The sequence below is a fragment of the Rutidosis leptorrhynchoides genome, chromosome 6, assembly GCF_046630445.1.
Source record: "Rutidosis leptorrhynchoides isolate AG116_Rl617_1_P2 chromosome 6, CSIRO_AGI_Rlap_v1, whole genome shotgun sequence".
NCBI classification, from domain to species: Eukaryota; Viridiplantae; Streptophyta; class Magnoliopsida; order Asterales; family Asteraceae; genus Rutidosis; species Rutidosis leptorrhynchoides.
The window spans coordinates 402,480,297-402,624,475 of NC_092338.1; the positions used below are offsets into that span (position 1 = coordinate 402,480,297).

The 144,179-nt window shown below is 33.9% G+C and overlaps 4 protein-coding genes, 1 long non-coding RNA gene and 1 pseudogene across 7 annotated transcripts; 2 read left to right on the forward strand and 4 right to left on the reverse strand.

Annotated features, from left to right (window-relative positions):
• Positions 1-25,505: 25,505 nt before the first annotated feature.
• On the reverse strand, positions 25,506-30,325 carry LOC139852445 (4-hydroxybenzoate geranyltransferase 2). The gene is made up of 8 exons (XM_071841743.1): positions 29,864-30,325; positions 28,476-28,611; positions 28,124-28,245; positions 27,231-27,300; positions 26,983-27,132; positions 26,341-26,476; positions 25,970-26,066; positions 25,506-25,868 (listed from the first exon to the last, which is right to left on the reverse strand). The coding sequence occupies exons 1-8, from the start codon at positions 30,307-30,309 to the stop codon at positions 25,799-25,801; spliced, it is 1,227 nt and encodes a 408-aa protein (XP_071697844.1). The 5' UTR covers positions 30,310-30,325; the 3' UTR covers positions 25,506-25,798.
• A 5,129-nt stretch (positions 30,326-35,454) lies between these two features.
• Positions 35,455-36,571, forward strand: LOC139852446 (probable aquaporin TIP-type RB7-5A). Its single transcript, XM_071841745.1, has 3 exons — positions 35,455-35,624; positions 35,742-35,992; positions 36,098-36,571. Exons 1-3 carry the CDS (start codon positions 35,498-35,500, stop codon positions 36,461-36,463), a joined length of 744 nt encoding a protein of 247 aa, XP_071697846.1. The 5' UTR covers positions 35,455-35,497; the 3' UTR covers positions 36,464-36,571.
• Positions 36,572-37,541: 970 nt separating this feature from the next.
• Positions 37,542-83,629, reverse strand: LOC139855065 (formyltetrahydrofolate deformylase 1, mitochondrial-like; annotated as a pseudogene).
• A 16,027-nt stretch (positions 83,630-99,656) lies between these two features.
• LOC139856112 (uncharacterized) lies at positions 99,657-101,840 on the forward strand. 2 transcript variants are annotated; one of them, XR_011761671.1, is made up of 3 exons: positions 99,657-99,738; positions 99,919-100,080; positions 101,565-101,840. It is a non-coding gene; the product is annotated as an uncharacterized lncRNA (long non-coding RNA). The 2 variants fall into 2 exon arrangements; XR_011761672.1 differs by having other exon boundaries at positions 99,919-100,076.
• Positions 101,841-103,573: 1,733 nt separating this feature from the next.
• On the reverse strand, positions 103,574-108,921 carry LOC139853228 (E3 ubiquitin ligase PQT3-like). Of its 2 annotated transcripts, XM_071842605.1 has the most exons (12): positions 108,420-108,921; positions 107,768-107,864; positions 107,536-107,581; positions 107,289-107,409; positions 107,104-107,184; positions 106,926-107,022; positions 106,559-106,707; positions 106,282-106,431; positions 105,988-106,197; positions 105,476-105,647; positions 105,046-105,124; positions 103,574-103,971 (listed from the first exon to the last, which is right to left on the reverse strand). In XM_071842605.1, exons 1-12 carry the CDS (start codon positions 108,583-108,585, stop codon positions 103,708-103,710), a joined length of 1,632 nt encoding a protein of 543 aa, XP_071698706.1. In that variant the 5' UTR covers positions 108,586-108,921; the 3' UTR covers positions 103,574-103,707. The 2 variants fall into 2 exon arrangements, with proteins under 2 accessions (XP_071698706.1, XP_071698705.1); XM_071842604.1 differs by having other exon boundaries at positions 103,830-105,124.
• A 2,507-nt stretch (positions 108,922-111,428) lies between these two features.
• On the reverse strand, positions 111,429-115,848 carry LOC139855066 (uncharacterized). The gene is made up of 3 exons (XM_071844322.1): positions 115,585-115,848; positions 115,339-115,495; positions 111,429-111,922 (listed from the first exon to the last, which is right to left on the reverse strand). The coding sequence occupies exons 1-3, from the start codon at positions 115,846-115,848 to the stop codon at positions 111,429-111,431; spliced, it is 915 nt and encodes a 304-aa protein (XP_071700423.1).
• Positions 115,849-144,179: the final 28,331 nt, after the last annotated feature.

Below are 144,179 nucleotides of genomic sequence, written 5' to 3' on the forward strand. Positions count from 1 at the left end.
GGTATCAGGTAACAAAAGAAAGTGGAATGGAAATTATGATCGAGGTAACCAACAACAATCTTTTAAGAAACAAGAAACCACGAAAGGTGCGGGTAGTGGTTCAGGTTTTGGTTACAAAGGACAAAGTCCTTTATGCAACCGATGCCACAAACATCACTTTGGTTACTGTAGTGTGGTATGCAACAAATGTAATCGACAGGGTCACCTTGCTGAAGATTGTAGGGCTCTAGTTACAAATACAAATGGTACCAAGACTCCTGCCACCAATGCAAATAGAACTGCTTTGGCTACCGTTACTTGTTTTGGGTGTGGAAAACAAGGTCACTATAAGAGCCAGTGCCCGAATCCAGAGAAGAATGTCGGACCTGCACGTGGGAGAGCATTTATCATTAATGCTAGAGAGGCACGTGAAGACCCGGAGCTTGTTACGGGTACGTTTACCATTAATAACTTAACAGCATCTATTATATTTGATACTGGTGCCGATAGAAGTTACGTGTGTAGAAATTTTTACACTAAATTGAATTGTTCATCATTACCTCTAGATGCTAAGTACATGATTGAGTTAGCTAATGGTAAACTAATTAAAGCCGATAAAATTTGTCGTGATTGTGAAATAAATTTAGCCGGAGAAACGTTTAAAATTGACTTAATACCCGTAGAATTAGGAAGTTTTGATGTAATAGTCGGCATGGACTGGATGTCCAAAGTAGGAGTTGAAGTTGTGTGTGCCAAGAAGGCAATTCGCATTCCTTGTAAGGATAAAATGCCGGTGATGATTTATGGAGAGAAGGGTAACTCAAAGCTAAAACTCATTAGCTGTTTGAAAGCCAATAAGTGTTTAGAAAAGGGATGTTATGCTATTCTAGCACATGTTAATAAAGTCGAAAAGAAAGAAAAAGAGAAGTGCATCAACGACGTGCCTGTGGCAAGAGATTTTCCTGAAGTTTTTCCGGAAGAGTTGCCGGGATTACCTCCATTTAGATCTGTAGAATTTCAAATAGATTTAGTACCAGGAGCTGCACCAGTTGCCCGTGCTCCATATAGACTTGCACCTTCCGAGTTAAAAGAACTTCAGAGTCAGTTAAAAGAATTACTGGATCGTGGATTCATACGACCAAGTACTTCACCGTGGGGAGCTCCGATTCTATTTGTTAAAAAGAAAGATGGATCTTTTAGGATGTGTATAGATTATCGTGAATTAAATAAGTTAACTATCAAGAATCGGTATCCACTACCGAGAATTGACGACTTATTTGATCAACTCCAAGGATCATGTGTGTACTCGAAAATTGACCTAAGATCGGGCTATCATCAATTACGCGTCAAAGAAGAAGATATACCGAAAACTGCTTTTCGGACACGTTATGGTCATTACGAATTTTTGGTCATGCCGTTTGGGTTGACAAATGCGCCAGCTGTATTCATGGACCTCATGAATCGAGTTTGTAGTCCATATTTAGATAAGTTTGTTATCGTTTTCATTGATGATATTCTTATCTATTCCAAGAGTGAGCAAGAGCATGAGCAGCATTTAAGGTTGATATTAGAGTTGTTGAGAAAAGAACAGCTATATGCTAAATTTTCTAAATGTGCTTTCTGGTTGAAAGAAGTGCAATTTCTTGGCCACGTTGTTAGTAGCAAAGGAATTCAGGTTGATCCAGCAAAAATTGAAGCCATTGAAAAATGGGAGACTCCTAAGACACCAACGCAGATACGCCAATTTTTGGGTTTAGCCGGTTATTATAGAAGGTTTATTCAAGATTTTTCTCGAATAGCTAAGCCGTTGACAGCGTTAACGCAAAAAGGGAAGAAATACGAATGGACCTCAGAGCAGGAGAACGCATTTCAATTACTAAAGAAGAAGTTAACTACGGCGCCTATTTTATCGTTACCAGAAGGGAACAATGATTTTGAAATATATTGTGACGCTTCGCGACAAGGTTTTGGTTGCGTTCTTATGCAACGGAAGAAAGTTATTGCATACGCATCCCGACAATTGAAGATTCACGAGCGGAATTATACGACGCATGATCTAGAACTGGGAGCAGTTGTGTTTGCATTGAAAATATGGAGACACTACTTGTATGGGGTTAAATGCACTGTGTTTACTGATCATAAAAGCCTTCAACATATTTTTGATCAGAAACAGCTGAACATGAGGCAACGTAGGTGGGTCGAGTTAATAAACGACTATGATTGTGAAATTCGTTATCATCCCGGGAAAGCGAATGTGGTGGCTGACGCACTAAGCAGAAAGGAACGAGAACCAATTCGAGTACGAGCGATGAACATAAAAATTCGCATGAATCTCAACTCACAAATCAAAGAAGTTCAACGAGAAGCACTTACTAAAGAAAATATAGGAAATGAAATAATGAAGAAGTATGAGAAGCAACTCGTTATACGGGAAGATGGAATTCGATATTTTGCAAATCGTATTTGGGTACCGAAGTTGAGTGGATTAAGGAAGTTGATATTGAACGAGGCACATAAGACAAGATATTCGATACATCCTGGAGTTGGAAAGATGTACCAAGATCTTAAGACACATTATTGGTGGCCTAATTTAAAGACAGACGTTGCAACATATGTTGGGGAGTGTTTAACTTGTTCCAAAGTCAAAGCAGAACACCAGAAGCCGTCAGGGTTACTTCAACAACCAGAAATCCCAGAATGGAAATGGGATGGTATTACCATGGATTTCATCACGAAGTTACCAAAGACTGCCTGGGGATACGACACCATTTGGGTGATTGTTGATCGTCTCACCAAGTCTGCACATTTCTTGCCTATAAAGGAAACGGATAGAATGGAGAAACTATTACGATTGTATATAAAGGAAATTGTTTCAAGACATGGAATACCTATTTCCATTATATCCGATCGTGATAGTAGATTTACCTCAAAGTTCTGGCAATCACTACAGGAGGCCCTAGGAACTCGTTTGGATATGAGCACCGCATATCATCCGCAAACTGACGGGCAGAGTGAAAGAACAATTCAGACTCTTGAAGACATGCTCAGGGCATGTGTGATCGATTTTGGAAACGGATGGGATAAGTATTTACCGTTAGCAGAATTCTCGTATAATAATAGTTATCATGCGAGCATTAAAGCTGCGCCATTTGAAGCACTGTATGGGAGGAAGTGTAGATCTCCTATCTATTGGAATGAAGTAGGAGATCGACAATTAACTGGTCCCGAGATCATACACGAAACGACTGAGAAGATAGTACAAATCAAGGAGAGATTGAAAACAGCCCGTAGTCGCCAAAAGAGCTACGCCGATGTCCGAAGGAAACCATTAGAGTTTCAGATTGGGGACATGGTTATGTTAAAAGTGTCACCATGGAAAGGTGTAATACGTTTCGGCAAAAGGGGTAAATTGAACCCAAGGTACGTAGGCCCGTTCAAGATCATCGAACGCATTGGACCGGTAGCTTATCGACTCGAGTTACCGCAACAACTCGCCGGAGTACATAATACCTTTCACGTCTCAAACCTTAAGAAGTGTCTTGCAAAGGAAGATCTCACCATTCCTCTTGAAGAAATCCAAGTTGACGAGAAATTACAATTCGTAGAAGAACCAGTCGAAATCATGGACCGTGAAGTTAAACGGCTCAAGCAGAGCAACATACCGATCGTTAAGGTTCGTTGGAATGCTCGAAGAGGTCCTGAGTTTACTTGGGAACGAGAGGATCAGATGAAACAAAAGTATCCACACTTGTTTCTCGATGACGCAAAATAGGTACAATTTTAAAATTTCGGGACGAAATTTATTTAACGGGTAGTGATAATGCTAAAAACGAACATATATTTCATAGCATTATTCCTCAAGAAAGACAAGCTTTTAGTTGCAATTGTTCTATTTACAAGTGATATTCGTTTAAATAATAAAAGGTGAAGACAAAAGACAGATTCGACGAATTGAAGACGCAAACGACCAAAAAGCTCAAAAGTACAAAAGACAATCAAAAAGGTTCCAATTATTGATAAGAAACGTCTCGAAATCACAAGAGTACAAGATTCAAAACGCAAAGTACAAGATATTAAATTGTACGCGAGGACGTTCGAAAATCCGGAACCGGGACCAGAGTCAACTCTTAACGCTCGACGCAACGGACTAAAAATTACAAGTTAACTATGTATATAAATATAATATAATATATAATTAATTATATTAATTATATATATATTATATATATATATTAAAAAACGTCGGCAGAGAAAACTCCAAGGACTGAGCTGTAAATACTATCTCCGCGACTCGCGGAGTTTGAAGAGTATTTTGCCGCGAGTCGCGGAGCCCCAAAATTCAACTCTGGCTATAAAGCAAACCGAATTCTGATCAAATTTCAATTTTTATTTCATCTCTCTCTCAATATATACGTAATATATATATAATTTATATTTTAATTTTAATTTTAATTTTAAATCCTAATAATAAGGGTATGTTAGCGAATGTTGTAAGGGTGTAAGTCGAAATTCTGTCCGTGTAACGCTACGCTATTTTTAATCATTGTAAGTTATGTTCAACCTTTTTATATTAATGTCTCGTAGCTAAGTTATTATTATGCTTATTTAAAACGAAGTAATCATGATGTTGGGCTAATTACTAAAATTGGGTAATTGGGCTTTGTACCATAATTGGGGTTTGGACAAAAGAACGACACTTGTGAAAATTAGACTATGGGCTATTAATGGGCTTTATATTTGTTTAACTAAATGAAAGTTTGTTAATGTTAATATAAAGATTTACAATTGGGCGTCCCTATAAATTACCATATACACTCGATCGGACACGATGGGCGGGGTATTTATATGTACGAATAATCGTTCATTTAACCGGACACGGGAATGGATTAATAGCCACTAGAATAATTAAAACAGGGGTGAAATTACATTCAAGGGTAATTGGTGTAATTGTTAACAAAGTAGTAAAACCTTGGTTTACACGCAGTCGATAACCTGGTGTATTCATTAAACAAAGTATTAAAACCTTGTTACAATTCGAATCCCCAATTAGTTGGAATATTTAACTTCGGGTATAATAATAATTTGACAAGGACACTTGCAATTTATATTTATGACTGATGGACTGTTATGGACAAAAACCAGACGGACATATTGAATAATCCAGGACAAAGGACAATTAACCCATGGGCATAAAACTAAAATCAACACGTCAAACATCATGATTACGGAGTTTAAATAAGCATAATTCTTTTATTTCATATTTAATTTCCTTTATTTTATATTTAATTGCACTTCTAATTATCGCACTTTTATTTATTGTTATTTAATCGCACTTTTAATTATCGTACTTTTTAATTATCGCAATTTTATTCTATCGCATTTTTATTATTCGTAATTTCATTATCGTTATTTACTTTACGCTTTAATTTAAGTCTTGTATTTATTTTATATTTTACATTAGGTTTTAACTGCGACTAAAGTTTTAAAATCGACAAACCGGTCATTAAACGGTAAAAACCCCCCTTTATAATAATAATATTACTTATATATATATTTGTATTTTTAATAAAAGTAAACTAATATAGCGTTGAGCTTTGTTTAAAGATTTCCCTGTGGAACGAACCGGACTTACTAAAAACTACACTACTGAACGATTAGGTACACTGCCTATAAGTGTTGTAGCAAGGTTTAAGTATATCCATTCTATAAATAAATAAATATCTTGTGTAAAATTGTATCGTATTTAATAGTTTTTCCTAGTAAAATATAAACTATTTTATATACTACCCCGCTGCACATCAAGTATTTTTGGCGCCGCTGCCGGGGAACTATCTTAAAAGCCGGAAGCGCAACGCTAATATAAAAAAAAAAAAAAGAGTTTTAGTTAACTTTTATTAAAAGTCGTTTTTGTAAAAATACGTTTTAATTATTCGAAAATATAAAAAGAAAAAAAAAACAAAAATATAAGTATTTTTAAGATTTTATTAAATATTTAAGTTTTATAAGTTTCTTTATTTTTATTTTAGTTTATAAAAATATAAGTTTTAATATCTTTTATTTAATTAAAAAACAGAAAAAAGAAAATAAAAAAAAAAAAAAATAGAAAAACGCGTAAAAATTACAACCTGTCAACTGAATTTCTGAACCCCGCGACTCGCGGGGTTTTCTTCTTTAATTGCCGCGACTCGCGGAGACCATATGACACGCGAACAGAAACCCTAAAACTGCATTAATTACAGGTTATTATTATTAATTATAATTATTATTTAAACCTAATTATTATTATTATTATTATTAGTTTTAGTTTTATTTTTACTTTTTATTTATTTATGTGTTTAGTATTAATTAGTTTTATTAATTTGTAAAATTAGTAGTTTTATTAAAATAATAATATAAAAATAATATTTTTATAAAAATTGTACTTTTTACAACTTTTTGTATATTTTTATATTTTGTCCCTTTTTAATCGTTGTAGCGTAATATTTGTATTTTTAGCTCATTTTTAATTTTAAACTTAGTTTTTGCTATAGTTATTTTTACTCCTAGATTTTTAGGCTTTGCCGTAGAATTCCTTAAGTGCTTTTTCTTTAGAATAAGATTTAGGTACTTTAGAAGTTTGCGACGCCTTTTTAAGTTTTAGTTTCTTTTTAAATTATTTCCATTTGGGATTTAGTTTTTCCTGTAAGCTTTAATATTTTTAGACACCTTTTACTATGTATCAATTATCATTCCAATTAGTAATTTCAATTTGCGATTATAATTTTAAGTTAGTTGTAATAATAAGGTTAGGTTAGTCAAGTATTTTTAAGTTTTGATAAGTTTCTTTTATTTTTCCGTCACCTTTTATTTTTCAACCATTTTTTCTTTTTCAACCTTTTTCGACGAACTCTTTTTCTTTCTTATTTCTCGCTATTCTAGTTTTTAGGACATAGATTTTTATTCTACTTCTTATCTAAATTTCTTAAAATTACGAAAATTTATTTTAAGTGGTTAAATTAATAGACATCAAAATTTTCTGGTTCGTAGTAATAGTTGGATTTGTACGTGGACCGGGTTATTGGAGCCAAACAGTCCTCAATTATATTGAGACCAAACGAATCCTGCCCCTCTGCTGCATCTTTTGGCTATTCGAAACGTGGGCAAAATCAGAAAAGTCTATTGATTGGATAACTTATTATAATTTTTCTTTCCTTTTTAAAACTAATAGGATATTCAGTGAATGCACCGAGCAAGACGTTCATCACCTTTTGTACGTTCACCACCTGTAACTAGATCAAGACATCGTTTAACAAATATAACCGCCGTTGATTTTTCTTTAGAATCGTCATCTAGTCGACCAAGTACTTCAGTTCAAATTTCCGATAATCCATTTTTTGAACCCAACCTCACAATTGAGAATCCAGAAAATATTCAGGAACGGTTCGTAGATCCTGAACCATTAAACTTTCCTCCGGAACCACCAATCATTCAAACAGAGATTGTTGAGGAACGAACCATTAAATCAGAATCATCTAGTGATACCGATTCAACAAATTCAATTATGGAGAATCTGGAACCTTTAAGTATGGAAGACCGAATGAGAGCTAAACGCACTGGCCAAGGTCACGCAATTACTCATCCGGACATTAATGCGCCAGATTATGAAATCAAAGGACAAATTCTACACATGGTGACTAATCAATGCCAATTTAGTGGTGCGCTGAAGGAAGATCCAAATGAACATCTACGTACCTTTAATAGGATCTGTACACTATTTAAAATCCGAGAAGTGGAGGATGAACAGATATATCTCATGTTATTTCCCTGGACTTTAAAGGGAGAAGCCAAAGATTGGTTGGAATCGTTACCTGAAGGGGCGATTGATACATGGGATGTTTTAATTGACAAATTTCTTAAACAATTCTTTCCTGCATCTAAAGCCGTAAGACTTCAAGCAGAAATTGTTACGTTCACACAGAAGCCAAATGAAACTCTATATGAGGCGTGGACAAGATATGGAAAGTTGTTAAGAGGATGTCCGCAACATGGTTTAGACACTTGTCAAATAGTACAAATATTCTACCGAGGATGCGACATCACTACAAGAAAAGACATAGATATAGCAGCTGGTGGTTCGATTATGAAGAAAACCGAAACTGATGCTTACAAAATTATTGATAATACTGCTTCCCACTCACATGAGTGGCACCAAGAAAAAGATATCATTAGATCATCTAAAGCAGCTAGAGCCGATTCTAGCCATGACTTAGATTCCATTTCCGCAAAGATAGATGCTTTCGAAAGACGAATGGAAAAGATGACTAAAGATATTCATGCTATACGAATTAGTTGTGAGCAGTGTGGAGGACCACATTTGACAAAAGATTGTCTCAGTATTGAATTAACAATGGAACAAAGAGAGAATATTTCATACATAAACCAAAGGACTGGAAATAATTATCAGAATAATTATCAACCGCCAAGACCGATTTACAATCAAAACCAGAATTATAACCGAAATATTCCATACAACAACCAACAAGGTCCTAGCAATCAACAAGTATCCAATAATACTTACAATCAGCAAAGACCGAATTTTCAAAACAAACCACCACAACAAACCGATGATAAAAAGCCGAATTTAGAAGATATGATGACGAAGCTAGTTGAAACTCAAACGCAATTTTTCACATCTCAAAAACAAACCAATGAACAAAATGCTCAAGCATTTAGAAATCAACAAGCTTCTATTCAAAATCTGGAACAAGAAGTAAGTAACCTAGCAAGGTTAATAGGTGAAAGAAAACCGGGAAGTCCACCTAGTGATACAAATGCTAACCCCCGGAATGAAACAGCTAAAGCTATTACCACAAGAAGTGGTACAACACTTAAATCACCTGAAATACCTGTAACTTCTGATGAAACTATTCCTACTCCACAAGAACCACAACCTGATCAAGATAAGGAAAAAGAACCGGTAGTTGAAAAGGTTAATGAAGATAACACAGTTAAGGATAAACCTTATGTTAAACCATACCAACCACCACTTCCTTATCCGAGTAAAATGAAGAAAGAGAAACTTGAAGCCGAGCAATCCAAATTCTTGGATATGTTTAAACAGATAAATGTAAATCTTCCTTTCATTGATGTGATTTCAGGAATGCCTAGATATGCTAAATTCTTGAAAGATCTAATCTCAAATAGAAAGAAAATGGAAGAACTCTCGGCTGTTACTATGAATGCTAATTGTTCAGCAGTGCTGTTGAATAAGATACCAGAAAAACTATCTGATCCAGGAAGTTTCACAATTCCATGTTTTCTGGGTAGTCTTAGTTCAATAGAAGCATTGGCAGACTTAGGTGCTAGTATAAATCTAATGCCGTATTCACTATACGCTAAACTAGACCTTGGAGAATTAAAACCAACCAGAATAAGCATACAACTAGCCGATAGATCAATAAAATATCCTAGAGGGATAATGGAAAACATGCTAGTTAAAGTTGGTACTTTAGTATTTCCAGTAGATTTTGTTGTTTTGGACATGGAAGAAGATTCTCAAGTTCCTCTCATATTAGGAAGACCATTCTTAAACACGGCTAAAGCAATGATAGACGTGTTCGGTAAGAAACTGACCCTAAGTATAGTGGATGAGAGTGTTACCTTTTCAGTTGATAGAGCAATGCAACAACCGCAATCTGCAGATGATACATGTTATTATATTCAAACTATAGATGCACATGCAGAATTATTAGAAGAATTTCCAGAATTACAAGGAACAGGAGAATGTTCTTTAGGAGAAGGTAATGAACCAATTGATGAAGCTGAAATGTTAGCTACACTTATAGCTAATGGATATGAACCAACAACAGAAGAAATTCAAATGCTAAAAGAAGAAGACAGATATCGATATAAATCATCGATAGAAGAACCTCCGAAATTAGAGTTAAAGCCACTTCCAAACCATTTGGAATACGCTTATTTACATGGTGAATCTGAATTACCTGTAATAATATCGTCTTCTCTTACTGAAAATGAGAAATCACAACTCATTTCTGTGTTGAAAGCTCATAAACCAGCCATTGCATGGAAGATTCATGATATTAAAGGAATAAGTCCTTCGTATTGCACACATAAAATCCTTATGGAAGAAGGTCATAAAACGTATGTGCAACGCCAACGAAGACTAAATCCTAATATGCAAGATGTAGTTAAGAAAGAGATTATTAAACTGCTAGATGCAGGTTTAATTTATCCAATCTCTGATAGTCCATGGGTAAGCCCAGTTCAATGCGTACCTAAGAAGGGTGGCATGACTGTCATTACAAATGAGAAAAATGAGCTTATTCCTACTAGGACTGTAACAGGATGGCGTGTGTGTATTGATTATAGAAAATTAAATGACGCCACCAGAAAAGATCACTTTCCCTTACCTTTCACAGATCAAATGTTGGAAAGATTAGCCGGAAATAGTTACTATTGTTTTCTAGATGGATTTTCCGGATATTTTCAAATTCCAATAGCACCCGAAGATCAAGAGAAAACCACATTCACGTGCCCTTATGGTACTTTTGCTTACAAACGCATGCCATTTGGACTTTGTAACGCCCCTGCAACCTTTCAAAGGTGCATGATGGCGATTTTTCACGACATGATAGAAGAATGCATGGAAGTATTCATGGATGACTTTTCAGTCTTCGGTGATACATTTAAATCATGTCTAGTTAATCTGGAACGAATGCTAATTAGATGCGAAAAATCAAATCTAGTACTTAATTGGGAGAAATGCCATTTCATGGTTAAAGAAGGCATCGTTCTTGGACATAAAATTTCAAAAGAAGGAATCGAAGTGGATAGAGCTAAAGTAGATGTAATTGCTAAACTTTCACATCCCACAAATGTTAGAGGAGTTAGGAGTTTTCTAGGGCATGCCGGTTTTTACCGACGTTTCATAAAAGATTTTTCTAAAATTGCCACTCCTATGAATAAACTCCTAGAAAAGGATGCGCCATTCATCTTTTCGGATGAGTGTATCAAATCTTTTAATATTCTTAAAGAAAAACTCACTAATGCACCGATCATGATAACACCAAATTGGAATCTACCATTTGAACTAATGTGCGATGCAAGTGATTTTGCAATGGGAGCCGTTTTAGGACAAAGGATTGAAAAACGATTTCAACCTATATATTATGCTAGTAAGACATTACAAGGAGCACAAACGAACTATACAACTACTGAAAAAGAACTCCTTGCTATTGTCTTTGCTTTTGACAAATTTCGATCATATCTCGTTCTAGCAAAAACGGTGGTCTATACCGACCATTCTGCTCTTAGATACCTATTTTCAAAACAAGATGCAAAACCAAGATTAATACGTTGGATCTTACTCTTACAAGAGTTTGATATTGAAATCCGAGATAAAAGAGGAGCAGAAAATCTCGCCGCTGATCATCTTTCTCGTCTTGAAAATCCCGAATTAGAAGTTCTAAATGAATCAGCCATACAAGACAACTTTCCTGATGAATATCTATTGAAGATAGATTATAAAGAAATTCCATGGTTTGCAGACTATGCAAACTACTTAGTTTGTGGATTCCTTGAAAAAGGATTATCGTACCAAAGACGAAAGAAATTCTTCAGTGATATAAAACACTATTTCTGGGAAGATCCACATCTGTTTAAAAGTTGTCCCGATGGAATAATACGCCGATGTGTATTTGGAGATGAAGCTAGTGAAATTTTAAACCATTGTCACACAGGACCAACAGGAGGGCATTATGGGCCTCAACTAACAGCAAGAAAAGTTTATGAAGCTGGATTCTATTGGCCTACAATTTACAAAGACGCACACCTTCTTTGCAAATCCTGTGATGCATGTCAAAGGGCCGGAAAAATAAGTCAACGTGATGAAATGCCACAAAATGTCATCCAAGTATGTGAAGTATTTGACATTTGGGGTATTGACTTTATGGGTCCATTTCCAAAATCTCATAATAATCTATATATACTCGTAGCCATTGATTATGTATCTAAATGGGCGGAAGCACAAGCTCTCCCAACTAACGATGCACGAGTTGTAGTCAACTTTTTAAAACGTCTTTTTGCAAGGTTTGGAACACCGAAAGCTTTAATAAGTGATCGGGGTACTCATTTCTGTAATAATCAACTTGAGAAAGTTCTTAAAAGATATGGAGTAACTCATAAAATCTCCACCGCATATCATCCACAAACAAGTGGACAAGTTGAAAATACCAACCGAGCTTTAAAACGTATTCTAGAGAAAACCGTAGGATCAAATTCGAAGGAATGGTCCATTAAATTGGAGGATGCACTCTGGGCTTTTAGAACAGCCTACAAAACTCCAATTGGAACCACACCTTTTAGACTTGTTTATGGAAAAGCATGTCATCTTCCAGTAGAAATTGAACACAAAGCATTTTGGGCTTTGAAGACATGTAATCTTGATTTACATGAAGCCGGACGTCTACGATTAAGTCAACTAAACGAATTAGAAGAATTAAGACATGAAGCATACGAAAATTCGTTAATCTATAAAGAAAGAACGAAGAAATGGCATGATAAAAGAATCAGAAGTTCAAAAGAATTTAAAGAAGGAGACAGAGTTCTTCTTTTCAATTCACAATTCAAGCTATTTCCTGGAAAATTGAAATCAAGATGGTCTGGACCATTCATAGTCAAAAGAGTTTTCCCATACGGAACAATAGAATTAATAAATTCAAATGGGATTGAATTTAAAGTTAATGGTCACAGAGTTAAACATTACATACATGGTCCGATGGAAGTCGACAACGAAGTTAATCACAATTTCGACTCCACAGCTAACTAAGTGTGGGGAGAATCAAGTCTTTAAAGGATAATATGTATTTCTGTTAGAGTTAGATTGTCTGTTTTCGTGTAGTTCTCGAAAATGGAACACGTATGGTCTTTCCCTAGCAGACCCTAAAGAACTAGTCTTCTCCCCCCATTCTGAATTTTTATTTTTTTAGGTTTTTACGAAATGAAGACTGCCTGTGAACTAAACCATGGTCTAATGCTACACGCTTTGATCACTAAAAGAAATAATGACATACTACCGAGTGAATTAGTATCAGTAATCAGAGAAAGAATGGACGGAGTTAGAAAAGAATCCAGATGCGAAGATAATAAGTTACAATTTGGTAAAGGAAAATCAAAATCCGCAGCGAAAAGAAGAGCACGACACCTAGAACGATGTCATAAATGCGGAAAATGGTCACATGGAGGTAAATGTTCAAATAATCAAACCTATTCAAATACCGAATTTGTTACTTTATGCAGAGACGGACCGTTCATATGTTTAGAAGAAAAGACACTGAATGCTCGAGGTTATGCCTATGTAGCAATGGAAAACCAATTAAACCGACTATCTTATGAATGGAATAGATCATATAACTAAGAAATCTATTTCACAGGTATGTCTGTACAGTTTTTATTTTTATTTTTATTTTTAACCTTTTGATAATAAACGCTAATTTGTTCGCTAAAAAGTATTAAATTGGTATTAAATAAAATTAGGTTTGGCGACCGAAATTATTGATATCATTCAAAAATTTATTACATCACTGCGAAATTTAACGTTTATTCTTAAGGTATAAATATCTTTAATCAATCAACCCAAAATATTTCAAAAATTCGTCATGAGTTAAATTAGGTCTTGAAACCGAAATTACTTTACCGAAAAGAGGGGCGCATATTTTTGATAATATTTGATTGATTAAAGTGGGATAAAAAGACAAAAAGATTTTTAATTTTATTTTTACCATGTTTTTAAAATTAATATAAATATTAAATTAATATTGTAAACTTTGTAAAAATAATATTTTTAAAATTATAAATATTTGAAAAATTAATATAAGTTTGATATGAATTTATAAATTTTTAAATTAAGTTTGGTGTGAATTTTTAATTTTTAAAAATATGAATTTTTAATTTTATGCATTTCAAATTTTAAGTTTGGTGTGAATTTTTAATATTAATTTTGAATTTTATATTTAAGTTGTGTGAATTTAAAAACAAAAATTTACTTTATTTCATTAAGTTAAGAATATGATTTTTAAAATTCGTCGTAAGTTGAAGACTAGGTCTTTGAACTGAAATTGCTTTACCCGAGGGAGGGACGAGAACTTTTATTATCATTATTTTTAATCTTATTGAATTAGAGTATGCCAAAAAAAAAATTGAAAAAACCCAAAAATCTTAGCTTTTAAAACAATCGCTACAAAAAGACAAATTTTAAAATTTTGTCGAAGGACGGACTAGGACATCGATCCGAAACGACCTCGTCCTAAATAACAAAGGAAACAAAATTTTAAAATTAATTACTTAATTGTTTTAATAAGTTATTGATTATATAAAAAAAAAAAATATATATATATATCAAACTCCGCGACTCGCGGAGTTTGAAGTACAAAACCTCCGCGACTCGCGGAGGGACCAAAACCCAGAAAAAAAAAATAAAAGAGCTGCACGAACTGATCAGCTCCCACACACAAAAACACCCGAATTCTGCACTCGAAAAACCCCCGAAAATACACCAAAAACACCCCAAAAATCCCAATTTTTAACCGATAATCACCAAATTTTTTGCTAAAATCATGTTGAGAAGGATGCTATCTAAGAACTACTCAAGAAAAACGGTAAATTTCTACACCTAAACACCATTTAATTCGAAATTTGATGTTCTTGAGCTATTTTTTCCCCAATTTGATTTTGATGCTTTTTAGTGTAATTAGACTTAAATTGTTTATGTATTATGCTTGTATAACCTAGATTGATGCTATTTAACATGATTAGAAGCCTTAAACTTCAAATTTTGAATAATCTAGGGTTTGTGATCTTGAGCAAATTTGGGGCTTTTTGATATAAACAGGTTATGGCCGATTTTTGTCATGAATTGTTGCTAAATTGAGTAGTGTAACATGTCTAGGTAGTTAAATGATCCAAACTTTGAGCCTAAACATGATTTTGAGAATTAAAGTGGACTTTTTCAAGTCTAAAATTCATGAACTTGATTTTTGAAAGATAAAGCCATTTGAGACTTGTTTAATTGCTAGTAATGATTATTTTGACATGTTATTTGAGTTGAATGCTTATGAACTTGGCGAAAATTTTCGTATATGCTTATTTGAAAAAATGTAGATTTGATAAAAATGTGAAAATAAGCTTAAGTTTGATATAAATTGATAATGTCATTGTAATTATTTTGATTGATGATTTTGCTGACACTAATGCATATTTGGATGCACAAAATTTGTGTTTGATGTGTTTTGCAGAATGAAAGGGGTGAATCTTCATCCCAAGCCCGCAATGCTCCTGCCGAGAATTTGGAACAACAGGAGGTAGATAACTACTACAAGCAGGATGTACCTCATCCAGTCATGACCTTTTCCGATATGCATTTGGAAGAGTTGCACCCGAACCTGAGATTTGACAGACTTTGGATAGATTATCCAAAATATCAACGGGGTTTGCATACTCTTCATTCCAAGGTTGTTGAGGTACCGAGGGTCATAGAATGGGGACCCTTAGAAGCTGTAGAATTGGCCGGGCCAATTAGGGAATTACTTGTACAGAGGTATGGTAATTCTTCTTTTAATGACTGGATATGTTTATTCACCATACGCAGACCTGTATATAAAGTATGGTGTGAAGAGTTGTTATGTAGTATAGAGTTGAATGATCGGGTAGCTAGTTTAACCGATCGTTCTTTTATTAGATTTTTGTTAGGCGGTTCGATGCGCCACATGTCTTTACTGGACATGGCTCAGGCTTTACGTATATATACGCCTGAGGAGTTAGCGTCTGCCGATTGTAGAGGATTGATACTAAACGGTAGAAAGATAGATGAGAATTTTGATACACACGGTGTGTGGAGTCAAATGACAAGCCATCACCGTTTCAAAGGGGGAAACTACTCTTATTTGAATATAGATAGAGCCGAATTAAGAGTAATACATAGGTTTTTAGCTAATTCGATTACACAAAGGGGTAAAAACAAAGAAAAGGTAAATGAACAAGATTTGTTTTACCATATGTGTATTCGAGACCCACAGAGCGCTGTAAGTATACCATATTGTGTGGGTTATTATTTATCAGCTATGGTTCGGGGGATGCGACCACATAGCATAATAGGAGGTGGTATTTTTATTACTTTGATTGGTGAATATCTCGGTGTGGATATAAGTCGGGGGGGATTATTACTAGAAGAGCCGGAACCCCGCGACACTATAGGTTTAAATGTATACCATGGTGCGAAAGTTTTGAAGAGGCGAAATAACGCCGCAGTACGATACCATGGTAGACATCCACAGGTGGAGAGAAACCAGGAACAAGGTAATGTAGGAGGGGGGAATGAGATGCAAGAAATGCATAGGTTTATAGCTTCTCAGGAATACGAAAATGCTAGACAGAGAGCATTTGAAGATTGGAAAGTTCATCAGAACCAGATCATAGCGCATTGCCAACATATAGGTAGAAACTATATTCCTACACCGAAACCCGTCTTCCCTCCTTGGTCTATAGAGATGCAGCCACCATATCCTACGTATGACCCTGCCGAAGCATTCTATAGCACTTATGGTTATGCCTGGAACCCCTATTGGTACCAATATCATCCTTAGTTTACTTATTATTTTTTTTTGTAATTTGTAATTATTGATACATTTAATATTTTTGTTAATATTGTAATCATTTTTATAATTTTCTAACTTTTATTCTTAGATTTTAATAATTTTTGAATGTGGGGTAATATACCAAACTTCAAAAATATGTATATATGTTTGCAGTTTGTCTTATGTACACAACAGGGTAAAACAACGCATTTTCAAAGACTGGCATTAAGTTCAGCAAAAGCAACTAATTTTGACGACAAGATGCAAAATATATGTGAAATAACAACAAGACGGAATGAACAAATGATGTGCACCATTTATCATTCAGCAAACAAACGCCAATATATTTGGAAACTTTGGTAAAAATTTAATTATTTTCACACAAATCACCCTCAATAATTTAAATTGTTACTGATTTCTTGCAAATGAGGGCATTGCAAGATCTTAAGTGTGGGAAGGGGTTAAATTCTTTTGGATTTTAAAAATTTTTACTTTATACACTTGGTTACCATTAAAAATACTAGTAAAGCAGTAGTTGTATTAGAATCTAGTGCTCTCTGATAATAAAGAACAGCCCTAGTCTTATATACTGACTACCCAAGTCTAGTAAAATTTTTTTCAAAATTTTCAATTAAATGAATTCAAATCATGTTTATACATATTTATGAACGATAAAACTAGGTTTTAACACCGAAATTATTGTTACCTCGGAAAGGACATAAATTGAGAAACAAACTAAAATGTTAAAATTCATTTAAAATGGAATAGAGGACGATAAAAAGAAAAATAAAAAGCCAAGTGTGGGAAAATTTACCAAGTTATTTTAAACATATGTCACATATATCTGTAACAAATAACTGAAAATACTTTTGCTTTGAACTAAACTAAACTGTTTTACCCAATGAAAGAAAAGAAGAGATGGATCTACACGATGAATCAATTCCATCATTAAAAGGAAGTAAAGTCTTCCGAAAAAGAAACGCGCTTCTTGATTTAGGTCATGAAGTTGTCGTTCAGACCAGCTGTAGGTTGACGAAAAATCTAGAAAAGTCATCACTAAAATCAGCAGGAAATCCACGGACCTCAGCATTAAACAGGGTCGCCAAGTGGTCAGATTTATCCTAACCATGAGAAGGATTTATCTCGTACAATGGGGGGGCACCGTGCAAATTAGCTTGATAAGACTAATGAATCAGATCCCCAGAAAGGATAATCTCCTTAAAGATTAAAAATCAGCTTTTAAGACTGATATTACTCAATCCTAGAGATTGACCTTAAAGATTGAGAATTACAAACTCATGGAATTCGATGATATCTAAACTCGAGCTTAAACGAGAAAATATTTTGATCAAAATTACAAACCGATTTGTTTTCTGAAAACCCTATTTTCAATGCGTTCATTACCATTGAACGTAAAATCCTAGGAATTCACCTGGAATTCATTAGGTCACCTGAACTAAATCGGGTGTCAACCGTAAGAACGGTGGTTGCATAGCATGGTCAAAGACAGGACCTTGTGCCAGACCGAAAAATTATAAGGGTGAGCTTTACTATTGCTCCTACCAAGGATAGTAATTGCGTCCGACACGTTATAGACCATAATCAAAAGCATGTCACGGGACATTGCCTTAACAGTTGCTTGTTCAACGCTTTCCTTTACAACCGGACGGTAGTTTGCCGAAAGGTAATATACGGGACAAGTAAACTGGACGTGTTGCTTTCCAAATACAAGGTTAGCAAGTGGGTGACACAAAACTGCAAGTTTTGAGCTAAAATTTTCAAATCTGAAACCCACCAAACCCACAAAAATATTTTGCAAACACCGGTAAAGGGTTATTCTGGAAAATTTATCTAGGGTAAAAACTAGATTTCAAAAGATCAAATGTTTTCATAAAGATCCAATTTCCTTAATGGATCTAAATTTTTATAGTCATGTGGACTGTAAACCATATCGTTACTACCATTGTTTATACCGCCGTATAGAAATCACTGATGTACAAAGTGTGAAGAATAAAGAAGTGATTCTAGTATTTCAAGACGATATTGCTTGAGGACAAGCAACGCTCAAGTGTGGGAATATTTGATAATGCTAAAAACGAACATATATTTCATAGCATTATTCCTCAAGAAAGACAAGCTTTTAGTTGCAATTGTTCTATTTACAAGTGATATTCGTTTAAATAATAAAAGGTGAAGACAAAAGACAGATTCGACGAATTGAAGATGCAAACGACCAAAAAGCTCAAAAGTACAAAAGACAATCAAAAAGGTTCCAATTATTGATAAGAAACGTCTCGAAATCACAAGAGTACAAGATTCAAAACGCAAAGTACAAGATATTAAATTGTACGCGAGGACGTTCGAAAATCCGGAACCGGGACCAGAGTCAACTCTTAACGCTCGACGCAACGGACTAAAAATTACAAGTTAACTATGTATATAAATATAATATAATATATAATTAATTATATTAATTATATATATATTATATATATATATATTAAAAACCGTCGGCAGAGAAAACTCCAAGGACTGAGCTGTAAATACTATCTCCGCGACTCGCGGAGTTTGAAGAGTATTTTGCCGCGAGTCGCGGAGCCCCAAAATTCAACTCTGGCTATAAAGCAAACCGAATTCTGATCAAATTTCAATTTTTATTTCATCTCTCTCTCAATATATACGTAATATATATATAATTTATATTTTAATTTTAATTTTAAATCCTAATAATAAGGGTATGTTAGCGAATGTTGTAAGGGTGTAAGTCGAAATTCTGTCCGTGTAACGCTACGCTATTTTTAATCATTGTAAGTTATGTTCAACCTTTTTATATTAATGTCTCGTAGCTAAGTTATTATTATGCTTATTTAAAACGAAGTAATCATGATGTTGGGCTAATTACTAAAATTGGGTAATTGGGCTTTGTACCATAATTGGGGTTTGGACAAAAGAACGACACTTGTGGAAATTAGACTATGGGCTATTAATGGGCTTTATATTTGTTTAACTAAATGAAAGTTTGTTAATGTTAATATAAAGATTTATAATTGGGCGTCCCTATAAATTACCATATACACTCGATCGGACACGATGGGCGGGGTATTTATATGTACGAATAATCGTTCATTTAACCGGACACGGGAATGGATTAATAGCCACTAGAATAATTAAAACAGGGGTGAAATTACATTCAAGGGTAATTGGTGTAATTGTTAACAAAGTAGTAAAACCTTGGTTTACACGCAGTCGATAACCTGGTGTATTCATTAAACAAAGTATTAAAACCTTGTTACAATTCGAATCCCCAATTAGCTGGAATATTTAACTTCGGGTATAATAATAATTTGACAAGGACACTTGCAATTTATATTTATGACTGATGGACTGTTATGGACAAAAACCAGACGGACATATTGAATAATCCAGGACAAAGGACAATTAACCCATGGGCATAAAACTAAAATCAACACGTCAAACATCATGATTACGGAAGTTTAAATAAGCATAATTCTTTTATTTCATATTTAATTTCCTTTATTTTATATTTAATTGCACTTCTAATTATCGCACTTTTATTTATTGTTATTTAATCGCACTTTTAATTATCGTACTTTTTAATTATCGCAATTTTATTCTATCGCATTTTTATTATTCGCAATTTTATTATCGTTATTTACTTTACGCTTTAATTTAAGTCTTGTATTTATTTTATATTTTACATTAGGTTTTAACTGCGACTAAAGTTTTAAAATCGACAAACCGGTCATTAAACGGTAAAAACCCCCTTTATAATAATAATATTACTTATATATATATTTGTATTTTTAATAAAAGTAAACTAATATAGCGTTGAGCTTTGTTTAAAGATTTCCCTGTGGAACGAACCGGACTTACTAAAAACTACACTACTGAACGATTAGGTACACTGCCTATAAGTGTTGTAGCAAGGTTTAAGTATATCCATTCTATAAATAAATAAATATCTTGTGTAAAATTGTATCGTATTTAATAGTTTTTCCTAGTAAAATATAAACTATTTTATATACTACCCCGCTGCACATCAGGTAGGTACTGTAATGACCCGCACTTTTTCGATCAATTTATACTTATAAGATTAATATTTACATAAATTAAACCTTACCAACATGATAAGCAATCCAAATTGTTGAGACTTATGTTTTTGAAATGAGTTTTACACAACGTTTGACCGTCTAGTTTGACCGATGATATCATGAAATATACAATATATGATAATTATACGTTTGTGTATATATATGTATATATACATATTTAACATGATCCAAGAATGTTTTAATATCTCATTTTGTATTAATAACAATAAGTTATAAGTATATTTTGAAACTACTAACTTAAGTTTTCAAAACGATAACCATACGTAACGTTATTTGACATAAATACTTATGACCTATAATGTTTATACATATATCGTATAAGTAATGTATTTAATCACTTTTTAAGGACTTAAATACATAAAACAATATAAGTGTATTCACAAAAGATAGCTATATTTGAATTCTCATTCCATTTTTCACAAAATTTCTATACGTATATCTAGAGTACATGTACTCGTATCATACCTAGCTTCTATACGTATTTACTATTGGTATATACACATCAAATCACCACCAACCATCCCTTGTTCAATGCCTTATGTATAAGGTAACTACTTTTGTTATCTAGTATGACAATTTCACATGATTAAAAGATTTTTTCACAAAATTACAAACTTATACACCTTTTACATCACCATTTATACTCCATCCATTTTCAATTTTTGATTCATTTTTACCTCAAACCTCTAGCTAAAAACACACACACTTTTAAGAGTCTTAAACTCCATAACCATTCAGCTAATATCCATGAAGATCTAGCCATAAAAACATCACTTAATCACCATAAGAAAACTCTTACAAAAACACTTCAAGAATCCTTCCAAGAACACAAACTTACTTACAATCTTTCATCCATATCCATCACCCTTTTGGTTCTAGGTTCTTACTCCTCTTTTACAGCAATCTTGTCCAAGTAACTTGAGGTAGTAACTTTGTTCATAACCTTATTCGATTCATATATATATATAGCTATCTTATTTTGTGGTATAAAATTTTAACAACAAGAACATAGTTTGAATGTTTTTAAACTTGTTTGCAAACTAAATAGATCCTTCTAACTTAACTTTTAAAATACTTCAAGACCTGTAATATAACTTAAATATATGCTAATTTAACAAGGTATAATTTGGTTTTTCAAAGAACACCTTAAAAACTGTTTTTACGACATCGGAGTGTAACCGGGGGCTGTTTTGGGTTGGATAATTAAAAACTATTTTGAACCTTGAATTGGAGGTTTATTTTCTGGAAAAATGATATTTTCTATGAATATGATAACACATAAAAATTTCATGATTTAATTCAAAGTATAAGTATTTTTAGAAAAATGGTCATTAAATGATATTTTTGTAACAAAAATGATTAACTTCATAGGTTTCACTAAAGTTTGACCTATGACCTGTGATTTTGAATACAAACTAAGGTATTTACAGTTCATAGTCTTAAAGAGGAACTCGATCCAAGGAGATGGCAAGTTGAATCAACGTAAACGGAGTTGTAACGAAGAAACTATGACCAAAACGAGATCGGATATCTAAGACTAGTTTAGCCACGAAAATAATTGAAGAAAAATTAAATAAATCACATCTTTTTAAAATAACATGATATTTTATATATATGTACTCATAATTTAATTTTATATGGTTCAGGATCACCCGTAAACAATACGAGAAGATTAATCATAAGATCCCATGATTGTACGCAACACGTCATTTGACAACACCGGTACTTTATGTACGCAACACGTCATTTGACAACACCGGTACCGTGGGTCAAGATTAATCTCGACCAATACATATACGATGGGGGTTTTATTTATTTCATTGGGGGTTTATTAAACATCTAAATATGAACCATTAAAATTGAATTACTAACAACGAACTGCTAATTACGGACTAAGGAATTATTAAAAGTATTAAAAGTATAACAAGTATATATATGTGACGATTGTTTTAAAAAGAAAAGGTATTGATATATTATATATGGATAGGTTCGTGATATCAATCGAAGACCAAGTCGAAATTACATATCTTCAAGACAAAAGTGAGTATATAGTCCCACTTTTAAACTCTAAGTATTTCGGGATGAGAATACATGTATTTTATGTTTTACGTTATGGACACAAGTAACTGAAAAATATATTCTACGTTGAGTTGTACCACTGGCATACTTCCCTGTAGCTTGGTAACTATTATTTACAGCGGTATTGTAAACGCGAATCCTGTTGATAGATCTATCGGGCCTGACAACCCCAACCGGACTGGACGACCAGTATTCAACGGTTGCACAGTACTTCGTTTCGTAACTACACTTGGTACGGTGTAGTAAGATTTCATAATAAAGGGAATATGCGACGTGATTAAATGTTAAGTATGGTTACCAAGTGCTCAACCACTTAGAATATTTTTATTAAAATGTTTATATATGAAATCTTGTGGTCTATATTTATATCGCTGCCGGCATTAAACCTATATCTCACCAACTTTATGTTGACGTTTTAAACATGTCTATTCTCAGGTGATAATTAGAAGCTTCCGCTGCAACATGTTGAATTTAAGCAAGATCTTGAGTATGCATATTTGTGTCAAAAATAAAACTGCATATCCGAGGAATTGTAATGTAAAATATGCTAGAAATCGTATTGTTATCATCACATGTAAAGTTTGTAAGTCTAAGATTATCGCTAAACGATAATCATCTTTTTATTGTCTAAAGCTTGTATTAAAATAAGAGTTATGGTTTGTAATGTAAAATAAATGCAGTTGTTCTTTTAAAAATGTCGCATATAGAGGTCAATACCTCGCAATGAAATCATACGTTATCTAACTCGTTCTTATGGTTAAGGACGGGTTATGACACCGATTAATCCCCGAATAGCATTTTTTACAACCTTGAGCTTAACCATTCACCATTCAATGTATTTATTTTTTAATTATGAATAAGATATATAGTGTTTAATTTTTTTAACATTCAATATTGAATCATACAGAATTAAAATACTCACTTAGTCATTAAATAATTATTTTTATTTAATATATCTTTTAAATATATCAAAAATACTTATTAAACAAATGTATTATTTTTTAATATAAAATGTTAATAATCTAATTTACATCATAATGTATTATTTTTTAATATAAAAGGTTAATAATCTAATTTACATCATTCACATTGTTTATTAAAAATTATTACTATTAAATAGGTTATTTTCATTCAGAGTTAATTTCATTAAGGACTTTTGAATCAATTAAATTATAAAATATTTAACGATTAATTATTCAGTTTTATCAAACGCATTATATGTTTTGATAATTTTATAATGTGTTTGGTTACAAATTTACAATTGAAAAAAGGTATGGTCTATCATTTAAGTAGTGATACTTAATATTTTAGTTTTCTCTGATTTATTTGAGTTTTTTTAAGTGCAAAATTGAAAATTAGTTTTTAAGATCGAATTTTAATTTGTAAATCATATTTAAATTGATTTGGTTTCATTTAAATTGAAAAAAAAAAATTATAATGAGAACACATCTTTCAATATCGGTGTGTGGTAAACTTATTTGCTAAATCAAGTAATTGCTCACCCATGTGACCAGCACATGACACATTTAACGGACTTGGTTGACCCCGTTAGTATTTGGACCATCGATGAGCTTTTTTAAAACTACAGTGACTACCGATATAACTTTTAAAAGATAGGAACTACCAGCAGAATTTTGAGTAAATCACATGAATCAAAGAGGTATAATTAACTCTTATATTAAATTATATATCTTTTCTTTAACGACGATATCGACATCGAATGCTCTCATTTGTCACCCTCACACGCGTTAGAAGGAAACTCTTCACACATCATCGCCGCATTGGGTACCCAGCAGGGCCGTCTCAACAATTCGAAGGCCCAAGGCGAAAATAAAAATGGGGCCTTGTACACGGAAATCCCATAAACATGAGTAAAGATGTGTGAGCTTGAGAACTGGGCTTAAAAAGAGAGAAAAAAAGGCCCTAAAATTATATAGACTAATACTCATAAGTTAACTTACTGTTTTTTTTAATTAAATTTATTGAACACGATATTTTTATTTACTTATATATATATATATATATATATATATATATATATATATATATATATATATATATATATATATATATATATATATATTAAAAATCTTGGACCCTTCAAAAATTTTGAGCCCTAGGCGATCACCTATCTTGCCTATGTCCAAAGACGCTACTGGTACCCAGTGTGCTTTGGATTAAACTAAGATGCTTAAGGCATGCACCGTATCACTCCAACAGAATCCTTGAGAAAAAAAACCCCTCCCAATATTCGAACCCTCGCATATTATTTCAAGGACGTGGGTTCTGGATCAACATAGGAGTTTTACCACTCAGACAATGCCTCGATGGTAATTATACATCTACTTCTTTTACTTTATAAAATAAAACTCAGAGATCGCAAATTATTTATTCTTTATTAAAATTAAAATAAAACTCGAGAAAAGAAGGAAACATTTTGTCAAATCATGTGTTTAGTTTCGAATTACATGTCAAACCATATTCACGATAAAGTACCTCCTATGATATCTTGTCAAATAATGTACCTCCTATGATATATTACTTTTAAAATTACTTCAATTATAAATTATAACACTTTCAATAAGTTACGTCTATGTAAAGGTTTGGTATGTTTCATTGTATGCCCAATAGCTTGAACAAATACTCCCTTTTTTGTTTAATATATAATTCGAAAAGTGTTATTCGGATTGCCCTATATAGATTGATACAAATCCATTGTAACTGAACAGACCAGTCTTTCACGTATGTAACACTTTCAATAAGTTACACTTTTAAACTTAACTTGAAGGTTAATGATACTACTATTATTCTAACAAAAATTGTGTTTATAACATACATTTTCCAGAATTTAATGGGCTCAACTGCTCTAGCCTGCATTCCGTAGTTACTGCAAAGTATACACTCGAACTCTTCGACAACGATGCAAGATTTAAAGATATCAACAGCAAAAAATCATATGACCTGGCAGCGTAAATACCATTATGACGATAATCTGCCTATTAGAATGCCACTAAACACAATGGCTCCAAACCACTTGTTCGACACAAACCTATGATCAAACAGAACAGCCAAGTCAGCCAGAGTGAAATATGTATCAGACACGCATATGATGATAATGATATGAAATGCATGTTTTTACATTTTACTTACTTTTTATTGCAATCAGCTCTGTTGTATAAGTCTACCGTCCAAATTTGCCATGCTAATTGACCCGCTGCTCCTCCCAAAAACAAATAAAACGGCAACCCTGCTTGGTTACATCATATATTAGATAAAGTGTCAATATTGGTCTTATAGTAAGAGTCGAGTTGACCTGGAACATCTTTGTTAATTGATTTTATATGTATGATATATGCTTAGCAGGTCATATATGATTACGAAAGTTACATTGAATTAAACGGTTGAGGTTTCAGTAGAATCGCTAATATAAGTAAATAGGTCGAAATCAGCACCATCGGCTAGAAAAAGTAATACAAGAGTATAGTAGAATCGCTAAATTCAAATTGGATTTACTGTATTACCAAGATTTGCATAGAAGCCGCTGAGTGCAAGACTTGTAATACAAGCAATTCCAAATCCGCTGACCCACTTCTTTGTCGAATCGCCAAATCTCAAGGCCGTAGACTTAACTCCAACTATCTTATCATCTTCTTTATCCTGGGCGCATATAATAACCATACATAATACAACACATGTACAGTAACTCAATAGACAAGTTTCAATACTATTAAAACTTCATAATCTTAAAACTTGACAAGAGTAAGAGCTCACTTAGCAATACTTTTGTTTTCTTTAACTTCGGTTACGTTATTTATGGACGTTTTCTGAGTGGTTGGGGCCCTGAGATCCTTGCAAGAGGTCTCAAGTTCAATTCTTGGGGTGGCCAGGGAAGGGTTGGAAACAGCCAGGGAGTATTCCTGATGGGCTGCGTGCACTAGAGTATGGGGTCGGATTACTCGCCCTTCCCGGGTAACCCGAACAGGGAAAACCTTACAACTTTTTTTTCCGACCTTTCTACCCATTGGGGCCATTTCATTTTTTGGTACCTTCTTGATATTACTTTTTTTAGTTGTTAGAGATAAACATAACCAGAATCAACCCATTAACAAGTGAATGGGTTGAACTGACCACATCTATGGTGTACCGAATGGATGCATTATTACCTGATGAGCATATATTGTATCATATACAAGTGTCCAACAAACTCCAGATAAATAAAGGGGCAACACAACTGCAGGATCGAGGCTTCCTCTAACAGCAGACCAACCCAATAAGGCTCCCCAGTTAAACGTTAAACCAAGAAAGGCTTGAGGCTGCAGAAAGTTCCAATATAGTAATGAATCAAGTAGTCTAAGACATCAAACCAAAAGGATACAGATAAAATAACACAAAACAGAAGTAGATGACAAACCCAAAACGTGATCCTTTTCATAAGTGGATATGAAAAAACGAGTAGCAATGATGAAGCCCCCAATATGCGGCTGTAACAAATCAGTTTCAATTATCAATTAAAAAAGAAAAAAGCACCAACAGATCTTTGGCTCACGTGTAATTTAAGTACTCCTCAACCTCATGGTTGAGGCTTCAAGTTCCATCAAGGAAAAAATGTGGAGTAGAAATGATCGTGTGAGTTTGCCGTTAAGAGAATCAATAAGAAAAGAACATCAAGTCTTGATAACTATATTCTGCCGGAAGTTGTAGGTGCACACTCGAGTGAAAAAACTATTACAGAAAGGTGGCAATTTTGACCCTTTAATTTTTTAATAGGCCAGTTTAATTTTTATCTCAAACAGGTCAAACAATTACGGGAACGAGTCGAACGGGTTGAACGAGACAATTCTTTCCATTTATTCTAGATCTAAATTTCTAGATTGTTATAGTGATACTACTAATTTTTCTAATACTCTGAAATTATTAATCAACTGACCCGTCCTGATTCGATCCATATAGAAAACAAGGGCCTTTTTCCTCCTAAAACAATTTATTTTAAAGATCGTGATTATTATTGTAATACTATAATTTTAACATCATAATTCACACACTAACTATTTAACCAACCATTTGATCTGTATGGAAAAAATAGGCTGTTTGCGAGTCACCCAAACCCCGCCAATTTCAATCCCTGCAAAAAAAAAAAAAACAGTGGCCTTTTTTAACCTGAACCCATTTGACCTGGTACCCAACTCACCTAATCCGCTCATCATACCAACTCTAGCTCAATAATTGTTATGCACGGTCAGAAGTTTAAGTATGAACATCAAAATTTGAGCTTGAAAGTGAACAATATTTCAAAGGAATACACACCTATAATCATTAAGCTGGAGAAGAATAAGAAGACCCAAAAGCAACTGAGAACCAAGAAAAGAAATTCCCTGAGGTTGGGTTAAGGCACCACTTGCAATCGGTCTCATCTTTGTTCGTTCCACCTGCATAGAACCAAAATTATTATCGTTAAATATTCAAAATTCCCAAATCATCTTGTTGTGATAATGATCATGATAATGAAGTAAATACGTAGAGTTAAATATGAAGATTTTGCAAAATGATGGCACCAGTTACAAAGACATTTGAACATGCATACTGTATGAATACAGTGATATGCCCAGATCAACCTAGCTTGTTTCTACCAAAAAACTAACAACAGAAGTTCTTAAACCTTTGTATCAATATCCTGATCAAGAAGATCATTGATAGTACATCCCGCACCTCTAAGCAAAAAGGCTCCACAACCAAACAGCGCCATCATCTTAAAATCAGGAAGGTGTCCAGGGAATGCTGCTAATGTGATCGACCTAGATTAACAAATGAATTATTGATAACATATTAAATCCCACACAAACTCAGCTCAAGCTTCAGAAATTGGTAACCAGATCAAGTTAATAAACAAGTATCGTAACTCCTAATCCAAAAAACTTTTTGTATATGATGCACATAAGAGTTTACTTCTAGATCAGAAATCAAATCACCAAAAGCAGTAACCATGGATATATGGCCATATGGGTGGATAGGTTAATGGGCCAAATATAAGATTGTTACAAAAATACACTGGCTTTAGAATAAAATCGATTAGAAGCTTTTATGCATTAATACACACCATGGCAACTCTCAACCCGTTTTACTGGTACAACCTATTTCTTTTTCAATTTATACTTTTTATTACGAGCAAATGGGTTAATACTGCCACCTTTACCACATACTATGTCTTGATAATCCATTTAACACTAATGATAATTTACTTTAATTGCTCAAGAAAGTAATGTTAACCTTTACTCATAGCTGAATATAAGTTCATTAATACACCCATTAGGCAGAAGTGATTATTTAAGTTCTACAGCTTACATAAATACCATAATGTAACTAACAAATTCTATATAAACAACAACAACACATAATAACCTTCTGTTGTAGCTTATGTGGTAGTGGTCTGTCTTTCTTAGCAAAAGGTTAGAAGTTCGACTCCCGTGGGGTGCAGCATTGCACACAAGGTTGCCCCTTTACCCTTCCACCCAAGGGTGCCTTCCGCACATCGCGTTACGGGGGCAGTGGGGAGGGGGGTTTTACCACTCATGCCCTCAGATCGGGCCGGGTTTCCCCATGGTCAGCAATTGGGCATGTTATGCAATTGCGGGAGATGAACGCGTGGGTGGTTAAAACCAGAGGCGGATTTAGTGTAGTCGGGGGGGGGGGGGGCCTGCCCCCGGTGGATTTCGAAATTTTAGTGCAAATTTTTTCGGTTTTTCGATTTCGCACCCGGTGGAATTTTTTTTTGCCCCAAGTCCTTCATATTTGCCCCAAAAACTCCATATTTTGCCCCAAAACCTTCGTATTTTGGTCAAAAACCTCTAAATTTTGCTAAAAAAACTCTATATTTTGCCCAAAAACCTCTATATTTTGTCAAAAAAAAAATCCTCACGTTTTAAAAAAAAATTCGACCCCGGTGAAAATTTTTTCAGGATCCGCCACTGGTTAAAACATTGGGTGATCTCGTAATGCTGTTAACAAAAAAAAAAAAGTAAAAAGAAATTAAGCAATAATAAATCTTACCACATGCATGGCCAAGCAAGTAACCAAGTTCCAATAGGTTTATCTAACCTAGCCAGATGCGCATACGGCCGTACACTTTTCGGCAAATACAAATCAATCCATGAAACATTATAACCCTTCCCATTATTGTTCTTCCCTGTTTCACCAGCTTTTTTACCATCATCTTCTTTTAAAGTATGTGAAGACGTACAAATACCATAATTCTGGCCTAATTTGATCAAATTAAAATACCTAAACTTGAAACTATTGGAATTCGGAATGAATAATTCGCGAATTCCTCTGTTCGAGTTAGAAAAGTTATTATAGTGATAGTGGTATGAATTGGGGTTTAGTGGTAGATGTGGTGCTGGTTTAGGGTTTGTTAATTGTGATAGTGAGAGTGAGAGATGATGACGCAGGGGTTTAAGATTACGAGAAGATCGAGAGAAACGGAGTAACCACGCCATTGTTAGTTAGTTGATTAATTAGGGTTTTAGAAAAAGAGCAAAAAACTTGAATTTAGATGTTTGTATAGTTTGAGCAAAACACTGCTGAACTCTTCGCCGGGAAAGTGCTCCGGCAAATAAATAAAAAGTTCAATTACTCCGAAATAATTAATCGGGTATTCGATTTATTTTAGTTTGCCTTTTTAAATATGAAAAAGAAATTTCATAATTTTAACCCTAATAAAATAAAACAAAATAGTTTTAATATATTCCATGGAGGATTGCCGACGATATTGTATTAGTTTCAGATATTTAGGATGAGCTTAACAAAAAGCTAGTGCAATGGAGGATCGCCCTAGAATCAAATGGCCTACAGATTAGCAGACTTAAATCGAAGTACCTTGGATGCGATTTCAATACGAGCGAAGAGGAACACGAAGATATAGTGGATGTTCGAATTGGGGATCAGATGTTATCTTCACAAGAGTCCTTTAGATATTTAGCCTCGATGCTTCACAAATCGAGAAGGATATATGAGGATATGACGCATCTTATACGAGTATGGTGGTTGAGGTGGAGGGTAGCGAAAGGGGTATTGTGCGACAAGAAGGTACCCCTTAAATTGAAAGGGAAATTCTTCAAGGTGGAAATTAGACTAGCCATTTTGTACGGATCTGAGTGTTTGCCAATGACGAAGGCCCAAGAGAGGAGGATGGAGGTGGTAGAAATGAGGATACTTAGGTGAACGTGTGGTAAGACAATGCTAGATATGATATCAAATGGATTTTTAGGGAGAACTTGGAAGTTGGGAACATTACCAACAAGCGCTGAGGGAAGGACGACTTAGATGATTTGGGCATGTTATGAGGCGCCCACTTTTAGCCCCGGTTAGGAGAGTCGAGACCCTCGTTGTTGGGGGGTGTAAGGAGAAGAGGTAGATCCAGATGTAGGTTGGAGGATAGATTGAAGCTTGACATGAAAGAGCTTCTACTGACGGAGGACATGACTTCTGATAGGAACATGTGAAAGAGTAGAAATAGAATAATTGAGTAACATATTTTATTTTTCAGGTGCATATCAGAACTTGAATAAAGGTGCAAGAGCAATTTTTTTCTCTCTTCAAAGTGTAGTGTATATATATATATATATATATATATATATATATATATATATATATATATATATATATATATATATATATATATATATATATATATATATATATATATATATATATACTGCATTATAGTTTTCATATATCCCTGTCATATTTACAGGTTATTCGTTGATCTGTATATGTCTCTACGTATAGGTTTCTGTACCTATGTATATATGTATACGTGTATATGTCTCTGTATCTTTGTATATGTATTTAGGCTATATATATGTACCTATGTATATGTTTGTATATGTATATGTATGTATCTAGGTGTATGTATGTATGTATATATATATATATATATATATATATATATATATATATATATGAAAGTATCTATATGTATACATGTGCTATAGGTATTTATACATGCTATGTGTGTGGGGGTATATGTGTGTGTGTGTGTGTCTGTGTGTGTATGTGTGTGTCTGTGTATTTTGCTTGTTTGTATGTCTACTTGAAATTACATATCTCTGCGCACTGTGTTATCCATGCAATATGTCTTACTGTTGTGCATTACTGCTATATATGTCTTCTTTTTATGGCTACTTTGTATGGTTGCATCTTCCTAGGTGCACATTACTCTTACATGTACGTATCATTTGCCCTCACTATTTCATTTTGATGAGCATTTCTGACCGGAGATCCTTTAGGAAGCAATCTCTTTGTTCTCGAGTAGAGGGAGAGACGACCTTATCTAGTCGTGGGTTCTATACCTGCGGGTGGAGTAGTGACTTCCATCTAATCTAGGGTACGAGGAATGATTGTCGACACCTCACCTCACCTCTCTCATACCCTTCATTCGTGGGATTGTGTATTGTTGTTGTTGTGTTTATTTCTTGATATAGAGATGAGAATAATAGTGTACTTGTAGAATTGATTGGTATTGATACGGTTTTGGTACCGACAGAGTAAATAAAATACTAAATAATGAAGTCTTAAACACAATCAGAAACAAACTCGACTTATACATCAAAACAAATAACAATCAAAATTCTAAATGTACTAAATAATGCAAACTTTAAAACAAACGTTATCGTAGGATTATAAAATCACATACAAGATATAAACACAATGTAATATAAAAGTTCGAAAATATAATACGACACGTTGATTCTGTTCATCTTGGTTTGAGCGTAGACTAAAATTACAAAATAAATGTTATCATGTGTTCAACGTTACATTTTTATTTTTCTTGTAATACCTCATTTAAAAAAAAAAAAATTACGTTCAACCTACATACTACTCAAAGTAATATGTTTTTCAACAAATATATGTGTAAAAGTTGTAATTCAAAAAAGTGAATATAACTAGGTTTCGAACCCTCGCTTCGCGCCGGGGGTTCGGTTTTCAATGTATTTTATTGCGTTTAGTTTGTAAAATTATTTCGTGGCCAACGATGACGTCGTTGAAGCGCAACTCGAGTCGAACTAAAAGGTATAGCTCGTGAAAGATTTAAATGTTATGTTAAATTAACAATACGTGTACATCTCCGCGTTTCGCTATGGAATTGTCGACTTTTAAAAATTTAACACAAAATCAACGTGTATGAAAAAGACCCCAAATATTTATCGTTTTTTAAAAAGCGTCCGTTTTGCGTATAGTTAGTGATATTGTGTTCCTAAAATTATTTCGAGTTTAACGATGGTGTCGGAAAAATTTAACTCGTTGCGATCGAGAAGATATGAATCGTTGAAGATTTGTGGGAGTTTATTTAAGATTTTTTATGAAATTGGTCGTTTGACACTTTACCCCCCTGTTTGGGGGGTCATTTTGAATTTTTGGAAAAAGTCTAGGGGTCTTTGTTGATGAAGTGAAAATTAAATAGTAATAAAAAAAGGTGGGAAGTCGGAAATACCCCTGTACTATTCACTTCCACTATGTCATTTATATATATAGGTATAATATGTGACTATTATTTCTAAGTGCTATCGGGCGATAAGACCAATAAATACAGGTAATACGACTATCATTTCTTGAAGTTGTTATTTTTGTTTGTTTCTTGCTAATACTTCTGATTTATGTTTTTAATTGTCTTTTATAAAGCATTTAAGTTTCAATTAAGAGCGATATGTAATTTATAGTTAAAAATGTAATAATAAGATGTAATTGCACCAATAGCGTAAAATAATATAAAAATATAAAAGTGTATACATTTTTTGAAAAATGTTCCATATGTACAAAGATATAATAATATAGTTTCGTTAGAGATAACATCTTAAATATATATATATGAAATTTTTATAATGGGAAGATGATGTATATAATCATTTTGTTTTTCTATTACTCTATGTTTCAAATGTTGTACTACAACAGTATGTATGTCAAACGGATTATGTTGGGTTGAGACCCAAACAAATTTTAGTCAAAATGGGTCATGGATCAAACGAGTCTCAATTTTCAAATGTTTCTAACGGGTCGGGTCTAAATGGGTAGGGTTGGGTTGGGTTGGGTCGAAACCGGTTGGTTAGGTCGAAACTCATTTTTCCTTGTAGAGATTCAGAATGATATATTTTTCATTTTTTTTTCGTTTTCTTATTTTCTAAAATGTTTTTTAACTTTTTTTTTCTATTATTTTTTTTATCTTTTTTTATTTGTATTTTTGAAATATTTTTATTATTTTAAAAAACTAAATATTTTTAAAATTTTATTATTAAGTTTTGTAAACAAAATAAATTTCTATATAATTTAGTTTCTGGTTTTATTAAATTTTTTCATTTTCTAATTTTTTAGTTTTTATAGTAACTTTTTAATATATTAATGGATAATGGATGAAAGATGGATCCATATTAAACTCATTTCTTTTATTTTCTCGAGACCCGGTGGACTAAATTTTGTGAAGTATGAGTCTTAATTGATATACATATATAGTGGTGTAAACGAGCCGAGCTCGAGCTCTGCTCGTTTAAATTTCATAAAGCTCGAGCTCGGCTCATTTGACATTTCATAATCATCACATTTTTTTCTTTTTCAACGAAAATATTAATATAGTCTTATATAGTTTTAACTAGTTATCGAACCCTCGCTTCGCGCCGGGGGTTCGATTTTCAATGTATTTTATTGCGTTTAGTAAAAGTATTTTGTGGCTAACGATGATGTCGTTGAAGCGCAACTCGAGTCGAACTAAAAGGTATAACCCGTGAGAGATTTAGATGTTATTTTAAATTAACAATATATGTGCATCTTCGCGTTTCGCTATGGAATTGTCGACTTTTAAAAATTTAACGCAAAATCAACGTGTATGAAAAGTACCCCAAATATTTAGCGTTTTTTAAAAAGCGTCCGTTTTGAGTATAGCTAGTGACATTGTGTTCCTAAAATTATTTCGAGTTTAACGATGATGTCGGAAAAATTTAACTCGTTGCGAGCGAGAAGATATGACCCGTTGAATATTTGGGTGGACTTTATTTAAGATTTTTTTATGAAAATAGTTATTTGACACTTTACCCCCCTGTTTGGGGGTCGATTTGAATTTTTCAAAAAAGTGTGGGGGACTTTTTGGTAAAATAAAATTTAGTTAAAATAAAAAAAAAAGTGAAAAGTCGAAAATGCCCCTATTACTATTCGTTTGTTTAATATGTAAATTAAAATTGAGATGACTCATCCTTCCAATCATTTGATGAACATTTCAATTCATATTTAATCTTATCTTTATAAACTTATTTAATCTTTATTTTTAGTTTAACAATCCCTTTATTTTTTTAATTATTATTTAGTTTGTTGTCTCCACTCATAAAGTATAATAATAAAAAAATATTTCAAATATAAGGCCGGTGAGTTGGCGCCAATGAATTGTCATGGTTACCCAATTGGGCCCGGGGTCGGTGCCTCCAAAACATTCTCAACGCATAAGTTCAAATACCAACTATATAAATAAATTGATACCAAAATACTTATAATAAACTTAACATGTCAATTGTTTAATTTTCGTAAATATGTAACTTTTCCAATTGGACACTATATAAACCTTTGTTGAAACATTTGAAGCTCACAACTAAATCACAACTTCTAATTAAGCAAGTCATAATAAAATCCTTTTGACTTTTTAAAATGGTGAAGTTGGCATTTGGTGATTTTGGTGACTCATTTAGCGTCGGCTCACTTAAGTCATACTTGGCTGAGTTCATCGCTACACTTCTTTTTGTGTTTGCTGGTGTCGGGTCAGCTATCGCTTATGGTGAGTATATGTTTTCATGCACACTATTTGAATAATTTGTTTCATATAATATAATATAACAAGTTGAACTTAATGTACAATCTTTTATGTAACATAAATCATATTTGAACTATGCAGGTAAGCTTACAGCAGATGCACCATTAGACCCTGCTGGTCTCGTTGCGGTTGCAGTGGCTCATGCTTTAGCACTATTTGTTGGAGTCTCAATTGCAGCCAACATCTCAGGTGGCCATTTAAATCCAGCTGTCACTTTCGGATTGGCTGTTGGCGGCAACATCACCATCCTAACTGGCCTATTTTACTGGATCGCTCAATTGCTCGGCGCAACTGCTGCTTCTTTCCTTCTCCAATTCGTCACTGGTGGCCTGGTATAACACCTTTTCTTTCATATTAACTCATTACTCATCTTTTTTATTTATTTATTTATTTATTTTTTTACATTTTTTAACTAACTTTTTGAGATAATTTAATAGGCTGTTCCAACTCATGGTGTTGCTGACGGGATGAATGCTATTCAAGGAGTCGTGTTCGAGATCATCATAACGTTTGCGTTAGTTTACACAGTTTACGCAACTGCAGCTGACCCAAAGAAGGGATCATTAGGAACTATTGCACCCATTGCAATTGGTTTCATTGTTGGAGCCAACATTTTGGCTGCTGGCCCGTTCAGCGGTGGTTCAATGAACCCGGCCCGATCATTTGGGCCAGCTGTGGCTAGTGGAGACTTTTCACAGAACTGGATTTATTGGGTGGGACCACTTATCGGGGGTGGTCTAGCTGGACTTATCTATGGAGATGTATTCATTGGATCATATGATCCACTCCCAGCCTCGGCTTAAAAAGTTTTAATAGCTTTCGTTGTCAAGTGTATTTTGATTTTGATGTTCCTTTCAGGGTTGAAATTGTAATATCCTTTCGGGATCGATCTGAGATTTGTGGATGTTAAAGGGTCAAATTTGATTAGATGTTAATATGGTTTAATTTAATCATATTTGACCATCCCATAATCTCAAATTTGTGTTGTATCTTGTTTCGGTAAATTTTCAGCTTGTAAACTTAAGATGTGAATAAGATTTGTGATTTTATCTTCTGCTGAAACTTCATTTTTATGTATCAATTATCAGTTTAATTATCACTTTAGGATAATTAGGATAAGGTTAATAACGTGAAATGTATAAATTAGTAAACTTTATTCATACTATACCAAATAATCAAATATTATATTGTAACAGTTCAATTTTGCCAGACTTTAAAAGATTATACTACATACAGATTACAGACAGACATGCAGAGACAAACAAGCAAACACACACAGTTAAGAGGTCAAAATGGGTTGGGTCAAGATAAACGATGTTTAGAATATGTTAGGTTAGGCTGTCCTGTAACCAATTTTTGTCTTTCGACACGTAAACAACTTTCATCTTTTCATTTTTAATTTTTATAAATAGCTAATCTGTTGAAAATTACCACAAAAAGTGTAACATAAATATACAATACTCTAACTTCAAAAGAATGATTGAGATGGTTTTATGCATTTTGAATACACTTTGAGCAATCTTCAACCCATTTGGCTGCACCCTTTCGTTTCACCCTTATGAGATCAGATATAACCCAAATTGACCCTTTTAATTATATATGGGTCGAATACTCAAATCCACTTTAGCCACTTGAGTCAACTTACAGCACATTCACGTATTAAGGGTTGCTCAGAACAAAAATTCACCAAGAATGTACATCCATGAAAATAAGTTTGAACACCATTAATGTGAATATCGCAGAAACCATATACTTATGAAGCTCTGAATGTTTATATATGATAATCGAAATACAGTAATATCCAGATGTAACATCATAACCAAGAATCAAATTGAAAAGGTAATAAGACCATTGACATTCAACATTCCCTTTCCCTTAAGATCAAAAGACAACCGTCCTGTTCTCTACATATGGTAGAACACGCAACTCACAGTAGGATTTTATTGCTTTTAAAAGACACTGTTTTTCAATATTCTCTGATTTCTGCACAAAACTCAGCATATTATCCTTGTGCGTAACTCTTTCAACCTGAAAGTTCACAATCAAAATGAAGTTTACATAATTTCTCAATACTTAGGTGTTCAGATTATCAAGTGGAGTCAGAAAAAAAAATGTAGCCACTACAATTGTTCCGTTACCACCTCACGTAACTCTCTCGGTTACTTAGGGATACATGTTGCCATAAACTAGAGGTGTGAATTTCGATCCATTTACTTGTAAATTGCTTATTATGGGTCATATTTAAACTCCAAATGGTCAAATGGGTAGAAAAGTTGAGTAAAATAACACTTTGAAAGCTATAGATAGAACATAGCAGTTATGAATTGCAACCAGAAACTTACCATTTGTTCAATGATTGGCCCATCATCAAGTTCCTCTGTCACAAAGTGGCTTGTAGCACCAATCAATTTCACACCAGCATTAAAGGCCTGCCACACACCATTAAAAAATAGTGTGTTTTTTTTTTTTAAACCTCGTATGATTGAACATGCTTAGAAAAAATGAGAGGGATGGAAGACGAACTTGTCTAGAAGGATTCCCACCCTTAAAGGATGGCAATAAGCCATGATGAATGTTGATGATATCGTTCGCATAAGTATTCAAAAAGCTTTTAGATAAAACCTGGTTGCAGACACATAATGTTATTCACTTGTTAATTTGAAAAAATAAGTGGAGGCTCAATGGGCATGGATCGAGTAAAATTTATGCATAGTATAAGTGACGCTATATGTAGTTATGTTATAATCGAACTAACTCAATTAAGTTATTAGAGTTACCTGCATATACCTAGCAAGGACTAAAAAGTCTGTATCTTGAACCAATTGCAGTATCTCATATTCTCTTCTATTTTCTTTCGTTGTGGACAGATAGTGATATGGGATTTCATGCCTTTCGAGGAATCGAGCCACATGAGAGTTGGGAAGCCGATCATGATTACTGTTCACATAAACATCCATCAATAAGCATATTTAATAATAAACAGATAAGAACGAACGAACAAGTAAAATTCACCTGATGATACAGCTAATATCAATTGGAACTTTGGAAGTTTCCCATCTTGCCATGCAAGCAACAAATCAACAAGACAGTGGTCCTACAGAAGTGTAATAATCATTTAGAATAAGGTTTAGGTAAACAGTCAAAAGTAGAGGTGCCAGTGGGTGTTAAATGGCCGGGTCAGGTTGACCCCAAACACTTTTTTCATTATTCAGAGTTCTTTTTTTCATTTTTGTATAATTAATGTGTTATTTATAAAAGTCGGATTACTATACTGATATAAATGTTCTAATAAAGCAACTAAAGAGTTGGAATCTTGCGGGCATATATAGGGCTATTAACAAACCGAACTCGAGTAGAGCAATAAGAATTTGAGCTTGGCTCGTTTAATTATTACTCAGCCAGATAAAAAGTTTCATATTTTGTTTGAGTTCGAACTCGAAAACATTTCTTCTATATTAGAATTCGAGCTCGATATTCGTTTAAATTTTTTAACTAATTGACGAAATTTTTAGTGTAAGCTTAATGCTCGTATTCATACTCGAAATCGAGTAGTCGTCGAATGTTCGGTTCGTTAACAACCCTACATATGTTTTGAGACTTTCAACCTGTTTGGCCCACACGACTTATTCCCATTTTAACTAGATTGTATGACTCGGCCCATTTGAGATAAAATACAATCAAATCAAATCATTTATAAGATGGGTCGAAATTGCCACCTGTGGTACTCATCAGTATAATAAATACTACAATATTTACTATTTAGATATAAAAGACTTGTGTAAAACCTGCTTAGAAGCAAGAACTGCAATTTTATATTTCGGATCTACATGATGGCACCCGTACAACAGATTTGTATGCCTTGAATTTCCTTGATAAACTAAGAATGTCCTCATCCAAATGTAACCACTGTGTACAAGTTTTGTATGCATCTTAACGACAGCCTTTAGGGCTGTTATTAACAAATTTCATATTTGAAATATATATTATTATTTTTTATTTTTATTTTTGGACAACAATTTTTAAATCTCTAACGGTATAGAAACCACCAACCGATCATATTCGACTCACTTACGCTTCAAATGAAACCAATTCATCCCATTAGGTAACCGAGATCTGTAGCGACCCGACAAAATCGTCATTGACGGCGCCGTCTACTTAGGTCCCGTTACGTGGTTATAAGTCTTTAAAATAACGTTTGACCAAAAGTATGTCGCATTCATTTCAAATGTAAAGATTGTTTCAAAGTTTACAAGAATAGTTCAACCACTAGTTACGTTACAACGTTAAGTACAAATGAAACCTATGCGACACAGTTTTAAAATAAGTCAAAAGACGCTCCATGTATGCATATATACTCGACGTCCAATGCAAGTATCAAAATAGTGAGCGGAAGCATGTATCACATATCGTTTAAAGACCGGAGAAAAACATAGAAATCTGTCAACGAAAACGTTGGTGAAATCATAGGTTTAAGTAAGTAAGTGAGTAAGTACAAATGAACCACAAGATTTATAACATTTAAATAATAGTAAACCATTCTAAAAATTGTTATCACGAGCACCCAATTATCAAGGCTTAACTTTCCATCCATAGAACCCCATCACAATAGTGTTAGAACATACACTGTTTCTCGAAAGTATATTTCATCCGAAGTAACGGTAGCGAACCGTCCGAATGAGGGTTTGTCAAACCCATATGGCCATACAACATAAGTTCTCGCTTACACCTGGCAAGTGTAACTAATGATAATCGAATTGAGGATTTTGTTCTAACTCGTATGTAGAATGTTTTTTTTCGTACTCGTGTTCACTTTGTAAAATTGAAACGTTTATGTTTTCTCATCCCAAATGTAAGTTAAAAAGAGTAAAAGTGGGACTATGATCTCACCTTGAGTGCACGAGTAATAAAGTACTTCACAAGTAACGTGTGCAAGGACAATTGCTAGTCTTGACCTAAACAAGTAGGTTGTATCAATAACGGTAAACACGATTGGTCAAAGTTGTTCAATTAGTCCTATGGCTCGTTACGACTCGATTAATATAGCATGTGAGTCAAATTGTCAAGTTTCATGCAAGATTTATGTGACGACACGGGAAATTTCCGACCAAATTTAAACTTAATCTTTATATGATTTCGACAAGATAAGCAAAGTCTGTAATATTGAGTCTCAAAAGTTTTAGAATTATGTTATATCGTTGGAAAGGTAATTTAACGCGTATCTTATATCGTTGGAAAGGTAATTTAACGAGAAATACAACTAAACACATTTCATTAAAATAAAAACATCATTTACAATAACCGAAATCTCGCCGAATGATCATTATTTAACGTTTCAAGCTCAAAAAATGCAAATGGTGATTCGGGAATCTAATTTACACATACGATATGCCGTTTTGAAGGTAATTAAGCATACAATACTACTAAACACTTACAAACAACATTTCAAAGCATTTAATGCATCAAAAGTTCACTTTACTCTTATCAAACCCTAACTCAAAATCACACAATCAATAATCATGTTAGTAAAGTTTTCTTAATCAACCTACACATCAAATTGAAGCTAGTGATGCTAGTAACACATTTAATACATGCACTTTTAACATCTAACAACAATTAAGCAACCAAATCTCAAGATCAAACACACCCATTTCAAGTTTAAGCTAGTTACATCAAAATGACAAGAACAAGCATACAAATCATATATTCATGTTAGACTTGAGTCATAGACACTAATGAACACTTTTATAAGTTAAAAACATCAAGAACAAAGGAATCTAGTGTTTTTAGAAAGTTACCCAAACTTGATGAAATCGGTATGGAATTGAAGAGGAAGATGCAAGGATTCCAAATATGTAATTTGTTTTGAAGAACACTTGCTAGATCAGATTTAGATGATGAATTTGTGTTTGAGGGTTTGAGAGAATAAAGGTGGAAGTATTAGAAAAGAGGTGAGTGAATGAATGGAGGTGGTGAAGTGGTTGACTAGTTGACCTAGTCACCACTTTGGTCACTAGTCAAGATTAGTCCCTCAAGTTTGTAGTCGGGTGTGTGAATTAACCGAACGAATATTTTAAATTCGCGAGAGTAAACGGGGGATGTCATAATCCAATAACAGAAATATTGAGAACGTTAGCTAATGGAGGATACGAATCTAGATACGAAAGATATTAGTAAAATAAAAAGACGGGCGTTAAAATAATTTTAACGGAAAAATGCGGGATGTTAGATTACCCACACCTTAAAAGAAATTTCGTCCCGAAATTTAGTTGGAAGTAGTAGTCGATGTCTCTTCCTCGAGACCTTCTGTTGTCAATTCTATGAATAAGTGAAGATACGTCCTTGGGCATTCCCACGAACTTTGACGGTCAGGATTTTACGCTGTCTTAAGGTTTGGTTTTCACGATTCCATAATTTCAACCGGTTCTCCTATGAAGTAGAGTTTGTCATCAATAGTAATCTCATCTAAGAGGATAACAAGTTTCTGTTCTGCAGGACACTTCTCTAAGTTTGGTATCTATAAGGTAGGATAAACGGGAACTTAATTGAGTTGAAAGATCTAAACGGTATGTAGCGGGTCCAATACGCCCCAAGATTTCAAAAGGATCAATATTGCTGATTTAACTTCCTTCGTTTTCCTAAAATGGATTACACCTTTCCAAGGTGCGACTTTTAGCATTTCGTGGTTACCCACTTGAGATTCGAGAGGCTTACGTCTAACATCGGCACAACTCTTTTGGCGACTACGGGTCGTCTTGAGCCCATTTCGGACTTGAACGATCTTAACGGTTATTTCTTGAATGAGTTCGGATTTGGTGATTTGCTTGTCACCTACTTCGGTCCAACGAATAGGGGAACGACATTTGCGGTCACATAAGGTTTCGAAAAGTGCGGTGTTAATACACGAGTGGTAACTACCGTTGTAAGAGGAATCAACTAAAAGTGACAATACAAGTTTGTAACATGTCTTTCCAAGATTTGAATCGTACTTTTGCTTGGTTCATCGGGGTGTGGATGATACGCGGTACTCATGTCTAAACGTATTCCCAAGGCTTCTTGTACAACTAGAAGTGAAACGAGTATTTCAATCCGAGATAATTGATAAATGTACACTGGGTTGGAATAGAATTTCTAAGATATGTTTGAACAAGTTAGTTAAGGCTCGAAAACATTTGTTGGAACAAGTTTCTTATCGGTTACTGAAAACGTTCGTCAAGGCTACTCACCCTCGTGGTGAACACTAGTAATACGTGAAGAGTCTCTCTCTCCATTGAGAATTTAGATAAAAAGGTTTCCTTATACGGAAGTACGAGCGAAAAAGATAGGAGTGAAATGAGGATTTAGAATAGGATGAGTTTTCTCCTCGAGGTAGACATATCGCGTATCTTGTGGCCAAATGTTGAAACTTGGTGGGAATGAGATAGTACGTAGTTGTTTAGTTCGGAGTTGAGTAGTAGTTAACCGTATATCAGAAGCATAAGGACGATAAGTCGAAGAAGAAAGAGGTATTCTTGGATTGTGTGTTATCTTAGGTTCCAGTAGTATCAAACGGTAACAGTGAAATAACAGAGTTATGTAACGTGGTACGTGGTGATGAGAAGATTGATCGGGTCTGTAATTAAGTATTCCAATTCTTCATGCGAATGTAACGAATTTCAGTTTCCTTGAGTTCGAATCGAGAGAGGATGCCTTTTAGGCGTTCACGTAGAATTATCTCCATATTTGAGTTCCATTTTGTGCTACACGAATTTGGCTAGTAAGGTGGGTGTGAATCATCATGTTCAAGGTCCGGACATGGAGAGGTTTAAATCTTTCCCTTAGTGAGTTAACGAGGTTAAAGCACGAGCAATACGAGAAAAGTCAGAAATGAATCTTCGGTAATAACCGGCGATATCTAAGATTTTACGAATACAAGTCGGAGTCGTGAGGGTTTCTCAATTACGCGTGGCTTCGATTTTCTCCAGATCTACTTAATACCTTGACCCCTAACAATATGGTTTAGAATTTGGACTTCGTTTAACCAAAATTCTGTCAATACCCCGTCCTAATCCATCTGGACGAAGTCATCAACATTTGGTCCCATTGCGATGATCGACTCCTAGTAATATCTTTAAAATGAGTAAATGCACAGCGGAAGATTTCTTTCATACCTGAGAATAAACATGCTTTAAAGTGTCAACCAAAAGGTTGGTGAGTTCATTAGTTTATCGTAAACATTCATTTTCATCATTTTAATAGACCACAAGATTTTAGATATTTAATTGTACACGTAACCCGAGTACATAATAACACGCGTAACTCGCGAATTAAAATTCATTCATATGGTGAACGCTTGATAACCGAACTAACAGGATGCATATAGAATATCCCCATCATTCCGGGACTCTCATCGGATATGATAATCGAAGTACTAAAGCATTCATAACCCGAATGAGACTTGTCGAGGTCCATAGATCTATCTTTAGGATTCGCGTCAATTGGTGGCAATTATAATAAACACCAATTCTTAGGCTACCAAGCTAAAAAGGGGCATATTCAATTCGATAATCCAACCATAGAATGTAGTTTCGATTACTTGTGTCTATTTCGTAAAACATTTATAAAAGTAGCGCATGTATTCTCAGTCCCAAAAATATATATTGCAAAAGCATTTAAAAAGGGAGCAAATGAAACTCACTATACTGTATTTCGTAGCAATTATGCCTATGACGGCACTGAACAAGTGCAGGGTTGGCCTCGGATTCACGAACCTATTTCAGTAATGTATATATTAAAACACATAATGAGCATATAATGGTATTTCAATCCAGTTTATACATATTAATTATAAAATATATTACTTGTTAAAAATATTAAGGTATTTATTATTTCTAACACAATATATATTATATATGTTATTTTTATATTAAAATAGTAAATTAGGTATACTTATGACATATGTAATAATTATATTTTTATATAATTATCTTTTATTTGTCAAAAAAATAATAATAATTATGATAATACTAAAATAATGATAATAATACTAATAATTAGATTTAATAATGATATTGATAATAATAATTTTGATCATAACCTTAGTCATTTTATTTGTAGTAATAATAATGATAATGATAGTATTAATAAAATAATAAAAATGATAATTCTAATACTTATTTTAGTAATAATGATAATAATAATAATAATACTAATATATATATATATATATATATATATATATATATATATATATATATATATATATATATATATATATATATATATATATATATATATATATATATATATAACAAAAGAAGACTACCTTGCAGTTTTCTCCAAAAAAGATATGACTCGAACCCAAGACCTCTATGTTAAACACAATACATCCAACCATCTGATCTGATTTGTCTTTCTATTTTAATTTGTGACATAAACCCCTTTAACCCTTATCAAGTATCATCTAATATCATTATCTAAATTTTAAGACAAGTGTGGGATGGGTTTCGGCCCGATTGAAAATAGATGAATCTCGGCCCAAGAAATAATTACTCAAGCCCCATGGGCCTGACTTGAATAACTTATTCTTGCTGGAAAAAAATGACTGCACCAGGTGGGAATCGAACTCAAGACCTCTCGTTTAACACACTACACACCTAACCATTCCTCTGACTGCTAATTTTCTTATTTATATACTAGTTTAAATTTATTTAACCACTTATTATGTTTCATTCTTCTCTTTCAAAACAAACCCAGAACTATTCATGGAATTTTCATTTCATACATCATCATCATCTTGTTAACTAATTTCACAGACTTATCATCATCGTGATTCATGATACCATCATCATTAACGTTTAATATTCCTAATCACCATCGTCGTAATATCTTCATCTTCGTTCATCATAAACACTATTCATCGTCTTCATCAACATTTCATCATTACATATCCTCATTTTATAGCCGTCCGTTAACATCCTCGTTGTACAGGAGCAGAAGTAGGACCGCAACAATAGTGGTAAAACAGAAAAAAATATGTCGCAGCCCCTTTTTTTTAACGCGATCTTGGTTATAGAAATTTATAACAGTAATGATGGTGGTGTTTTGCGTGATAAAATAGGCACAGAGAAATGGTAGCAGCGATGGTGGTCTGTCATTTAATGTGGTGGTTAAAATGGTAAAAAGGTGGCGGGTTTGGTGGTCGTGGAAGTCGATGATGAAGGAGGTGGTGATTATAAACAGTGGTGGTGATTGTTCAGTGGTTGTGCTCATGGTGGTGATGGTGTGAAGGTGAACCGAGGATGATGACGGGTTACGGTGATGAGATGTGGTGATGTGACTCTCGGTGGTGGTTTGTTTCACGATCTTAATGTTGGAGTATGATACAAATTCAAAGCGAGCGGAAGCATTTTTAAAACTTTACAAAATCATACTCTTCCACGGATCATTGTATAAAACTTTAGCAAACAAAATAAATTAACAAAACCGAACAAGAGAAGATTAGAATACAACCTTTGTAGCCTTTTGAAGATCGAATTTGAAAACTCAAAGAAGAGTTCCTCTAAACGGTAGACACCCAAAGTTCCAACCTTGTTTCGATCTATACCTTCTACTTAACGGATCTTTTCTTCTTCCTTATTTCCACCAAAAACAGAACCCAATTATAGATTTCAAGTATTTTGGTTACTTGAAAATGTGAAAGAAAATAGCATTTTTGTATGTGTGTTTTGTATCTTGTGTATGTCATTTCCAATACCAAGACTTGGTATTATATATTACATAATTGATACAATAATTAATACATCTAGTACAAATATAATAAATAAAGATTTGGAAAGATTTGCAAAATCAAATCTTTATATAAAATAAGATTTACAAAATCAAATCATATTTTATAAATCAAATCAAATCTTATATCTTATATAAAATATGATTTGCAAAATCTAATCAAATCTCTACATATTTAGATTTGTAAGTATATGTATACACATAAAAAAAACTTACTTAATTTATTAAACCATTAACTAATGATTAATAAATTAATTTCCGATTAGAAGTTATATCAAACAATTTACAATTGGCCTTTGTGTGTGACCGAATAGGATAAATAGACTTTTATTATTTAATGTCATGGGCATATCTTCGGAATATATGTACCACGGTCAAACCACGGTCGAACCGTAGCCAACCCGAGAACATATTTCCAACAGTCTCCCACTTGCACTGACATTAATAATATTGGTCTATCTTAAAAGACACACCATGTGTAACAACTAGTCTCCTACGTTACACTCCTATATTTTGATTTATATCAATCATCCTTTTGTTCAAGATATCTATATGAACGTGTGACATGGTTAAGTGTCAATCATCATCGTTCAAGATTATGTTTCCCGATAGAGATTTGTGGTGATCAAATAGACTGCAATTGCATTAATTCAGTCGTAGCATGGCCATGCATTTAATTCAGCACAAATCAACGAGAGCCCCAGAGATATCGCTTAAACTCGCTTAAAGAAGAAGGAACAAATTGCTTCAACTATATAGACATCCACCACATTCCATGATATACCCAATCTGCTCCCTTATGACCGGAATTTAGGCACAGCGTTAGAAACAGGTCAAAGTATAACGTAGTTTGTGTCAGGATTTCTCATACATATCTACTCTAGGATAAATGATGTTGCCATCTTAGAGCTTACTTGTGACTTAAAACCATGAAGTAGCGTCTAAGTGTGGTCATTCCAGAACCTTGAATTAACTATCAAGTTCCTCATGAATGTAGTTTCATATAAGCCTATATTACTACACTTCATAGCAGCCTTAATTCAATTCTCTCTTCCTTAGAGAATGACCGACTATGGAAGTTTATGAAATAATATTCATTGGAAGTTAAAACATGCAAAATGAAACATGACAATATACAATGAAATGATCGAATCGTGCGTATAATATAATCTCAATATATTAATCATTAGATCAATTGCAACATATATTATTATCTAATGTTTAAAGTTTCAAACTTAACATAAAAATACAATCAAACTTTATCATCAATGACACGAATGCCAATAGACATGCTCACGTGACGGCTCCACCGTTCAACATAAATACAAATCCTGATTGTGAAGAGCAATCATCTCTATCTAATTGAAAACTAGCGTCAGAGTATCCTTTGACGCTCAGCTCGTCATTCCCACCATAGACCAAGAACATTTCTTTAGTCCACCTAAGATACTTTAGAATGTTCTTGACTGCTATCCAATGAGCTTCACCAGGATTGGCCTGATGACGACTAGTCATGCTTAGTGCATACGACACATCAGGCCTAGTGCATATCATCGCATACATGATCGATCCTATAGCTGAAGCATATGGAGTCCAAATCATGGTAGCTGACTCCAAGTCAGAATTAGGACATTGAGACTAGCTCAATATCATTCCAGGGTTCATAGGAACGCACCCTTTCTTGGAGGTATGCATACCGAATTTCTTCAGTATCTTATCTATATATGCACTTTGGTTTATCCCAATTAATCTCCATGACCTATCTCGATAGATCTTTATTCCCAAAATATATGATGCATCTCCTATGTCTTTCATGGAGAAACATTTCCCTAACCAAGCTTTGACATCTTTCAATGTCGGGATATCGTTTCCCATGAGTAATATGTCATCGACATATAGTACAAGGAAGACTACAACACTCCCACTAGACCTAACATAGACACATGGCTCATCTTCGCTTCTTATAAAACCAAATTCTTTGATCTTCTCATTAAAGCAAAGATTTCAGGTACGAGAAGCTTGTTTAAGTCCATAAATGGACCTTTGAAGCTTGCACACACTATTAGGATACTTAGGATGCACATAACCCTCAGGTTGTGTCATAAACACATCCTCTGTTAGTTTACCATTAAGGAAAGCTATTTTTACATCCATTTGCCATATCTCAAAGTCATAAAATGCAGCTATGGCAAGAAGTATTCTAATGGATTTCAACATAGCTACTGGTGAAAAAGTTTCATCATAGTCTACACCATATTGTTGCGTGTAACCCTTAGCCACCAGTCTGGCTTTGAATGTGTATACATTTCCATCCATATCGGTCTTCTTCTTGAAGACCCACTTACACCCAATGGTTTTAGTACATGGTATATGATTAATCAAGGTCCAGAATTGATTATCATGCATGGATTGGATCTCGTTGTCCATAGCCTCCTTCCATTTGACAGACTCGGGGCATGTCATTGCTTCCTGATAGGTAATAGGTTCATCAGAATCTATATTTTCGTCATCACCCTCAAATATGTGTAAATTATATTTCTTTGGTGTTCGGCGCACTCTATCAGATCTACGTATGGGCGGTGGATGTAGGTTAGTTTCTCTTTCAACTGCAGGCTCATCGACCTCTTGAGGAGAATCGGTTCCAATATCGGTTTTCATGTCGGTTGATTCTTGAATTTCTTCAAGGTCAATTTTGCTCTCACTGGTTCCTTTTGATATGAGATCCTTTTCAAGGAAGACTCCCCTTTAGGACACAAAGATTTTGTTCTCAATAGGGTTGTAAAACAAATATCTAAAAGAATCAGTGGGGTAACCAACAAATAAACACTTTTCAGATCTGGATTCAAGTTTATCTTGAGCTTCACGATGAACGTAAGCCTCACAACCCTAGATTCTTAGATATGAGAGAGACACAGTTTTACCATGCCATATCTCATAAGGTGTTTTAGAAACTTTCTTGGTTGGGATGAGGTTAAGGATCCTTGCGGCAGTTTGTAGGGCATAACCCCAAAAACTGATTGGAAGCTTTGTGCGGCTCATCATGGATCGAACCATATCAAGTAATGTTCGATTCCTCCTTTCAGCCACACCATTATGTTGTGGTGTTCTAGGAGGAGCTAATTGTGAGATTATCCCACAACCCCGTAGATGATCATGAAATTCATCATTAAGATATTCACCACCTCTATCAGATCGGAGAATCTTAATTTTTTTTTTGTTCAGTTGATTTTCTACTTCGTTTTGGTATGCCTTGAACACTCCCAAAGTTTCAGACTTTTGTTTAATTAAATAAACATAGCTATATCTACTGAAGTCGTCAGTAAATGTAACGAAGTATCGTTCCTTGTGTTTAGTAGGCGATCTGAACGGACTGCACACATCAGTGTGTACCAACCCCAACAGATCCTTTGCCCATTCATAGTTTCCTGTAAAAGGTGCCTTTGTCATTTTTCCTGATAAGCAAGATTCGCATTCATCATACGATATTATATCAAATGATTCTAGAATTCCATCTGACTGGAGTTTGGCTATGCGTTTCTTGTTTATGTAGCCTAAACGACAATGCCATAGATACATTTATCCAAAACATCTTTGAATGAATCAACATTGTAGATTGAACTATCATTTAGCTTTGCTGTGGTTTCTAAGATGCCTTTACAAGGACTAGTCTTGAAATAAAACAAACCATTTTTGTGAACAAGTATTGATCCATTTTCAAAACTAAAATCAAAACCATCATTAAATAAAGCATTAAAAGATATAATGTTTCTTGCCATTTCGGGACTGTAGCAAACATTAGATAAAACAATACATAGACCAGAATCAAAAGAAAACTTGTATTCTCCAATCATGTTAACAGAGCCAACGTTCTTATTCCCCATGATTAGATTGAGCTCTCCGGTCTTCAGCTTTCTACTTCTTGTGAGTCCCTGCACATTTGTACAAATGTGAGTACCACATCCCGTGTCCAATACCCAGGAATTAGAAATAGTAGTATTGTTTAGTTCAATCATGAACAAACCTGAAGGTACGACGACTCCCTTAGCCCGTAGTTCATTAAGTTCCTTCAAGTACTTGGTAAAATTGCGCCTCCAATGTCCTTTATCCCCACAATGGAAGCACATTGCTTCTTCAGGAGACTTGGTTTGCGGGAACTTTGAAGTAGAAGAGTTAGCAATGCCCTTAGGTTTAGGTTTGAAGTTGGACGTGCCAATCTTACCCTTACCCTTGTTCTTGCCCTTTGCTTTGTTTTTCTTCTTCTTGATCCCACTTTCACAAATGGCTAGGACGGTAGTTGCGGGTTTAGCTTTGACCATGTTAGCCTCAGCGGTTTTTAACATGCCATGGAGCTCCATGATTGTTTTCTCCATATTGTTCATATTATAGTTCATAATGAATCCTTCATATGCACTAGTCAGCGAGTTCAGGATAAAATCCGTTGCAAGCTCCTGACTTATGGAAAAACAAAGGCGCTCCAACCGGTCTATGTACCCTTTTATTTGTAGTACATGGACACTAACGCTACTTTCCGTTGCCATTTTGCAAGATACGAGAGCTTTCACGGTGTCAAACCTTTCCTGCTTTGCTTGTTGTTGGAACATGTCCTTTAGTTGGTTAAGCATGTCGTACGACCCTAAGCTCTCCATGCCCTTTTGGAGCTCCGGATACATGGTCGCCAACATCAAGCATGCTACCTCATTAGACTCGGAACGATGTTTTTCAAACTCGTCCCTAGCCGCTTGAGTAGCTCTCAATCCGGGTTCTGCCAGTAAGGGTTCCTCAATTGTCCTGATCTTTCCTTCCATCCTAAGAGCAATTTTTAGGTTGCGAAGCCAGTCCATGTAGTTCAAGCCCGTAAGCTTGTCCTTTTCGAGGAGCCCTTTAAGGCAGAAATTAGTGATTAATGACGGATTAGGATTTGTGTTTGTTGCAGACATCTATCATATTTTTAAAGTAAGTTGTATTAGTTAGTTTGATATGTTTAACCCTTGTTAAGATAATTACCCAAGTGTGTTCAATATTCAAACAATTATAATTAACAAGGCTAAGATCCATATTTCACTTATGGTAACGACGGGTTTACCGCGGATCGCCACTCATAAGCTATTTAGGTAGGTAACTATATTACCAATTTCATCCATTATGAAATTCTTAGGTTCTGCGGGATTTAGTGATAATCAATTATTTCACTTGACATGTTTAATCCCTTCTACGCTAATCCTTCCTCGTGGCGGGGTTGCCGCGAATCACGATTTCAGATTGTAAACCATCTGTGATAGATACACGTGAAATCCGGCCCAAGACTCTCGGGTATCGCAAAATTCACCTCACCCTTCCCAACACCCAATTAAAGTCCGGCCCAAGACTCTCGGGTATCGCGAACTCTAACAGGTAGAAGGTTCGGATATGTGTACTACTTATGGGTAGCGTAAAGTTTACATTTAAAACGGGGTTTTGGTTTCTTTTAGCAAAAGTAGTTTATTCCATTTTAAAACATTTGCTAATTATTGTCTTTTGTTTCTATACTAATTTTCTAGCTAGCATGGCATAGACAAATAAGAACACAATAATAATCATGACACGCAATTATCGGTAGTATGCCTCGAGTCCTATGCGTTTTTTCGGTGAGCCAACACACGGAAAAACTTGGTCAACTAGGAACATAACCTTGTGTGAGAATTGGCTCCCACTAAAACCGCCATCTCTATTATATGCTCGGATGGGCCGCCTTGTGAACATCGTCTTCTTGATTTCAATCTTGGTTGCATTATCTTACAAAATAACTATTCTATTTTCTATACTATTACAAATACAATATAAATAGAAAGACGACATGCAAGTCGTTTAATAAATTATTACATTCATCCCGAATAAATAATAAACACGACATGCAAGCCGTTAAATAAATTATTACATTCATCCCGAATAAATAATAAATAGAATCATACAACCAAACATCCACACAAGGGTCCTATTGAGGCAAATACTACCGATTTCATACAACAATCACATACATAACAAATGGAGTGCCAAATATCCATTTTCATGAAACATGTTTCGATAAGGATTGATTTAAACACTTAATGGCACACAAAATAATCAATCCTTGTTTACATAACTTATGTATGTATGTAAACCCACTTCATATTTGTAAGTATGATTTTCATGCCAAAACCATCCAAACAAACATTTTAAGTGAATCAAAATATGTTGGAGATTTATTCACTTTTAACAAGGCATAAAGTCTAAAATTAACAATTTTAATTTTCTCATTTCATGTAAAACATGAATATAATTTATGTACTTTATTTTCCTAAACATTGAATCTTTAATAGTCAACATGCAAGCTACTAATAAAATTTTTCGGATTTTGGCAGATTCATATATGCAACTTTAAATGGTCATATCTTACTCATTTCTAATCCGTTTTCGATGATTTTTTTTTTTAAAATATAAGTTCTTTCAGTTACCTTTCAAATGCAATTGGTCTCATACAATAATATTGAGTTTAAAGCCCCGAAACAGTCCATCAAAGATGGACTGTCCAAGCTGAAAAAAAATTTCTTAAATGAAAAAAAAAGAGTTTAACCCATTTTACATTTTGCCAAAATCCAAGATTCAAATTAGTATTTAGGAAACATAAAACATAAATCATGATACTTGTTTTGCATATTTTTTATGCATGATCATCTCCAAGAATCATGCACAACGCATCCATCAAAACTAAATATCATAAGAAAAGTTTGCTAAAACTTGTACAAGATGGCTCTGATACCGCTGTTGGAGTATGATACAAATTCAAAGCGAGCGGAAACATTTTTAAAACTTTACAAAATCATACTCTTCCACAGATCATTGTATAAAACTTTAGCAAACAAAATAAATTAACGAAACCGAACAAGAGAAGATTAGAATACAACATTTGTAGCCTTTTGAAGATCGAATTTAAAAACTCAAAGAAGAGTTTCTCTAAACGGTAGACACCCAAAGTTCCAACCTTGTTTCGATCTATACCTTCTACTTAACGGTTCTTTTCTTCTTCCTTATTTACACCAAAAACGGAACCCAATTATAGATTTCAAGTATTTTGGTTACTTGAAAATGTGAAAGAAAATAGCATTTTTGTATGTGTGTTTTGTATCTTGTGTATGTCATTTCCAATACCAAGACTTGGTATTATATATTACATAATTGATACAATAATTAATACATCTAGTACAAATATAATAAATAAAGATTTGGAAAGATTTGCAAAATCAAATCTTTATATGAAATAAGATTTACAAAATTAAATCATATTTTATAAATCAAATCAAACCTTATATCTTATATAAAATATAATTTGCAAAATCTAATCAAATCTCTACATATTTAGATTTGTAAGTATATGTATACACATAAAAAAACTTACTTAATTTATTAAACCATTAACTAATAATTAATAAATTAATTTCCGATTAGAAGGTATATCAAACAATTTACGATTGGCCTTTGTGTGTGACCGAATAGGATAAATAGACTTTTATTATTTAATGTCATGGGCATATCTTTGGAATATATGTGTGATGACCCGGAAATTTTTGACCAAATTTAAACTTAATCTTTAACGTTTTCGACACGATAAGCAAAGTCTATGAAGTTGAATCCTAAAATTCTTGAACTATTCAAATACCCTTCGATTGTTCTCATCGATTCGCGAACAAATATATGTAAATAGATACATATATATACTATAACTTGAAAACGTAACAAAGTGTTAAGTAAATGAAACTGTGCATTAAACTTATTGGTTTGATTATCTGATTGATATATTTAACTACGGAGTTAAAAGATTATGCCAAACGATTGAATTAAAAGATATTTATTGAGTCCCTTATTGTTACGGGTCTCTGTTGTGAGATCCACGCTGATTTGAAAAATCATTCATGTTTAACGGTATTCGAAATAAATGGTAAAGTGTTTGTTTAAATAACGTAATTTGGACACATACAATAATAAGGAATATTAACTGTTGGAATTAGATATATGAATAATTTGCGATATGTATTTTAAAACGTGTTTATTAATATTAAAAATATATATTTAACAATATGATAAAATATAATATTAACTTGGTCATAAAAACGAATTGTTATTATATATATATATATATATATATATATATATATACTAACAAATAGCGAGACGATGATTTATAGAAGTTAATGACCAAAATACTCGAAAGTTTAAGATATACTTTGAGTGGTATAGTTTAGGGATAATTTAAGGCTATATTTTGACAAAGGTACGTGACACGAAACGTAAAATGCAAGTTTTCTCAGCGTACGAAAGGACATTTGAAAAACTAGAACCGGGACATAAGTTGAGTGATGACGTACGACTTATCAGAACAAAAATTACAAGTCAACTATGCATGTGAATTTAATATAATATATAATTAACTATATAAATTAAATATATTATATATATAATATAAAATTATGTCGACAAACAAGAAGTTAAAAATTTATGAGCTGTCCCAGGGTGCCATGCGATCGCATGGCCTTGAAGCACAAATCCCATGCGATTGCATGGGGTACTTTTTAAGAAAAGGTTCTATAAATTGATCGAGTTCTGGCTTAATTCAATCACACACATATATTTATCTATACTTCGTTTATAATTAATATTTATATTATTATTATTATTATTATTATTATTATTATTATTATTATTATAATTATAATTATTAAGATTAATATTATTATTATTATTAATCTTATTATTTTTATTAGTAGTATTATACATAAAATACTACAACGAAGTCATGAGCGTGTCACTTTCAAAATGGGTTTTCAAGAGGGATAGAGCTAAGGAAAATATGGGTTATTACCAAAGAGATTATGGGTATTGTTCGAGGGTTTTGCTCGTGAGTCAAACTAGTGTTTATCATCTCTGTTGCGTCTACGTACTTTCCTACAATATTGAATCTCAATATTGATACGTAAGCACTCATATTTTATCTTTTATATATTAATTGTGTATCCATGTCTAGTGCTCGAGTATATATATTTATACATGCTTGTATGCTAAATTTCATCGTTAAACAGTTTATGTTGAATCACGAATTAAATACATATGTTACTGGTAAAAGGTATATGATATGCATGTTTTTGGAAAGCTGGCGAAAAATCAATGACTTTTCATTTAGATATCGAATAGTTTCGATGAACGGATTAAGAGATATGATCAACTGAATTATGATTGATGTTAATTGAAATTGATTTTGAATCTGCAATTAAGATTTAAACAACTTGTTTACGAGATTGATAAAATGGATTTTTGAATATTACCAACCGAGTAAATGACTCCTTATATAAGGTATGTCTCGTTTTGTTGAACTATTGTCAAAATTGACTTTTTGAAACGACTTTGGATAACTTTTGTATGTCGATCTCGAGCATTAGGATTGTGATACACTATGACCAGACCTAGCTTGATAGAAATTTATTGACCAACATATGTTCTCTAGGTTGAGATCTACGGTTATTTGGTAATCCGAGTTTCAGTCACATTTTGGTGAACGACTTTATATGCTGCTAAGGTGAGTTTCATTTGCTCCCTTTTTAATTGCTTTTGCAATCTATATTTTTGGGCTGAGAATACATGCACTTTATTTTAAACGCAATGGACACAAGTACATAGTTAATTCTACAACGAGTTTGAACCGAAAATCCCTTAGCTTTGGTAACTAGTAACTGCCGGTTATAAGAACTGCTGGGCGCGAGTAGTTGTATATGGATCCATAGGGCTTGACATCCCCGTCTGTTCCAGGTATAGAAACCCTAGCCTGAACTATAAAACAGACGTATGCTATTTGAGTTTAGTACACGTTGGATTGCGTGTATTGTACATGTTGGTTGCATGTATGTTAAAACAGGGGTACTTATTATATATACGTTAAGTTTAGTTACTAGGGTACTCAATTTCGTAGAATATTTTGATAAACGTTTCTGGATGGAACAACTGAAATCTTGTGATCCACTTTTATATACAGATTATGCGAAACACTAAAACTATGAACTCACCAACCTTTGTGTTGACACTTGTTAGCATGTTTATTCTCAGGTTTTCTAGAAGTCTTCCGCTGTTTGCTTATATGTTAGACAAGCTATGTGCATGGAGTCGTACATGGCATATTTTTCAAGGAAACATTGCATTCACCAAATCATCACCATGTATCTTTTTTTGACTGCATTGTCAACGGAAGTACTATTGTAAACTATTATTTACGGTGATTGTCTATATGTAGAAATCATCAGATGTCGAAAAACTTTGATTTAAATATTCATTTATGGTGTGCCTTTTCAAAAGAATGCAATGTTTACAAAACGTATCATATAGAGGTCAAATACCTCGTAATGAAATCGATGAATGACGTGTTTGTCCATATAGATTTGGAGCAATCGTCACAGTTGATATCAGAGCATAGGTCCTAGCGAACCAGGTCTTGCATGAGTGTGTCTAACTGATAGTTGTTAGGATGTATTAGTAAGTCTGGACTTCGACCGTGTCTGCATGTTAAAAGTTTTGCTTATCATTTCTTGTCGGAAATTACATGTTTATCATCTTAAGTCTAAACGCGTCTTATTGCATTGATTGCATAGATAGTGTATAGACAAAATTCATATCTTAGTGTATCTGTTACTGTAAACTTTTCCTGACATCTTTCGAAAATTCCTCCGTGATTTATGGAATTTTGGTATTATATATACATATGTAAATTATGTATTGAAGAGTACCAATCTAAATTCTATAATCTATTTCATATCAAAAATCATCTCTCTAATTATATAAGATGGATCCCGTATCTAGTTCAAATTCCTTAAACTCCGACAGCTATTCCGATATGGATATTCACCTGAATTCCGAAGACAGTGTAACCGGAATGGATCAACCAATTAGCCATCATCTATTCTGGATGAATTGGGGATGGGTTAGTAGCCTACTTAATTATTGGAGACAAGAAGAAGGCGATCCCTTCCATCCACCACATTGCCCTCTTGGCGAAGAACCTGAAGCACTTACGGCGAACCTGTTCGAGAAACCATTTTCTCTCTCATTTCCAGAGTATCTCATCACGATAATATACTATCTCAAATTCTGGATCTTATTCATCCGCTCATCCGAACCGCCAATCATCCCGGTGTAGTAGAAGAAGTCAACGAGCTTCGCGCTCGGGTAGTGGCTTTAGAGAATATGGTGCAAAGGTTACAAGCACCAGCAGCATCACCGGCATCAACAGTACCACCGACAACAACACCAACAGTACCATTACCACCACTAACAACATCCGCATCGCAAACCTCAACTTCACAATCTGTTCCACGAGCATCAACGTCATACGTACCGTAGTTACCAAGAAATACCAGCAACAATAACCGATGAAGTATTAACTCATTTCCCCTGAAGAAATTTTATGTATATTTAATATATATGAATTTTGAAATCAAAATAAATCTTTTCGTACTAAGCTATTACATGTGAATCTTAACTGGTAGGTACTACTCGGTTAGTTCATATTACTAATATGCAATGATGTACATCCTTCCTTAACAACTTAACCATTGTTAACTACAATCTCTGTTTCAACTTAATGAATTCCATTTCATAATAAATCAAGTGTATTATTCAATTACATAATTAATTTTACATTTTCATTTTCGATATACTCGAAACTTTCCAGAAAACATCATTTTTACCTTGCGAAGTTAGCAAGAGTTCCATAAGCACCAACATGATTCACCGAGGAAATATCAATAAAACTAAATAACGAAGTATTAATTACATTTGTAAAATACTCCACGAAGATTATGAAATCTTTAATGTTTTAGAGATTATTCATTTCTAATCCAGCCAAAAATTAAATGAGCTTAATATGATATTAACTCATTAAATCTGTGTTACATCTGAAGAAAATATACATACATATATTTTCATAAAGACGGTAATAAAAATTCTTTTGTACAAAGTATTAATTTTGAAATCTTTAACGGGTAGGTAATACCCGAGAAATATATAAGTTCGTAATTAATATGTTACACTGTACATTCTTCAACTTTGATTCAAAAATTATTAACAATGCTCACAACGATATACAATCGTTTTCATACAAATTCAATTACATATTATGATGTTGACGGATCATAATCCAAGTCATAACTCTAAACCGGTAACATCATTCTTAGATCTCTACATCTTTCAAAGCTATACTTTGACTTTAAATCTGTGCAAGATCCATTAGCATTGTTTTTACTGAAAATAACCTTGCAATTCCTTTTCAAAAGTAGCCAGTATTATCAACCGTTCAACCAGTCAATGACGACCTTTCAGACTTGTAACTTTGGCATATACGTTTTTGTTACTGGGGAACCTTTCATGTTCCACCACATTAACAGTAAATGTACCAGCAAATTCATTAATCTGTGACTTAAATTCTCTCTAAAAAAACCATTATAATTGTTCATTGAAACCCTATCATGTACTCATCCACATCTTGTAACGGTAATTGCCATACCAACTACCGGGAATTAGCAATCAGTATTTCGAATTTCGCAGAAATTCTACGCCAACAGTTATATATATACATATAATGTCTATCTCCTAGACTTACATACTTCGAATGTGAAGTTTCTGAAAAACATCCCAAACTATGAACTAGTTCTCTGAAATTGGAAAAATGCTGATGAAGAAGTAAAAACTGTAAACGACCTTAACAGTTAAAAGTTTGATGATAAAGAATAGTATGGTGGTAAAGCTGAGAAAAAGAGAAGGTTTGGAATTGAAAAACGGATTGAGTAAAGTATGAAAGAGGCTGTGGATAAATCACAAAGACTGAACCTGCCTTCAAAGAATCCAAATGATTCAGTGACTGCTGAAACCATTAGTAAGAACCTTACTTCTTATTCTAAACCTTCACAGACAGATTTTCCGCATCATCCTCTGATATTAGACATTCTAAGATATCATCGTATCTTTCATTATAAATATCCTCGATATTTCTGGAGATATCTTCATACCTATTCTTATCGGAAATCATTCATCTCTTCGCACTATCTATGTTACATCATAAAAGAAACTATTTTAGTTTCTAAAATCTGAAAAATTCGAAAAAAATGGATGTTTTGAAGTAATGTTGGGAACTGAAGCATGAGTTAGTATAATATAATGACACTTGATCAACGTGATTATATTATAGTAAGTCATGCTAAGTTTCTAATGGAACGTGATAAAGGTTCACAGATCATACACTCATCATGAACCATGTTACATAACTCTTTCATTCTATTTAACCTCTAAACATATCAAGAAAATATTTTTCTTGATGATTCGGTCTTTTTCGAGGTATTCTGGTAATTTGACAAGTCAGATTGTGCCATTACCGTTTCTTTCTTAGAACATTAATTATGTTCATTCCGAAATTAATACCTACGAATTCTGCACCATTATTCGTTTGACTTAAAGTCGGGAAGAGAAAACGAAAGCATGAAGCTCCGAAATATAATGGAAAATATAAAGCCCGAAAACAACCCCGAAATTACAAACCGTGTATATCAATGCGTATAGCAATATAAAGACACAGGAGAATGAAAAACAATATAACCCCAAGGTAATAGTAGAAGAAAATAACCTCCTCTGGTGGCAGATGAAAAAGAAGAATGAATGATATGATAGCTAAGAAAATATCAAGAATCAGAACTGGATGAAGCATTTTCACAAATCTTTTGTAAGTATGAAATAAGGAAGAAGATTATAGGAGTGGTGAAAATAAATGAAACGAAAGATGTCAATTTATAGCAAAATATCAGACATAGCAATCGAGGCAGATTACGCATTTAATCAAAGGAAATCCTAATTTCCTTAAATTCCGAAGAATCAAATCTTATTTAAATTATGAAGATTTTCTATTCCTTAAATTCCGGAAATCAATCGTTACTACGTCAAGAGATAAGACGAATCTCTATTCTCCATTTCACTCTATTATGATAACTTCCCTCATACGCTTCGAGTAATTGGATTTTTTATCCATATTATTCAACGGTGATAAAAATTCTATTTATCAACACATATTCGTCATGAAAATATTTTTATTGTTAGCCATGACGACCTCACTCAAATTTCGGGACGAAATTTCTTTAACGGGGAGGTACTGTGATGACCCGGAAATTTCTGACCAAATTTAAACTTAATCTTTAACGTTTTCGACACGATAAGCAAAGCCTATGAAGTTGAATCCTAAAATTCTTGAACTATTCAAATACCCTTCGATTGTTCTCATCGATTCGCAAACAAATATATGTAAATAGATACATATATATACTATAACTTAAAAACGTAACAAAGTGTTAAGTAAATGATACTGTGCATTAAACTTATTGGTTTGATTATCTGATTGATATATTTAACTACGGAGTTAAAAGTTTATACCAAACGATTGAATTAAAAGATATTTATTGAGTCCCTTATTGTTACGGGTCTCTGTTGTGAGATCCACGCTGATTTGAAAAATCATTCATGTTTAACGGTATTCGGAATAAATGGTAAAGTGTTGTTTAAATAACGTAATTTGGACACATACAATAATAAGGAATATTAACTGTTGGAATTAGATATATGAATAACTTGCGATATGTATTTTAAAACGTGTTTATTAATATTAAAAATATATATTTAACAATACGATAAAATATAATATTAACTTGGTCATAAAAATGAATTGTTATTATATATATATTAACAAATAGCGAGACGATGATTTATAGAAGTAAATGACCAAAATACTCGAAAGTTTAAGATATACTTTGAGTGGTATAGTTTAGGGATAATTTAAGGCTATATTTTGACAAAGGTACGTGACACGAAACGTAAAATGCAAGTTTTCTCAGCGTACGAAAGGACATTTGAAAAACCGGAACCGGGACATAAGTCGAGTGATGACGTACGACTTATCAGAACAAAAATTACAAGTCAACTATGCATGTGAATTTAATATAATATATAATTAACTATATAAATTAAATATATTATATATAATATAAAATTATGTCGACAAACAAGAAGTTAAAAATTTGTGAGCTGTCCCAGGGTGCCATGCGATCGCATGGCCTTGAAGCACAAATCCCATGCGATCACATGGGGTACTTTTTCAGAAAAGGTTCTATAAATTGATCGAGTTCTGGCTTAATTCAATCACACACATATATTTATCTATACTTCGTTTATAATTAATATTTATATTATTATTATTATTATTATTATTATTATTATTATTATTATTATTATTATTATTATTATTATTATAATTATTAAGATTAATATTATTATTATTATTAATCTTATTATTTTTATTAGTAGTATTATACATAAAATACTACGACGAAGTCATGAGCGTGTCACTTTCAAAATGGGTTTTCAAGAGGGATAGAGCTAAGGAAAATATGGGTTATTACTAAGGAGATTATGGGTATTGTTCGAGGGTTTTGCTCGTGAGTCAAACTAGTGTTTATCATCTCTGTTGCGTCTACGTACTTTCCTACAATATTGAATGATATTGCTCAAAATAGAAATATCATTAGTCGCAATATCAAGTCATTTTCATTGTTTTACATTTTTATTTGTATTATTTCCTTGTATATTTCATTGTATTGTAATTAAGCATAGAATCATTGTATACTTGAAGAAATGTTGAAGATAATGAATGAAACAACTCAAAGATCAAAACCAGAACAAGAAACGAAGAAACAAAAACGTGCACCCTGGGTGTGCACTCCGCGCACGCACCGCGCACGCCACCGCGCACGACCAATTTTGATCAGAAAGTTGCTTAAACAAAACATAAATGCGCACCGCACAAAATTAAAGTGTGCACTCCGCGCCCTACAGTGCGCACCGCGCACATCCTCCGCGCACGATCCCCTTTTTCGTCTGTAAAGTAGATCTGAGACGTGTAATCGAGCTGTAAAGTAAAAGGTGGTAGGTGGCTAGTGCGCCCCGCGCACCTACTTTTGCGCGCGCCGCGCACGCTGGCTTTTCCAGCTATATTCTTCCTTTTTAAGCCCCTTTCTAGCTTCATTCTTCAGACACCATTACACAGTCATTTTTAGAGGCAGAGGTTACGATTCAAGGTGATCCTTGGAGTAATCCAGGATCACCTAATCCATCATTTCAATCCGGATTCAAGAATCATCAGGATCATCATCCAAGATTCATATCAAAGGTCGATTCTTGTTATCACAATGAATTCTATCTTTATTTCCAGTTTGTTATTGTCTTTAAATATGATTGTTAGCTAGTTCTTTTTATGCTTGTCTAGATTAATAACCGAGATGTTGATTGTTACTTTGGTTGATTGATTGTTCTTATGTATGATAGTTTGATGTTTGAATACAAGAACCATTCTTGTTAAGTTTAATCTTTTCGCTTCAATTAGTTAGTATACTTGTTCAACTAAGAAACACCATCTTGTTGATTTAGTATATTGATTTGCACCTAGTGACAAGTGTTTGCCCGTCTTTTACCAAAAGGGGTAAGTTGCGTCCAAACGATTAATCTATATAGGAATGTAAGAATGACTCTTGTAGATACTTTCGGATAGCTTATTTGATATGTGTAGTTGTCTAGGTAAACGATCAATTCCATAGAATCTGTTATACATATTTTCACTACTCAATTCCATATAGCTAATAGGTGTTAGAAATTTGCCTTATCTAGTGACGTTTATAGGGATCCTATTACTACACTTAATTGATTACTTGGGTTGGGTGAATTGAGCATTTAACTGGACCAAGGGAATGAAGTAAGCTAAACCATTAGTTGACATAGGAGTGGATCATGATCAACACATCATTGGCATGATCATCATTCAAGTCTTTAGACTAGTTGAATTAATTGATTACAAATAGGAGGTCTTAGATGACAAGAACATCACTTGCGTCGTGTAATCCCGTTTGAGTGTTTGCGCAAGACTACTCTTGGTAAACCGATTAATTAGTTCTCGTGCATAGTCAATCAATCCGGTCTTAATCCTAAAACAACAATCAACAATCGAGGGTAAAAAGTCTAGACGAGCATATTTGTTTAATTTGATATAAAAACTATCTTTCATCTTCATAAACCTAAAATACCAAAAATATTGTCTTTAAACTTATTCCTTTATTGATTTGCCCATCGTTAAAGGGCAACCCAATATCTTGAAATTGTTTGATTTCATTTATTTTAGCTTAATCACAATTTAGTTTATACAATCTTAATTTGCACATATAACTGTCCTTGGAACGATACACGGATTTTACCATTATCTATACTACTACACGATCGGGTACACTGCCCGTTAGTGTGTGTAATCTTTAAAACCGATATTTTCCATACAACAATTCATATACCACTTTTCGCACATCAAGTTTTTGGCGCCGCTGCCGGGGACAGTGGTGTCAATATAAGAATTGTTGACTAAGTTGTGATTATTATTTTTTAGATTTTATCATTTTTTTTGTAGAATTTTTATTATTATTTTTTTTCTTTCACTGTTTAGTGTCGGTGCTTTTATTCTTTTCTAGTTTTTGTCAGTTGCAGGAAAATGGTTGACCATAGGAATATGACAATGGGTGAGAGAATGAGAGTAGAACGGAGGAAACTAATCGAATTATATTTATCTCCTAGTGTTACCAACAAGGGGTACCAAGAGAAAGAAGAAAATGAAGTTGTGGTTAACACTAAAAACATGTCTATGAAAGAAAGGATGATAGTCGAAGGTTTCTGCCTGTGTTTTTATGGGTCTTGGCAATGTTGCATGAATCCGAACGTAAAACATTCGAGTCCCCTACCCACTATGCAACTTGCTACCGATCATTATTCACCGTTGATTCTGTTTCCAAATGTGACAGAATCTAGTCTAGCTCCACAATTTGTAACTTCACAATCTATTTTGCAAGACGAACTGGTTGTTGAAAAATGTACTCGTTTAGATCCACTTTCTGAGCTTTTGCAGGATTTCCCCGAGTTACATTCTTACTCTTCTAGTTATATAGATGAGATTGTGTTAAAGGAGGAATACGGTTTGCTACTCGTTCTCGTGGCTAATGGTTATGAACCTACAACTGAAGAATTAAAGGAATTGAAGCTGGAAATTGAGCCCCGCTCAATAGTTGAGATTCACAGCGGGTCCATGCTTATTCCAGAGGATGTCAATTTGGGGAAGAAAATCTTTAAAGACCCATTTGACCAAGATCCACCAATAAGAATAAAAGTTTTACAGAAAGTCGCACATGGAGAGGAGTCGTATGTTAACCCTCGGGTTAGGTCATCCTTTTTCGGGAAACTGAAAAAGGATTTATCACATATAATATACACCACCCGAGGTGTAAATGATTAGCTCACTATTTTGATTCGTGGAACTTTTTCCACCGACTTCACGTCTCATCCGATAAAGTGTGGGGGAGTTTAACCCCACTAGGCATTAAATTCTGGGGTCGAGTCGAGTGCATGAAAATTGCACGAGGTTTTTCAAGGTTTTAGTGACACTAGCATTAAAATTCAGCAAGGTACCTATCAAATTAGAATTTGTGTGATGAAGATCAAAGAATGAAGGATGCACCATCGCTCACCTATACTCCACGATCTCCGGTTTTTGAACCTAGGTTTTTCGAACTCCTTTTTCTCACTATTGTCCTCTCGAATTTAAATTTTACTAAGTAATGAGGGCATTACATAATCTTAAGTGTGGGGGGATGGTATAAATTCTCGCGGGTATTCAAACGGTATGCAACTTGGCTTATTTTCGCATTTTAATGGGAAATTTTAAAATTTTTGAAAGAAAAGACTTAACGAAAAGCCAAGTGTGGGGGATTTTACCAATCTTTTCGAATTACTATCAGCAAATTTTGCAAGTCAAGTGTTTTAAGGTACTTTTAGCTTGAAAATAAAGCGAAGAAAATGTCACTAAACTTAAAGGATGCATATAGTTCATCCATGAAGGAAGTAAAGTCTTCCAAATTTTTGCCTTACTTGATATAACAAACTTCCTAAACTATATCATTTCATACCAATATCATATCACGATATAAAGGTACAGTGGGAAGGGAAAGTCTTGAACTTTCAAACCCAAAAATAAACTTGGTAGGGTAAATCCAAGTCGCTATCCAGTGCAAGACCGATTACGGTGTATAAGCTGGAGCAGGATCTGTCCCGCGCGATAGCTTAGTCTTCGCAGTTTTAACCCTTGATTTAAATGTACAAATTGTCATGAAAGACCGATATTTATACCGCGTCAGGGGGCGCCCGGTTAAGAGTTCCATGATACTACAATCATGAGGGCGGATAGCTTGCTAATCGCCGACTGAGACTTAGGTTTTCAGTTACCCTCAACCGGAATTTGAGGTTAAAACCCGGAAAACGTGTCTAGTGTAAAAACTAGCATGACATTTTAAAAAATCAGAAAACGTTTTCACAAGATCCAATTTTCCCTAAAGATCCAAAATTTTTCGGAGCTTACAACAAAGTTCTTTTCTCCTGATCATTCCAAATGTGTGTGTGTGTGTGTGTGTGTTTCATATAGCGCGAGTTTGGTGTTCCAAAAAAAAATGTGTGTGTTTCGTCTACTTCGTGTGATTAGTGTAAACTTGTGTACTATATTGTGTGAGTGTGATTCCAATAAATGTGTGCTCCAATAAATGTGTGTGTTTCATATTTTTGTTTTGTATTCGAGTGTTTAAAACAAGACTTGCTTGAGGACAAGCAAGAGATAAGTGTGGGGGATTTTGATATTGCTCAAAATAGACATATCATTAGTCGCAATATCAAGTCATTTTCATTGTTTTACATTTTTATTTGTATTATTTCCTTGTATATTTCATTGTATTGTAATTAAGCATAGAATCATTGTATACTTGAAGAAATGTTGAAGATAATGAATGAAACAACTCAAAGATCAAAACCAGAACAAGAAACGAAGAAACAAAAACGTGCACCCTGGGTGTGCACTCCGCGCACGCACCGCGCACGCCACCGCGCACGACCAAATTTGATCAGAAAGTTGCTTAAACAAAACATAAATGCGCACCGCGCAAAATTAAAGTGTGCACTCCGCGCACTACAGTGCGCACCGCGCACATCCACCGCGCATGATCCCCTTTTTCGTATGTAAAGTAGATCTGAGAAGTGTAATCGAGCTGTAAAGTAAAAGGTGGTAGGTGGCTAGTGTGCCCCGCGCACCTACTTTTGTGCGCGCCGCGCACGCTGGCTTTTCCAGCTATATTCTTCCTTTTTAAGCCCCTTTCCAGCTTCATTCTTCAGACACCATTACACAGTCATTTTTAGAGGCAGAGGTTATGATTCAAGGTGATCCTTGGAGTAATCCAGGATCACCTAATCCATCATTTCAATCCGGATTCAAGAATCATCAGGATCATCATCCAAGATTCATATCAAAGGTCGATTCTTGTTATCACAATGAATTCTATCTTTATTTCCAGTTTGTTATTGTCTTTAAATATGATTGTTAGCTAGTTCTTTTTATGCTTGTCTAGATTAATAACCGAGATGTTGATTGTTACTTTGGTTGATTGATTGTTCTTATGTATGATAGTTTGATGTTTGAATACAAGAACCATTCTTGTTAAGTTTAATCTTTTCGATTCAATTAGTTAGTATACTTGTTCAACTAAGAAACACCATCTTGTTGATTTAGTATATTGATTTGCACCTAGTGACAAGTGTTTGCCCGTCTTTTACCAAAAGGGGTAAGTTGCGTCCAAACGATTAATCTATATAGAAATGTAAGAACGACTCTTGTAGATACTTTCGGATAGCTTATTTGATATGTGTAGTTGTCTAGGTAAACGATCAATTCCCTAGAATCTGTTATACATATTTTCACTACTCAATTCCATATAGCTAATAGGTGTTAGAAATTTGCCTTATCTAGTGACGTTTATAGGGATCCTATTACTACACTTAATTGATTACTTGGGTTGGGTGAATTGAGCATTTAACTGGACCAAGGGAATGAAGTAAGCTAAACCATTAGTTGACATAGGAGTGGATCATGATCAACACATCATTGGCATGATCATCATTCAAGTCTTTAGACTAGTTGAATTAATTGATTACAAATAGGAGGTCTTAGATAACAAGAACATCACTTGCGTCGTGTAATCCCGTTTGAGTGTTTGCGCAAGACTACTCTTGGTAAACCGATTAATTAGTTCTCGTGCATAGTCAATCAATCCGGTCTTAATCCTAAAACAACAATCAACAATCGAGGGTAAAAAGTCTAGACGAGCATATTTGTTTAATTTGATATAAAAACTATCTTTCATCTTCATAAACCTAAAATACCAAAAATATTGTCTTTAAACTTATTCCTTTATTGATTTGCCCATCGTTAAAGGGCAACCCAATATCTTGTACTTGTTTGATTTCATTTATTTTAGCCTAATCACAATTTAGTTTATACAATCTTAATTTGCACATATAACTGTCCTTGGAATGATACACGGATTTTACCATTATCTATACTACTACACGATCGGGTACACTGCCCGTTAGTGTGTGTAATCTTTAAAACCGGTATTTTCCATACAACAATTCATATACCACTTTTCGCACATCATTGAATCTCAATATTGATACGTAAGCACTCATATTTTATCTTTTATATATTAATTGTGTATCCATGTCTAGTGCTCGAGTATATATATTTATACATGCTTGTATGCTAAATTTCGTCGTTAAACAGTTTATGTTGAATCACGAATTAAATACATATGTTACTGGTAAAAGGTATATGATATGCATGTTTTTGGAAAGCTGGCGAAAAATCAATGACTTTTCATTTAGATATCGAATAGTTTCGATGAACGGATTAAGAGATATGATCAACTGAATTATGATTGACGTTAATTGAAATTGCTTTTGAATCTGCAATTAAGATTTAAACAACTTGTTTACGAGACTGATAAAATGGATTTTTGAATATTACCAACCAAGTAACTGACTCCTTATATAAGGTATGTCTCGTTTTGTTGAACCATTGTCAAAATTGACTTTTTGAAACTACTTTGGATAACTTTTGTATGTCGATCTCGAGCATTAGGATTGTGATACACTATGACCAGACCTAGTTTGATAGACATTTATTGACCAACATATGTTCTCTAGGTTGAGATCTATGGTTATTTGGTAATCCGAGTTTCGGTCACATTTTGGTGAATGACTTTATATGCTGCTAAGGTGAGTTTCATTTGCTCCCTTTTTAATTGCTTTTGCAATCTATATTTTTGGGCTGAGAATACATGCACTTTATTTTAAACGCAATGGACACAAGTACATAGTTAATTCTACAACGAGTTTGAACCGAAAATCCCTTAGCTTTGGTAACTAGTAACTGTCAGTTATAAAAACTGGTGGGCGCGAGTAGTTGTATATGGATCCATAGGGCTTGACATCCCCGTCTGTTCCAGGTATAGAAACCCTAGCCTAAACTATAAAACAGACGTATGCTATTTGAGTTTAGTACACGTTGGATTGCGTGTATTGTACATGTTGGTTGCATGTATGTTAAAACAGGGGTACTTATTATATATACGTTAAGTTTAGTTACCAGGGTGCTCAATTTCGTAGAATATTTTGATAAACGTTTCTGGATGGAACAACTGAAATCTCGTGATCCACTTTTATATACAGATTATGCGAAACACTAAAACTATGAACTCACCAACCTTTGTGTTGACACTTGTTAGCATGTTTATTCTCAGGTTTCCTAGAAGTCTTTCGCTGTTTGCTTATATGTTAGACAAGCTATGTCCATGGAGTCGTACATGGCATATTTTTCAAGGAAACGTTGCATTCACCAAATCATCACCATGTATCTTATTTTGACTGCATTGTCAACGGAAGTACTATTGTAAACTATTATTTACGGTGATTGTCTATATGTAGAAATCATCAGATGTCGAAAAACTTTGATTTAAATATTCATTTATGGTGTGCCTTATCAAAAGAATGCAATGTTTACAAAACGTATCATATAGAGGTCAAATACCTCGCAATGAAATCGATGAATGACATGTTCGTCCATATGGATTTGGAGCGATCGTCACAATATGTGCCACGGTCAAACCACGGTTGAACCGTAGCCAACCCGAGAACATATTTCCAACACTTAAAAAGTAACAGAATCTAGAAGTCACAAGGTGATGGTGTAAGTGGCATTTACAAGGTGGTGGTTTGTCTTGAGGGTGATGGTTATGGTTTATGGTGGTGTTTGTTGCTTGTATCATGGAGAAGAAAGGTGTGATGATGGTGTTCGTGGATGGTGCGGTAATGGTGATCGAGTATCACAAAAAAAAATGGTTTTGTAATGGTTGATGATCGATGATCATAGAAAGCGAACAAGAAGATGGTGGTCATGGGTCTTGATTAAATAATAAGCAGATAAGGGTTAAAGTGATGGTTGAGTTAAGAATATAAAAAACAATCTATAAACTAAAATAAGTGGGTTTGATCATACATGTAATGCCTATATTTTGGTGTTAAAGTGGTAACATAGAAATGGAGAAATGAATCGGTTAAAATCTATCAAGTGGGTGTAGTGGGTGTGTGTGATTATAACTCTCATATGTAACTATCTATATATCACATAGTATCAATATAATATCAATATAATAATAATACTCCGTACTAGTTAAAAATATCAATTTATAATAGTAATATGCAGTTAGTGGATTAGTGAAACAAGAAATGTGCCAAATGAAATAATAATAAACAAATATTTAGCAGTCTCAATTTTAAATTACTTGCCGACAGTTTTCACAGATTATTATTTTGTACTCCGTTGTTAAATCAGTGGCGGATAAAAGTACTCAGAAAGATCCCAAATTTTTATATTAGCTATATTTATTTATTTTGGTCATTATGGTATAAAATTCGATCCTTAATTTGTTAAATAAAAATTACATCAACTGTCCCTCTCATTTCTGGATAAAATATAAAAAAGTGTTAAAATTTAATAACTAAGTCCTAAATACATTTTTAGTAAGCCTAAAATTTATAGATCTTATTTTTGAATCACCGTTTATTTTAAAATCATATAAGTTTGAATTTAACTTACTTAATATCAATCGGGACACCAAATGAGTATTACAATCATTTAATATTTATTTTTAATATACTTTATTTAATAATTATTATTATAATATCCTATTTTTATTTTATTTTACATAATTAAATTTTAATAGCAATAATATATACTATTTCAAATTATATTTTCTATTATCATTTATATATACATACACATATATCTATTTACAATTAATTGTTCGTGAATCGTCGAGAGCAGTCGAAGGTCAATTGACTATATGAAACAGTTCAAAATTTTTGAGACTCGACCTAACAGACTTTGCTTATCGTGTCGGAACTATATAAAGATTGAGTTTAAATTTGGTCGAAAATTTCCGGGTCGTCACAGTACCTACCCATTAAAGAAATTTCGTCCCGAAATTTTAGTGGAAGGGTCATGGCTGATAATAAGTATGTTTTCATGACTCATAGGAGCTGATAAATAGAGTTTTATTACTATTGAGTAATATGGATAAAACAATTGGATTACTCGAAGAGTATGAGTGAAGTTATCGTAAAAGAGTGAAATGAGTAAAGTAAAGTTTTGTCATATCTGTTGACGTAGACAGGGTTGATTTCCGGAATTCATGGGATTTAAAGATAATCTTCGAATCTATATAAGATTTGATTCTTCGGTAAATCAGGAATTTAGGATATCTCTAATTAAATGCGGAGATCTGCCTTAATTTCTTTATCAGATATTTCACTATAAATTAACTTCTTCCGTTCCATTATTTTTACCATTCCTATACTCAATTTCCAAATTCAAAAGATTGTGAAAATGCTTAATCCAGTTCTGATCCTTGTCCTTATCCTTACTATCGCAACAATCGTTCTCCTTTTCCAACTTCCACCAGAGGAATCTGTTTACTTCTACTTCGCCCTTGGGGGTTATAGTGTTTTTAATTCTCCCGTGTCTTTATGTTGCGATAAACATTGATATACACGGTTTGTAATTTATGTGTTGTTATAGGGCTTTATATTTTCCCTTATATTCCGGAGCTCTTTGCCTTTTTATTCTCTTCTCGACTCTAAGTACAACAAGTAATGGTCTAGAATTCGTAGGTATGGTGTTTCGAGTGAACATGGCTAATGTTCTAAGAGAGATATGGTAATAGCACGATCTTGATTGGTTAAATTACCAGAATTCACGAGAAAAGATAGAACTATCAAGAAATTATGTTCTTGATATGTTTATATATTAGATAGAATGTAAGAGTCGTATAACATGGCACCTGATGACGTTATGGTCTGTGAATCATCAAGTTCCATTAGAAACTCAGCATGACTTACTGTAATATAATCACGTTGATCAAGTGTCATTATATTATACTAAGTCATGCATCAATTTCTAACACTACTTCAATATCATTCATGTTTTAAGTTCAAATATTTCAGAATTTAGAACTAAAACAGTTTTCATTCTGATGTAATACTGATAACGCGAGGAGATAAATGATTTCAGATAAGAATAGTTATGAAAATATCTTTAGAAATATCGAGGATATTTATAATGAAAGATACGTTAATATCTTTGAATTTTAGAATCATTGTGTGATGAAGAAATTCATTCACAATGATTTAAAGCAATTAAGAAGTAAGGTATTCGCTAAAGATTTCATCAGAAATAGAATTATTAAGATTCTTTGAAGGCATATTTAGTCCTTGTGATTTGTTCATAGCCTCCTTCATAGTTTGCTCAATTCGTTTTTCAGTACCAAATTTTTCTTGTGAGCTTTTCCAACGTATCATTCTTTATCATCAAACTTTTGACTGTTAAGGTCGTTTACAATTTTTGCTGCTTCTTTCAGCTTTTTCAAAATTTTGAGAATTTATTCGTAGACTGGGTGCTTTTCAGAATTTTAAAATGGAAGATCATAATTCTAAGAGATAAATGTTATATGTATACATATAACTGTTGATGTAGAAACGCTGCGAGATTCGAAATACTGATTGCTAATTTTCGGTAATTGATATGGCAACTCTTGTTATAAGGTGCGGATAAGTATATGATAGAGTTTTAATGAACAAATATAATGGTTCTTCAGAGAGACTTAAGCCAATGTGTAATAAAGTTGTTGATAATTTACTGCTAATGTGGTGGAATATAAACGGTTCTCTGGTAACGATAACGAAAGGCAAACTTATATATCTAGGTTATAAAAGGCTAATTCGAATGAAAAGTCGGAATTGACTTGCTGGAGCTGTGACAAAATTGGCAAATTTGGAGAGAGATTGTAAAGTTATTTTCGATAATAACAACGCCAAAAGAGCTAGCACAGATATGTGTTAAACGTTTACTCAGTTTCCGAGAGTTTTTCAGGTGCATAGCTATATGCTTAAATCTTTCCTTCCTTAGATGAAGTGCGGTTGGTCAATCCTCTCGATTGAGGTATTTTCAAGAATCATGAAAGGTTTGAACGCAGATTGTAATCATCAAGATACAAATGAGGTTTAAGATGAAATCGAGTGAAAAACTTGAAGAAATGTTTAGTTTCATATGTTATAATCAATATTTTAATTCATTTTAATTGTCCAATATTATTAGTCCACAGTTAGTAGTCCACAATTAGTAGTTCAATAATTCATATATAGTTTAATATATAATATTCGAATTAATTAATACGTGTCGTGACCCATTATATAAATGTCTCAGACTCGATCACAACTCAAAGTATATATATTATTTAGAATCAACCTCAACCCTGTATAGCTAACTCGATCATTACTGCATATAGAGTGTCTATGGTTATTCCAAATAATATATATAGATGCGTCGATATGATATGTCAAAACCTTGTATATGTGTCCCGATATTTCAAATGCGTAATTAACAGTATTTAAATGACGATAAATAAAGTGCGTAAAATAAATAACAGAAATTAAATGACAATAAATAAAATTGAGAGAATTAAATTGCAATAAAATAAATTACGATAATTAAAATGTAATAAGGAATTAGCAGTTAGCTAGGAACAGTTAGCTAGGATTTTGTTAGCGTGGTTTCTTAACAAAATTTCTCATAGTTAATTTGTTTGTTTCTAACAAATTTTTATTTTGTCAAATGTTTTCTTCATTATGCCACTTGTTGGATTCTGATAGGTCAAAATCCAAATATGAAATTGAATGAAAATGGTTATTCTGCGATGAACGGATACATATATCTGTGGATGTAAGTATGATAGTAAATGACTGTTGAATCGGATTCGAAGAATGTACAGTGTAACTTATTAATGTGAAATCTAAATATTCCTCGGGTATTACCTACCCGTTAAAATATTTTCACCATTAACGGTTTGTACAAAAGAACTTTTAATTACAATCTTTATGAAAATATATATACATATATATTTTCTTCAGATGTAATCATGGATTTAATGAGTCAATATGATATTAATCTCATTTGCTTTACCGTTAGAATAAGAATATATAATCTCTAAAACATTATAGATTACATAATCATCATAAAGAATGAAGATGTAGAACGTCATGTAGAACAATGATTATACTCGAGGTACAGAATGAGATGTTGAGGTATGTGATGTTGAAGCTTGGGTTGTTGGTGGTACTGGTATTGATGTTGGTGGTACTATTGGTGCTGGTGATGTTGCTGAAGCTGATACATTTTGCACCATATTTTCCAAGGCTACAACTCGGGTGCGAAGCTCGTTGACTTCTGCTATTACTCCGGGATGATTGTCGGTAGGAACAAGTGGATGAATAAAGTTTAGAATAGAGGATAGAATATAATCATGACGAGATACTCTGGATATGAGAGAGAAAATGGTGTCTTGAATAGGTTCGCCGATAAGCACTTCAGGTTCATCGTCAAGAGGTGAATTCGGTGGGTGGAAGGGATCGCCTTCTTCGCGTCTCTATTGATTAAGTCGACTACAAACCCATCACCAATTCATCCAGAATTGGTGATGACTGTTTGGTTGATCCATTCCGGTCACATTGCTTTCGGAGCTCGAGTGTGTTTCCATATCGAAATAGCTGTCGGAATCCGAGGAACTTGAACTAGTGGTGAGTTCCATTTCGTACGATTGAATAAAGAATTTTCGATATGAAATGATTTCCGGCTATCGGGTGGTAATCTAATTATATAGAATATATATATATATATATACATACATACATATATATATATATATATACATATATATATATATATATATATATATATATATATATATATATATATATATATATATATATAGAACAAAAGATTTCGTAGATTACGGAGGAATTTACGGAATATGTCAGGCAAAGTTTACAGTAACAGCTTTGCTAAGATATGAATGAGCAGATACGCTAAGATATGAATTTTGTCTATACACTATTCATGCAATCAATGCAAATAGATGTGTCTAGACTAAAAATGATATGCATGTAATTTCCGACAAAAATGATAAGCAAAACTTTTGACATGCAGACACGGTCGAAGTCCAGACTCACTAATGTATCTAAACAACTATCAGTTAGATACACTAATGCAAGACCTGGTTCGCTAAGACCACCGCTCTGATACCACATGTCAATACCCCGTCCTAATCCATCTGGATGAAGTCATCAACATTTGGTCCCATTGCGATGATCGACTCCAAGTAATGTCTTTAAAATGAGTAAATGTACAGCGGAAGATTTCTTTCATACCTGAGAATAAACATGCTTTAAAGTGTCAACCAAAAGGTTGGTGAGTTCATTAGTTTATCGTAAACATTCATTTTCATCATTTTAATAGACCACAAGATTATAGATATTTAATTGTACACGTAACCCGAGTACATAATAACACGCGTAACCCGCGAATTAAAATTCATTCATATGGTGAACGCTTGATAACCAAACTAACAGGATGCATATAGAATATCCCCATCATTTCGGGACTCTCATCGGATATGATAATCGAAGTACTAAAGCATTCGTAACCCGAATGGGACTTGTCGAGGTCCATAGATCTATCTTTAGGATTCGCGTCAATTGGTGGCAATTATAATAAACACCAATTCTTAGGCTACCAAGCTAAAATGGGGCATATTCGATTCGATAATCCAACCATAGAATGTAGTTTCGATTGCTTGTGTCTATTTCGTAAAATATTTATAAAAGCAGTGCATGTATTCTCAGTCCCAAAAATATATATTGCAAAAACATTTAAAAAGGGAGCAAATGAAACTCACTATACTGTATTTCGTAGCAATTATGCCTATGACGACACTGAACAAGTGCAGGTTTGGCCTCGGATTCACGAACCTATTTCAGTAATGTATATATTAAAACACATAATGAGCATATAATGGTATTTTAATCCAGTTTATACATATTAATTAAAAAATATATTACTTGTTAAAAATATTAATGTATTTATTATTTCTAACACAATATATATTATATATGTTATTTTTATATTAAAATAGTGAATTAGGTATACTTATGACATATGTAATAATTATATTTTTATATAATTATCTTTTGTTTGTCAAAAAAAAAAATTATGATAATACTAAAATAATGATAATAATACTAATAATTAGATTTAATAATGATATTGATAATAATAATTTTGATCATAACCTTAGTCATTTTATTTGTAGTAATAATAATGATAATGATAGTATTAATAAAATAATAAAAATGATAATACTAATACTTATTTTAGTAATAATGATAATAATAATAATAATAATAATAATACTAATATATATATATATATATATATATATATATATATATATATATATATATATATATATATATATATATATATATATGTAACAAAAGAAGACTACTTTGCAGTTTTCTCCAAAAAAAGATATGCCCTAGACAGGACTCGAACCCTAGACCTCTTTGTTAAACACAATACATCCAACCATCTGATCTGATTTGTCTTTCCGTTTTAATTTGTGACATAAACCCCTTTAACCCTTATCAACTATCATCTAATATCATTATCTAAATTTTGAGACAAGTGTGGGATGGGTTTCGGCCCGATTGAAAATATATGAATCTCGGCCCAAGAAATAATTACTCAAGCCCCATGGGCCTGACTTGAATAACTTATTCTTGCTGGAAAAAAATGACTGCACCAGGTGGGAATCGAACTCAAGACCCCTCGTTTAACACACTACATACCTAACCATTCCTCTGACTGCTACTTTTCTTATTTATATACTAGTTTAAATTTATTTAACCACTTATTCTGTTTCATTCTTCTCCTTCAAAACAAACCCAAAACTATTCATGGAATTTTCATTTCATATGTCATCATCATCTTGTTAACTAATTTCACAGACTTATCATCATCGTGATTCATGATACCATCATCATTAACGTTTAACATTCCTAATGACCATTGTCGTAATATCTTCATCTTCGTTCATCATAAACACTATTCATCATCTTCATCGACATTTCATCATTACATATCCTCATTTTATAGCTGTCCGTTAACATCCTCGTTGTACAGGAGCAGAAGTAGGACCGCAACAACATTGGTAAAACAGAAAAAAATATGTCGCAGCCCTTTTTTTTAACGCGATCTTGGTTACAGAAATTTATAACAGTAATGATGGCGGTGTTTTGCGTGATAAAATAGGCACAGAGAAATGGTAGCAGCGATGGTGGTCTGTGATTTAATGTGGTGGTTAAAATGGTAAAAAGGTGGCTGGTTTGGTGGTCGTGGAAGTCGATGATGAAGGAGGTGGTGATTATAAACAGTGGTGGTGATTGTTCGGTGGTTGTACTCATGGTGGTGATGGTGTGAAGGTGAACCGAGGATGATGACGGGTTGCGGTGATGAGATGTGGTGATGTGACTCTCGGTGGTGGTTTGTTTCACGATCTTAAAAAGTAACAGAATCTAGAAGTCACAAGGTGATGGTGTAAGTGGCGTTTACAAGGTGGTGGTTTATCTTGAGGGTGATGGTTATGGTGTATGGTGGTGTTTGTTTAGTGTCTCATGGAGAAGAAAGGTGTGATGATAGTGTTTGTGGATGGTGCGGTAATGGTGATCGAGTATCACAAAAAAAAATGGTTTTGTAATGGTTGATGATCGATGATCATAGAAAGCGAACAAGAAGATGGTGGTCATGGGTCTTGATTAAATAATAAGCAGATAAGGGTTAAAGTGATGGTTGAGTTAAGAATATGAAAAACAATCTATAAACTAAAATAAGTGGGTTTGATCATACATGTAATGCCTATATTTTGGTGTTAAAGTGGTAACATAGAAATGGAGAAATGAATCGGTTAAAATCTATCAAGTGGGTGTAGTGGGTGTGTGTGATTATAACTTTCATATGTAACTATCTATATATCGCATAGAATCAATATAATATCAATATAATAATACTCCGTACTAGTTAATAATATCAATTTATAATAGTAATATGCAGTTAGTGGATTAGTAAAACAAGAAATGTGCCAAATGAAATAATAATAAACAAATATTTAGCAGTCTCAATTTTAAATTACTTGCCGACAGTTTTCACGGATTATTATTTTGTACTCCGTTGTTAAATCAGTGGTTGATAAAAGTACTCAGAAAGATCCCAAATTTTTATATTAGCTATATTTATTTATTTTGGTCATTATGGTATAAAATTCGATCCCTAATTTGTCAAATAAAAATTACATCAACTGTCCCTCTCATTTCTGGATAAAATATAAAAAGTGTTAAAATTTAATAACTGAGTCCTAAATACATTTTTAGTAAGCCTAAAATTTATAGATCTCATTTTTGAATCACCGTTTATTTTAAAATCATATAAGTTTGAATTTAACTTACTTAATATCAATCGGGACACGAAATGAGTATTACAATCATTTAATATTTATTTTTAATATACTTTATTTAATAATAATTATTATAATATCCTATTTTTATTTTATTTTACATAATTAAATTTTAATAGCAATAACATATACTATTTCAAATTATATTTTCAATTATCATTTATATATACATACACATATATCTATTTACAATTAATTGTTCGTGAATCGTCGAGAGTAGTCGAAGATTAATTGACTATATGAATCAGTTAAAAATTTTTGAGACTCAACCTAACAGACTTTGCTTATCGTGTCGGAACTATATAAAGATTGAGTTTAAATTTGGTCGGAAATTTTCGGGTCGTCACAAATTCTCACTTGGAGAATTCGGCATAGAGTTGCTCTTTTCTCAAGAGTTCGAGCGTAGGACGGAGACGTTGTTCGTTTTCTTCTTCGCTGGAATTGAATAGGTTAGGGCATCACCTATGGATATGATGACAGATTTATCTAGATAAGTTTACATACGCGATTCATAAGGCCCATGAATACGGACGAAGCCTTAGTTAAACTGAACGACACTAAAAGAAATTCATAACTATCGTAACGAGTTCGGAGAACGGTTTTGGAGACATCTTCTCCCTTAACCCTCAATTGATGATAACCGGAATGGAGGTCGATTTGGAATACACACGGAATCCTTGTAATTGATTAGGAGGTCATTGATACGGGGAAAAGGATATCGGTTCTCAATCGGAAATTACTTAGTTCACAATAATCTATACATAATTGTAGGAAAACATTTCTTCTTAGCGAATAGGTTTTGAGCTCCCTAGTTCTATAGGTATCAAGTCAAAATTCAAATTATCCACCCAATAAGTTTAACGTACACCCTTTGATAAAAATTTGTCAGCACGCAATAGTTTTCCGTTGGTCACTTGAATGGTATAAGTAGTCTTTGAGGAAAATGGAGGAGTGCAAGGAGTAGGAGTCAAAGCCTTGGATACAAAACATTCATCGGCATCCGAATCGAATAAATAAGAAATATAAGAGTTGTTGGGAAGAAACATACCCGTGACTAGTTCATTGTCATCTCGGGCATCCTAGGTGTTAAGGTTGAAAGCTCATTCGTGTACATTGGGGTTTGCTTTCTCCTTTGGACATGCATTCTTAAAATGACCCAGTTGGCCACATTCGAAACAAGCACCCCTTCTGCATGCACTGGGCACCTTTTTAGCGACGGGGGCGGCACTTCTACAAGCATGGGCCACATGGCCACTTCTTTGACACTTGATGCAAAATGGCTTACTGCATTCACCATAATGATGTTTGTGGCACTTGTTACAAAAAGGTAGGTTTTCGGCATACCCTTTCTTACCGCCGGGTGTGAAAGGCTTCATGGCGAAGTTGTTGTTGTAGTTGCTTGATCGAGAGGCTTCCCATTTTCTTTTGTTGCCACCCGATTGATCCTCGGCCGTTGGTGCTGGCGCTTCAAATTTATCCACCTTTTCTATAAATTGGCGGGCCATCGTTAAAGCCTATTGTAGGTTGGCAGGTCTTGATGACATTACCCCGTGTGGAATGCTCTTAAGGAGGCCATTCATGTAAAATTCAACTCCTTGGGGCCCGGGAGTCATAAGGTTTGGACAAATTGAGGCTAGTTCGGCAAACCGTTGATTATAAGCTTCGAAGTCATTTCGGGCCATTTTTAAATTTCTTGGCCCCTGTTCGAGCCTTCGAGTCTCTTCGCGCAGGAAGTATTCGGTGATCATTCTTTCTCTTAGTTCGGTCCAAAAGAGTGTGTGGGCTTCATCGGTACCCACCGATTGTACATACGTGTTCTACCATGAGAGAGCAATACCGGTGAAAGTGATGGTGGAAAACTTGACCTTATCTTGGTCCCGACAACCGCTTATGCTAAAAACGGCTTCCTTTTGTTCAAACCATCGGGTGTGAGCAACCGGTCCCCCGGTTCCATCGAAAGTGGGAGGTTTGTACTCCATGAAGTTCTTGTAGGAGCATCCCTCGTTTGAATTACCGGCTCCATTGTTGTTGTTGTTGGAGTAACCGGCCATGACCGCATCCACGGCGGTGGCTATCATTCGTTGAAGAGCTTGTTCGAGAGTTTCGGGAGGAGTGTTGTGTTGACCTTGGTGAGCCATTGTTCCTTCATGATACAAGAATATCGTTGATTAGTATTATCAATAATACTAATCGTGATATGGAGCAAAAATAGAGAGATAATTTTTCCTTGACTCGCCTTAAATTCTTTATGTCATAATGTCGGAACGTCCATATGAGTCACCGTAATATAATCCCAGCAATTATATTACCCTAATTCATATGTGCATTCGACATTATTTCATAAAGTCAAGGTGACGTGTCAATCAAATTAAATAATGTGAGATTAAGATAGAATAAGAGTTAGGTTATGAATAAAAGAGTTCGAGTATAAATGCACAAGTAGTCAAGTAATTCCTACTTCAAGTCTATATGCCGGTTGTAGTCTAGACTCACTAATGTACCCTATGACTCGGGGTTGACACCAATGAACCCTAAATCCCTACAACCAACGCTCTGATACCATCTGTAGTGACCCGACAAAATCGTCATTGACGGCACCGTCTACTTAGGTCCCGTTACGTGGTCATAAGTCTTTAAAATAACGTTTGACCAAAAGTATGTCGCATTCATTTCAAATGTAAAGATTGTTTCAAAGTTTACAAGAATAGTTCAACCACTAGTTACGTTACAACGTTAAGTACAAATGAAACCTATGCGACACAGTTTTAAAATAAGTCAAAAGACGCTCCATGTATGCATATATACTCGACGTCCAATGCAAGTATCAAAATAGTGAGCGGAAGCATGTATCACATATCATTCAAAGACCTGAGAAAAACATAGAAATCTGTCAACGAAAACGTTGGTGAAATCATAGGTTTAAGTAAGTAAGTGAGTAAGTACAAATGAACCACAAGATTTATAACATTTAAATAATAGTAAACCATTCTAAAAATTGTTATCACGAGCACCCAATTATCAAGGCTTAACTTTCCATCCATAGAACCCCATCACAATAGTGTTAGAACATACATTGTTTCTCGAAAATATATTTCATCCGAAGTAACGGTAGCGAACCGTCCGAATGAGGGTTTGTCAAACCCATATGGCCATACAACATAAGTTCTCGCTTACACCCGGCAAGTGTAACTAATGATAATTGAATTGAGGATTTTGTTCTAACTCGTATGTAGAATGTTTGTTTTCGTACTTGTGTTCACTTTGTAAAATTGAAACGTTTATGTTTTCTCATCCCAAATGTAAGTTAAAAAGAGTAAAAGTGGGACTATGATCTCACCTTGAGTGCACGAGTAATAAAGTACTTCACAAGTAACGTGTGCAAAGACAATTGCTAGTCTTGACCTAAACAAGTAGGTTGTATCAATAAAGGTAAACACGATTGGTCAAAGTTGTTCAATTAGTCCTATGGCTCGTTACGACTCGATTAATATAGCATGTGAGTCAAATTGTCAAGTTTCATACAAGATTTATGTGACGACACGGGAAATTTCCGACCAAATTTAAACTTAATCTTTATATGATTTCGACAAGATAAGCAAAGTCTGTAATATTGAGTCTCAAAAGTTTTGGAATTATGTTCAAACAACCAATTACCCTTTGAGTGTGCCCGACAATTCACGAACAATTATTTGTAAATAAATATATAGATATAAATAAAAAGACAAGAATACATAGATATTATTTTTAATTAATAAAATGCACTCCAATAAATTGGGATTAATAATGTAAAAATAAAATACAGAATAATAGGTTGCTATTAAAATATATATAATTATATATATGAATTCTGAACATAAATAATATTATATGTATTATAAATTATAAATATTTAATATTTAATATAAATTATTATATAATATACTATATAATTAGTAACTAGGATAAGAGTTATAAATTGTAATATATTAAATTACAAGTTTGAATATAATTGTTATGTTAATATTATTAACAATAATTTCATTATAAACAATAATATGAATATTTGAATAATTAATATATATATATATATATATATATATATATATATATATATATATATATATTAATATGTAAAACTTGATATGTACACGTAAAATTAATATTTTTGATATTATTATTATTATCATTTCTATTATTATTATTGTTATTAGTTTCATCATTATTATTAAAATTAATAATGATGTTTATATAATTAATATCATTATGTTTCCTTATATATTTAATATATATATATATATATATATATATAAATTTTAGTTATATATATATATATATATATATATATATATATATATATATATATATATATACAAATATAGAAAATTGGATATATATAATTACATATATATAAATTACAGATATATATTTATATATAAATGTTTATACAAATAAAAATATATATACGAGTATATATAGATATTACACATATAAAAGCGTATTCTATTTCAAATCCTTATCAAACTGTAGATGATTTCTTCTATGTTCAATATAGTACAAATCACGACCCTAATGACATTAAATCTGTTAGCAGTTACAATCAGACTTTTATTTTTTTGTTTTTCTTCCTTCTTCTGTTTGATTCTTTGTGTCGACCCTCACTCAATACATATCAATTAATCATCCATTCCTTAGTAGGAAAACCAGTCGACTTCTCTCCATCATTTACAATTACATTACTTAGTAATTTTTTAATTGAAAATAGGAAAAGTTATTAATCCCAACTCGAACACAATCATGAATAACTACCATGGATTCACCACTTTCCACTTCATCCATCAACCACCTTCGAACCAAACTACAACTGCCACCATGAACGACACCAACAACTGCTGCTACACATCTGTTGTGAACACCTGCGATAGACTGAATAACCATCACAAAACAACCGGTATAAATTCTATTTCTTGTTTCTTCTTTACTTTCGTAAGTCACCATCTTCACCAAATCATAAATCACCACCCCCATCAAATCGCCACCTGTTAATTTACTTCATCTTGTTTATGTTTCTTCTTCGTGAACTCAACTCCACAATAACCATAACTGCTACTCTTTTTCTTCTGTTTTGATCGAATGAACAACAACCAAAAACCACCACACTTGATCACCCAAAAACAACCCAAACCGTCACCTTCTCTCTTCTCTCTCTCTTCTTCCTTTTTCTTCGAGATCCAAAACCACACCCATGCATCGCCTTTCTATTTTCACTGCTGCAACCATATTTTTTTTTCCTTTCGTTGCATCAGCTTGACCCAATCAAAACCACACGCTATTATTATTATTTTTTGTGCTTCTATCTCAGACAACAAGGGATGAAAATATATATATATATATATATATATATATATATATATATATATATATATATATATATATATATATATATTAAGGATGGGTCACAATTTAAATATGTAGCAATTATTATTGGATTCCAATACTTTAGTGTAAAATAATTATATATGTGGGACGAGATTATCATCATGGCCGACAAGTTGATTACAAGTGGTAGGGTGAGAATCGATTTCTTCTAAATAAAAAAAGGGAACGTAACAAAACTCGTCTTCTTCCTGTTGTTACTTTTTGAACCGAACCCCACTGATTTGCACACTATATCCATCCGAAATTCACTTGGTAAATGATTCCACTTGATTTATTAAAGGTTGTATGATGATGTGTGATATTTTTGTCGAAAAGGAAGAATGAAACTTTATGGAATTACACCCTAAAAACCGAACCCCACTTGTGCAACTTGTATAGTTATTGGCTATATTTTCTATTTTAAACAAAACCCAGGAACCACTTCGATAACCACCTGCCATTTGACTGCCGTATTCAGCTCATTCTTCTATTTTGTTTAAATATTATAAACTTCTATTAAATTGGGCCGTTAATCTCACTATTTTTTGGTTGGGCCGTATGTTTTCTTGTGTCATTGTACCGAGAGCTAGTATACTTGTTGGGCCAAAAAGTTTAACTATGATGATGATATACGATGAACGAGATGATCGTGACTGAGGAATTAGGATGTTAATATTATGATGATGCTATGATAATGATAAAGGTCGATGATGATAAGGTGTGATTGATTATGATATGCTGATGATGAAAACCTGTCATGATAAAGATGATAATGATGCATGATAAATTGATGATGTTTAGGTGATGCTCGATGATGATAATGATGTTGGGAGGATGTACAAATGATGATGTTGATATGATCATAAGTGACATATGATATAGATGATGATGATTATGAAAATAATATAGGTGATCATGATGATGACGTTTATGTGATGATAATGATGTCGAGTAGGATGCTGATAGATTACGAATGATGATGATTTACGCTTATGACGATAACAATAATAATAATAATAATATGATTATGATACAGATTATAATAGAAAAACAAGGACAGTAATGGTTAAGGATGTTATCGGGTTAGCGGGACGTTGTAGCGACCCGACCAAATCATGTTTGACGGCGCCGTCTATTTAGGTCCCGTTACGTGGTCATAAGTCTTTAAGACAAAGTTTGACCAAAATATGTCGCCTTCATTTCAAAATAAAGATTGTTCCCAAAGTTTACAAGAATTGTTCAACCAATAGTTAAGTTACAACGTTATAATACGAATGAAATCTAGGCGACACGGTTTAAAGTAAAGTCAAAAGATGCTCTATGAAATGCACATATACTCGACATCCAATGCAAGTATCAAATAATGAGCGGAAGCATGTATCATGTATCGTTCAAGGACCTGAGAAAAACATAGAAATCTGTCAACGAAAACGTTGGTGAAATCATAGGTTTAAGTAAGTAAGTACTAGTGAACCACAAGATTTGCATCAATGAAATAATAGTAATACATTCCAAAAGTTTGTTTCACGAGCACCCAATTATCAATGCTTAACATTTCCTTCCATTGAACCCCATCACTTAGTGCTAGAACATACACTGTTTCTCGAAAATATATTTCATTCGTAAACGGTAGCGAACCGTTTGAATGAGGGTTTGTCAAACCCATATGGATCCATACAACATAAGTTCTCGCTTACACCCGGCAAGTGTAACTAATGATAATCGAATTGAGGATTTTGTTCTAAACTCGTATGTAGAATGTTTGTTTTCCTGTACTTGTGTTCACTTAGTAAAGAAATGTTTATGTTTTCTCATCCCAAATGTAAGTTCAAAAAGAGTAAAAGTGGGACTATGATCTCACCTTGAGTGCACGAGTAGTAAAGTACTTCAACAAGTAAACGTGTGCAAAGAACAATGCTAGTCTTGACCTAAACAAATAGGTCGTATCAATAACGGTAAACACGATAGGTCAAAGATGTTCAATTAGTCCTATGGCTCGTTAAGACTCGATCATAATAGCATGTGAATCAAATTGTCATGTTTCATGCAAGATACAAGTATAAAAAAAAACATGTTAGAACGATTGCACAATTATTTGGTTAAGTTTGATTAAAAGTCAACTTGGTCGGGTCAAAGTCAACAGAAAAGTCAACGGGGTCGGGTTGGATATCCGACAATTTTTCTAAGTTATATAATCATATATGAGCATGTTGGCCAAGTTTCATGTTAATCGGAGGTCCGTAGCATAGCAAACATTTTCATGTCAAATGACCAAAGCGAACAGCCAGTTTTAGGCAAACGGGACGGCGTCCCAAGTTGCTAGACGGCGTCCCAATATGAAGGTTGGGACGGCGTCCCAGGTTGCTAGACGGCGTCCCAATATGAAGATTGGGACGGCGTCCCGTGATGCTAGACGGCGTCCTGATCTTTTCCCAGGCCCTGTTTGTTGTATTCCTCAAATGGACGAACCAAAACACAAACAATCACATTTTATGATCCGCAAACAATTAGAACATGTATTTTATATCATCGGAAAGCTCTTTCGACAAGGAACGCAACTAAGCACTTTTCATCAAGCAAAAACATCATATACTATAACCGAAATCCCGTCAAGTGATCAATAGAGGTTTATTTTCAAGTTTCAAGTTTATCAATTGAAATTTAAGTTTCGGGAATCCAATTTATACATATGATATGCCGTTTTGAAGGTAATGAAACATGTAACACAACTAAACACTTATCAATAACATTAACAAGCATTCAACACATCAAAAGTTCGTTTTAAGAGTTGTCAACCCTAACCAAAAGTTCACAAAATCAATAATCGCGTTTATGAAGTTTCTTAAATCAATCTATACATCAAAATGAAGCTAATGATACTAGGAACACAATTAGAACATGAACTTTTAACATCTAACAACATATGATCATCCAAAATTCAAGAACAACACACCAAAATTCAAGTTCATGCTAGTTACACTAAAACAACGAGATCGAGCATACAAATTATATACACGACATCACAATGAGCCATAGACACCAACTAACACCATTTCAAGTCAAAAACACGAATTTAGAGAAATCTAGAGTTTTAGAAATGTTACCCAAACGAGATGAAGTTGGTACCAAAATGAAGAGGATGAAGAGAGGATCACGAATATGTAATTTATTTGGTTGCTAGCTCCTTAATCCGGATTTAGATGATGAATGAATGAATTTGGATAATTGGGTGTGTGTTCTTGCTAGAGAGAAAGAGAGAAGATGGAGGTGGAAATGAATGGGTGAAAGGGGTTGACCCTTTGACCTAGTCAAGGGTTTGATCCCTTGTCAAGTTTAGTCCCTCAACTTTCGCTCGGGTGCGGGAATTACCTAAACGAGATAATTTAAAACGCGTATCAACGGGAGATGTTATAAACATATAACGGACTTTATATTAGTATAACGGAAAAGTAAACGGAAAAAGGCGGGATGTTACATTACCTACTCCTTAAAAGAAATTTCGTCCCGAAATTTAAGTAGGCGTAGTAGTCGTTGTTTCTTCCTCGAGATCTTGCGTTTCCGAATTCACGAATAGATGAGGATACTTCCCTTGCATTTGATCTTGTCTTTCCCAAGTAAACTCGGGTCCCCTTTTGGCGTTCCAACGGACTTTAACAATCGGGATTCGGCTTTGTTTCAATGTCTTGACGGAGGTGTCCACAATTTCAACCGGTTCCTCCACAAAATGAAGTTTGTCATCAATAGTAAGTTCTTCGAGAGGGATGACGATATCGGGTTCGGCAAGACACTTTTTCAAGTTAGATACATGGAAGGTGGGATGAACGGAGTTCAATTGAGGCGGAAGATCTAAACGATAAGCAACGGTTCCAATACGCTCCAAGATTTCGAAAGGACCAATATACCGCGGATTTAGCTTCCCGCGTTTCCCAAAACGGATTACACCCTTCCAAGGTGCGACTTTTAACATTACTCGGTCACCGACTTGAAATTCAAGATCGTTGCGTCGTTTGTCGGTATAGCTCTTTTGACGACTTCGGGCCGTCCTAAGCCTATCTCGGATTTGAACGATTTTCTCGGTGGTTTCGTGAATGAGTTCGGGTCCGGTGATTTGCACGTCGCCTACCTCGGCCCAACAAAGAGGTGAACGACATTTGCGGCCATATAGCGCTTCAAAGGGTGCGGCTTTAATACTCGCGTGATAACTATTGTTGTAAGAGAACTCGGCGAGAGGTAAGTGCTTGTCCCAAACTTTTCCGAAATCAACCACGCAAGCTCGTAACATGTCCTCTAAGGTTTGAATTGTACGTTCGCTTTGTCCATCGGTTTGAGGATGATATGCGGTGCTCATGTCTAAACGTGTTCCCAACGCTTCTTGCAATGTACGCCAAAATCTAGAAACGAAACGGCCATCTCGGTCGGAGATAATCGATAAAGGTACACCGTGTCGGGCTACGATCTCCTTAATGTAAAGTTGTGCAAGTTTCTCCATTTTGTCCGTTTCTTTCATGGCCAGGAAGTGTGCGGATTTGGTGAGACGGTCGACAATAACCCAAATGGTATCATAACCGCCCGTCATTTTTGGTAGTTTGGTGATAAAATCCATCGTTATTCTTTCCCACTTCCATTGCGGGATCTCGGGTTGTCGAAGTAGTCCGGACGGTCTTTGGTGTTCGGCTTTGACTTTGGAACATGTCAAACACTTGGAAACATAAGTAGCTACGTCCCTTTTGATGTTCGGCCACCAATATAGTTGTTTAAGGTCGTGGTACATCTTATTGGCACCGGGGTGAATCGAGTATCGTGACTTATGGGCTTCATCTAAAATAAGGCTTCGTAGATCCCCATAACTAGGCACCCAAATTCTTCCGGCGAAATATCGGAGTCCGGTTTCTTTAACTTCGAATCGAGAGGTGAGGACGTTCAAGTGTTCGAGAGAGATGTTTTCATCCTTGAGAGCCTCATCTTGGGCTACCCGAATTTGGCTATTTAGGTTGGTGTGAATGGTGATGTTTAAAGCTCGGACACGGAGAGGCACCGCTCTTTCTTTTCGACTTAAGGCATCGGCTACTACATTTGCCTTCCCGGGATGGTAACGAAGCTCGCAATCGTAATCGTTTAAGGTTTCAATCCACCTTCGTTGTCTCATGTTTAGTTGCTTTTGATCGAAAATGTGTTGGAGACTTTTGTGGTCGGTAAAGATAGTACTCTTGGTTCCATAAAGATAGTGTCTCCACATTTTAAGTGCAAAGACAACAGCTCCGAGTTCGAGATCATGTGTCGTATAGTTTCGTTCATGAATTTTGAGTTGTCGAGAAGCATAGGCAATGACTTTCGTTCGTTGCATCAATACACACCCAAAACCATGTTTCGAGGCATCACAATATACAACAAAGTCATCATTGCCTTCGGGAAGTGACAAGATAGGAGCGGTGGTTAGCTTCGTTTTCAAGATTTGGAATGCGGATTCATGTTCGGTCGCCCAAATGAATTTCTTTCCCTTGTGAGTCAATGCGGTTAGAGGACGTGCAACCAAAGAGAAATTTTCGATGAATCTACGATAGTACCCGGCGAGACCCAAAAATTGACGAATGTGAGTAGGAGTAGTAGGAGTCTCCCATTTACTAATGGCTTCGATTTTCGTTGGATCGACTTTAATACCTTGGTCACTTACAACATGACCAAGAAATTGAACTTCCTTTAACCAAAATTCACACTTGGAGAATTTGGCATAGAGTTGTTCTTGTCTTAAAAGTTCAAGCACAAGTCGGAGATGTTGTTCGTGCTCTTCTTCATTTTTAGAATAGATCAATATGTCATCGATGAACACAATAACGAATTTATCGAGATATGGTTTGCACACGCGGTTCATAAGATCCATGAACACCGCCGGTGCGTTAGTGAGACCAAATGGCATGACAAGGAATTCATAACTACCATAACGAGTTCGGAAAGCGGTTTTGGAGACATCTTCCCCCTTAACCCTCAATTGATGATAACCCGAGCGGAGATCGATTTTCGAATATACACAAGACCCTTGTAGTTGATCAAAGAGGTCATCGATGCGAGGAAGAGGATATCGGTTCTTAACCGTCAATTTATTTAGTTCACGATAATCAATGCACATTCGTAGGGATCCGTCTTTCTTTTTAACAAACAAAATCGGAGCGCCCCAAGGTGAATGGCTAGGTTGGATAAAACCACGATCAAGTAGTTCTTGGATTTGACTTTGCAATTCTTGCATTTCAGATGGAGCGAGTCTATATGGTGCACGTGCTACGGGTGCGGCTCCCGGAATAAGATCGATTTGGAATTCAACCGGTCGATGAGGCGGAAGACCCGGCAATTCGTCGGGAAATACATCGAAAAAGTCACTAACAATTGGCACATCATCGATATGCTTCTCATCGGACTCGACTTTCTTAACGTGGGCAAGGATCGCAAAACAACCCTTACGGAGTAGTTTTCTAACTTTAAGGCACGAAACGAGGTTGAGTCTGGTGCAACTCTTATCGCCATAAACAATCAAAGGTTCACCATTCTCGATAGGAATTCGGATTGCGTTAAGATCACAAAGGATGTGAGATTTCGTTTTGACTAACCAATTCATACCGATTATTACATCAAAGCTTCCTAGTTCCATGGGTATCAAGTCAATTTCAAATTCCTTACCCAAAATGTTTAACGCACACCCCCGGTAATATGTGTCGGCACTTAATAGTTTCCCGTTAGCCACTTCAATGGTATAAGTGGTATCTAATGGAAGAGGTGGAGTGCTAAAAGAATGAGTCAAAGTCTTGGATACAAAACATTTATCGGCACCCGAATCGAATAAGCAAGTAACATAAGAGTTGTTGAGAAGAAACGTACCCGTGACTAGTTCAGTGTCATCCCGGGCTTCCTCGGTGTTGATGTTGAAAGCTCGGCCGCGCGTATTGGGGTTATCTTTCTTCTTTGGGCATGCATTTCTATAATGACCCGTTTGGCCACATTCGTAACAAGTGCCCGTCTTTGGTGCATTGGGCCACTTTCGAGCGACGGGAGTGGCACTTTTACAATCGTTGGCCTTATGACCAACTCCTTGGCACCGGTGGCAAATTATCTTACTACATTCGCCAAAGTGATGTTTGTTGCATTTGTTGCAAAGAGGTAGGTTCCCGGCATAACCTTTCTTGCCGTCGGAGGTGTAAGGCTTCTTAGCAAAGTTGTTGTTGCTTGATTGGGAGGGTTCCCACTTTCTTTTGTTGCCGCCCGATTTATCCTCGGCCTTAGGTGCCGGAACTACGATTTCGTCAACCGTTTCAATTAGTTGGCGAGCCATGTTCATAGCGGCTTGATGAGTAGTGGGTTTGGATGACATCACCCCTTGTTTGATGCTTTTTGGAAGGCCGAGCATGTAGAGCTCAATCCTTTGAGATTCGGGGTTAACAAGATTAGGACACATCAAGGATAGTTCGGCGAAGCGTTGATTATAAGCTTTAAGATCGTTTCCGACCGCTTTCAAAGCTCTTAGTTCTTCCTCAAGTTTTCGGGTTTCTTCGCGCGGAAAATATTCAACAATCATCTTTTCCTTTAGATCGGCCCAAGAGAGGGCATGAGCTTCATCGGTACCCACCGATTGAACATAGGTGTTCCACCATGTTAGAGTAATTCCGGAGAAAGTGTGAGTGGAGTATTTGACCTTGTCTTGGTCCCGACAACCGCTTATGCTAAAGACGGCTTCCGTTTGCTCAAACCATCGGGTGAGCACGACCGGTCCCCCGGTTCCATCAAAAGTGTGAGGTTTGCACCCCATGAAGGCTTTATAGGAGCATCCCTCGTTTGAGTTTCCGGCTCCATTGTTGTTGTTGTTGTTGTTGTTGTGGTTGTTATTATTATTGTTGTTGGATGAGTGACCGGCCATGGCCGCATCTACGGCGGTGGCTATCATCCGTTCGAGAGCTTGTTCGGGAGTTTCATTGCGGCGTACACGACGAGGAGCCATTGTTCCTTCAAGACACAAGAATATCATTGATTAGTATTCTCAATAATACTAACCGTGATATAGAATAAAGATAAAGAGAAGTTTTTCCTCGACTCGCCTTAAATTCTTTATGTCATAATGTCGGAACGTTCATATGAGTCACCATAATATAATCCCGGAAATTATATTACCCTGATTCATATGTGCATTCGACATCATTTCATATAGTCAAGGTGGCGTGTCAATCAAATTAAACAACGTGAGATTAAGATGAACTAAGAGTAGATATGAGCAGAAGCGTTCGAGTATAAATGCACAAGTAGTCAAGTAATTCCTACTTCAAGTCTATATGCCGGTTGTAGTCTAGACTCACCAATGTACCCTATGACTCGGGGTCGACACCAATGAACTCTAAATCCCTACAACCAATGCTCTGATACCATCTGTAGCGACCCGACCAAATCATGTTTGAAGGCGCCGTCTATTTAGGTCCCGTTACGTGGTCATAAGTCTTTAAGACAAAGTTTGACCAAAATATGTCGCCTTCATTTCAAAATAAAGATTGTTCCCAAAGTTTACAAGAATTGTTCAACCAATAGTTAAGTTACAACGTTATAATACGAATGAAATCTAGGCGACACGGTTTAAAGTAAAGTCAAAAGATGCTCTATGAAATGCACATATACTCGACATCCAATGCAAGTATCAAATAATGAGCGGAAGCATGTATCATGTATCGTTCAAGGACCTGAGAAAAACATAGAAATCTGTCAACGAAAACGTTGGTGAAATCATAGGTTTAAGTAAGTAAGTACTAGTGAACCACAAGATTTGCATCAATGAAATAATAGTAATACATTCCAAAAGTTTGTTTCACGAGCACCCAATTATCAATGCTTAACATTTCCTTCCATTGAACCCCATCACTTAGTGCTAGAACATACACTGTTTCTCGAAAATATATTTCATTCGTAAACGGTAGCGAACCGTTTGAATGAGGGTTTGTCAAACCCATATGGATCCATACAACATAAGTTCTCGCTTACACCCGACAAGTGTAACTAATGATAATCGAATTGAGGATTTTGTTCTAAACTCGTATGTAGAATGTTTGTTTTCCTGTACTTGTGTTCACTTAGTAAAGAAATGTTTATGTTTTCTCATCCCAAATGTAAGTTCAAAAAGAGTAAAAGTGGGACTATGATCTCACCTTGAGTGCACGAGTAGTAAAGTACTTCAACAAGTAAACGTGTGCAAAGAACAATGCTAGTCTTGACCTAAACAAATAGGTCGTATCAATAACGGTAAACACGATAGGTCAAAGATGTTCAATTAGTCCTATGGCTCGTTAAGACTCGATCATAATAGCATGTGAATCAAATTGTCATGTTTCATGCAAGATACAAGTATAAAAAAAAACATGTTAGAACGATTGCACAATTATTTGGTTAAGTTTGATTAAAAGTCAACTTGGTCGGGTCAAAGTCAACAGAAAAGTCAACGGGGTCGGGTTGGATATCCGACAATTTTTCTAAGTTATATAATCATATATGAGCATGTTGGCCAAGTTTCATGTTAATCGGAGGTCCGTAGCATAGCAAACATTTTCATGTCAAATGACCAAAGCGAACAGCCAGTTTTAGGCAAACGGGACGGCGTCCCAAGTTGCTAGACGGCGTCCCAATATGAAGGTTGGGACGGCGTCCCAGGTTGCTAGACGGCGTCCCAATATGAAGATTGGGACGGCGTCCCGTGATGCTAGACGGCGTCCTGATCTTTTCCCAGGCCCTGTTTGTTGTATTCCTCAAATGGACGAACCAAAACACAAACAATCACATTTTATGATCCGCAAACAATTAGAACATGTATTTTATATCATCGGAAAGCTCTTTCGACAAGGAACGCAACTAAGCACTTTTCATCAAGCAAAAACATCATATACTATAACCGAAATCCCGTCAAGTGATCAATAGAGGTTTATTTTCAAGTTTCAAGTTTATCAATTGAAATTTAAGTTTCGGGAATCCAATTTATACATATGATATGCCGTTTTGAAGGTAATGAAACATGTAACACAACTAAACACTTATCAATAACATTAACAAGCATTCAACGCATCAAAAGTTCGTTTTAAGAGTTGTCAACCCTAACCAAAAGTTCACAAAATCAATAATCGCGTTTATGAAGTTTCTTAAATCAATCTATACATCAAAATGAAGCTAATGATACTAGGAACACAATTAGAACATGAACTTTTAACATCTAACAACATATGATCATCCAAAATTCAAGAACAACACACCAAAATTCAAGTTCATGCTAGTTACACTAAAACAACGAGATCGAGCATACAAATTATATACACGACATCACAATGAGCCATAGACACCAACTAACACCATTTCAAGTCAAAAACACGAATTTAGAGAAATCTAGAGTTTTAGAAATGTTACCCAAACGAGATGAAGTTGGTACCAAAATGAAGAGGATGAAGAGAGGATCACGAATATGTAATTTATTTGGTTGCTAGCTCCTTAATCCGGATTTAGATGATGAATGAATGAATTTGGATAATTGGGTGTGTGTTCTTGCTAGAGAGAAAGAGAGAAGATGGAGGTGGAAATGAATGGGTGAAAGGGGTTGACCCTTTGACCTAGTCAAGGGTTTGATCCCTTGTCAAGTTTAGTCCCTCAACTTTCGCTCGGGTGCGGGAATTACCTAAACGAGATAATTTAAAACGCGTATCAACGGGAGATGTTATAAACATATAACGGACTTTATATTAGTATAACGGAAAAGTAAACGGAAAAAGGCGGGATGTTACAGACGTCGCGGGTTCAAACCCGGACTTGGGCATTTTTTTAAAGGGCTACTTTCTTGAGGTAGTTTGTTTATTACTTAGCATTATTATTATTATTGTAACTTATTATTATTATTGTTATTAGTAATTATTATTATTATTATTATTATTATTATTATTATTATTATTATTATTATTATTATTATTATTAATATTATTATTATTATTATTATTATTATTATTATTATGTTATTACAAATATTAAAAATATAAATATTAGTATCATTATTACTTTTAGTAAAAATCATTATTTTTTTATAGTTATTATTATTAGTATTCATTATTTTTAAAATTAACATTTTTATTAAATGTATCATTTATATTTAAGTTATCATTTTTATCATTAAGTATCATTTCTAACTCTATTATCATTACTATTATTTTTACCATTACTAATATTATTTTAAAATTATTATAATTTTAACAAACAAACGATATATATATATATATACACAAAAATATATTTAATACATATAACATAACAAAAGTAATATTTCTTATTTTAAATATATAAAAAAGAATATATGAAACATATATGTTATTAATATAAAAATGATATAAATAATAAATTTATATATATATAAACTTGTACAATTACAATTATGTGTGTTAATATATATAAATAATATAGGTTCGTGAATCCGAGGCCAATCCTGCATTGTTCAGTGTCGTCATATGTATTTTTACTACAAAATACAGTATGGTGAGTTTCATTACTCCATTTTTAAATGCTTTTGCAATATATATTTTTGGGACTGAGAATACATGCGTTTTTATAACTGTTTTACGAAATAGACACAAGTAATCGAAACTACATTATATGGTTGAATGATCGAAGCCGAATATGCCCCTTTTTGCTTGGTAGCCTAAGAATTAGTAAACCGATCTACTAATTGACGCGGATCAGGAAGATAGATCTATTGGGCCTAACAAACCCCATCCAAAGTACCGGATGCTTTAGTACTTCGAATTCGTTTTTATCATGTCTGATGGATGTCCCGGAATGATAGGGGATATTCTTATATGCATCTTGTTAATGTCGGTTACCAGGTGTTCAATCCATATGAATGATTATTTTTGTCTCTATGCACGGGACGTATTTTTATGAGAAATGGAAATGAAAATCTTGTGATCTATTAAAATGATGAAAATGATCGATTATGATAAACTAATGAACTCACCAACCTTTTGGTTGACACTTGAAAGCATGTTTATTCTCAGGTACGAAAGAAATCTTCCGCTGTGCATTTGCTCATTTTAGAGACATTACTTGGAGTCATTCATGACATATTTTAAAATACGTTGCATTCGAGTCGTCGAGTTCATCAAGATTATTATTAAGTCAATTATAGTTGGATATACTATGAAATGATATGCATGCCGTCAACTTTTGATGAAATGAAAGTTTGTCTTTTTAAAATCGAATGCAATGTTTGTAAAATGTATCATATAGAGGTCAAGTACCTCGCGATGTAACCAAATGTAATGTATTCGTCCAGATGGATTAAGACGGGTCGTTTCAATATAAGTATAAAAGCATGTTAGAACGATTGCATAAGTGTTTGGTTAAGTTTGACTAAAAGTCAAACTTGGTCAAAGTCAAAGTCAAAGTCAACAGGGTCGGATCGGGTTTCCGACCATCATACATAAAAACGTAGTCATATATAAGCATGTTGGCAAAATTTCATGTTAAACGGAGTTGCGAGTAAGTGGGAACGAAATTGCAAAAATCAAAAGTGGGCTTTGGTCAGGGAGAATCTCGCGACCGCGAGTCCCAGCCTTGTGGTGGCGAAGTGGCCTTTTTTAGCATCTGGTGACTGCGAGTCCAACCCTTGTGGTCGCGAAATGGCCTTTTTCAGCAGCTGTTTGCTAATTTTCTTATATGCACGAACCAAACTTCTTTCAAACATAAATCAAGAACCGTAAACATTCAAAACGCGTATCTTATATCGTTGGAAAGGTAATTTAACGAGGAATACAACTAAACACATTTCATTAAACAAAAACATCATTTACAATAACCAAAATCTCTCCGAATGATCATTCTTTAACGTTTCAAGCTCAAAAAATGCAAATGGTGATTCGGGAATCCAATTTACACATACGATATGCCGTTTCGAAGGTAATTAAGCATACAATACTACTAAACACTTACAAACAACATTGCAAAGCATTTAATGCATCAAAAGTTCACTTTACTCTTATCAAACCCTAACTCAAAATCACACAATCAATAATCATGTTAGTAAAGTTTTCTTAATCAACATACACATCAAATTGAGGCTAGTGATGCTAGTAACACTTTTAATACATGCACTTTTAACATCTAACAACAATTAAGCAACCAAATCTCAAGATCAAACACACCCGCTTCAAGTTTAAGCTAGTTACATCAAAATGACAAGAACAAGCATACAAATCATATATTCATGTTAGACTTGAGCCATAGACACTAATTAACACTTTTATAAGTTAAAAACATCAAGAACAAAGAAATCTAGTGTTTTTAGAAAGTTACCCAAGCTTGATGAAATCGGTATGGAATTGAAGAGGAAGATGCAAGGATTCCAAATATGTAATTTGTTTTGAAGAACACTTGCTAGATCGGATTTAGATGATGAATTTGTGTTTGAGGGTTTGAGAGAATAAAGGTGGAAGTATTAGAAAAGAGGTGAGTGAATGAATAGAGGTGGTGAAGTGGTTGACTAGTTGACCTAGTCACCACTTTGGCCACTAGTCAAGATTAGTCCCTCAAGTTTGTAGTCGGGTGTGTGAATTAATCGAACGACTATTTTAAATACGCGAGAGTAAACGGGGATGTCATAATCCAATAACGGAAATATTGAGAACGTTAGCTAATGGAGGATACGAATCTAGATACGAAAGATATTAGTAAAATAAAAAGACGGGCGTTAAAATAATTTTAACGGAAAAATGCGAGATATTATACGAGATAAGTGAAAACTCACGGGAAGATTTGAACCCGGAAAGTAATACTCTCAGAGTGTTCAACTCCCCTAAATCAAAATTAGTGAAAACTCCCGAGAAGATTTGATAATATCCTCAAAGTTTTACTTCCCTAAAATTCGAATACGAGTCCCAAGTCGGCCTCCCCCCATACTAGGTGGTAATTGAAATACAATAGGACCAGAATCGTTACCATTGAAAAACCGCATCCTATTTTTTGCCTCGTTAGCTGTATCATATATATACAACTGAAGAAACCTAGGAGGATTACTTTCTTCTGGACATAAAGATCCAATCCAATGATATACCTGTCCAGAAATTTTAAACACATATGGTCCCCTACCATTATTAATACGATCATCTATTTGAGCACCGTAGGAGGCCATGCTAAACATTTGATTATACGCCCTTATGTTCTCCATAAAGTGTCTGTCGCCTAATAAGTCTATAATCTGTTGTGGAGGAGTTTCTTCTCGAGGTAAAGAAACACGCCCGCCTTGGCAACAACGACTATAATTTAAAGAAGATGCTGAAACCCTAAGCCGTTCTTCATACCAAAATATTGCACCGCAGTAGGAACAAACACAGTTACAATCACCAATGTCTTCATAATCATTGGTAACATCTAGCATTTAATCAACACAAAATTGGAATACATTTTAGTGAATATTGAAACAAAATTATATTTAACAAACTTGTAAGAAAATTAGCAATAACTAACAAACTTTATAATCAAAAACAAACTATAATTAACAAACTTATAAAGAAGTCAGTTATAGAAAACATACCTTGTAACAATCTGAAAGGCTGATGAGAAGATTGAACCAATAAAGGGAAAAGAGATTGACCTAAAGAAATAAACGTAAACATAACAGCCATTATAATCATGCTCTAAGATATGGTCATACCTTTATATATAAGTAATTGCGAAAACAAAACATAAAATTGTACACACCTAAGTAGGCCGAAACTCCACCGCACGATGAGCCAGCACCATCACAGATACCAAAAGCAGCAGAATTCGAAGAGTTGATAGGTTCATTGACAACCATGTTTTGATTAATCGACCGTTTTCTGTTTTTGACAGACCTAGACTGTGTATCACCACTGTAACCACCAGAGACAGATGGAACAGCGTGCTCCACAGACACTTTATTTCTTTTTTTAGGCGGCATTTTATACCCTTTATTGTACCCATTCCCAAGTGAAACAAATGCAGGAAAAGAAATCGACAGCACCCGCAAACAATATGAACAAAGAAACAAATTACCAAAACATAATAAGCAGAAATAGCATTAACAGATAATTCTAACAAAATAACTCGTAATACACTCATCTGAACAGGCAATATTCTAAACTCAAACAATACCCAATTAAATAAGACAATGCAAAACACAAAACCACATTACCAATAATTATAATTCGATGTAGCAGAGAAAAACGATGCAAAAAAAGATACAGACCAATTATACTGAAAATACACTAACCTAATTATGCTCAGATAGAAGAGAAATCACAGTCACAGGACATCAATTATAAACTTGGCGAAAAAAAAGAGAAATTAAGCAAAATAAATAAAGAAACATACCTGTAAACACAAGTAATCAATTATCAGAAGAAAAAAAGAGAAAGAAATCGCAAGGATGATGAAGAAGGCGAAGAACTGGAGCGATGAATAAAATCAGGGAAAAGAAAATCTAAAATAAAAATAAAAACCGATAAAAAAAGGTTAAAGCAAAAAGTGGAAACACGTTAGCACAAAAGGGAAAGACACGTGTTTATTAAGAACACGTGGCAGATCACACAAAACAAAAAAAAAAAAAAAAAAAAAAAAAAAAGATATAGAGGGGAGTCGATCTCTGGTGGCCAGGCGGGGGTGACAACCCCGAAACCATGAACGCTAAGTAAGGAGACTCACCCTATTAGAAAACATGTTTAATATATACCGTATAAAACGACAGTAACTGAAGAAGAATACGACGGATGAACGCTAAGTAAGGAGACTGACCCTATTAGAAAACATGTTTAATATATACCGTATAAAACGACAGTAACTGAAGAAGAATACGACGGGAAATTAGGTGGCTGTTAGTATATAGTGAAATATATGTTTCTCTCTCAAAAACGTTTTCAGTATCATAATTCGTGAATCCTTGTACAATCCAATACCTCTCAAAAATGCGTGTAAGTCCTCTCTCAGTTTACTCTCTAACTAGATCTAGGGTTTATACTCCAATTTTTACTCGCACAAATATGTAATTAAACAACAATTATCATTCGATAACACACACACACACCAATATACATACATCTAATTGAATATATTAGGTCGAAACTGAATCAAAATTTTTGATTTGATTGCAGTTGGAGATGCAGCAGTTCCTATTGGAGGTTGAACCACCGAGTCCTATTAGATACTTGATCGGATCAGCGATTATGATGATCGGCGTTGTTTTGCCCCTTGGTTATATGATGTTTCGAAATAAACGTGTTCCGTCTAATTCATCTTTCGCTAAACAGACGTAGGTGTGCTCTCCTTTTAATTCACCTTCTTGTAGGTTATATAGTTAGTATTGTTGATTTTAGTAGTTTTTTGTGGTATGGTTTTGAAATGCAAGATAACGATTGTGATTTTACTCTGTCTTTTTTTATTTTATTTGCTGATACAAGGAATTGTTTAGGGTTTTAAAGTTATATAAGTGGATTATAATGCAAATCAGATTTTGTATTGATATAATCCTAAGTTTGTTAATATATCTGGTATTGCTAGGGTTCTTTTGGTTCCAATTATATCTATATGATCCAATGATGTGTCTTAACAAGATGAAGTTTCTTTTAGAAGAGACCGAAAATACTCCAAATTGACTAACACATGGCATGCATTGTAGTTTTTTTATTGCAATAGATTGTTTAAAATAGTGAAGAAAGTATTAAAAGTTATGAAGTTGCTATTGGAAAGTAAATATACATAAACACATAACAATCGGAAACAATTGGCTTAGGTGGGCAAAGAACTGCATTACAATTCAAAAACTGATCCGAAGTTATAAGGAATTGACTATATCTGAGATAGTGTAATATTAGTTAACCGTCATATCCAGCAGTAGCTGAACCTTGATTTAATCTTGAAACTATTTTGGCTGCTTATGAGGTGTTTGGATCCGTTTTTGCATCCGAGTATTGGATTTAGAGTTGCATATAATAAGTTTGTATTGTTTGGGTAGAGTGAAGTTGATTATGATTATCTGATTGTTTTAGGAGTCAAATAATCAGTTTAGGATTAGTTTCAACTTTCAAGGCTGCAATAATAAGGATGTTCAGGAGAATTAAAACTAATATATCTTAATATATTCGTCTTCCTTGTAAAAAACTTAATTTCTTATAGTCTTTCTTTATAATGATAATCTATACACTTAGAATTTTTAACTACCATGCAACACGATATATCCATCATGCCAGCCATTCTTCTTGCTCTATGGTTGGCAAGTTTGAGGTTACAAGTGACTTTTTGTGATAAAAAGATGTGTACACGAATTACGACTTCAATTGATGACCCTCTCTTTTTTGAGTTTTTTCATTTGTTGTCTACTAATGAGTTTGGTAATGACAAACAATGGTGAATCTGAACTTAAAAGTTCAAAGATGGTTGTTTGCATATAAATTAGGGTTTTCATTTGTTTTGTACATGTAGTGTTGTATTTAACCATCACAAAATAGCCCAGTGATTGGGGCCTGAGTTCCTTGCAAGAGGTCTCAGGTTCGAATACTGTATAGGATGAATATTTTGTGGTGGCCAGGAAGGGTTGGAAACAGTTGGAGAGTAATCATGCTGGGCTGCGTACATAAGAGTATGAGGCCGGATTACTCGTCTTCCCAGTTAGCCCCGAATAGGGAAAAATCTTCTACCTTTAATGTATGTAGTGTTGTATTTGATGGCTAAAGCTGAAGTTAAAAAGTGATTATGTAAAATGGGGGTGAGTACTAAAATGAGGATGTGATTATTGTTTCAGGAACAAAATAATGATATAGAGAGGGGAAATGCGTGGAATACATAATTGACTCGTAGTTTGACACACAGAGAAGAGATAGACTTTGAGGTAATATCAAGTATGCAAACACGTGGAATGTAATTGCTTTAAGCTCATAACGCAGATCTATTTATGTCCCGAAATTGAGCTCAACCTAGGACGCACTTTTAGAACATGAAAATAAGAACATGAAAATCCAGTTTATTGCCCCTCTATTTCATGACAAGTTCAGTTTGTATTCAAGGTTTAATTTGTCTATTTCATTTTCCTCTATTCTCCGATCATGTTATTTTCCAGTTCTCCTCCAGCCAAGTATACACGTTGAGACGTCAAATATTAATGTGTGCAAAAAATCTGCATTTTTTTACATGATCAATTTGGTAGCGATAATTCGGTAGAGGTGGTAGGATTGGAGGTATAGCATATTACTGCCAATGCTCACAGCTCACAGAAGATGTCTTTCTTACATGCAATTACAACTTTTTTTAACAGCAAAAATAATGAAAACTCCTATAAATATGGAAAATGTTTTCGAAAAGAAAAAACGCTTTCAACAACAACAACAATACTCAATCCCACGAATGTAGGGTATGGGGGAGGTGTGGTGTAGACAATCATTCCTCGAACCCTAGATTAGAAGAAAGTCCCTACTCCACCCGCGGGTATAGAACCCGTGGCTAGATAAGATCGTCCCTCCCTCTTCTCGAAGAGCCAAGAGATTGCTTCCTAAAGGACCTCCGGCCATGAATGCTCCTCCAAACGGAATAGTGCGGGCATACGTACCTGCAAGAGTTATGTGCAGAAATAGCAACCATACAAAGTATCCATAAAAGAAAACACATATAACAGTCATGCACAACAGTAGGACAAAAAGCATGGATAATATAATGCGCAAAAAATATGTAAATCCAAGTAGACATGCAAACAATCAAAATACACAGCCACCCAACCCATATTCCCACCCACACATAAGCATGTATAAATAACTATACCTAAACATGTATACATATAGTGCCATTCATAGGTATATATACCTAGGTACAGGTACAAGCATACATATATAAACTTAGATACATGCACTTAGATACATACATTCATACATATACAGATACAAACATATACACAGAACCCCGATGAGGTTCGTATCTAAAATATAGCGAACGTACAAATTATCTATACTGAGCCTCATCTTGTTGACTATATATACCAAAACACAGGGGCGAATTTAGAGGGGGGGCAGGGGGCGCCCGCCGCCAGTCGATTTCGAAATTTTAGTGTAAAAATTTGGATTTTTTTCATTTTGCCCCAAACCCAAAAGCCATTTGCCCCAAACCCAAAAGCCATTTGCCTTAAAACCTACATATTTTGCCTCAAAACCTTCAAATTTTGCCCACAATTCTCTAAATTTTGCCCCAAAACCTTCAAATTTTGCCCACAAACCTTCAAATTTTATCCGAAAACCTCAAAATTTTGCCTAAAAACCTCCAATTTTTGTCCCAAAAACTCCGTATTTTGCCCAAAAAAACTGCTACGGTTTTAAAAAAAAATTCGCCCCCGGTGAAGAAAAATCCTGCTTCCGCCGCTGCCAAAACAAAAACCGAGACTAACGCTCAACAAAAATCGAATAAACAGCACGAAACACAAAAACGGAAACTATACTATATAATAACTAATTAACATTAACAATATACTATATATGACAAACGTTTGGTCGTAAATAATGTCAAAAGAATCTATATGACAAACGTCATCTTTGACCATCCGATATTTTATTCAACAATACCATCTAGTTTTAGTGTTTTCGTAGAAGTATATATTAATAAAAAAAGTGAAATTTATGTTGTATTAAATTGCGCTTATAAGCATACAATATTATTATTATTTATTATAAATATAATTATAAAACATTGAAAAATACCAACAAAATTCGCACCACATACAAATATGATTGAACCCAAACAAGAAAAGAATTTTATTATATAATCGTTAAAACCAATACAAAAAAAAACCATGGTGCTCTTAATGTTTTTCAAACCATTTGTTACGGCTTGAAATAAAATGTTTACACATGGACATTAGATCTAGATCTATACAGAACAACTAGGACACTAGGTCGACTATCTCATTAGCTTTCCATCGGGATCTGGCAACTCTTCAGATAATCATTCATCGGCGATGATGACTGATCATACCAAGACCGCTTTCGCTTGAAGTGCTTCACTTCGTCGTCACTTGATTCATTTTCTCCATTTTTGGTACGACAAAATGCAGTCCTAGGAGTTGAAGGGCATACTGTACCGACCACTGATGCTTGGTTCCAGTAGATGCTATCATCTTGATATAACGAGCGTTGCCTCTTTCGCGTTTTATCGGAGTGTGAAGTTGGTATCTAGTCAACAAAACATAATCGTCAACATACACAATAAGTAAGACGATATATAATTGCAAAACTACTCTAAATTTACAAATTAGTTGAATTTTTTTTTATTGAGTTACAAAGATAACTTCTAAGATTATTCTAGTAAATAATGACAAAAATCAAAAGCTACTTATTTTAATGGGAAACCGAATGTATAAAAGTTGAAAACATTAGAAATTTGCGATTAACTTGGACCACCCGTCCGTCATCACCTTGTGATAGCTTGATATCGTTTAAAATGACAGTTTGGTAATAATGTGGACAATAGCAAAATATATACATCAGTAAGTCAATATAGTTACAGATCAAACATACTAAAAATATCATTTTACTAGTGAAACTGGTCGCATTTTCAGCCACCCTAACCAATATCGTTGTCGGGTAAATCACCAGACGGCAGACGTAACATCATTCACCATTGTCGCCGAGCAATTTTTTCATTAGTTTTTTAATCTCATGCAACGAGGTAGTAAAAATATTTAACAATTATATTTGTGTAGTAATGCGTTTACAAGTTGCTGAATAAGTGTGAAGACTAACAGATAAAATAAACATCATATTAACCAGATGTAAAATGCAGGTGACTAAATCCTGCATAATGTACAATACCACATAGCAAATTGCACCAGCTCCATTAACCAAGGTGTATGGTTAATCTGGTGGTCATATAGTTTCACAGTTAACTGCATTACTTCGCAGATCGCAATAAACAAGTGAAACTTCTTCCCTCCACACAGTCTTGATCGACCAACCGAGTAGGCCAAGAACTTAACATGGCGATCGAAAGCAGAAAACAAAATGCAACGCATGACAGGATCTCACAAAGAGATTCAAAAGATATATATTTACTTTATACACCATACATATATAATTAAAAAACCAAAAACAAAAAGGCTCAACAAATACATTGTTCTTACCCAAATCATGGATTGAACAGATGTACTTGAACAAAAGGTTACCGGAATAATATAAAATATAAAATATATAATAATTATAAGCTGATGAATGAATAAACAGTATATGGACTATTATAAGATTACATACATGTGCCGACTTCATTGTATTAACATCCCCACTGTCACTAACTTCTCTCTGAAATTTCTTATCTTCAGACGACTCCATTCTGCAGAGAACACTTCAAATTTTAAGATAATGTAGGTGGCGGGTAACTTTTAGTTTTATATATAACTAATGTGTTAAGTTTGCTCACAAAATTTAAAATTATGAAAATCATAACACAACAGTGATAAGCTTTTTCTGAAACAGACAGGTTTTACAATTTATATATACTAGACCGCTTTTGACCCCTTCAACCCAACTATGGCAGAATGGGTCAAAACTGTCAAACTGCCACGTCTGATGATGCTACAGGAGTAATACATTATTACTTGAACACAAGTAGAACATAAAATATGCGAGTACACGAACAAAAGTGTACATGATTATATTGTATGACATGATGTGCAAACATTACCTGTGAAGTGGGATTTGATGATGCATCATCCCTGGTATTCCATAATGAGTTAACTGTGGGACGAAACCGTAATACGGATTCATGTATCCGTTCCAGTATGGATTATAAAGGAAAGGGCCCGGATCACCATTCACGGGCGAATTGGCCATCTTCTTGTTTTTCTTCTTCTTTGCTGAAACATCAATATCAAGAAAATTATTAAAGTTAGTGTTCACCCATTTTTTAACAATAAGAATTTAAATGCTGATACTTCTTATTTAACTAAACATTAAAACAAAAGAACTACTGTAGTACACATTGATTATATCACAACATTAATAACTCGTTTACTGAACAAAGTATATAAACTATATATTTTTATGATATATGCTGCATATTAGAACGAAGATATTCTTGTGAGATTTTTAGTAAATGCTATCTCTGAAGTACCTTGTTAAATGCTTATAAATTAAAGCAACCAAACTTCTCATTATTTATCGAAGACGAATGAATTGAAATTGAGATTTACTTACGTGTCTCAACAGTAACTTTCTTGTTCTGCACTTCATTATCTATTGGTTGAGGACATCCCTGTAAAGCAGGTTCTTTAGTAATCACCGAAACTTTCTGATCAAGCATCGAAGATATTTCCTCTTTTTCACCGCTCGGTAACTTATTAGCTTCCACATTATGTGACGGAGATTGGCTCCGTTTTGAGGCAATAGGCAGAGCATAGTCCTTACCTGAAACAAAAAGATATAGGAATTAGTAAAATTAATTTTGGATAAAAAAATATAATTTTAATTTCTCTAGTTAGTTGCACGTACCTTGACCGAGACTGCCTGAACTGCTAGAGTCAGCTTCTAACATTCGAGTTATTGTATCTCTAAGTGTATAGTTAGGCAACAAGTCATCTGCAAGTCTATCTGTAGCTCCACAGAAACATGCTTTCTCTGATATAATTTTGTCCCTTATACCTAATCAACAATTCAGTACCCAAATTATTCCTAATTATTTGATTACCAAAACCAAATAGTATATAATAACAGCTTCATATATCACACCAACAGTATATATACGTACGTATAAACAACAAAATCTTACATTTGTCACAAAAACTCTGGAAACAGCACTTGCTCGCGAAAACAGCGTCCTTCATTGCTTGCTTGCACAATGGGCAATGAAATTCGGGCGGTAGTACAATAACAGTCGAACTGCTAGGTATCCCCTCAAGTTCCTTCTCAATTGCAGGACTGTAAAAAATATATATATTTAATTGAATTTGTACTAAATTCATTTAAATTTAACAATACTGCTTAGTTTTAAGCTAATTACAAGTAATATTATAAATAAAGTTTCAACGGTCGTGCATCGCAAGGGCTAAAAACGTATTATTATGTAAAAGTCACACAAATGTACAAAAGCTTTTGAAGTCTAAAAATATGATATACTAATAGATGAAGTAACTTACAAATTTAGTTTAAAAACCGTGGCAGCCGCATTCGGTTGATAACGTTTGATGTCAAAGTTAGCATCCCCATTTGTGGGGCAGTGCTGGATGAGATGGCCTGAACGAAAGATACAATCAGGCATCAGCATGACAAGTTTATAAATAACAAAGATGCAAATTTTAAAAAAATTTAACCTACCAGGTATATTGCATCTATGGCATACATAGCCCACAGGTGGTTTTGGTCGCTCAAAGCCGCCTCTGCCTGAATATTTTAATTCTACATATGGTACATGAGACTTCATCAGATAAAGATTATGATAAAAAGATAATATACAAAATCTTGATTACAGAAATGTAAATTAAAAAGGGCAAGATAAATACCATAAGCCTGAAGTTTGCTGTCCTCAGCAGCTTTACTTTTACTGATGACTGGCTTGTTTGGTGCAACTTCTGGAATATCGTATACATCCTTTCCAAAATCAAAAAAATCGAAATTGTTAACCTGCAAGCACACCATACATATAGCTTATTTAAAACGGGAAAAAAACTGCCCATAGGCTAGACTCTAGAGGATTAAGTCAGATAACAACTTGAGTGTTCAAGTATAATACAATGAAGAAACACTTACAGAGCTAGTCATCGAATCAATTTCACTTTTATTCTCTTCTACTTCCCTGCAATTAAGAGGACAATAGATGAGTCAACTCAATGCTAAATTTCTCATCTAATGTTGGCTTATGAAACCATTAACTAGTTTACTTGTGCAAGCCACATTATACAGTTAAAATATCAAGACACTTTACACTAATCAAAACATAAAAAGTCACTAAAGCTAAAAGATCAAGGGTTTAAAAAAGTACTCTTCTTTAGGTGGGGAAGCTATGCGATGATATTTTGAACCCCGACGGACCACGACAGATGTGAATCTAGGTATTAGTTCTGCTTCACTAAGATACTCTGCAATTGCATACCATAAGTTCAAATTAAACACCATTATCAGGGGGACTAATTTCTTTCTCAATCACCTCTTAATATCAATGATCAAGTATCAATTATATAATATTATAACACATTTCTAAAGCTCGGGCGTTAAAATACGCCTAGCAAGACATCAAATATCGAATGTTCGGAAAAACATATAGCTTAATCGAACAAATACAATAAAAATGTTTTGACGATTGTATTCGCGGTATCAATGCGGCGCGATCTTGTGGATCCTTGTAACGTATACATACATATATAGTAAACCAATCAACATCACTGACATAACAATGGAGTAAGTCACAACCATCATCAAATAGAATTAATCAACACCACATAAAAATAATCATTTTCTTCAAATTAAACAGAAAATTGTAAAACAAACATTAAGCATTATTTAATCACTCTAAACAAAAATAAAACATAACGATACAATACGAGTAATTATATTATTTACAAATAAAAAAATTGTACAACATTAGAAATTACAATTTCGATGAAGGAAACGACACTAAAATTCGTTAATTAAACCTTCATTCGTTTGTGCATTGTAAAGAACTATAATATCCTCCTTCCCCTTTCTGTACGGCTTGCCATAAAAGATTTTATTCTTCAATTGACCAACAGTAATGTAATGACCTTCAATTGAAAGCGATCGGAAGCCTTTCTCAGATCTAAACTTATAATTCACCGCCATTGATTATTGTTATTATGATTATAGTGAAATTAACCTTGATTAAAATACAGCGATCCTGAATTTGCGTAGCTGATGATGAAATCGAAGATCTCGAAAAGAAACCGAAACGTTATAAAGAGGTGTTGCAATTGACTTGAGCAAAATCCGAAACCCTAGAAAAAATGATCCGATTGTCGTATTCGATGCGCAATTGTCGTAAAACGAAACGGTAGAAGAATGATTCAATTATCGCAAGAAGAAATCGAAACCATTGAAAAGATATTCGATTATTATCGTAAGAATAACCACAAACCCTAGGTAGCGATTATTATTCTACTTTGTTTTTTTTGTTTTGTTTTTTTTTTTTTTTTTCGTTTATGAAATTGTTTGATGAGAAAGGGGATACATGACTTTATAAGCGCGTAATTGGAACCGACATGCAAAAATTTTAAAATAGTCCCTAAAATATCTGAAACTAAGCAACTTTAGTCCTTTATCTTTAAGCTTAGTAACTTTTGTCGATAAATAACGTTTAGGATATAACTTGCTTAAGTTTTTTTTTTCGTACGACAATTTTGGAATCGAATCCTCTCACTTGCCATCCACACACCCGTTAGAAAGAACCTCCTTGCATCCATCGCGCCAAGCTTTTGCTTTAGGTTAACTGTTTGGCCCGCACAAAGTGAAGGATACCAGAGACACAACCTTTGGTTGAAAACTCCCTTATTGGAGTGAGAATCGAACATGAGTTAGCAATACCTCAAGTTTGATCTCACCCCCATATCATTCAAGTCAAACTTCAGTGATAATATTAACGGTTACTGATAGCAGATTCTGTACTTTATTTATGTTTAGGATAGGATTAGTTTTACACGATCTTTCTGAGTGTCGATAATATGCTTAAAATAATTGTAAATTACTATTACTATTACTATTACTATTACTATTACTAATATAACTAATACACAAAATTTGTCTTATTAGTTATGAATAGTACTATTTACTATTTCAATTTCACACACTCAACCCCCTAACTTTCATTAAAATACAAATCGAACCCCCCCATTTTATAGTACTATTTAATATTCATTTTTCACACACCCAACCCCCTAACTTTCATTAAAATACAAATTGAACCCCACATTTTATACCTATATTCTAAAATATTATTTATCCATCACTAACATTAAAAATATTGAATAATAACACTCACCACGCTACTACTGTGCTACCTTTTTTTTTGTCTTAAACGATAAAAAAGCAACCTTCATAAAAGGAACAACCCTTCAATGCTACCAAAAGATGTCGAAAAATATTCTTTTTTACAAAATAGATCAACTAACTTTTTTTTAAAAAAAAAAAAACTCGAACGCTAAAAGAAGCAACTTTCACAAAGGAACAACCCTTCAATGTTAGATGTCGAAATTTTTTTTTTACAAAATAAATCAACACTTTTTTTTAACTCGCATTCAAAACGGAGCCCCTGGCGTAAAGCGAGGGCTCCACAACTACAGTAAAACCTCTGTAATTTAATGCTCGATAAATTAATAACCTCGATAAAATTAATAATTTGTCCGGTCCCAACTTGGGACCAGTACAAATTTGGACCCCGATCGATAAAATAATAAGATTATAATTTTTTTTTAAAATTCCAATATAAATATGTTGGTTCCAGCGAAACTATAAATTAATAACTACAAATTTATTTTGAAATCCCAGTATACATTGAACTTGACAAGTTCATTAATGTGTGAATATACATACGTGTGATTTTTAAAAGTCCTTGTTTATAATTTATTCAAATTGGTATAGTGAACGGACATGATAATTTCGAATACCGATGCATTAAATTGAGACTTGCTCAAATATAAGCCAATTTTTTAAATTGATAATTTATTAATTTATCGATATAATAATATCTAGCTAAATTAATAAAATATTTCGATCCCAACATTATTAATTTATAGAAGTTTCACTGTAGTTTATAACAATTGATATCTAAAAGTCAACATAACTGCTACGTACAATTTTAAGCTCATAAAAGATAATTTCTAAAGACCGTCATTTAAAAATTCCTTATATCATATGTAATATTATATTATTACTTAATATTTTGGCGGGAGTGTGGTCATTGTGCAGGATGAGACAATATAGTGGTCCCAAACAAAAAATTCTAAAGTTAATTATATTTAAAATATATTTTAATGCTTGTTTATCTTAAAAATCATAAACTCTAAAAATATACATTAAATCATGTAGCTAAATATAATAGTGTTCTATATAATTTCGAATGATTAAGGGAGTGTTTGTGTTAGCGATTAGAACATGATTTTTTGATTATTGCGATTACAAAATCACAAATAATCTATTTATGGTGTTTGGTAAATAAATAAATAAAAATCGATTTTTCATGTTTTCTAGCCTCAAAATCGCGATTTTCAGAAAGTGAGAGAAGGCATACTGCCAGTAAAACGCGGTACCCAATAAAGGGGGTGTTTGGATTAGCGTTTTGAAATTTGATTATGCATTTGACATAATTAAAATCAGATAATCAGCTGTATCAAAAACGTGGTTTTGATAAATAGTGTTTGGATTTGATTTTACTGTTTGATATCGTAATAATCTGATAATCAACTTTCTAAGTGTTTGGGAAAATCAGATTATTTGATAAATTAACATGTAAAATTACCAAAAAGGACATATTTCTTAAATGATAAATTACATAAATTTAAGATGTATAAAAAGATATACTTTATGACTAGTAACATATTTAAGTAATGAATTTCACAAACGCAAATAAGATAACCATGAATCTGGACAATGATTCAATATTAAAGTAACGCTAAATATACATAATAGGACATTCATCTCGATTCCATAACATCTCTTGCAATTCTATCTCTTACTACACTCATATATAGATCATCATTTCTACGATGTATACCTCCTTCATTTACGTTCATGCTAGTGGATGATTCGCTATTTAACTCTTGAATTGGATGATAGTTTTCTTGCTCTGCCGTGTTAAATGCTTCATCAAAACGACCTTTCATTCTGATATAGTTGTGAATTGCCATAGACGCTATCACAATATTGACTTGTGTTTCGTATGAGTAATTTACATGCATATCTTTTAATATTGCCCATCTTGCCTTCCATACTCCAAATGTTCGTTCAATCACATTTCTCAACGAAGAGTGATGATAGTTAAATGTCTCTTTTAATCCTTTAGGAGCACGTTGGGCAGCAGTTTTACCACGACGAAAATCTGGTATATGGTAACGAATATCGTTTCCTTTATACGGAGCAAGATATCCTCTGGTATTTGGATATCCGGCATCAACAACATAGTATTTATCTGTTATGAGTTAGAGAACAAAACATTTTTATACACGTAACTAAAATTTAAGTGAAACAACAAAAAATATATAAATTAACTAACCTCCCGTTGGACGTGGAAAATTAACTTCCGGTCTTCGTAACGCTTCTAAAAAAATTCTTGTATCATGTGATGTGTGTAGTGACCTGAACTTTTCCATGTTTATATATATTAATTGAGATTGATATTTACATGATTAAATGTTTCCAACATGTTAAGCAATCAAACTTGTTAAGACTTGATTAATTAAAATATGTTTCATATAGACAATTGACCACCCAAGTTGACCGGTGATTCACGAACGTTAAAACTTGTAAAAACTATATGATGACATATATATGGATATATATATAGTTAACATGATACTATGATAAGTAAACATATCATTAAGTATATTAACAATGAACGACATATGTAAAAACAAGACTACTAACTTAATGATTTTTAAACGAGACATATATGTAACGATTATCGTTGTAAAGACATTTAATGTATATATATCATATTAAGAGATATTCATACATGATAATATCATGATAATATAATAATTTAAAATCTCATTTGATATTATAAATATTGGGTTAACAACATTTAACAAGATCGTTAACCTAAAGGTTTCAAAACAACACTTACATGTAACGACTAACGATGACTTAACGACTCAGTTAAAATGTATATACATGTAGTGTTTTAATATGTATTTATACACTTTTGAAAGACTTCAATACACTTATCAAAATACTTCTACTTAACAAAAATGCTTACAATTACATCCTCGTTCAGTTTCATCAACAATTCTACTCGTATGCACCCGTATTCGTACTCGTACAATACACAGCTTTTAGATGTATGTACTATTGGTATATACACTCCAATGATCAGCTCTTAGCAGCCCATGTGAGTCACCTAACACATGTGGGAACCATCATTTGGCAACTAGCATGAAATATCTCATAAAATTACAAAAATATGAGTAATCATTCATGACTTATTTACATGAAAACAAAATTACATATCCTTTATATCTAATTCATACACCAACGACTAAAAACACCTACAAACACTTTCATTCTTCAATTTTCTTCATCTAATTGATCTCTCTCAAGTTCTATCTTCAAGTTCTAAGTGTTCTTCATATATTCTACAAGTTCTAGTTACATAAAATCAAGAATACTTTCAAGTTTGCTAGCTCACTTCCAATCATGTAAGGTGATCATCCAACCTCAAGAAATCTTTGTTTCTTACAGTAGGTTATCATTCTAATACAAGGTAATAATCATATTCAAACTTTGGTTCAATTTCTATAACTATAACAATCTTATTTCAAGTGATGATCTTACTTGAACTTGTTTTCGTGTCATGATTCTGCTTCAAGAACTTCGAGCCATCCAAGGATCCGTTGAAGCTAGATCCATTTTTCCCTTTTCCAGTAGGTTTATCCAAGGAACTTAAGGTAGTAATTATGTTCATAACATCATTCGATTCATACATAGAAAGCTATCATATTCGAAGGTTTAAACTTGTAATCACTAGAACATAGTTTAGTTAATTCTAAACTTGTTCGCAAACAAAAGTTAATCCTTCTAACTTAACTTTTAAAATCAACTAAACACATGTTCTATATCTATATGATATGCTAACTTAATGATTTAAAACCTGGAAACACGAAAAACACCGTAAAACCGGATTTACGCCGTCGTAGTAACACCGCGGGCTGTTTTGGGTTAGTTAATTAAAAACTATGATAAAATTTGATTTAAAAGTTGTTATTCTGAGAAAATGATTTTTATTATGAACATGAAACTATATCCAAAAATTATGGTTAAACTCAAAGTGGAAGTATGTTTTCTAAAATGGTCATCTAGACGTCGTTCTTTCGACTGAGATGACTACCTTTACAAAAACGACTTGTAACTTATTTTTCCGACTATAAACCTATACTTTTTCTTTTTAGATTCATAAAATAGAGTTCAATATGAAACCATAGCAATTTGATTCACTCAAAACGGATTTAAAATGAAGAAGTTATGGGTAAAACAAGATTGGATAATTTTTCTCATTTTAGCTACGTGAAAATTGGTAACAAATCTATTCCAACCATAACTTAATCAACTTGTATTGTATATTATGTAATCTTGAGATACCATAGACACGTATACAATGTTTCGACCTATCATGTCGACACATCTATATATATTTCGGAACAACCATAGACACTCTATATGTGAATGTTGGAGTTAGCTATACAGGGTTGAGGTTGATTCCAAAATATATATAGTTTGAGTTGTGATCAATACTGAGATACGTATACACTGGGTCGTGGATTGATTCAAGATAATATTTATCGATTTATTTCTGTACATCTAACTTTGGACAACTAGTTGTAGGTTACTAACGAGGACAGCTGACTTAATAAACTTAAAACATCAAAATATATTAAAAGTGTTGTAAATATATTTTGAACATACTTTGATATATATGTATATATTGTTATAGGTTCGTGAATCAACCAGTGGCCAAGTCTTACTTCCCGACAAAGTAAAAATCTGTGAAAGTGAGTTATAGTCCCACTTTTAAAATCTAATATTTTTGGGATGAGAATACATGCAGGTTTTATAAATGATTTACAAAATAGACACAAGTACGTGAAACTACATTCTATGGTTGAATTATCGAAATTGAATATGCCCCTTTTTATTAAGTCTGGTAATCTAAGAATTAGGGAACAGACACCCTAATTGACGCGAATCCTAAAGATAGATCTATTGGGCCTAACAAACCCCATCCAAAGTACCGGATGCTTTAGTACTTCGAAATTTATATCATATCCGAAGGGTGTCCCGGAATGATGGGGATATTCTTAAATATGCATCTTGTTAATGTCGGTTACCAGGTGTTCACCATATGAATGATTTTTATCTCTATGTATGGGATGTGTATTGAAATATAAAATCTTGTGGTCTATTGTTATGATTTGATATATATATAGGTTAAACCTATAACTCACCAACATTTTTGTTGACGTTTAAAGCATGTTTATTCTCAGGTGAATACTAAGAGCTTCCGCTGTTGCATACTAAAATAAGGACAAGATTTGGAGTCCATGTTTGTATGATATTGTGTAAAAACTGCATTCAAGAAACTGATTTCGATGTAACATATTTGTATTGTAAACCATTATGTAATGGTCGTGTGTAAACATGATATTTTAGATTATCATTATTTGATAATCTACGTAAAGCTTTTAAACCTTTATTTATGAAATAAAGGTTATGGTTTGTTTTAAAAATGAATGCAGTCTTTGAAAAACGTCTCATATAGAGGTCAAAACCTCGCATCGAAATCAATTAATATGGAACGTTTTTAATCAATAAGAACGGGACATTTCAATGTGCCTTCCCAACCCGCCCACGCAAATGTAAAACACATGTTAAAATCACAAGCTGCCATAATATTTTGAGTTGCGTATCCTTTTCTCCCTATATATTTTGCTTGTTCATGCTCTCGAACTGACGCTCTCACATGTGTGCCATCAATTGCGCCAATACAATCCTACAAGTACGAAATACTATTTTTTTTTAATTTAAATCAATGTCGTAGAAAAGATGCAGCTAGAATTTCAAATGAGACGTATTGTGTACCTTGAACATGGGATAGTACCGCGAATCGTTCAAAATTTGTGGTGGTACTTCTTCATTGTAGCATGTATTTGGCTTAATAATATCACCGCTAAGCTTAAGTACCGCTTTCAAAATCTTATGAAAATGTCGATGAATGGTTTCTCCTGAATGATTAAATGTTTCCTGAGCTAGTCTGTTTCCACACCCATGTGCTAGTATTAGCAAAAAAATACCAACCGACTCCTCAATAGATACATTACGAGTTGACTTCACACCATAACGCATTTTAAGATCTAGACATAAGCTCTTGAACACATCAATATGTAGTCTAAAATCCTCATAGCATCTTCGAGGATGGCCGTTTAGTATTTCGTGGATAAAAATATTTCCTGTCCGACAAGAAGTCCGGCAAGGGATACGAGTCTTGTTCAACAAATTATGACCTACAATTATCCCTTCAATTGCTATACCGCATAATAATAGCCACTTATTCTCTTCGTCGATCTATTCTTCTTCGTTACTCCCATTGTTATCATCATCACCATCCGAATTAAAATACATTCTAGCATTCACCGTGTCCATCCTATTAAATATTACGAATAAAAAATTAAAAAAACAATGTCATATACATTTCACTACGATGTATGACGAAGAAAAAAAATCAAATATTATTCATAACTCCTCAAATACTTTTATAAAAATGTCTTAAACATTAAATAACATAAATAATGCAAGAAGACATCCTAGACACATCAAACATGAAACAAAATTGCATAACAGAAACACATATTCATATCACTCATTCATAAGTGTGTAGAGAAAGCTAATCTTGTCAACGATAGTTGGCAGATACATAAAACGTTCTCTTACCTCCTTTTTCAAAAAGATTCGTAGTGCTTTGTTATAAGCCACGGAACTTGGTTCAAAACCAGGACAGTTCGACACAATATCCATGCAATCTGAAATAGAAGGAACGGGTGGAACAGTTTGTGTGTTTCTTGATGATCACGCTTGCAACACTGTATCTAATTTCACTTCAAAAGAGGAAGCCGTGGTAACTTTTCTTTTTTATGACGACTATCATCATTACTATGTGTCTTCTTTCTCTTATCCAAACTACTTTCAGGAAAAGATATTTCCACATCATCACCTAAATTTACTTCATCACTGTCATCTTTATCTTCTATATCCACAAAATCAATCTCATCTTGAACGTTTTTTGGACCAAATTCATTCTGTAATTGAGAAGGAGTCTTAGTCCTATCACCGGTGGCAACCGAATCCCTAAACAAAGGTTCATAATACATGTGATACATCTCCAAACTTTTCCCTCTAAATTTTGCAAGATCCGGATTTGCCTTCAAAATATAAAAAATTCATTTATTTATTTTAGAAACTAATCAATAAAAATGTGAAAACACATGAAACTTATATATTACCTGTATTTTTTCATCCCACCACTGAGGTGTTGCATTGATCGTCTTTTTCATAGGATGGGGGCAAATCCGGATCTTGCAAAATTTAGAGGGAAAAGTTTGGAGATGTATCACATGTATTATGAACCTTTGTTTTAAGGATTCGGTTGCCACAGTGATAGGACTAAGACTCCTTCTCAATTACAAAATGAATTTGGTCCAAAAAACGTTCAAGATGAGATTGATTTTGTGGATATAGAAGATAAAGATGACAGTGATGAAGTAAATTTAGGTGATGATGTGGAAATATCTTTTCCTGAAAGTAGTTTGGATAAGAGAAAGAAGACACATAGTAATGATGATAGTCGTCATAAAAAAGAAAAGTTACCGCGGCTTCCTCGTTTGAAGTGAAATTAAATACAGTGTTGCAAGCGTTATCATCAAGAAACACACAAAATGTTCCACCCGTTCCTTCTATTTCAGATTGCATGGATATTGTGTCGAACTGTCCTGGTTTTGAACCAAGTTCCGTGGCTTATAACAAAGCACTACGAATCTTTTTGAAAAAGGAGGCAAGAGAATGTTTTATGTATCCGCCGACTATCGTTGACAAGATTAGCTTTCTCTACACACTTATGAATGAGTGATATGAATATGTGTTTCTGTTATGCAATTTTGTTTCATGTTTGATGTGTCTAGGATGTCTTCTTGCATTGTTCATGTTATTTAATGTTTAAGACATTTTTATAAAAGTATTTGAGGAGTTATGAATAATATTTGATTTTTTTTCTTCGTCATACATAGTAGTGAAATGTATATGACATTGTTTTTTTAATTTTTTATTCATAATATTTAATAGGATGGACACGGTGAATGCTAGAATGTATTTTAATTCGGATGGTGATGATGATAACAATGGGAGTGACGAAGAAGAATGGATCGACGAAGAGAATAAGTGGCTATTATTATGCGGTATAGCAATTGAAGGGATAATTGTAGGTCATAATTTGTTGAACAAGACTCGTATCCCTTGCTGGACTTCTTGTCGGACAGGAAATATTTTTATCCACGAAATACTAAACGGCCATCCTCGAAGATGCTATGAGGATTTTAGACTACATATTGATGTGTTCAAGAGTTTATGTCTATATCTTAAAATGCGTTATGGTGTGAAGTCAACTCGTAATGTATCTATTGAGGAGTCGGTTGGTATTTTTTTGCTAAAACTAGCACATGGGTGTGGAAACAGACTAGCTCAGGAAACATTTAATCATTCAGGAGAAACCATTCATCGACATTTTCATAAGATTTTGAAAGCGGTACTTAAGCTTAGCGGTGATATTATTAAGCCAAATACATGCTACAATGAAGAAGTACCACCACAAATTTTGAACAATTCGCGGTACTATCCCATGTTCAAGGTACACAATACGTCTCATTTGAAATTCTAGCTGCATCTTTTCTACGACATTGATTTAAATTAAAAAAATAGTATTTCGTACTTGTAGGATTGTATTGGCGCAATCGATGGCACACATGTGAGAGCGTCAGTTCGAGAGCATGAACAAGCAAAATATATAGGGAGAAAAGGATACGCAACTCAAAATATTTTGGTAGCTTGTGATTTTAACATGTGTTTTACATTTGCGTGGGCGGGTTGGGAAGGCACAGCACATGATACAAGAATTTTTTTTAGAAGCGTTACGAAGATCGGAAGTTAATTTTCCACGTCCAACGGGAGGTTAGTTAATTTATATATTTTTTGTTGTTTCACTTAAATTTTAGTTACGTGTATAAAAATGTTTTGTTCTCTAACTCATAACAGATAAATACTATGTTGTTGATGCCGGATATCCAAATACCAGAGGATATCTTGCTCTGTATAAAGGAAACGATATTCGTTACCATATACCAGATTTTTGTCGTGGTAAAACTGCTGCCCAACGTACTCCTAAAGGATTAAAAGAGACATTTAACTATCATCACTCTTCGTTGAGAAATGTGATTGAACGAACATTTGGAGTATGGAAGGCAAGATGGGCAATATTAAAAGATATGCATGTAAATTACTCATACGAAACATAAGTCAATATTGTGATAGCGTCTATGGCAATTCACAACTATATCAGAAAGAAAGGTCGTTTTGATGAAGCATTTAACACGGCAGAGCAAGAAAACTATCATCCAATTCAAGAGTTAAATAGCGAATCATCCACTAGCATTAACGTAAATGAAGGAGGTATACATCGTAGTAACGATGATCTATATATGAGTGTAGTAAGAGATAGAATTGCAAGAGATGTTATGGAATCGAGATGAATGTCCTATTATGTATATTTAGCGTTACTTTAATATTGAATCATTGTCCAGATTCATGGTTATCTTATTTGCGTTTGTGAAATTCATTACTTAAATATGTTACTAGTCATAAAGTATATCTTTTTATACATCTTAAATTTATGTAATTTATCATTTAAGAAATATGTCCTTTTTGGTAATTTTACATGTTAATTTATCAAATAATCTGATTTTTTCAAACACTTAGAAAGTCGATTATCAGATTATTACGGTATCAAACAGCAAAATCAAATCCAAACACTATTTATCAAAACCACATTTTTGATACAGCTGATTATCTGATTTTAATTATGTCAAATGCATAATCAAATTTCAAAACGCTAATCCGAACACCCCCTAAAAATCTTAAACTCATAGGACCCCAAGGTGTAAGTAAATTCGACTTTGAGTGTCGTTCTTGCGTGTGTGAGATGAGGCAAATAAAGTTACTGCAAAAGTTGGTAAACTACGGAGTACATTTATAACCTCATAGTTTATTATTGCGTTAAGGCAACTCAATAGCTATATACTTTTTTTCCAATGTAGGTTATATACCCAGAAAAATATCAGTGTAGGCAATAAACTTTTAAAAAATGTGCTAATGTAAACCAACTTAACTGGTTGACCTGAGAAATAAGGTAGTTCGTTTAACTTTTTTTTTCTTCCCAAAACGTTGACTTTGAAATTCAGATTCATTTCTTCGATTTAAGCTCTGTAAATTTACAGATAGTTTCATGAAGAGATTTCGATCACATCTGTATTTTTATGTAACGACCCAACCCGTTATACAATCGAATACGCGTAATAAAAATATTTTTTTTTATAACAGTGGGGTGCGCGGCGCGCAGCCCCTCATGAGCGCGGCGCGCAGACTGCCTGGCAGCTTGCTGTCCAAAATTTGCATTTTTCGCTTAAAGATCTCCCACTTCTCGACACTTTTAGACTAAACGCTTTTTACAACACATTATAATAAGTAAAACTAACACGTTTCAATAATAAAACAAGTTTTACGACACCGGGCCCACATCGTCCCGAATTACGAGTTTCGTACAAAATATAAGTTTCGACCAAATTAGTTTAAAGTATTGTTTTATGTATTGTTTAGATACAGATGTTTGAATGTACGTATGTATAAGGGCATGTATGTATGTATGTATGTATGTATGTATGTATGTATGTATGTATGTATGGGTGTATGTATGTTGGTTTATGTCTGTAGATATGTATGTTTTATGTTTTATTTTTAGTGTAGCTTTTCTCGATTTGTCTGGAGCCCTGCTCAGCAGCCTAAGGTAAGTTCTCATATATATATATATATATACTTTTTTTTTGTATTTGTACTATGAGTATTATTATTATTTATATATATACACACACATATACACAGTTCTGTTAAGCGAGGCTTAGTAAGCGTCGATTTATTGGCGACTTGACTGCTGCTTAGAGCCTAAATTGAACTCCAGGCACGATGTAAAACCTATGAAAATTTGATTCTACCATTTTCATGGCGTCTCCGTTTATTTTATTTTTTTATTTTCTTATTTATTATTACTATTTTTTTTTCATTCTTTATGGCCGGAGGTCCCCTTGAAAGCAATCTCTTTACCCGTCGAATAGAGAGAGGGAGGACTTTCTCCGCGCTTGTGAGTGTTTAACTCGGGGTGGAGAAATGATTTCTCTTTATTCTAGGATAGAGGAATGATTATCTACATCTCACCTCCCCCATACCCCACTCATATGGGATTGGGTATTGTTGTTGTTGTTGTTGTTGACCAAATTAGTTTAAATTCCAAACGACACTAGAACATGATGTTTGGGGGTTAAACTATCCAACTTTTGATCAAACTTCAAAAGCTAAACGTCCAAAAGCTTCTCTTAACATAACGAAGCGGGATCACTAGTCCAAACGAATACCCTTTCCCTTGTCCACGCCGGAGCCTATAAAAAGGTAAACAACTAGAGGGTAAGCAAAACACTTAGTGAATGCAATAATTATACACGTACATATATAATCTACTTACTTGCAATCACTTACACAATTACCACATACACGCTAGCATTTAAATTAGCATATCATCGCAAAGTATAATGCTAAATCCGATAACACAAGCTACCACAACAATAGCATATAACACGAACAATATAATATGCTACACTATAACTACACAACCATGGTTAACCAAAACTGTAACAACCCAAACCAAACCACCATCGAACCCGCGAAAAATATCAAAAAAAAAAAAAAAAAATTGTTTGTTCAGCTAGTGGCGCGGCGCGGCGCGCCAGTACCCCGCGCGGTGCGCCGATCTGGTCTGTCCAAAAAGTCTTGAAACGTGAAAAAGATTGGCCACTTCCCGACATAATTAGACAAAACGCTTTTAACAACATATTCAAATATGTACAACTAACACTTTTCAAACATAAAATAAGTTTTACAAAGCGGGGTCCACATCGGCCGTTTTACGAGTTTAATACATAACGAGAGTTTCGACCGCAAAAGTTTAAATACCAAACGGCCCTATGAGCATGGTGTTTGGGTTTAAACTACCCAAGTCTCGGTCAAATCCCAAAATCTAATATCTCCAAAAGCGTCCCCTAACACGACGGGATCTCTACTCCAAACAAACGCCCTTACCTTTATCCATACCTGAGCCTATAAAAAGGTAAACAACGAGAGGGTAAGCAAAGCTTAGTGAATGCAATAATTATACACATACATATATAATATATCTACTTGCAAACACTTACACGCATACCGTATACATGCTAGCAAACACAATTAGCTTATCGTCATAAATACAAGCTAAAACCTCCAATAACCAAGCTAGCATAACAATAGCATATTTAACTTGAACAAATATAATATGCTTACACTACAACACAATAACCATGGTTAACCAATCGAACGAGAGAACGGTGTTTAAAGACCGTCGGAGTTCACAACAACCATTAGTGCACTTAACACTTCGTACACTAACCCCATGAGTGGCATCTTAACACGTCGATACTTCACCCTGGATGGCGTCTTAACACGTCGACACTTCACCCCGAGTTGTAGTGACCCGAACTTTTTCATGGTTATATATATTAATTGAGATTGATATTTACATGATTAAATGTTTCCAACATGTTAAGCAATCAAACTTGTGAAGACTTGATTAATTGAAATAGGTTTCATATAGACAATTGACCACCCAAGTTGACCGGTGATTCACGAACGTTAAAACTTGCAAAAACTATATGATGATATATATATGGATATATATAGTTAACATGGTATTATGATAAGTAAACATATCATTAAGTATATTAACAATGAACTACATATGTAAAAACAAGACTACTAACTTAATGATTTTTAAACGAGACTTATATGTAACGATTATCGTTGTAAAGACATTTAATGTATATATATCATAATAAGAGATATTCATACATGATAATATCATGATAATATAATAATTAAAAATCTCATTTGATATTATAAACATTGGGTTAACAACATTTAACAAGATCGTTAACCTAAAGGTTTCAAAACAACACTTACATGTAACGACTAACGATGATTTAACGACTCAGTTAAAATGTATATACATGTAGTGTTTTGATATGTATTTATACACTTTTGAAAGACTTCCATACACTTATCAAAATACTTCTACTTAACAAAAATTCTTACAATTACATCCTCGTTCAGTTTCATCCACAATTCTACTCGTATGCACCCGTATTCGTACTCGTACAATACACAGCTTTTAGATGTATGTACTATTGGTATATACACTCCAATGATCAGCTCTTAGCAGCCCATGTGAGTCACCTAACACATTTGGGAACCATCATTTGGCAACTAGCATGAAATATCTCATAAAATTACAAAAATAGAGTAATCATTCATGACTTATTTACATGAAAACAAAATTACATATCCTTTATATCTAATCCATACACCAACAACCAAAAACACCTACAAATACTTTCATTCTTCAATTTTCTTCATCTAATTGATCTCTCTCAAGTTCTATCTTCAAGTTCTAAGTGTTCTTCATAAATTCCAAAAGTTCTAGTTTCATAAAATCAAGAATACTTCCAAGATTGCAAGTTTACTTCCAAGTTTTCTAAATCCATTCCAAGTAATCATCCAAGATCAAGAAACCTTTGTTACTTACAGTAGGTTATCTTTCTAATACAAGGTAATAATCATATTCAAACTTTAATTCAATTTCTATAACTATAACAATCTTATTTCGAGTGGAAATCTTACTTGAAATTGTTTTCGTGTCATGATTCTGCTTCAAGAACTTTCAAGCCATCCAAGAATCCTTTGAAGCTAGATCCATTTTTCTCATTTCCAGTAGGTTTATTCAAGGAACTTGAGGTAGTAATTATATTCATAACATCATTCGATTCATACATATAAAGCTATCTTATTCGAAGGTTTAAACTTGTAATCACTAGAACATAGTTTAGTTAATTCTAAACTTGTTCGCAAATAAAAGTTAATCCTTCTAACTTAACTTTTAAAATCAACTAAAAACCTGTTCTATATCTATATGATATGCTAACTTAATGATTTAAAACCTGGAAACACAAAAAACACCGTAAAATCGGATTTACGCCGTCGTAGTAACACCGCGGGCTGTTTTGGGTTAGTTAATTAAAAACTATGATAAACTTTGATTTAAAAGTTGTTATTCTGGGAAAATGATTTTTATTATGAACATGAAACTATAACCAAAAATTATGGTTAAACTCAAAGTGGAAGTATGTTTTCTAAAATGGTCATCTAGACGTCGTTCTTTCGACTGAAATGACTACCTTTACAAAAACGACTTGTAACTTATTTTTCTGACTATAAATCTATACTTTTTCTGTTTAGATTTATAAAATAGAGTTCAATATGAAACCATAGCAATTTGATTCACTCAAAACGGATTTAAAATGAAGAAGTTATGGGTAAAACAAGATTGGATAATTTTTCTCATTTTAGCTACGTGAAAATTGGTAACAAATCTATTCCAACCATAACTTAATCAACTTGTATTGTATATTATGTAATCTTGAGATACCATAGACACGTATACAATGTTTCGACCTATCATGTCGACACATCTATATATATTTCGGAACAACCATAGACACTCTATATGTGAATGTTGGAGTTAGCTATACAGGGTTGAGGTTGATTCCAAAATATATATAGTTTGAGTTATGATCAATACTGAGATACGTATACACTGGGTCGTGGATTGATTCAAGATAATATTTATCGATTTATTTCTGTACATCTAACTGTGGACAACTAGTTGTAGGTTACTAACGAGGACAGCTGACTTAATAAACTTAAAACAACAAAATATATTAAAAGTGTTGTAAATATATTTTGAACATACTTTGATATATATGTATATATTGTTATAGGTTCGTGAATCAACCAGTGGCCAAGTCTTACTTCCCGACGAAGTAAAAATCTGTGAAAGTGAGTTTCATTTGCCTTTTTACCCTTTATATTTTTGGGACTGAGAATACATGCGCTTTTATAAATGTTTGACGAAATAGACACAAGTAATTGAAACTACATTCTATGGTTGAATTATCGAAATCAAATATGCCCCTTTTTATTAAAGTCTGGTAATCTAAGAATTAGGGAACAGACACCCTAATTGACGCGAATCCTAAAGATAGATCTATTGGGCCTAACAAACCCCATCCAAAGTACCGGATACTTTAGTACTTCAAAATTTATATCATATCCGAAGGGTGTCCCGGAATGATGGGGATATTCTTATATATGCATCTTGTTAATGTCGGTTACCAGGTGTTCACCATATGAATGATTTTTATCTCTATGTATGGGATGTGTATTGAAATATGAAATCTTGTGGTCTATTGTTATGATTTGATATATATAGGTTAAACCTATAACTCACCAACATATTTGTTGACGTTTAAAGCATGTTTATTCTCAGGTGAATACTAAGAGCTTCCGCTGTTGCATACTAAAATAAGGACAAGATTTGGAGTCCATGTTTGTATGATATTGTGTAAAAACTGCATTCAAGAAACTGATGTCGATGTAACATATTTGTATTGTAAACCATTATGTAATGGTCGTGTGTAAACAGGATATTTTAGATTATCATTATTTGATAATCTACGTAAAGTTTTTTAAACCTTTATTTATGAAATAAAGGTTATGGTTTGTTTTAAAAATGAATGCAGTCTTTGAAAAATGTCTCATATAGAGGTCAAAACCTCGCAACGAAATCAATTAATATGGAACGTTTTTAATCAATAAGAACGGGACATTTCAGTTGGTATCCGAGCGTTGGTCTTAGAGAACCAGAATTTTGCATTAGTGTGTCTTATCGAGTTTGTTAGGATGCATTAGTGAGTCTGGACTTCGACCGTGTTTACTTGAAAAATGATTGCTTAACAAATTTTGTTGTAAACTATATATTTTTTACATGTGAATATTATGTGATATATTAATCTCTTAACGCGTTTGATATTATGTGATAGATGTCTACCTCTAGAACAAGTCCTATTGACTCACCTAATAATAATGAAGAGTCGAATGTAAATTGGAATGATTCATGGACTGATTCACAAGTTCCCGAAGAGGAACCGGAAGAAGAGTCGGAACCGGAAAAAGAATCGGAACCGGAAGAAGAATCGGAACCGGATGAAGAAATAGAACCGGTGGGGGAAATAATAAAACGGTTAGTAAAAGAAAATCCTCAACCAACCGACTAAGGTTAATTATGGTCAATGGTGTTTCCGCCAAGGAAGCAAAATATTGGGAGGATTACCAATTCTCCGATGAATCGGATTCCGACGAGAATTCCGATGATGTTATAGAAATTACCCCAACTGAATTTAAAAAGGCAAAAGAAAATAATAAGGGAAAGGGCATAAAAATAGAGAAATCTAATTCCAACCCCGATGAACTTTATATGTATCGTCAACCCCCGAAGTCCTTAAGTTGTAACAATGACCCGGGAACCTCTAAACCACCCGGTTTTTCTAAACCAATGTGGAAAACGACGGCTCGTATTAGGGGAACATCATATATCCCTAGAAACTTGGCAAAACGAACCAAAACCGAAGAAGAAGAAACGAGTGAGTCGGAATAAGATAGTTGTATTCGTGTGGTGTAATATATGTAATATAGTGTGCTTATGCTTTATGATATATGTAAAAATTGCTTGTATTAATAAGTATTTTTTTTTTATGAATCTAACTCTTGTCTATTTTACAGTATAAAAACACAAAATGGATAGACAACCCAATATTTTAAGAGACCTACCCGGATACATGATTGATGAAATCTTGTCTAGAGTCGGTCAGAATTCTTCGGCACAACTATTTAAGGTGAGATCAGTTTGTAAGACATTCGAAGAACGTTCCAAGAATGCCTTGGTTTATAAAAGGCTTTCGTTCGAAAGATGGGGGATATCACATTGTGAAATCCATAAGTTACGATGTGTTTACTTTGACGCATATATTGCGGGGAACCCAAATGCTATTTTACGCAATGGGTTAAGGAATTATTTTGACTCAATATATCTGAATATTGGACTTCGTGATTTAGAAAAAGCGGCTAACATGCAACATAAAGAAGCATGTTATGCTTACGGATTAGTAATGTTCACTTCTCACCAAAGTGAGAACAAGAACATCGGGCTACAACTATTAAACAAAACGTTCCCACAAGTGACGGAGTCAGTAATTTGGGTAAGAAATGAGGTTTTTAGATTGTTACGGGACTGTTGAACATTACGTAACCCTCGTCCCTTTGACGACGTTACAACACGCTGTCATATCAACGGCCATAACGGTTATGTTTCACAAGACCAAGGATGGGAAGTAGTCCTAGTAAAACCAGAATGCATGACTTGTTTCTGGACGTATGAATTACGTGTCTTTATTGCCTTTGCTGAACGACTTGTGTACTAGCTAGAATTATCTTCACAACCATCTTGTATCAAATTTATTGTGTGCTATATTTCATGCTATATGTAAAATAAGCGGTATTGTAAGTTTGTAAAATATTGTGTAAAAGTTTGAACGCGAAATATTATTATAATCAGTTTTTCATATAGAATTGTAGTAGTTGAATTGTATATTAGCTACTAAGTATGAACTTAACGGGTAGGTACTACCCGAATTTAAACTTATAAAATGCTAATATGAAGAAAAAGCTTTTATAAATGAGTTCATATTATGCTACGAAATACTATTAACTACTCTTAATATTCTGTATGATTAACTTGTTCCATTTGACTATTTTGAAGGAAATGGCACCGACTACTCGACACACCTTGAATATGAATGAAGAGGAATTCCGTACTTTTCTAGCTTCAAACATAGCCGCAGTACAGGCTGCGCTACATACCAACAATAACCTTGGATCTAGCAGTACAGGAAATCGTGTAGGATGCACCTACAAAGAATTCACTGCCTGCAAACCTTTGGAATTTGATGGAACTGAAGGACCGATCGGATTGAAACGGTGGACCGAGAAGGTCGAATCGGTGTTTGCCATAAGTAAGTGTACTTAAGAGGACAAAGTGAAGTACGCTACACATACCTTCACAGGTTCTGCGTTAACATGGTGGAATACCTATCTAGAGCAAGTGGGACAAGACGATGCGTACGCACTACCGTGGTCAGCATTCAAGCAGTTGATGAACGAGAAGTACCGTCCCAGAACCGAGGTCAATAAGCTCAAGATAGAACTTAGAGGGTTACGAACCCAAGGATTTGATATTACCACGTACGAAAGACGATTCACAGAATTGTGTCTATTGTGTCCGGGAGCGTTTGAAGATGAGGAAGAGAAGATCGACGCGTTTGTGAAAGGATTACCAGAAAGAATCCAAGAAGATATAAGTTCACATGAGTCCGCCTCTATACAAGAGGCATGTAGAATGGCTCACAAACTAGTGAACCAGATTGAGGAAAGAATTAAAGAACAGACGGCTGAAGAGGCCAATGTGAAGCAAGTCAAAAGAAAGTGGGAGGAAAACGGTGATAAGAATCACCAATACAACAACAGCAATTACAACAATAATCGCAACAATTATCCCAACAATCACAACATCAATCACAACTACAACAAACGGCCCAACAACAACAACAACAACAACAGCAACTACAACAATCATCCCAACAACAATAACAATCGCAACAACAACAACAATCCGAAGCAGCTATGCCAAAGGTGTGAAAAGTATCACTCGGGGTTCTGCACCAAATTTTGCAACAAGTGTAAAAGAAATGGTCATAGCGCGGCGAAGTGTGAGGTCTACGGACCAGGGGTTAACAGAACGAAAGGAACAAATGGTGTCGGAACGAGTAATGGCGGAGCAAGTAGTGTCGGAGCAAGTTATGCCAATGTAGTTTGTTATAAATGTGGAAAACCGGGCCACATTATTAGAAATTGCCCGAACCAGGAGAATACGAATGGACAAGGCCGCAGAAGAGTTTTCAATATTAATGCGGCAGAGGCACAGGAAGACCCGGAGCTTGTTACGGGTACGTTTCTTATTGACAATAAATCTGCTTACGTTTTATTTGATTCGGGTGCGGATAGAAGCTATATGAGTAGAGATTTTTGTGCTAAATTAAGTTGTCCATTGACACCGTTGGATAGTAAATTTTTACTCGAATTAGCAAACGGTAAATTAATTTCAGCAGATAATATATGCCGAAATCGAGAAATTAAACTGGGTAGCGAAATATTTAAGATTGATTTGATACCAATAGAGTTAGGGAGTTTTGATGTAATAGTTGGCATGGACTGGCTGAAGAAGGTGAAATCAGAGATCTTATGTTATAGAAATGCAATTCACATTGTACGAGAAGAAAGAGAACCCTTAATGGTGTACGGAGAAAAGGGCAACACGAAGCTACATCTTATTAGTAATTTGAAGGCACAAAAACTAATAAGAAAAGGTTGCTATGCTGTTCTAGCACACGTCGAGAAAGTACAAACTGAAGAAAAGAGCATCAATGATGTTCCCGTTGCAAAAGAATTTCCCGATGTATTTTCGAAAGAATTACCGGGATTACCCCCACATCGATCCGTAGAATTTCAAATAGATCTTGTACCAGGAACTACACCAATAGCTCGTGCTCCTTACAGACTCGCACCCAGCGAGATGAAATAACTGCAAAGCCAATTACAAGAACTTTTAGAGCGTGGTTTCATTCGACCAAGCACATCACCGTGGGGAGCTCCTGTTTTGTTTGTCAAGAAGAAAGATGGTACATTCAGGTTGTGTATCGACTACCGAGAGTTGAACAAACTTACCATCAAGAACCGCTACCCACTACCGAGAATCGACGACTTATTTGATCAACTACAAGGCTCGTCTGTTTATTCAAAGATTGACTTACGTTCCGGGTATCATCAAATGCGGGTGAAAGAAGATGATATTCCAAAGACTGCTTTCAGAACACGTTACGGTCATTACGAGTTTATGGTCATGCCATTTGGTTTAACTAATGCACCAGCTGTGTTCATGGACCTTATGAACCTAGTGTGTGGGCCATATCTTGACAAGTTTGTCATTGTTTTCATCGATGACATACTTATTTACTCAAAGAATGATCAAGAGCACGAAGAACTTTTGAGAAAGGTGTTAGAAGTATTGAGGAATGAAGAATTGTACGCTAAGTTTTTAAAGTGTGCATTTTGGTTGGAAGAAGTTCAATTCCTCGGTCACATAGTGAATAAAGAAGGTATTAAGGTGGATCTGGCAAAGATAGAAACTGTTGAAAAGTGGGAAACCCCGAAAACTTCGAAACACATACGCCAGTTTTTAGGACTAGCTGGTTACTACAGAAGGTTCATCCAAGACTTTTCCAGAATAGCAAAACCCTTGAATGCATTAACGCATAAAGGGAAGAAATTTGAATGGAATGATGAACAAGAGAAAGCGTTTTAGTTATTGAAGAAAAAGCTAACTACGGCACCTATATTGTCATTGCCTGAAGGGAATGATGATTTTGTGATTTATTGTGACGCATCAAAACAAGGTCTCGGTTGTGTATTAATGCAACGAACGAAGGTGATTGCTTATGCGTCTAGACAATTGAAGATTCACGAATAAAATTATACGACGCATGATTTGGAATTAGGCACGGTTATTTTTGCATTAAAGACTTGGAGGCACTACTTATATGGGGTCAAAAGTATTATATATACCGACCACAAAAGTCTTCAACACATATTTAATCAGAAACAACTGAATATGAGGCAGCGTAGGTGGATTGAATTGTTGAATGATTACGACTTTGAGATTCGTTACCACCCGGGGAAGGCAAATGTGGTAGCCGATGCCTTGAGCAGGAAGGACAGAGAACCCATTCGAGTAAAATCTATGAATATAATGATTCATAATAACCTTACTACTCAAATAAAGGAGGCGCAACAAGGAGTTTTAAAAGAGGGAAATTTAAAGGATGAAATACCCAAAGGATCGGAGAAGCATCTTAATATTCGGGAAGACGGAACCCGGTATAGGGCTGAAAGGATTTGGGTACCAAAATTTGGAGATATGAGAGAAATGGTACTTAGAGAAGCTCATAAAACCAGATACTCAATACATCCTGGAACGGGGAAGATGTACAAGGATCTCAAGAAACATTTTTGGTGGCCGGGTATGAAAACCAATGTTGCTAAATACGTAGGAGAATGTTTGACGTGTTCTAAGGTCAAAGTTGAGCATCAAAAACCATCAGGTCTACTTCAACAACCCGAAATCTCGGAATGGAAATGGGAAAACATTACCATGGATTTCATCACTAAATTGCCAAGGACTGCAAGTGGTTTTGATACTATTTGGGTAATAGTTGATCGTCTCACCAAATCAGCACACTTCCTGCCAATAAGAGAAGATGACAAGATGGAGAAGTTAGCACGACTGTATTTGAAGGAAGTCGTCTCCAGACATGGAATACCAATCTCTATAATCTCTGATAGGGATGGCAGATTTATTTCAAGATTCTGGCAGACATTACAGCAAGCATTAGGAACTCATCTAGACATGAGTACTGCCTATCATCCACAAACTGATGGGCAGAGTGAAAGGACGATACAAACGCTTGAAGACATGCTACGAGCATGTGTTATTGATTTCGGAAACAGTTGGGATCGACATCTACCGTTAGCAGAATTTTCCTACAACAACAGCTACCATTCAAGCATTGAGATGGTGCCGTTTGAAGCACTTTATGGTAGAAAGTGCAGGTCTCCGATTTATTGGAGTGAAGTGGGGGATAGACAGATTACGGGTCCGGAGATAATACAAAAAACTACCGAGAAAATCATCCAAATTCAACAAAGATTGAAAACCGCCCAGAGTCAACAAAAGAGCTACGCGGACAGTAAAAGAAAAGATATAGACTTTGAAATTGGAGAAATGGTCATGCTAAAGGTTTCACCTTGGAAAGGCGTTGTTCGATTTGATAAATGAGGGAAATTAAATCCAAGGTATATTGGACCATTCACGATTATTGATCGTGTCGGACCAGTAGCTTACCGACTTGAGTTACCTCAACAACTCGCGACTGTACATAACACTTTCCACGTCTCGAATTTGAAGAAATGTTTTGATAAAGAAGATCTCACTATTCCGTTAGATGAAATCCAAATCAACGAAAAACTTCAATTCATCGAAGAACCCGTCGAAATAATGGATCGTGAGGTTAAAAGACTTAAGCAAAACAAGATACCAATTGTTAAGGTTCGATGGAATGCTCGTAGAGGACCCGAGTTCACCTGGGAGCGTGAAGATCAGATGAAGAAGAAATACCCGCATCTATTTCCAGAAGATTCGTCAACACCTTCAACAGCTTAAAATTTCGGGACGAAATTTATTTAACGGGTAGGTACTGTAGTGACCCGAACTTTTCCATGGTTATATATATTAATTGAGATTGATATTTACATGATTAAATGTTTCCAACATGTTAAGCAATCAAACTTGTTAAGACTTGATTAATTGAAATAGGTTTCATATAGACAATTGACCACCCAAGTTGACCGGTGATTCACGAACGTTAAAACTTGTAAAAACTATATGATGACATATATATGGATATATATATATATATAGTTAACATGATATTATGATAAGTAAACATATCATTAAGTATATTAACAATGAACTACATATGTAAAAAAAAGACTACTAACTTAATGATTTTTAAACGAGACTTATATGTAACGATTATCGTTGTAAAGACATTTAATGTATACATATCATACTAAGAGATATTCATACATGATAATATCATGATAATATAATAATTAAAAATCTCATTTGATATTATAAACATTGGGTTAACAACATTTAACAAGATCGTTAACCTAAAGGTTTCAAAACAACACTTACATGTAACGACTAACGATGACTTAACGACTCAGTTAAAATGTATATACATGTAGTGTTTTGATATGTATTTATACACTTTTGAAAGACTTCCATACACTTATCAAAATACTTCTACTTAACAAAAATTCTTACAATTACATCCTCGTTCAGTTTCATCCACAATTCTACTCGTATGCACCCGTATTCGTACTCGTACAATACACAACTTTTAGATGTATGTACTATTGGTATATACACTCCAATGATCAGCTCTTAGCAGCCCATGTGAGTCACCTAACACATGTGGGAACCATCATTTGGCAACTAGCATGAAATATCTCATAAAATTACAAAAATAGAGTAATCATTCATGACTTATTTACATGAAAACAAAATTACATATCCTTTATATCTAATCCATACACCAACGACCAAAAACACCTACAAACACTTTCATTCTTCAATTTTCTTCATCTAATTGATCTCTCTCAAGTTCTATCTTCAAGTTCTAAGTGTTCTTCATAAATTCCAAAAGTTCTAGTTTCATAAAATCAAGAATACTTCCAAGATTGCAAGTTTACTTCCAAGTTTTCTAAATCCATTCCAAGTAATCATACAAGATCAAGAAACCTTTGTTACTTACAGTAGGTTATCTTTCTAATACAAGGTAATAATCATATTCAAACTTTAATTCAATTTCTATAACTATAACAATCTTATTTCGAGTGGAAATCTTACTTGAAATTGTTTTCGTGTCATGATTCTGCTTCAAGAACTTTCAAGCCATCCAAGAATCCTTTGAAGCTAGATCCATTTTTCTCATTTCCAGTAGGTTTATTCAAGGAACTTGAGGTAATAATGATATTCATAACATCATTCGATTCATACATATAAAGCTATCTTATTCGAAGGTTTAAACTTGTAATCACTAGAACATAGTTTAGTTAATTCTAAACTTGTTCGCAAATAAAAGTTAATCCTTCTAACTTAACTTTTAAAATCAACTAAAAACCTGTTCTATATCTATATGATATGCTAACTTAATGATTTAAAACCTGGAAACACGAAAAACACCGTAAAATCGGATTTACGCCGTCGTAGTAACACCGCGGTCTGTTTTGGGTTAGTTAATTAAAAACTATGATAAACTTTGATTTAAAAGTTGTTAATCTAGGAAAATGATTTTTATTATGAACATGAAACTATAACCAAAAATTATGGTTAAAATCAAAGTGGAAGTATGTTTTCTAAAATGGTCATCTAGACGTCGTTCTTTCGACTGAAATGACTACCTTTACAAAAATGACTTGTAACTTATTTTTCTGACTATAAATCTATACTTTTTCTGTTTAGATTTATAAAATAGAGTTCAATATGAAACCATAGCAATTTGATTCACTCAAAACAGATTTAAAATGAAGAAGTTATGGGTAAAACAAGATTGGATAATTTTTCTCATTTTAGCCACGTAAAAATTGGTAACAAATCTATTCCAACCATAACTTAATCAACTTGTATTATATATTATGTAATCTTGAGATACCATAGACACGTATACAATGTTTCGACCTATCATGTCGACACATCTATATATATTTCGGAACAACCATAGACACTCTATATGTGAATGTTGGAGTTAGCTATACAGGGTTGAGGTTGATTCCAAAATATATATAGTTTGAGTTGTGATCAATACTGAGATACGTATACACTGGGTCGTGGATTGATTCAAGATAATATTTATCGATTTATTTCTGTACATCTAACTGTGGACAACTAGTTGTAGGTTACTAACGAGGACAGCTGACTTAATAAACTTAAAACATCAAAATATATTAAAAGTGTTGTAAATATATTTTGAACATACTTTGATATATATGTATATATTGTTATAGGTTCGTGAATCAACCAGTGGCCAAGTCTTACTTCCCGACGAAGTAAAAATCTGTGAAAGTGAGTTTCATTTGCCTTTTTACCCTTTATATTTTTGGGACTGAGAATACATGCGCTTTTATAAATGTTTGACGAAATAGACACAAGTAATTGAAACTACATTCTATGGTTGAATTATCGAAATCAAATATGCCCCTTTTTATTAAAGTCTGGTAATCTAAGAATTAGGGAACAGACACCCTAATTGACGCGAATCCTAAAGATAGATCTATTGGGCCTAACAAACCCCATCCAAAGTACCGGATGCTTTAGTACTTCGAAATTTATATCATATCCGAAGGGTGTCCTGGAATGATGGGGATATTCTTATATATGCATCTTGTTAATGTCGGTTACCAGGTGTTCACCATATGAATGATTTTTATCTCTATGTATGGGATGTGTATTGAAATATGAAATCTTGTGGTCTATTGTTACGATTTGATATATATAGGTTAAACCTATAACTCACTAATGTTTTAGCAGAGTAGTATATAAAATAGCTTATATTTTTACAGAAAATACTATTAAATACGATACAATTTTACACAAGATATTTATTTATTTATAGAATGGATATACTTAAACCTTGCTACAACACTTATAGGCAGTGTACCTAATCGTACAGTAGTGTAGTTTTTAGTAAGTCCGGTTCGTTCCACAGGGAATCTTTTTAAACAAAGCTTAACGCTATATTAGTTTACTTTTATAAAAATACAAATATATATATAAGTAATATTATTATTATAAAGGGGGGTTTTTTACCGTTTAATGACCGGTTTGTCGATTTTAAAACTTTAGTCGCAGTTAAAACCAAATAAATACAAGACTTTAAATTAAAGCATAAAGTAAATAACGATAATGAAATTGCGAATAATAAAAGTGCGATAAAATAAACTTGCGATAATTAAAAAGTACGATAATTAAAAGTGCAATTAAATACAATAAAAATAAAAATGCGATAATTAGAAGTGCAATTAAATATAAAATAAAGGAAATTAAATATGAAATAAAAGAATTATGCTTATTTAAACTTCCGTAATCATGATGTTTGACGTGTTGATTTTAGTTTTATGCCCATGGGTTAATTGTCCTTTGTCCTGGATTATTTAATATGTCCATACGGATTTGTCCATAATAGTCCATCAGTCATAAATATAAAGAGCGAAAGCCTTCGTCAAATTATTCTTATTCCCGAAGTCAAATATTCCAACTAATTGGGGATTCGAATTGTAACAAGGTTTTAATACTTTGTTTAATGAATACACCAGGTTATCGACTGCGTGTAAACCAAGGTTTTACTACTTTGTTAACAATTACACCAATTACCCTTGAATGTAATTCACCCCTGTTTCAACAAGTTTATTAACTATTAATCCAGTTCTGTATCCGGTAAAATGAATAATTATTGGTATTTATAGATATCCCGCCCACCGTACCCAGTCAAGCGTATGTGGTTATATATAAATACGTCAAATTATAAGTTTGTATATTAAATTAACAAGGTATTGTTTAGTTAATATAAAACCCATTAATAGCCCATAGTCTAATTTCCACAAGTGTCGTTCTTTTGTCCAAACCCCAATTATGGTACAAAGCCCAATTACCCAATTTTAGTAATTAGCCCAACATCATGATTACTTCGGATTAAATAAGCATAATAATAACTTAGCTACGAGACATTAATATAAAAAGGTTGAACATAACTTACAATGATTAAAAATAGCGTAGCGTTACACGGACAGAATTTCGACTTACACCCTTACAACATTTGCTAACATACCCTTATTATTAGGATTAAAATTAAAATTAAAATTAAAATTAAAATATAAATATAAATATATACGATATAGATAGAGAGATGGATGGATTTTTGGTTATCTTTTGCGATCAGAATTCGTTTGCTTTTATAGGGATTTTCGACTTTTGGGGCTCCGCGACTCGCGGCATTTTTGCCTTCAAACTCCGCGAGTCGCGGAGTTTGAAATTATAGCTCAGTCCCTTTTGGAGTCTTTCTTGCCGACGGTTTATAATATATATATATATATAATATATATATAATTAATATAATTAATTATATATTATATTATATTTATATACATAGTTAACTTGTAATTTTTAGTCCGTTGCGTCGAGCGTTGATAGTTGACTCTGGTCCCGGTTCCGGATTTTCGAACGTCCTTGCGTACAATTTTATATTTTGTACTTTGCGTTTTGAATCTTGTACTCTTGTAATTTCGAGACGTTTCTTATCAATAATTGGAACCTCTTTGATTGTCTTTTGTACTTTTGAGCTTTTTGGTCGTTTGCGTCTTCAATTCGTCGAATCTGTCTTTTGTCTTCACCTTCTATTATTTAAACGAATATCACTTGTAAATAGAACAATTGCAACTAAAAGCTTGTTTTTCTTGAGGAATAATGCTATGAAATATATGTTCGTTTTTAGCATTATCAAATATTCCCACACTTGAGCGTTGCTTGTCCTCAAGCAATATCATCTTGAAATACTAGAATCACTTCTTTATTCTTCACACTTTGTACATCAGTGATTTCTATACGGCGGTATAAACAATGGTAGTAACGATATGGTTTACAGTCCCACATGACTATAAAAATTTAGATCCATTAAGGAAATTGGATCTTTATGAAAATATTTGATCTTTTGAAAATTAAATCTAGTTTTTACCCTAGATAAGTTTTCCGGAATAACCCTTTACCGGTGTTTGCAAAATATTTTTGTGGGTTTGGTGGGTTTCAGATTTGAAAATTTTAGCTCAAAACTTGCGGTTTTGTGTCACCCACTTGCTAACCTTGTATTTGGAAAGCAACACGTCCAGTTTACTTGTCCCGTATATTACTTTTCGGTAAACTACCGTCCGGTTGTAAAGGAAAGCGTTGAACAAGCAACTGTTAAGGCAATGTCCCCTGACATGCTTTTAATTATGGTCTATAACGTGTCGGACACAATTACTATCCTTGGTAGGAGCAATAGTAAAGCTCACCCTCATAATTTTTCGGTCTGGCACAAGGTCCTGTCTTTGACCACTATGCAACCACCGTTCTTACGGTTGACACCCGATTTAGTTCAAGCGACCTAATGAATTCCAGGTAAATTCCTAGGATTTTACGTTCAATGGTAATGAACGCATTGAAAATAGGGTTTTCAGAAAACAAATCGGTTTGTAATTTTGATCAAAATATTTTCTCGTTCAAGATCGAGTTTAGATATCATTGAATTCCATGAGTTTGTAATTCTCAATCTTTAAGGTCAATCTCAAGGATTGAGTAATATCAGTCTTAAAAGCTGATTTTTAATCTTTAAGGAGATTATCCTTTCTGGGGATCTGATTCATTAGTCTTATCCAGCTAATTTGCATGGTGCCCCCCATTGTACAAGATAAATCCTTCTCATGGTTAGGATAAATCTGACCACTTGGCGACCCTGTTTAATGCTGAGGTCCGTGGATTTCCTGCTGATTTTAGTGATGAATTTTCTAGATTTTTCGTCAACCTACAGCTGGTCTGGACGACAACTTCCTGACCTAAATCAAGAAGCGCGTGTCTTTTTCGGAAGACTTTACTTCCTTTTAATGATGGAATTGATTCATCGTGTAGATCCATCTTTCTTACAGTAAATCAGGTAAAACTTTTTAGTTTAGTCCAAAGCAAAAGTATTTTCAGTTATTTGTTATAGATATATGTGATATATGTTTAAGATAACTTGGTAAATTTTCCCACACTTGGCTTTTATTTTCCTTTTTATCGTCCTCTATTCCATTTTAAATGAATTCTAACATTTTGGTTTGTTTCTCAATTTATGTCCTTTCCGTGGTTACAATAATTTCGGTGTTAAAACCTAGTTTTATCGTTCATAAATATGTATAAACATGATTTTGAGTTCATTTAATTGAAAATTTTTAAAAATTTTACTAGAATTGGGTAGTCAGTATATAAGACTAGGGCTGTTCTTTATTATTAGAGAGCACTAGATTCTAATACAACTACTGCTTTACTAGTATTTTTAATGGTAACCAAGTGTATAAAGTAAAAAATTTTAAAATCCGAAAGAATTTAACCCTTCCCACACTTAAGATCTTGCAATGCCCTCATTTGCAAGAAATCAGTAACAATTTAAATTATTGAGGGTGATTTGTGTGAAAATGATTAAATTTTACCAAAGTTTCCAAATATATTGGCGTTTGTTTGCTGAATGATAAATGGTGCACATCATTTGTTCATTCCGTCTTGTTGTTATTTCACATATATTTTGCATCTTGTCGTCAAAATTAGTTGCTTTTGCTGAACTTAATGTCAGTATTTGAAAATGCGTTGTTTTACCCTGTTGTGTACATAAGATAAACTGCAAACATATATACATATTTTTGAAGTTTGGTATATTACCCCACATTCAAAAATTATTAAAATCTAAGAATAAAAGTTAGACAATTATAAAAACTATTACAATATTAACAAAAGTATTAAACGTATCAATCATTACAAATTACAAAATAAAAAAAAATATAAGTAGACTAGGGATGATATTGATACCAATAGGGGTTCCAGGCATAACCATAGGTGCTATAGAATGCTTCGGTAGGGTTATACGTAGGATACGGTGGCTGCATCTCTATAGACCAGGGAGGGAAGATGGGTTTCGGTGTAGGAATATAGTTTCTACCTATATGTTGGCAATGAGCTATGATTTGGTTCTGATGAACTTGCCAATCTTCAAATGCTCTCTGTCTAGCATTTTCGTACTCCTGAGAAGCTATAAACCTTTGCATTTCTTGCATCTCATTCCCCCCTCCTACATTACCTTGCTGTTGGTTTCTCTCAACCTGTGGATGTCTACCATGGTATGGTACTGCGGCGTTATTTCGCCTCTTCAAAACTTTCGCACCATGGCATACATTTAAACCTATAGTATCGCGGGGTTCTGGTTCTTCTACTAATAATCCCCCCCGACTTATATCCACACCGAGATATTCACCAATCAAAGTAATAAAAATACCACCTCCTATTATGCTATGCGGTCGCATCCCCCGAACCATAGCTGATAAATAATAACCCACACAATACGGTATACTTACAGCGCTTTGTGGGTCTCGAATACACATATGGTAAAACAAATCCTGTTCATTTACTTTTTCCTTGTTCTTACCCCTTTGTGTAATCGAATTAGCTAAAAACCTATGAATTACTCTTAATTTGGCTCTATCTATATCCAAATAAGAGTAATTTCCCCCTTTGAAATGGTGATGGCTTGTCATTTGACTCCACACACCGTGTGTATCAAAATTTTCATCTATCTTTCTACCGTTTAGTATCAACCCTCTACAATCGGCAGATGCTAACTCCTCAGGCGTATATATACGTAAAGCCTGAGCCATGTCTAGTAAATACATGTGGCGCATCGAACCGCCTAACAAAAATCTAATAAAAGAACGATCGGTTAAACTAGCTACCCGATCATTCAACTCTATACTACACAATAATTCTTCACACCATACTTTATATACAGGTCTACGCATGGTGAATAAATGTACCCAGTCATTAAAAGTAGAATTACCATACCTCTGTACAAGTAATTCTCTAATTGGCCCGGCCAATTCTACAGCTTCTAAGGGTCCCCATTCTATGACCCTCGGTACCTCAACAACCTTAGAATGAAGAGTATGCAAACCCCTTTGGTATTTTGGATAATCTATCCAAAGTCTGTCAAATCTCAGGTTCGGGTGCAACTCTTCCAAGTGCATATCAGAAAAGGTCACGACTGGATGAGGTATATCCTGCTTGTAGTAGTTATCCACCTCCTGTTGTTCCGCATTCTCAGCAGGAGCATTGCGGGCTTGGGATGAAGATTCACCCCTTTCAGTCTGCAAAACACATCAAACACAATTTTTGTGCATCCAAATATGCATTAGTGTCAGCAAAATCATCAATCAAAATAATTACAATGACATGATTAATTTATATCAAACTTAAGCTTATTTTCATATTTTCATCAAATCTACACTTTTTCAAATAAGCATATACGAAAATGTTCGCCAAGTTCATAAGCATTCAACTCAAATAACATGTCAAAATAATCATTACTAGCAATTAAACAAGTTTCAAATGGCATTATCTTTCAAAAATCAAGTTCATGAATTTTAGACTTGAAAAAGTCCACTTTAATTCTCAAAATCATGTTTAGGCTCAAAGTTTGAATCATTTAACTACCTAGACATGTTACACTACTCAATTTAGCAACAATTCATGACAAAAATCGGCCATAACCTGTTTATATCAAAAAGCCCCAAATTTGCTCAAGAACACAAACCCTAGATTACTCAAATTTTGAAGTTTAAGGCTTCTAATCATGTTAAACAGCATCAATCTAGGTTATACAAGCATAATACATAAACAATTTAAGCATAATTACACTAAAAAGCATCAAAATCAAATTGGGGAAAAAAATTGCTCAAGAACACTAATTTCGGATTAAATGGTGTTTAGATGTAGAAATTTACCGTTTTTCTTGAGTAATTCCTAGATAGCATCCTTCTCAACATGATTTTAGTAAAAGATTTGGTGATTAACGGTTAAAAATTGTGATTTTGGGGGTGTTTTTGGGTGTTTTTTCGGCAGTTTTTCGCTGTGTTTTCTGTTGTGGGGAGTGAAACTGAGCTGTTTCAGCTCGTTTTATTTTTTTCTGTAATCCGGTCCTCCCGCGACTCGCGGGGATTAAACCTCCAAACTCCGCGAGTCGCGGAGTTTGGTATATATATATATATATATATATATATATATATATATATATATATATATATATTTTTATAATCTTTAACTTATAAAACAATTAAGTAAATAATTTTTTTAAAATTTTGTTTTCCTTATTATTGAGGACGAGGTCGTTTCGGATCGATGTCCTAGTCTGTCCCTCGACAAAATTTTAAAATTTGTCTTTTTGTAGCGATTGTTTTAAAAGCTAAGATTTTTGGGTTTTTAATGTTTTTGGCATACTTTAATTCAATAAGATTAAAAATAATGATAATAAAAGTTCTCGTCCCTCCATCGGGTAAAGCAATTTCGGTTCAAAGACCTAGTCTTCAACTTACGACGAATTTTAAAAATCATATTTTTAACTTAATGAGATAAAGTAAATTTTTGTTTTTAAATTCACACAATTTAAATATAAAATTCAAAATTAATATTTAAAAATTCACACCAAACTTAAAATTTGAAATGCATAAAATTAAAATTTCATATTTTAAAAATTAAAAATTCACACCAAACTTAATTTAAAAATTTATAAATTCATACCAAACTTATATTAATTTTTCAAATATTTACAATTTTTAAATATATTGTTTTTACAAAGTTTACAATATTAATTTAAGTTTTATATATTAATTTTAAAAACATGGTAAAAATAAAATTAAAAATCTTTTTGGCTTTTTTTATCCCACTTTAATCAATCAAATATTATCAAAAATATGCGCCCCTCTTTTCGGTAAAGTAATTTCGGTTCCAAAACCTAATTTAACTCATGACGAATTTTTGAAATATTTTGGGTTGATTGTTTAAAGATATTTATACCTTAAGAATAAACGTTAAATTTCGCAGTGATGTAATAAATTTTTGTATGATATCAATAATTTCGGTCGCCAAACCTAATTTTATTCAATACCAATTTAATACTTTTTAGCGAACAAATTAGCGTTTATTATCAAAAGGTTAAAAATAAAAACTATACAGACATACCTGTGAAATAGATTTCTTAGTTATATGATCTATCCCATTCATAAGATAGTCGGTTTAATTGGTTTTCCATGGCTACATAGGCGTAACCTCGAGCATTTAGTGTCTTTTCTTCTAAACATATGAATGGTCCGTCTCTGCATAAAGTAACAAATTCGGTATTTGAATAGGTTTGATTATTTGAACATTTACCTCCATGTGACCATTTTCCGAATTTGTGACATCTTTCTAGGTGTCATGCTCTTCTTTTTGCTGCGGATTTTGATTTTCCTTTACCAAATTGTAACTTATTATCTTCGCATCTGGATTCTTTTCTAACTCCGTCCATTCTTTCTCTGATTACTGATACTAGTTCACTCGGTAGTATGTCATTATTTCGTTTAGTGATCAAAGCGTGTAACATTAGACCATGGTTTAGTTCACAGGCAGTCTTCATTTTGTAAAAACCTAAAAAAAATAAAAATTCAGAATGGGGGGAGAAGACTAGTTCTTTAGGGTCTGCTAGGGAAAGACCATTCGGGTTTCATTTTCGAGAACTACACGAAAACAGACAATCTAACTCTAACAGAAATACATATTATCCTTTAAAGACTTGATTCTCCCCACACTTAGTTAGCTGTGGTGTCGAAATTGTGATTAACTTCGTTGTCGACTTCCATCGGACCATGTATGTAATGTTTAACTCTGTGACCATTAACTTTAAATTCAATCCCATTTGAATTTATTAATTCTATCGTTCCGTATGGGAAAACTCTTTTGACTATGAATGGTCCAGACCATCTTGATTTCAATTTTCCAGGAAATAGCTTGAATCGTGAATTGAAAAGAAGAACTTTGTCTCCTTCTTTAAATTCTTTTGAACTTTTGATTCTTTTATCATGCCATTTCTTCGTTCTTTCTTTATAGATTAACGAATTTTAGTATGCTTCATGTCTTAATTCTTCTAATTCGTTTAGTTGACTTAATCGTAGACGTCCGACTTCATGTAAATCAAGATTACATGTCTTCAAAGCCCAAAATGCTTTGTGTTCAATTTCTACTGGAAGATGACATGCTTTTCCATAAACAAGTCTAAAAGGTGTGGTTCCAATTGGAGTTTTGTAGGCTGTTCTAAAAGCCCAGAGTGCATCCTCCAATTTAATGGACCATTCCTTTGGATTTGATCCTACGGTTTTCTCTAGAATACGTTTTAAAGCTCGGTTGGTATTTTCAACTTGTCCACTTGTTTGTGGATGATATGCGGTGGAGATTTTATGAGTTACTCCATATCTTTTAAGAACTTTCTCAAGTTGATTATTACAGAAATGAGTACCCCGATCACTTATTAAAGCTTTCGGTGTTCCAAACCTTGCAAAAAGACGTTTTAAAAAGTTGACTACAACTAGTGCATCGTTAGTTGGGAGAGCTTGTGCTTCCGCCCATTTAGATACATAATCAATGGCTACGAGTATATATAGATTATTATGAGATTTTGGAAATGGACCCATAAAGTCAATACCCCAAATGTCAAATACTTCACATACTTGGATGACATTTTGTGGCATTTCATCACGTTGACTTATTTTTCCGGCCCTTTGACAAGCATCACAGGATTTGCAAAGTAGGTGTGCGTCTTTGTAAATTGTAGGCCAATAGAATCCAGCTTCATAAACTTTTCTTGCTGTTAGTTGAGGCCCATAATGCCCTCCTGTTGGTCCTGTGTGACAATGGTTTAATATTTTACTAGCTTCATCTCCAAATACACATCGGCGTATTATTCCATCGGGACAACTTTTAAACAGATGTGGATCTTCCCAGAAATAGT

Bases quoted from the DNA above. Each gene is read 5' to 3' on its own strand.
- LOC139852445 (XM_071841743.1), bottom strand. From the start codon at position 30,309: ATGGCGTGGTTACTCCGTTTCTCTCGATCTTCTCGTAATCTTAAACCC. The intron at 28,246-28,475 runs GTTTAAGAACTT...GGTTCTATGCAG, and splicing joins ATCAGGATATTGATACAAAG to GTGGAACGAACAAAGATGAG. The intron at 26,477-26,982 runs GTAATAATGCAT...ATATGCGCCCAG, and splicing joins ATACAATATATGCTCATCAG to GATAAAGAAGATGATAAGAT.
- LOC139852446 (XM_071841745.1), top strand. From the start codon at position 35,498: ATGGTGAAGTTGGCATTTGGTGATTTTGGTGACTCATTTAGCGTCGGC. The intron at 35,625-35,741 runs GTGAGTATATGT...TGAACTATGCAG, and splicing joins CGGGTCAGCTATCGCTTATG to GTAAGCTTACAGCAGATGCA. The intron at 35,993-36,097 runs GTATAACACCTT...ATAATTTAATAG, and splicing joins AATTCGTCACTGGTGGCCTG to GCTGTTCCAACTCATGGTGT.
- LOC139853228 (XM_071842604.1), bottom strand. From the start codon at position 108,585: ATGGCGGTGAATTATAAGTTTAGATCTGAGAAAGGCTTCCGATCGCTT. The intron at 106,198-106,281 runs GTACGTGCAACT...TTTTTGTTTCAG, and splicing joins TTCAGGCAGTCTCGGTCAAG to GTAAGGACTATGCTCTGCCT. The intron at 105,648-105,987 runs GTAAGTAAATCT...TTGATGTTTCAG, and splicing joins GAAAGTTACTGTTGAGACAC to CAAAGAAGAAGAAAAACAAG.
- LOC139855066 (XM_071844322.1), bottom strand. From the start codon at position 115,848: ATGCGTTATGGTGTGAAGTCAACTCGTAATGTATCTATTGAGGAGTCG. The intron at 115,496-115,584 runs GTACACAATACG...TCGTACTTGTAG, and splicing joins GGTACTATCCCATGTTCAAG to GATTGTATTGGCGCAATTGA. The intron at 111,923-115,338 runs GCACATTGAAAT...AACTCATAACAG, and splicing joins TGCGTGGGCGGGTTGGGAAG to ATAAATACTATGTTGTTGAT.